General features: G+C 37.6%; 1 protein-coding gene across 1 annotated transcript; it reads right to left on the reverse strand.

Moving 5' to 3' along the window:
* Nucleotides 1–75908: 75908 nt before the first annotated feature.
* LOC306655708 (uncharacterized protein C12orf71 homolog) lies at nucleotides 75909–115576 on the reverse strand (the record flags this gene model as incomplete). The annotated part of the gene is made up of 3 exons (XM_079130353.1): nucleotides 115444–115576; nucleotides 76548–77257; nucleotides 75909–76169 (listed from the first exon to the last, which is right to left on the reverse strand). The coding sequence occupies exons 2-3, from the start codon at nucleotides 77208–77210 to the stop codon at nucleotides 75909–75911; spliced, it is 924 nt and encodes a 307-aa protein (XP_078986479.1). The 5' UTR covers nucleotides 77211–77257; nucleotides 115444–115576.
* Between the last annotated feature and the right edge of the window lie 28603 nt (nucleotides 115577–144179).

A 144179-nucleotide genomic window follows, 5' to 3' on the forward strand; every position in this document is an offset into this window, starting at 1 on the left:
AATAACATTCTTTTTTATTTGTTTTTTTTTAAATATACAAGTCAGTGGAGTGCATTTTGACATATTATACATACATGGAGTATAACTTCCCATTCTTGTGGTTGTACATGATGTGGAGTTACTCTGGTTTACACAAGGTACTTTCAAGACAGTAATTGATGATAGAGGATAAAGAGACATCATTAATTTTTTAAATAAATACTTTGAAATGGATATTTTATATAAAATCAAGGAGCCAATTTAGTTATTGGACCAATGTATGTAATGTTCAAAACCTTGATGAGGAGTCAGTATCATGTGGTGGCAACGTAATATACTTTTAACCATATTCCTCAAAAGACACTCACATATGTTTATACATGCACATATATTGTTTATATAATATATATAATATATATATAATATTTCATAGTGTATGCTTTTCAACCAGCAGGGCCAACTTTTATCTCCTATTTGCATTTCAGAACCTGAAGGACAGGGAATAAAAACAAGGCGTGGTAATATATAACTCAGAGATTCAATTGAAAAAAATTTAAAATGCAGGAAAAATCAAAGAAAGCCTATTAATAAAAATTGGAATACCAAACCAATCTTCATTTGAAGACAAGTGAGCTGTGTGTATGTTCTTGTGTGTGTGTGTGTGTGTGTGTGTGTGTGTGTGTGGTATAAGATCAAGAATAATCCATGTGAACTATGCACTCCATTTTATGGGAATTACCTATATTACATATGCTGGATGGATTAATGGTTTATAAAAAGCAGTCTGTTAGTTTTACTTCCTAAAGTTCATTTTTCCTTGTGCTGTCATATAATAGTTCATCTTCAGTAAGTATCTGTACCTTGGGACAAGGGCCTCCAGAGATTTGGCACATAATTTATAACAATAATGGAAATGGCATGCTCAATATTGATAGCCATGGGACCCACACATGCGGGGAAGGAGAAGTTATATCGCCCATGAAAAGGCTAATGAGATAGACAGATTTCAGGGGGAAAATGATCTTTTCGTCCTGCCCTTAGACCTCCTTCTACCAGAAAGACTCGTGCTAGAAGCCTAATGATTCCAACATGTACCTACTGAGTATAAGATTATATGACATGAGAGGTCAGTTACTCAGAATTCAGAGCTGTCACCAATAAATGCCAACTTAATTGGATGCCTTAATTATGTCACCTTCACTCCCAGGACATAACCCCAGGAGCAGTTTGAAGACTGGTTTTCAGTTCAAAATCTTAGTCAATAGACCCCAACTTTCAATACAGTTTTTTTTTTTTTTTTTTTTTTCAAAAGATAGTTGTGGTCTTCTGCAATTGGGGAAATATGCACATATTTGGCAGTTGGAAATACAGTTGTGGGGCCCAGGAGAGAAGTGAGGGGAGGAGACAGAGATCTGAGAGTTAAAATATATTTATGCCAGGTTGGCCCGTTTTACAAGGCAACTCTGAACGCCTTCCTCCCCTTTACTCAGCAGCTGGGAGTCAGCCATCTTGGAGCAGGTGGAATGCCAGGAGGCTATTGGCTGCCTGCAAGCCAACAGCTATTCCCCTTTGTATCCAGATGTCGCATCAATACAGGCTGTTTAGAAATCAGGAGAGCATCTATTACTGTTTCAAATTTTTCTGAAACCTTAGCATCTTAAACACAGAGAACATTCTCCAAGTTAGCAATAGGCTAGTTAGTTTGGACACAGGAACTAATCAGAGAAAAAAGTCATTTGGGATACATAAGAAATTCAATATCAACTTTATAAAGTTGTTAATAATTAGCCACAGCTTTTGTCTCTGTCCCTGCAGCTAGTGACATGAAAGTGATTAGGTTTCTAAAAAACAGTTTAACCTTACTAAATGTATTAAGTAACAAGGTTTTTAATCAACAGTTTATTGATTCCAGCAGGACAATTGTGAGAGCAAAAAGCTCTCCACACTGGGGGAATGGATTTGATAGCCAGCTCACCAGTTTCAGTTCAAAATCTTAGTCAATAGATTTTTTAAAAATCAAAGCAATAGATATTTTAGAGGATTTTTATTTATTGTCCCTTTGGTAGTAACCCTGAAACAAGGGGAAAGGTTACCCTAATAGTGAAATATTATTCTTACATAAGGCTAAAAGCTTTGTACCTTTTTCTTTTATACCCCTCCTTTCACATCCCATTTTAGGTTAAAAAATGTTAATAATGTGTCACTTGTATAGACTGTGCTCAATAGACATTTATGATTTTTAATTTAAAATAATATGCCCAAGGTAGCCCATTAAAATCACTGAAAATTTAGAAATATAAAAATTCACAACTAAACTAAAAATGATTGATAGGCAACATAATGCCTTGAATCTATTGATATATAATTCCTGAACTTTGCAGAACTCTCGCACCAACTAAGAGAACCAGATTGAAAAATACTTATGTTAACCTTTGTCGCCTGAAACAGAAACCTCTTACAAATGAATAGGAGGATCTTGACCATCCCTCTATCATGTGGGTGTTGCATTTTGAGGCAGCCGTGCCACTGATCGCCATGTTTGACCTGTCCTCATGGCCATATCCATTCCAAGATGGCAACTTGCTAGAACTGGTGGAAGCCCGAAGAAAGTGGTCGAGCTGAGTTATCCAATTTAAGGTGAGAACTGAAGTTGATTCAACCACCAGCCACTGGAGTCCCAAGGAGAAAGAGCAGAGAATACAAAGGATAAGAAATGATCAAAGTAGTTTTCCAAGGCTAAACAGTTTCAAGTTCAGAGAGACATGAGTTCTCAGATGAAAAAGGGTCCCAGATGGCCAAGGAGGCTGAAATCTAGACACCTCCATGTAATTTGAAAGGAAAGAGAGCCAAAGGAATTTTTATTTTAATTGTGGTTCTTCCTGGGGGTGAGGGGATAAGGATCTTTCATATTTAATTATCTATTATTCTATAGTACTTGGATTTTATTCTAACAATAATCTTATAATACAAAAAATTTAAATACTCCAATCAAGAAATGGAAATGTAGAGGCCAAGAATGAGGCAGATGTGGTACAAAAGCATGCAAGACATAGAAAGAAAAGAGGATACACACATAGGGGTATTTACTTGTTGTAAATATGCAAAAACAAATGAAAAAATTAAATTTTCTTAAAAGACAAAATACGCAATAAACAATCCCAGGTAATACATATTTTTATAAAAATAGAATAGATAAAGCAGGAGGAAAAGCTATAAATTATTTCATTTTTCATCTTCTATAAAGAAATTTTAAAATATCTCTATCATTACTTGCCTCTACCAATTAAGAAAATATAAAAAAATTATTTTTAAATTTTTATTCCACTAAATAATTTTTTTATTTTTACAGATTGCATTTTGATTCATTGTACATAAATGGGGTACAACTTTTCATTTCTATGGTTGTATATGTTGTAGATTCATACCATTCGTGTAATCATACATGTACACAGAGTAATGATGTCTGTCTCATTCCACCATTTTTCATACCCCTCCTCCCTCTCATTTCCCTCTATGTAATCTAAAGTTCCTCCAGTCTTCTCTCACTCCCCCACCCCTCCATCCCCATTATATATCATCATCTCCTTTTCCAAGACACCAAGGAAGATTAAGACAACAAAAATATCCATATACTAAAGAAAATAACAAGAAATAGCATAAAACAATGTTAGGTGAGACAAACTTGATTTAGAAATAAAATATTTCAAATTTAACACATTTTTTTCAAGCCTTATAGTTCTTGACTTCTCAGGAATTTTGATGCTACCAAAGACTCCTTTGTTTTTTTAATTAGTTAATTAATTTTTTACAGACTGCATTTTGATTCATTGTACACAAATGGGGTACATCATTTCGTTTCTGTGGTTGTGCATGATGTAGATTCATACCATTCGTGTATTCCCACCATTTTTCATACTTTTCTTAAGACACCTTTTCCCTTTGAGTTTTATGATACCACTTGCTATGGTTTAAGTATGTCTCTCAAATTTGGTGTGTTGGATGGCTTAATTCCTAAAATCATATATGAGTGGTATTTGGAGGTAAGGCCTTTGGGAGATAATTAGGATTAGATGAAAACATGAGGATGGGGTCTCCAAGGTGGCGTTGGCGACTTTATAAGAAGAGGAAGAGTCCTGAACTAGTATGCTTGCTCTGTCTCACCATGTTATGATGCAACAATAAGACTCTTACCAGATGTTAGTGCCATGCTCTTGGACTTCCCAGCCTCCAACCATGAGCTCAATCAACCTCTATTCTTCATAAATTACTAAGTGTCAGGTATTTTGTTATAGCAACAGAAAGCTAAGACACCACATTCTTCTGGTAATTCCCCCTTATCTCCCAACACTTCTCTTTGCAGACTCAATCTTTAATACCTTGACATTAAATATCAGGACTTCTTAAGGTTTGGTTTTGAACCAACTATCAACTCTATAAAGGCTGTAAAGTTCAAGGCATACATATGTACAGGTTGAGTCACTGCCTGTATTAACAGTGGCTCCCAATTTATCATTCTAGGGCAGCTCTTTCCTCTGAGCTCCAGACCCACATGTTCCTCTGCCTATGTGTCTTCTCTAAGAATGCTCAAATTCACCTCAAATTAAACATACCTGAAAACAAATTGACTACCAAGGCAGTTTTTCTGAGTCTCCTTTATCTCTACAAATGTCACCATGAGTCACACAGTTGCTGAAGATAGACACCCAAGGCACCTTTATTGTCTCCCAATTTACCTAACAAGGCTCTCCCCAACAAGCCCACTGATAACCTGAGCTCTCCATCATCCCTCATGGGGCTTCCAGTCATACCTACCTTCAGATACTGATGTAAATGGGTCTCTTTGCTGCTGCTGGAGCTGTCTTTTTGGAAACAAATCAAATAATTCACAATCATTTCTAATCCTTTTAAGACAAAGCTATAACACCTTAATGTGGCCTTTGAAGCCCACAGTGGTCTGTCTCCTACCTACTTTCTTATCACCTTCCTTTTGCCCATTCCCTCCCATCTACACTAGCCTTCTTCATGCAGTACAAAAGCCCTCTAGCATGTGCTGCTTTCTCTGTCTGGAAAATACTTTCCTCATCTCTTCATTCAGTTAATTATCATTAAGATTTCAAATCATTAGTTTCAAATGTAATGTCACTTCTCAGAGAAAACTTCTCTGATCCCCCCCAGGTTAGGACAGGTTCCAAGTATATATCTTTATACAGTGCCCTGTACTTTCCCATTAAAATGTTTACCTCCATTTTAATTCTATATGTCTTCCCATGTTATTTGAATAGTACCTGTCATTCCCCTCCAGAACCTAAGCTACATGAAGCCAATAATTATGCCTAGGAAAGTGCCTGCTAGGGATTGAATGTGTCCCCTCAAAATTCATGGGTTGGAAACTTGACAAAACCAAATCCATACACTGATGGTATTTGGAGGTGAAATTTTGAAATGGTTATTAAGATTAGTTGAGGTCATGTGGGTAAGGCCCTCCTGTGACAGCATTAGTGACTTTCTAAGAAGAGGAAAAGAGAACTGAACCGGCAGACTGGCCCTGTATCACCATGTGATATCCTCCACCATCTTACCATACACCAAGAAAGCCCTCACCTGGTGCCCAGCAGATATCAATGCCATATTTTGGAATCTCCAGTCTCCAGAAACATGAGCCAAATAAGCTTCTATTTTTAAAAATTATGCAGTCTTGGGTATTTTGTTAGAGCTATAAAAATTCTAAGACCATGCCCAATATAAACTATGAATAAATTTTTACTAAATGAATGTATTTATACATATCATATATTCCAGTAACCATTTATTCATTCATTCACTCATGTAGGTAATACCATTTGTTCCTTTGGAGACTAGAGAAGGACTTTGGATTCATTGTATTTCCAAACAAATCACCAACAGATTATGTTTCCAAAGACCAGATCTTTTTTTATCCAACAACTGTGTCTTTGTAAAGGCATAAGGGATTTTATTTTAGATGACTCTCTCCTCTCTGAAACTAGAGCAAATCAACAGCTGGAGCATCCATTGAGTACTAGGGTCCATTTGTTTAGAGATGGTAAACATCTGCTGCATAGAACTTATTTCCACTTTACATTTGGACCAGTGCCCACACGTTTTGCTTTCCAAACAAATGCCACAAATCAACAGCTATGGTTGCTCAGAAAGCTACATTTACCCATTTATATTGAAGACCCATTTATATTGAAACTTCCCTGTGTTTATTTCTGAAACTCACTTTGCAAATTTCACCTTTGTGAAAATGAAAGATACATCGAGAATTTGGTGCTGTTACCAAATGTTTTAAATCCTGCATTTGGATATTACTGTTATGAGAAATAAAGTTTTACTGTAGGCCTTGTGTACCTACAAGGGCCATGATGGGGGTTATCGAAGCTGTGTCTGACCAAAAGTCAGGGACATCATTAAAAGGTTTAGAAGAAATTGAAAGAGTGGCATATTGTAATATTACTTTAGTTTGCTTTCCAGTCTAAACAAAGATCCATCACTGTTTTCAGGAGCAACGAGGGTAATAAGAATGATCTCTGTTGTAGGAAAAGAAATCACACAGCTTTATGGGACCCCTTGAGGAAAGAAGGAATTCTTTGTTCATTGGGACTGAAATAAACTTAGACCAGGTCATGAAATCTAATAAATGGGCCAGTCAGAACATCTGATAAAACATGGAACTTCCAAACTGAAAGTGTAATAATTAAATGAGAGCTACAAAAAAATCTTTTTGCAAACCATAAGTAATTTGCAATATATATGAGGAAAAAATGTTTAAATATATATGCACGTATATCACATATGTAATATCTACTTATATATACAATCACACTATAATAAAGAACTACCCCAAAATGGAAAATAGAGATAAAACTATAAAACTGCTAGAAGGAAACATGGAAGAAAATATTTGTGACCTTTGACTATGCAAAGACTTCTGAAGTGAACATCAAAAGCATAATTCATAAAAGAATAAACTAGTACATTGGACTTCATCAATATTTGAAACTTCTGCTTCTTGAAAGACATTGCTAATACAATAAAAGGACAAGCTACAGACTCAGATAAATTGTTCACAAATCATATTTCTGGGAAAGGACTTGTTTCCAGATTATATAAAGATCCCCCAAAACCCAGCAATACAAAAATAAACAGTCCAATAAGAATAGGAAAAAGAAATCCTACCAAAGGAAAAACACAGATGGAAAATAGACTCCTAAAAAGATGTTTAACATCATCAAGGAATCACTTAGGAAAATCAAATGAAAAACACAGCCTGAGCAATCTGTTGGAAGGGCTAAAATTAAAAATATTGACCATACCAAGTGTTGGAAGGATGGGGAGCAGCTTAACTCTCAAACACTGTGGGGAATGTAAAGGGCTAAGGCCACTGTGGAATACCCAACTGGCATTTGCTTATAAGTTGGACACACACCAGTCCAAGAGAAACAAAAAGCATTTTTCCACACACAGACCTACACACAAATGTAATAGCAGCCTTATTTGCACTAATTGAAAGCTGCAAATAGCCAAGTGTCCATCCAAAGGGGAATGGATACACAGATTATGGTAGATCCATAAAGTAGAATGTTACTCAGTAAAAAACAAACAAAAAAAGTGAATGAACTGATGACACAAAAAAATTAACATGAATGAATCCAAAAGACTTGAAAAAATATGTAAAAATGTTCGAATCTTTTATCACTAGCCAAAACCATGTGAACTGAAAGAGTGAGTTAAAATTTTTCCTATCAAATTAAGGAATCATTTCCCAATGACAATTTCAGTGCTAGAGAATGAGGTGGGTATGCAAACAGCACAAATTTTCCAGAGGATATTCTCTAGCAATATATAACAAATACATGTCAAAGCCTTTAAAGTAAGTCTATTGGTCCATTTCCAAAAACTGATCCTAAGGAAATAAATGAAAATGTGCACCAACACTTTAATGCAAGGCTCGGATGATCTTCATTAGCCTGTTTGCTCCCAGATTTAAGCCAACTCTCTTCTGTTCTAGAATAAAGGACACTACATAGCCCCCACTCCTTTTTCTACACATCTGGGGAGGAAAGAGTGGAATAAAAAGTGAATTTTATCCTACTTTAAAATTTTAGATATCTTTTAGTTTCTTTGCTCATTTTTTAAAAATATATTTTTGTTTTTTTAAAAACATCTAGAAAATAAAGTGTTTAACAGCACTATATTAAAATATACAAAACTTTAAGTTGGGAAATAGATTGAAAAGAACATTTTGCTTTAAAATATTTTCATAAGCACTTTATATCTTCATTTTGCATTTGAGCCACATCATAATTTATACTACGTGGAACTTTTCACACACAGTGCTGTTAGAGAAATTCATTGAGACAATCAGTTGAAACAAAATGTATCTGAAACAAGATTATCATCCAGGTTATAGGATAAAAATCGTAAACTGCACAATTTTATAAATACATATGTGTGTTACATTATATAAAGTCAATATTTTAAATATTTTTATTAAAAAAGCATGGTTGAAAGTATAAATTAATAAGTGTCTTTGTATTTTTGTATTTTTTTAAATTTATTTTTATTGTAAACAAATGGGATACATGTTGTTTCTGTTTGTACATGGAATAACAGCGTACATTTGCATATTCATACATTTACATAGAGTAATGTCGTTTGATTCATTCCATTATTTGTTTCCTTCCCCCCTACCCCTCCCACCTCTCTTTTCGCTCTATACAGTCCCTCCTTCCTCCATTCTTGCCCCCCTCCCACCCCCCATTAAGTGTCATCATCCACTTATCAGTGAAATCATTCCTCTTTTGGATTTTTGAGATTGGCTTATCTCACTTAACATGATATTCTCCAATTTCATCCATTTGCCTGCAAATGCCATAATTTTATTATTCTTTATAGCTGAGTAATATTCCATTGTATATATACCACAGTTTCTTTATCCATTCATCAATTGAAGGGCATCTAGATTGGTTCCATAGTCTGGCTATTGTGAATTGAGCAGCTATGAACATTGATGTGGCTGTATCTCTGTAGTATGCTGATTTTAAGTCCTTTGGGGATAGGCCAAGGAGTGGGATAGCTGGGTCAAATGGTGGTTCCATTCCAAGTTTTCTAAGGAATCTCCACACTGCTTTCCAGAGTGGCTGCACTAATTTGCAGTCCCACCTGCAATGTATGAGTGTACCTTTTTCCCCACATCCTCGCCAACACCTATTGGGCTTGTATTCTTGATAATTGCCATTCTAATTAGGGTGAGATGGAATCTTAGTGTAGGTTTGATTTGCATTTCTCTTATTACTAAAGATGGTGGATACTTTTTCATGTGTTTGTTGATTGCTTGTAGATCTTCTTCTGTGAAGTGTCTGTTCATTTCCTTAGCCCATTTGTTGATTGGGTTATTTGTATTCTTGGTGTAGAGTTTTTTGAGTTCTTTATATAGTCTGGAAATTAGCGCTCTATCTGAAGTATGAGTGGCAAAGATATTCTCCCACTCTGTAGGCTCTCTCTTCACATTGCTGATAGTTTCCTTTGCTGAGAGAAAGCTGTTTAGTTTGAATCTATCCCAGTTATTGATTCTTGCTTTTATTTCCTGTGCTATGGGAGTCCTGTTAAGGAAGTCTGATCCTAAGCCAACAAGGTGAAGATTTGGACCTACTTTTTCTTCTATAAGATGCAGGGTCTCTGGTCTGATTTCAAGGTCCTTGATCCATTGTGAGTTGAGTGTTGTGCAGGGTGAGAGACAGGGGTTTAGTTTCATTTTGTTACATATGGATTTCCAGTTTTCCCAGCACCATTTGTTGAAGAGGCTATCTTTTCTCCATTGCATATTTTTGGCACCTTTGTCTAGTATTAGAAAATTGTATTTATTTGGGTTTGTGTCCGTGTCCTCTATTCTGTACCATTGATCTACCTGTCTATTTTGGTGCCAATACCATGCTGTTTTTGTTACTATTGCTTTGTAATAGAGTTGAAGTTCTGGTATTGCGATACCCCCTGTTTCATTCTTCCTGCTAAGGATTGCTTTAGCTATTCTGGGTTTCTTATTCTTCCAGATGAATTTTATGATTGCTTGCTCTATTTCTCTGAGGTACGTCATTGGTATTTTAATTGGAATTGCATTGAATCTGTATAGCACTTTTGGAAGTATGGCCATTTTGACAATATTAATTCTGCCTATCCAAGAACATGGGAGATCTTTCCATCTTCTAAGGTCTTCCTTAATTTCTTTCTACAATGTTTTGTAGTTTTCATTGTAGAGATCTTTTACCTCTTTGGTTAGATTGATGCCCAAGTATTTTATTATTTTTGAGGCTGTTGTAAATGGAGTTGTTTTCCTCATTTCCCTTTCAGCTGTTTCGTCGCTTGCATATAAAAATGCTGTAGATTTATGCATGTTGATTTTATAGCCTGCTATTTTGCTGAATTCATTGATGAGGTCTAGAAGTTTTCTGGAGGAGGTTTTTGGATTTAGAGGTAAATATAGAATCATGTCATCTGCAAATAGTGACAGCTTAAGTTCCTCTTTTCCTATTCATATCCCTTTGTATCTTTGTATTTTTAAATAATACTGCTGACTTATTTTTATAAACTTTATATTTGGTATTAAAGAATTACTTATTCTCTGCATGAATAGAATTTTTTATATATCAGTTACAGACTATAAGTTTATGTTTTAAAAACAGACAATTCTAATTAAAGATTAATAATATTTATATAAATAATATTTATTTTCTTGAAAAACAATCACATGACACAAATTTCAGCACTGTGAAACACGTGATATATTAAAACTCTTGTGATATATTATTTAAAACATTAACATCATGGCAAAAGAATTTGGGGTTACAAATTTTAAAGGGAAAATGAGATTTCTGACTCACAGAGACCCAGAACTCAGGTGTCCTGGGGATTTGGCTCAGGAAAATCATGAGCATTACACTGACAATACTGAACTTTTTCCTTCATTGCCTGGCATCAACAGATATTCAGTGTTCCATCCATTAAACTTTTGTTGGCAGAGCTGTCAAGTACAGTTGTAAGTCTTACTTTGCTCTCAGGAAAATGGGGCATGCATAGGTAAAGGGTATTTCCCATGAATTTACAACAAAAGAACACTTACATATTACTTATTTCTCCTTCTTTATTATCCCCCCCCCCCCCAAACAGAGAGAACTAAAACCTTCTTAAGCTTTTAAGTGTTAGAGAGTTGCAACCAAACTTGTCTACACAGGGACCAAGGAGTCCACTGAGTTGTTGTAAAACAGTTCTTTATCTACGGACCATGGTGCTCATCTATGATCGGAACAGGCATGTTTCAGAAGAAGCTGGCCAGTCTGTGCTTTGCTCACAGTGGTTTCACTATTTCTCTGGGCATGTGTGCCACTTCAAGTCATAAAAGATATTCAAACCAACTTCCTTAGAATATCCTTCAGACATCCTTCATTCTTTCTCCCCAGTCTATCAAAGGATTCATGAACTTTCTGTCTTTTAACTCAACTCCATGTAGTAGCTATACAAATTTTAAAAATTTACTTAAACCTATCTTCAAGGTTACCTAAACTGGTAAGAATATTTATTTCAAAGAAATATGATGAGATTTAAATCGGATTATATACCTCATGAATGAAGGAGTGTGGGCATCAATAAATGGTTCTTGAATCTGAAGTGTAAATAAGAATATTTGTTGAAGAGTTGGCAAACAAGTTACTAAAACTATCACTTCTCCAATAGTGTTGCCCTAAGAAAGACAGTTTGTGGAAATGTTAATTTGGTTCCTTAAGAAAATAAACTAAGCAACTGCTTCTTTACTCTTCCATTTTTGCAGGATTTTGGGGGGATCTGGTACTTAATGGTGTTTTACAATGTAGTCACCCCCGATGGAAACCCTGTTCTGAATTTCCAATTCTATCTGTATTTGGCTTCTGAGTTTAGTGTTACTTGAAAGCTGTGTCTCTTCCTCAAACACAGGAAAACCTGATGTAATTTTATAGTCACTAAGTGAACAATTATTTACTTAAGTTGTTATTTGGAAAGTGTTGTCAGGTTCAAGATGGATGTTCAAGCAGCCCTTCATGGAACTGAGTAGGTGATGGCTCTCTGGCCTTATGTGTTGGTCAGAAATAAAGGGATGACCATAACCATAATGTCCCCTTACTACAAACTCCCCTAAACAGCACATGCACGCACACACACACACACACACACACACACACACACACGCACACTCTTTGGAATTCTGAAGCAGGAGATCCAGAATAGGTTGGAGAAAATAAAATAACATTTAAAAATATGTGACATAGACTTTTTTATTTTAATGTCCAGCCAAAGCAACTGTATCTCTTCTCCATCCTCTGAATATCCAATGTGACACAAATCTTATCCTCGATTCCCTTATGTGTAAGACTGAATGTACACTGTTTTTGATCAGGGATCCTGCAGAAAAAGAAGGAAGAAGAGAGGAAGGTAGTGGTAGTGATGCTTCTCAGTTCACTATCTATGCCTTTCAGCCACAGCCTTAAAGGACCAAGTTCACTGAAGTCTTGGGCAAATAGAAGCACTCTGATTCAGCATGGGGTGAGAGAGGCTCTGTTAGACATGTTCTCAAGGTGCAGTATACTTGACATCACAGGAAATATGGTGAGGTCACAACTGGGTTTCATCTCATTACAAGTCAAGCAGAAGACAGCATTTCATTCTGAGAGTGTGCACTTTCCTTTATACTGCATTAATGAATTTGGATCTCTAGGAATAGCTCTCTGAGCCATGTCCCCTATAACTTCTTGCTCTGATTCCTATTTAACAGGCATCAAAAATTACTGTCTACCCTCCACAGTCTTAGACATAATGTCCACCTCTCTACCATTTGGGGGAGTCACTGTTTTTAATGATAGAGATGTCACTGAAATTTCTCCTAGAACAGCCAACCCTGCCAGCGGGACTTGGCTGTAGATTCCTTCCTTCCAAATTTGTAAGGGAGTCCAGGAATGAGGCTATGATGAGTGAATTTGTGAAGGAAGGACTATACTCCTTTTTGTGATGCTCCAGCCTTTATTCTTTTTATCATCCTTGGAAGTTCCACAAATGGTCAGGAACCAGTGTAAAAATTATTTGGGGGTGTATCTCTCCCCTCCATCCATGTTATCTGCTGGAGACTGTTACTTATCCTATGCTGATAGGAGATCCTCCTACTGCAGAAATCATGTGTTTTTAGATACTATGCATTTCAGGAAGAAAGTATTTGAGAGACATATTGAATTCCTTGCCTCCAGGGTAATTGGAGAAGGTGCTTCCAGATACCTGAGAACACTGTGAAGACTCTTGAGATGGACTTTATCCTAATATATAAAGTCTCTGGGATTCAGCCTGATGGTACATTTTAGAAAATTACTTAGGACCCCACAATGTAGCAAATGCCCCAGTGATAGTTCATTTGACTTTGAGCCCTTTTTAATAAATATATTTTTGAGGCGGTGTTAAGCATCAGAGAGCCCCAGCTCTTAGCTCCTGTTTAACATTGCCTTGGACCCATCTTCAGGTGTCTCTACAGGAGCTTACTGCTGGGCTCTTCCTGTACCCTGCCACAAATACAGGCAAGATCATTGTGTCACCAGTAGAGTTGGGTTCAGGTCTACTATAACTCTCCACTGGTCATCTCAGCGGACAAATGAGGGTCATTTTTTTTTTTTTTCACATAAGGGAGTTTATTAAACAAAGAGAGTGTCTCCCTGCAGGGTAAGAGAGACAATGAGAGGAAAAGAAAGGGAAAGAGAAAGGACACTCGCTAGAGAGTGGAAAGTGAGGAGGAGAAAGAAAGCAAGTCAGGGGGAGAGAAAAGATGGCGGTGAAGCTATCTTTAAGAATCCCGCCAGGCTAACAGGGGATCAATAATGGAGAAGGATACTTGCAAGCTGACTGATGAACCAATAGCTAGCTAGGATGTTCACAGACTGGCAGTAGTTGGGAGGTGGGGAAAATGGCTGCACCAGAAAGGTGGAGAAGGAGGAGCTTTCAGACTGACAAGCTAGGTTGTGATGCAACAGAAAGGGCAGGGAGCAGCTTTGTATTACATTCCCCCGCTTCTGTTTTTACAAGAAAATCTTTTGTTCTCCAGTTCTTTCCCACCGTATTTCTCCTTCCTGTCTAAGTGACTAGGGCTGGTTTTGCAGGGAGATGTAAAAGTCCATTTTCCCAGGGGCAGTGTTCATCTTCCAGACTTCCAGAAGCAGATGGCTTTCATGGACTTCATTTCCTCAATTTAACTGATCCCCAATTTCTACACTAACTGCCGGTACCCAATTCTGGCTTAACTCCTTTACTGCTTTAGGGAAAGGGAGTGATGACCAATCTGGCTTCTTCGAGCTGGAAGGGGGCAGCATGGGGCAAGCAGTTTGGAGTTCCCTTTTTAGAAATCAGGTTAATTGAGGGGTCCATGGTAGAAGTCTGGCTGGGAAGAGTAAGTTGTAAAGGCATCTGGGGATGGGTGCAATCTGAAGTCCGGTGATGGATGCAGAGCAGAGCATCCAAGCAGAATGGAAGGTGAGGCTGTGTCTGGGGGGGCACTGGGGCTCAGATGGGGTTCCACTCTCTTAAGAGACAGTGGAAGAACCCATCCTGAGTCGTGGCACCAATTTAAGGGATCCCACAAAAACCACGCCGGACACAGGAAATCACATAAGGGAGTTTATTAAGCAAAGAGAGTGTCTCCCTGCAGGGTAAGAGAGAAAATGAGAGGAAAAGAAAGGGAAAGAAAAAGGGTGCTCACTAGAGAAAGTGGAAAGCAAGGAGGAGAAAGAAAGCAAGTCAGGGGGAGAGAAAAACAAGCAAATGAGAGTCATTTTGAAAGTCAAAGAGGTCTTCCTATATGTCTGAAGAGGGACACAATCTTCTTCAGATTTACAACTGCTGCTTCTCATGATTATGAATGACAGAGAATTTGATGGAAGTAGCCTGGTTAGCTCTGATGGCTTTACAGACCTACAGCCTCTTCCAGGTTCAGCTATATGGGACTTGATCTTCATGTAACTGGTTAAGAAGGTGGAATAATATTAGGTAGGGGAGATATGGGACAGTGGGTATGATGCCTATAGTTAACATTAAGTGATGGTTGTACTCATTCATTATGTCTCTTTTTTGTCTCCCCCTAAGAAGTGTTCATAAACCATCATGACAGGAGGAAGCATTCTTGGCATATGGACCAAAGCGTGGCTCCCATGATTCCTACTCTCTGATGTTCATACCATATATCTACTCTCTTCTTGAATTTAAACAAGGTCTATGACTTGCTTGCATCATTGGAATATGACAAAAATGAGAGACCTTTGCTGATCTAATTAAGTGTGCCTCATTTAGTTTTCTGTTGTTATAACAGAATACCTAAGACTGGGTAATTTTAAGAAGGAGAGAGCAGAAGGAAGAAAGGGACAGAGGAAAGAAGAAAAATTAAGGAAGTTATATCCTTGAAGAGAGAGATAAATAAATATAATTTGCATATACAACAAGAGACTTGGCTGGGCATGATAGCACATGCTTATAATCCCAGCAACTCTGTAGGCTGAAGCAGGAGGATCACAAGTTCAAGGTCCAAATTAGCAACCTAGAAATACTTTGACTCAAAGTAAAAGGAGCTGGGGATCTGGCTCAGTAGTAGAACACCCCTGGGCTCAATCCCCAGTACTGAAAAAAAATAAAAAGATAGGAATGCATTCTGAAGAATGTGTCATTAGGCAATTTCCTCATCATGCAAATATTATCATAGAGTGTACTAACAAACTAAGATGGTCACAGTGTCATGGGCCATATAATCTAATGGAACCACTGTCATACATGTATTCCATTATTGCCAAAAGGTAGTGATGTGTGGTGTGCAACTGTGTATCATTAAAAAGCATATATTAAATCATATTTCAAAATGTTTGATACTGTCATGTAAAATCACATATAACTTAGTAGAGAGGTGATCTGATCTCATCAATTTTAGATTAGTCTCTAAAGGTGATTTTAAGAGCAAGAAATATATACTTTTTAAGATCTATCCATTCGTTAAAATTAATTTGAATAAAATTGGAAATTACTGAAGGTGTGATAGTATTTGTATACATTTGCAAAATGTTTTTAAATTGCTGTTACAGATTAGATATGAGGTATGTCCCAAAAGCTCATGTGTGAGACAATGAAAGAGAATTCAGAGGTGAAATGATTGGGTTATGAGAGTCTTAACCTAATCAATGCATTAATACATTGAAAGGGATTCATTGGCCAGCAACCATAGGCAGGTAGGATGTGACTAGAGGATGTAGGTCACTGGGGATATGCCCTTGGGGTTTATATTTTGTCATGATGAGGGGAATTCTCTCTCTCTCTCTCTCTCTCTCGCTCACTCTCTCTCTCTCTCTCTCTCTCTCTGCTTCCTGGGTGTCACGTCCCCAGGTGCTTTCCTCTGCTACACACTTCCGCTATGATGTCCTGCCTTACCTCAGGCCCCAAGGAATGTAGTTGACCATCTATGTACTTATACCTCTGAAACCCCCAAATAAACTATTTCTCCTCTAATTGTTCTTGTCAGGTCTTTTGGTCACAGCAGTGAAAAAGTTAAGACAGTTGCATGTCATTTAATTATAAACATATACCCAGTAAAATGTACCAAACAAATTCACAGTACTTGTTATTACAACATAATAAAAGAAAGAGCAATTAATTGCAACTAGGAAGATCAAGAAAGGCTTTGTGCAATAGTAAGAAAAAGAAAGGATGAGATAACTAAATTTTATTGAGCATGTACAAGAAACTAAGCTAGATATTTTTGGACATTAACATTTAACAACAATAACATTTTTCCTGAGATCTTATAATTTTTTAAAAACTGCTAATGAAAGGAGAAAGGGGACAAGCATAGGGTAAGGGTAGGCTAATAAAAGTACAGGAATGAAAACAAATAGGCATGAAAGTGAGTAGAATATTCAGGGGAAAAAAATCTGATTTATCTGCAGCACAGGGTCTATGAAAAGAAGGAGGGGGGAAAATGCAGGTCTTAACTGTCATACCTTGGAGAGTGATAGTATTCTGTAGGCAGTAGGGAGATTTTGCTGACACAGCAAAAACTCTTTTTTTTTTAACTCTGTAGATCTGACTTATGAAAATCTGATACTAATACAGATGTCCAATTTCTAGAATAGAAGTAGCACCTCAGTCACAAGAGAGAACTTGAAATCCTCAATGTTTGGAAAATAATTAGTAAGAATATGAGGGGCCATTGCTGCTATGATAAAAGGAACTGTGACTCCTGGTTAGAGGGTAGATGGCTCCCAGCAGGTGCCATTTGCACTGGTTATTGAATCTCAGATTGTTTCCATGATGCTGCTCCCAGAAGGGAATTTCTTTAACAAAGTTAACTCCATAGATTCTGATTTTTCTGTAGTCTCTACTCACCTCTTATAGGTTGTTTTTCTTATTTTCCACTGAAGTTCCAACTTGTAAACAGTCCCCAAAACCTGGAGCTAAGTGTTCTATAAAGTTGAATTAAGTCAGACACACACTCTGTTCATCTGCTTTGAAAAAGTCTGAAAAACCCCTGCTGGCCTCTTCCTCTGTGTACTCACCCTTTAGCACCAAGCCCCTCATCTCAGTCTGGAAAGGACCACAGTTTGCAGCTTCTATACCAGCCTCGTCCATTAAAGGCCTTTTTCTGTTCAGATAACATGTTCTCCCTTTGCTGGCTTCTGATCAGACGTTCTCTTTGCACCTTGTGTGGTAACTACTTCCCTGCTGTGTCTTTGTCCTCTTTCAAGGTATTTTGACTCTCTCTCAGCCTCCACAAGACTTGGTACTAAAGCCTCATTGGCAGTTGTTCTCTGTAATCTTATATTTTTAGTTATAGTATTCTATATTTCCTCTATTTAAATTTCTTCTGCCATTAAAAAAGAAATGAGCTTAGTTAATTAGCTTTTTCCTAAATTGCCCCCTTTAGACCTCTTTCCTAGAGAATGATTCTTCTTCAGAACACATAATTTACTATTTGACTAATTCTAGCTAAAGAGGAAATGAGTTGGATTCAGTGTAAATCCATGCTGATTCCTAGTGATTAGCACTTCCTTCTGAGTCCACAAATACCACCTGCAGTGGGCAGTCATGTGTGGCCAAATAATATTTCTTAAAACCTTGCTTACCCTTCAATTATTCTCCACATTGTGAGTTCCATTTTCCCAACATAATAGAAAGAATTTGGAAACTCGGACTCAGACAATGAAGAAGAAAAATCATGCAATATGGATTTTTCCAACGGAATGTAGTGATATTCATAACTAGTCAGAAAATTGTAACTCTTATAATACAGGGGAGATGTTGCCAAAAATCACATGCAGTCTGATTTGGGGTCTGAATTCCAATGAAGTTGGAATTCACAGCATCAACCTTGGTCTTATATGAAGTTCATAGCATTCATTGAGAGAACTTATGGAGTTTTATAATAATTGCAATCGCTTAGTGGTGAAAGCTAATGGAGAATTGTAGAAACTCCTAACATCCAGGATGGCTAAAGTGAAAGTCTCTTGGTTAGAAAAGTTAGGATCACCATGTCAGGTAAGCAATACTGAAGTACTGAATGCTTACCAAGGCAAAAAGAAGCATGAAATGGACACTAGAAGTAAAAATCACAAACTGTAGTTTTATGATCACTGTCCATACTATCTGGGGAATTTTACAATGTATTACATTAATTGTAAATAATTAATATAAAAATGGTGATTGAACTAAGGAAAGAACCACTATCACCCAGAGGGCCAGTTGGTTTACTTTTGTTTCTACGAAGAAGGGTTGAGTTAGTTTAGAAAGAATACGTTGTTCTTGTTACTTGTAAACATACGCCAGGAAGTGGATGGTCTCGGGCATTTGTCATTTGTGGTCATCCAACGTCTTTGAACATGCACCCTAGGTTTTTCTCATTTTCCACATTAAGACATACCCTGTCTTAACAACAGATCCCTTCATTATGTACCACTATGATGCACCAATAAGCAATGCAGTTAAAAAAAATAAGTAAATATTTTTAAAAAGACAGATTCCTTCCTAAGATAAAGCCCCAAAACTTTAGCATGTCTTCACTGTGTACATGTATGTGGGTATGTCTGCCATGCTGTTTTATCATATCTGTAGGTTTGTATGTACACAGAAATCATGATCCTGAAGAGCACCATCACCACAAGTAGAGCTCCACTTTGCAATCACATCCACTCTCTCCTGAGATCCTCATCACCACCACTTGTCCCTAAAACCTGGCAATCGCTAATCTATTTTCTATTTCTAACTTTGTCCTTTCAAAAGTGCTACATGCAAGGAGTTATACAGCGTGTAATCTTTTGGCTACATCACTTAGGCTTTTCATTTTTACTAAGCATGATTCCCTTGATATTCATCCAAGATTTTGTGTAGAACAATAGTCTGCTCCTTTTTATTGCTGAGTAATATTTCATGGTACATATACACCACAGTTTGACTCTTCATTTACCAGTTGAAGCACATCTGAGTTGTTTCCAGTTTGAAGATATTGCAAGTAAAGTTGCTATGAATATCTATATGTACATTTGTACATAAAAATAACTTTTCAATTGGAGAATACATGCCTAGGAGTATAATTGGATGCTAACTCCATGTTTAGTTTTATAAGAAACTGACAAACTGTTTTCCAGAATGACTATGACATTTTACATTCACATTGCAGTATAAAAGTGATCTAGGGTCTTCATGTTGTCACCAGCATTCGTGTTGCTACCAACTTTTATGTTACGTTATGTTAGTTAATTTTTATGTTTTAGTTTTGTTAGTAATACCTTGTTATGGTTTTTTCTTTGGGGTGTACTGGGGATTGAACACAGAGGCACCCGACCACTGAGCCATATCCCCAGCCCTATTTTGTATTTTATTTAGAGACAGGGTCTCACTGAGTTGCTTAGCACCTCGCTTTTGCTGAGGCTGGCTTTGAACTCGTGATCCTCCTGCCTCAGCCTCCCAAGCCACTGGATTACAGGTGTGCACCACCATGCCTGGTCCTTGTTATGGTTTTAACATGTATTTTCTCTGATGGCTAATGATGTTGACACTGGTAAATACACACCTTTCCCATATGTATTTGCTATCTGTACAACCTACTCATTACTGTGGCCATTGGTATAAGTCATATTATTTCTCAAATACATGCAATTTGTCCTTAATTGACCTTTCAGAAATGAAATCATTCTTCAGTCTTTGTGAAGGCTGGTGTATTTCTTGTTTATCCATATTTCTGTGACTTAATACAAATTACCTATAATCCATATTTCCACTTCCAGTTATAACAGAATATCTGGTTGTAGATCAGTCATATTTTCAATAACAATTATAAAACCTATGAAAATATGAAGAAATCTGTTTGAAGTCATCAGACAGTTATAAGGCCAAGAGGTCTTGAAGGACTATGATCTTGGAGAGAAAAGAAGTGAAAAGATGTGAGCATAATATACAGTACTTTTCTACTGAAAACATTTGCTGATTCAAAGGTGGTGGCTGAGAAGTGGAGAGATAAGAACAAAGTCAAGTTGGTGCCAAGCCAAGTTTTACCAGTTGTAAGTAAGGATGGAGTTTAGAGTCCACCAGGAAAGAGTGGGCTTGGTGAACCTCTGGATTTCATAGCGATTCTAACTTTCACAAAGATTGAAGAGCAACTTCCTATCAGTTCAAATCCTGTCTGAGTTAAATTTATCTGCCCCTGAAGTAATTACCTGCTAGAAACCATAGCTGGTGCTATCTGAAGTAAAGAAATTCATCCAGACAAAAGCCTTGGAATCTCTCTATAAGAAATCATAAACCAGTCACCACCCATTAAACATGACACCAAGAGACCAGGCATAAAATGGCCAGAAATTAAGAAAGAGAAAAAGAAAAGATAATAAAAAACCAACAAAATATCACATACTGGTGTTACTAAGACACAGAGTTTTAAATAATTGTGATTGGTATGTTTACAAATTCAAAGATGAAAAATTGAAGCAAGAAACTGATAAAAAGTAACAATTAGAAATTGTATAGCTAGAAAAAAGGATAACCAATAGATTGTGTTATGGTTTGGATGTGAGGTGTCCCCTAAAATTCACATGCAAAATAAAGCAAGAAGGTTCAGAGAAGAAATGACTGGGTTATGAGAGCCTTAACCCAAACAGTGAATTAATCACCTGATGGGACTGAATAGAAACTGAAGGCAGGAGGGTGTGGCTAAAAGAGGTGGGGCTTTGGGGGGTATATATTTGTATCTGGCAAATGGTGAGCTGTCTTTCTCTGTTTCCTTATCATGTGAGCTTCATCCCTCCACTACACTCTTCCACCATGATGTTCTGCCTCACCTCAAACCCTGAGGAATGGAGCCCCCAAATAAACTTTTCTTCCTCTACAATTGTTCTGTTTGGGTCTTTTAGTCAGTGGTGAAATAACTGACTAAGACGGATTGTTTAACAACCAGTTAGCCCAGAGATAGAACCTTTTTCTGTAATGGTCTAGATATTAGATGTTTTGAACTTGTAGGCCATATGGTCTCTATGGAAATTAGAGGTTAACTATCCCTTACCTGAAAGGCTAGGGACCTAAAGTTTTTCACATTTTGGATTTTTTAATATTTGCATATACATAATGAGATATCATGGAGATGAAAACCAAATTTACACAAAATACATTTATCTCACATATATATACCTTATACACATAAACAGAAGTCTATTTTGTGCACAGTTTTTAGTGCACCTGCATTTTGACAGTGACCTGTTGCATGAGGGCAGGTGTGGAATTTTCCTTGGTGGTGTCATGCCAATACTCAATAAGTTTAGAATTTCGGAACATTTCAGATTTGGGATATTCAGATTAGGAATACTAAATCTGTGTTCACCTCTGTCTTGATTTAAAAAGTTTCCATTGTTAATAATCAAATGAGTGAGCATAGCTGTTTTGACAAAATTTTTATGTACAAAAGTGGATTATATAATCACAGAAAGAAGGAAGAATGGAAAATTTAGGTAAGATTCTAAGAGATATTTAGCACGTGATTTTTAAAGAGTTACAGGAGAAGAGCAAAGAGAGAATGAAGGCAAATCAATATTTAGAGATATGACTAGAATTTTCTAATGTGAATTTTAAAACTGCAAACCAAAGACTCCAGTAATACTACAAACACCAAGAAGAAGATACAAAATAAGGTTATTTTATCTCTAAGAAATTCTCTTCAATATAGCCAAAGTAGCTTTCTTAGGGGCAAATTCAACTCTCCCACTTCCTGACAGAGAAAGTTTTCTTGGTTCCATAATAATACTTGGGATCATAGCCAAATTTCTTAACATGCCCTATAAGTCCTTCAGGACCAGACCTCAACACATCTCTCCAGTATTGTCTGTGGACTCTCTCCTGCTCTTTGTTCCAGCCACCATGAACTTTTAACCATTTTCTGATCCACCTATGCAGTTTTGTCGATTTGCCAAGTAGCCCCTCTGTCTAGAATTTGATGCCACTGATTTTCTTCCTTTAGGACAGCTAACCCCAAGTCTCAACTGAAGTCACTTTCTCTTTGATGCATCTCCTGATTCTTCCCCATCACAGACAGCATTACCTCCAACCTTCTCTGCGATCCCACACATGTGTCATGTCCCCTGCAGAATACATGGCTCTTATCTATATAAACATCAGCACCTACAACAATGTCTATTTCACTACATAAAATTTGACCCTCAGTAAATGTGTTTTGTGTATATAAATGGAGTCCAGGTTGAAAATTTAGATCTCTGGACATATCAAAATTAATGCCACCTAAGCATCCCAATGTCAAACACTCTGATTGTGGACTGTACAGAGGAAAGCGTGACATACTATCTCACCCAGGGGGAGAATTAATTGGACAACATTATTTATATTTGATTGTATCGTAAGATTAAGGCTAAGGGTGAAAATACCCACCTTATCCTGAATATCATTTCCTGTATTTTCTTAATTTTGATCCTGCAAAATTTCCACAATTTGAGCATATTTTATCCTCATTTTACCAATTAGGAAACAGAGGCCCAGGTATCGGCTAAAATCATAACTAATAAGAGACAGAACTGGGTTTCCAACCAATATCAACCTGATTCCAAAGCTTGTGTTTTTTTTTTTACCACACCATCTTCTGCCCTGGAATTGACACTTCTTGAAAATTGAGCTCTAGCCCAGGCCACTGAAACTTCTTGAGTATCAGAAGCATATAAAACAATTCTCCATGGTTGCCTGTCTTGAATTGTGATACCATTATCCTCTTACAGACCAATTGGTGTGAAATCAGATCCTGCCTGGGAGTGGGAAAAAGAATAGAAAGAGAAGACTCTGGCTCCAAACTCGGCAAGACACAAAAACTTACTGGAGTTCTGCAGGGTCCTGTTCAAAGTCTGGGTATATTCTGTCATTTGGCAAGAATTAAATAGAGCCTTGTGTCCTCTAAGATTATTCTGTTACCTTCAGGATTGGGTTACCCGTCATTATATTTAACCTATGGGAAAAGCCAACACAAAGCTGTACTAAAGATGTAATAGGAAGCATATAATAAAGAACCCTCATGTCAAAGAGATACAAGTTTCCCACAGAGAGCTGGTGCTGAATGAGTTCTTTTTGCTTCTGCTTACCATCCCTGAAGGACACTCAGCCTCAGGGGCCTGAAGAGATGCAAAAAAACGGCAGATCAAACCTCTATCCACCTCTGGACAGATACAGGTGCTCTGGTCTTATTCATTTGTGAGAGAAAGGACTTCAGAGTTGACCTTATCTTGCTTCATCTGTATGAATTCCAGAAGGCCCTGGGGAACCTGAGATTCCTAGACTTATTCCCTTCTCACATTTCCTACTGGAAATCCCTCCAGCTGGCGGGATGCTGAAATAGGTACCATTTAGCTGGTTAATGAATTCCATATGCAATTGTTAGAAGTATAATTGACACTTCGGGCTCGGGACCTGCATTTTGCTTTGCACAGTTTTCTGCTGCCCAGGGAGGCTGCCTGCTGGGAATGCTTCTGATTTCCAAGCTTCTTTGCCCCGTCTGGAATGAAAAGTAGATGTTTGATGTGCTAATGTCAGGTTATAATAATATCTATATGTTATGCTGATTAAATAAAATAACATTCATAAACGAAAGTGCCAGACACAGGGTGGCACTGTCGAAATCCTAATGGTTATTTCCAATCTACCCTCTCCCCACTTTTTCAGGGCTTGTATCTCAGGCCTCTGCTCCTCCCTGAGGTCCACCCCAGGCCACACTCACCCACTCTGCAATAGCCATTGCACCAGGCAGACACTGGGTCCCTTCACACCACCATGATTTCCTATATGCCTACAAAATAGAAATCCTCGGTGGCCCTAGGAGAGAGGGGTTGGTTTTAGTCTCCTAAGTAATAGTGTCTTAAGAGTTAGAGAAGAGTCTACATGAACTTGGCCCCTGTCTGTGATGCTGAACCCTTTTGATACTCAGAACAGAGTTAGTGCTTAATAGATTGTTGTCAGATGAATGAATACATAAGAAGCTTCTGGATGATTATGTTTAAAAACTCATCAAGGAGATTTGTTAAAGGTATAGTCTCTTTACAGGTTCAGTTCAGGATGTTTGTGATTAGAAAAAGTCAGTGTGAATTTTGGAGGATGCAGGTCAGAAACCAAGAAAGGCTATCATGAAATGTGGGGGAAACATAATGGAGATGCTGGAAGAAATGCTGAGTCGGTATATCACATTTTTGAGCTTCATTTCTGGTCACAGCAAATTGTGATTCCTAATTTCTCTTCTTTTTACTCCATTCTTTTGTCCCTACTGCCATATCTTCTATCCCAAAGGATGTTCCTATAGAGTAAGTTAGTACTTCATTTTTCCAAAGTGCCAGTTTGTGGACTGGTTATATAAATTCCAGGAGAAGTTTAAGAAAAAACAGATATTTGTGGGTACTGCCCCCAAATTTTTTGATCCAGTAGCTCTGGAGTGGGGTCCAGGAAACTGGATTTGCAGAGATGCTCCTGAGTGACGTTTGCCACAGAGCCATATTCCCAGTTTCTGGTACCCTGGAAATGACAATGCTAGAGAAACCTTGCTTCCTGAGCTCTCACTCTGCCTGGAAGCTTAGAGATCAGCAGGAAGGCCTTGTTAACATTTCATGTCTCTTAAATTAGTTTTCAAAAGCCATTAAACCATAAAATTTGATTTCCTGAAAAGTATTGCTTGACCCGCCGTCGAATGTGGACATACTGGAGCCTAGAGTTCTGCTCCATTCTTTCATCTTTCACCATCAGGTCACCTGGAGACGTACTATTTAATCACTCAAGTCAAAAGCATCTGACTTCCTCACTTTCTCTCCTCATAGCCCTCCAGTAGCTCAGTCTTCTTAAATTATGTACCAACTCAGGCTTCTCCTTTACGATTTTTCATAAGAACTCTCACAGGATCCACCTAAGATCTGAGTTCCTCATGCCTCTCTTTCAGGAGAGAAGTTGGCATCTTCAAAAGAACAGAGAGGAGAAAGGAGGCAAATGAAGAGGCTCCTTGAATTCCCTTGCATCATTCTCATAAAAATCATCTATTTAAAATAGATCTATGGTCATAGAGCGGACACATTTCAGTAAACCCCATAAGTGGATACACTCCCAAAACAAAAGAGGGTGTTGACAGAATGGATCATTGGTTCCAAACCCACTCAGTTGTCTCCTGGATGTGGCTCTCATAGATTCAGGGAAGCAGATTCTGAATACTTTCAATCTCCGCATGGTCATGGTAAGAGTGTTTACTTTGTGAACACCACCAAAATGAGACCCATCAGTTAGTTTTCCAGCACATTAATATACCAACATCCCTATCTCATCTGCTTAACTTCCTAATAACTATCTTTCTAGTAACTGTAAGCATTGAAAGGCTGGAACTTTGAAATCTCACCAAACCTACTCTTTCACAAACTCACCAACTCCACACCAATTTTATTTTCACTTGACCCATTTATTATAAATTAAAACACAAATACAGAATATCATGCAAAATTAATACAAGGAAGTAATTGTGACTTAAGTCAAGAAATAGAATTTTATCTGCTATCCCAGAAATCTTTTCACATGTCCTATCCCAATGAGTCTGGCCTTTCAGAGAATAGTATCACCATCCTGACTTTTGTATTTCTTTATTGCTTTATAATGTACAGGTGTATATCTGTATTTGCGTGTTATGACTGTTAAACTTCTTTTAATCTACAAGTTCTCCTTAAATTCCTTTGTTCTCCTTAGGATTTTTCTATTGAAAAGTCTAAGCCTTTGATGTGTAGGTTTTGCCACAGTCTATTTTTTTATAAATTGAGTATTCATGCCTGGTTTAACATGTACCCCTGTCTTCTGTATTTCTTGCCCATTAGCAGCTTAATCTAGGGTCTTGATCAGACTTATTCTTGTATAGTTTAAATCTAGAATGCTCCCCAAAGGTCCTTGTGTTGAAGACTTGTTCCCCAATGCCTCGGTGTTCAGAGGTGAAGCTTTGGGGAAATGACTGGATCATGAAGACTCCAGCCCCATCAATGGATTCATCTACTGATGGATTATTAATTTGATGCCTTTATTGGGAGTTGGTGGAAACTGTAGAAAGTAAGACCTCCTTGGAGGAAGTAGGTGACAGAGAATATGCCTTGGAAGACCCTTCCCTCTCTTTCTCTCTACTTCCTGACTGCCATGAGGGTAACAGCTTTGCTCTGCCCCACACTCTTCTACCATGATGTTCTACCTCACTTCAGGCCCAAACAATGGAGTCAGGCAACCAGGGACTGAAACCTCTGAAACCATGAGCCAAAATAATCCTTTCCTCCTTTAAGTTGTTTTTCTCAGGTATTTTATCACAAAAAGCTAACATACTTGGGTTTGATATGCTGGCAAGATATAGGTAGCATTTTATTTTCTAATCAGAAAATACATACTAACTAGTTGTTTCTTGTGATGTTCAGTCATAAATGGCCACTGCCTAGATCCGATAATTTACTGGAAATTAGAAAATGATAACACTAATTCCCTAATTAATTTTTTCTCTAATCAGCATGACTACTTTAAAAAAAAAAAAGTGCCTGCCCTCACCTACTAATTAGCAACCTAGTGATATGGATCAAATAGAAAAAAGAATAAATACATAATTCTTTCCCTTTTCTTGTCAATGAGTTGATTCCCTACCTAATTTTTTTTAATTTAAAAAAATCTAGTCATCTTCTTAATAAATTTACAAAACAAATGGGTGTGGAGGTTCATGCCTTCAATTCCAGTGACTCAGGACACTGAATCAGTACAAGTTTAAGTCCAGCCTGGGTAACTTAGTAAGACCCTATCTCAAAAATTTAAAAATGAAATAAAAAGGGTTATGATGTAATTCAGAGGATGTGCACATTGGGTTCATTCCCTAGTATAGCAAATAATTAGTAACAACAACAACAACAATAACAATATTAATAAACAGATGCACAGATGCTAAAATCTCAGTCCCAAAGCCAGAATTATACTTAATGAAAAAATACTAGAAGAATTCTTACCTCAGGCAGAGACAATAGAAAATGTCCATCAATGGTAATAGTCTCATTCTGGAAGTACTGGCCAACATTATTAAAAAAGAATAAGAAATCAGAGGTGTAAATTTTAGAAAAAAGGAGGTAAACTTGTCACTTATAATATGTGATTTGATTGTACTCTTGAAGCATTCTAGAGAATCATCTCAAAACTTACATTAAAATGATCAGGTGCAGTGACATACACCTGTGATCCCAGCTCAGAAGGCTGAGACAGGAGGTCTCAAGTTCAAAGCCAGCGCCAGCATCAGCAACTCAGCAAGACCCTATCTCTAGATAAAATATTTCAAAAAGGGCTGGGGATGTGGCTCAGTGGTCAAGTGGCCCTGAGTTCAATTCCCAGTACCCACCAAAAAAAAATTAAAATATGAGAATTTCTAGGGATTCACAAGTTAAAAACATCCACATAAGAAAACAATGATCAATTAAAATGGATAACAATAAATTATTTCATTTGTAATAAATGAATTCCTAGAATAACTTAAGAGAATGTAATCTATAAATAAAGTTTAATACAATCATGTGGCACACATTTAAGTCTTTAACAAAAGACAAGTCATCCATGCCAGACTCAACATAATAATTATTAATTCATCCTAGCCAACCTAAGAATTTACTATAAGCCCAAACAATAAAAGGATCAATAGATTCTTAAGATAGAACTAGAAAATACGATTCTGAAATAAATATTTGCAAAAACCCAGAGGCAAACATCACAAGGTAAATTCTGAAAAAAAACAAACAAAAAAAAAAAAAGGGTAATATTGAGGTCAGGGAATAGGGAAAAATAGCCCCACTCGATCTTAAAAAATATTGTAAGTTTCAGTATTTAAGCCAGTATTTTGCATACACAGTACTTTACAGATGGTTCACCATATAGGACATACAAAGGAATCTTCAGCATATGGAAAGATGTTCCACCTTATGTACTGAAGTGAGATCCATAAAATATTTTCGTTCAATAATTTAAGTATCCTGGTGTTTTGAGTAGGGCACCTAAAAGCAGAGACAGCCAGGGAGGTTCTCTGAACTGAAGTGGTGAAGAAGTACCCTCAGGGGAGGGAGTGAGGGGGAGAGAGTGGGGCGAAAGAGAAAGCCCTAGAAGGATGTAAGCTCCGCTCAGATGGGCTACTGCCTGATTCCACAGAAAATCCCGGAGCACAAGTCCCACCTCAGACTTCATCCCAGCTGAAGGCAAAGGGGCAGACCTTCACATCCCCTGTCAGTCATTTGACTTTGGACTTCTCACCATCCAGGTGAGAAGGAATACAATCTCCAGAACAAGGTTACTGTCCTCTGCTGATGAGCCAGTCCTGGAGAAGGGACTAATGTGGACCTTTAGTGACCACCACTCCCAGAGTGAAGACGGGAATCCCTGGGCCTGAGAAGATGCTGGTAGGGCACAACTGCATCTGCAACACTAAGTACATAAGACATAAAAATGAAGACTGAGAGCAAATCCCAAAGAATTCTACCACCAAAACCCATGCAGACATGTATTCACCAAGGTTTGCCATTTGGAAGGCAGTCATAACCTGGGTTAGTGTCACATGGACAGATTTTGAGTTTCAGTTCAGATGGTCTGGCATGGGAAAACTGTCTAATGTAAAGCTAAATTTAATCTTCTGTAAAATGCAATCAATTTTTTTTAAAGCCCTACCTAGTAGGGTAGCAGTAAGAATTAAAAGAGACCACATGTCAACATAAGTAATGTATTGTCTGGAACGTGGCACAAGCTCAGCCAGTTTTAGCTCCTTTTATTCTTTTGCTCCTGCATAGTCTAAGTTTGACCTCCTTACAAAATAAGTAAAAATTAAAATAAAATAAAATTTAAAATACCCAAATAATGAAACAAATATAGCTCCTGCTTCATTCAACTTTGCTCCAGCTCCTCTACCAGCACTTCATCTTCAAAATGTCTTGACTTCCTACCTGTACCCTATTCTACACCTTTGAACTCAGAAATATCATCTACCTCGACGCTAAGGCATTTTATATATAAAATAGTGCTCGCTTCGGGAGCACACATACTAAAATTGGAACAAAACAGGGAAGGATAGCATGGCCCCTGCACAAGGATGACATGCACATTTGGGAAGCATTCCATATTTTAAACAAATGGTGCTGGGAAAACTGGAAATCCATATGCAGTAAAGTGAAATTAAATCCCTATCTCTCACCCTGTACAAAACTCAACTCAAAATGGATCAAGACCTCTGAATTTGACCAGAGTCCCTCGGAATTAGACAAGGTAGACCCAAATCTTCATCATGTTGGCTTAGGACCAGACTTCCTTAACAAGACTCCTAAAGTGTAAGAAACCAAAGCAAGAATCAATAAATGGGATGGATTCAAACTACAAAGCTTTTTCTCAGCACAGGAAACGATCAATAATGTGAAGAGAAAACCTACAGAGTGGGAGAAAATCTTTACCACACACACTTCAGATAGAGTTCTAATCTCCAGAATTTATAAAGAACTTTAAAAACTTTTCATGAAAAATACAAATAACCCAATCAACAAATGGGCTAAGGAACTGAGCAGACACTTCACAGAAGAAGATAAACAATCGATCAACAAATATATGAAAAAATGTTAAACATCTCTAGTAACTAGGGAAATGCAAATCAAAACTACCCTAAGATTTCATCTCACTCCAATTAGAATGGCTGTTATCAAGAATACAAGCAACAGGTATTGGTAAGGATGTGAGGAAAAAGTTACACTCATTCATTGCTGGTTGGATTGCAAATTAGTGCAGCCACTCTGGAAAGCAGTATGGAGATTCCTCAGAAAATCTGGAATGGACCCACCCTTTGACCCAGTTATCCTACTCCTTGTTTTATACCCAAAGGACTTAAAATCAGCATCTACAGTAACACCGACACATCAATGTTGATAGCAGCTCAATTCACAATAGCTAGATTGTGGAACCAACCCAGATGCCCTTCAATCGATGAATAGATAAAGAAACTATGGTATATCTACACAATGGAATATTATTCAGTCATAAAAAATCATATTATGGCATTTGCAGATAAATGGATGAAGTTGGAGAATATCATACTTAGTGAAATAAGCAAATCCCAAAAAACCAAAGACGGACATTTTCTCTGATAAGTATATGCTGATACACAACAGGGCAAGGGTAGTTGGGGAAGAATGAAGGAACGTTGGATTGTGTGGAGGGAAATGAGGGGAGGGGAGGGTGCAGTGGGGGAAGGAAAGACGGTGGAATGAGACAAACATCATTACCCTATGTACATGTATGATTCCATGAATGATGTGACTCTACATCATGTAAAACCAGAGAAATGAAAAGCTGTAAACCATTTGTGTACAATGAGTCAAAATGCATTCTGCTGTTATGTATAACTAAATAGAACAAAAAATAAAATAATATATAAAATAAGTGAAGCCCATTCATTAAGCTTACCTACTAGCACTTCAGTACATTTATACCATGTTCAACATTTAAAAGAAAATATAGAAGCATTAAAATCCCTTATAAAAATTTTAAAATGAAGCAAGAAAATCATATGCCTATAATAATCTGTCCCTGAATACTAAAGCATTATGGATACAATGCAAACATTCTACAAAACACAGATTAGCAAAATAAAAAGCAATCCAAATTCTGTCATGTATAAGCACTCTTATTGTTTATGCCAACTTTCTGGACTTTAAGTGCATAAAGTCTTATCACTAGGTCATTTTAATACAAGACTGTGTTCATAGTGTTTATGTTTTTAAACTTTCTTTTACCACATCTTTCTATGTCATTACAAGGTTTATGATCTCATTTAAATGCAGATAATACCAAACTAAGAGATATAGCTATAAATGAAGATACAGTTACGGACATGTTTATGAATCAATATACACAAAATGTAGAGATACAAACTATACATAAAATATAAATATTATCAAAATTTAGATGTATAGTAATATTTATACCTCTTCCATTAAAATTTTATATATTTTATTTTATATTCAAATCATAAATATTTTATAACTTCTATCTTTGTCATTTTGATTAAAGGTCTATGAAGATTTTAAAATATAGAATTCTTCTAGTTCCTTACATATTGATTTATATCTATTTATATGTATGTCAATCAGTTTAATAATGCTCTTAGAACTTGCTTAATAAAAAGTAACATAGGTGTTTCCAATGGATAAGAAACACTGCTAGATTCTCCTAGTCAGTTCTGTGAGACAGGTCTGGGCACACATAATTATTTACAATACAAGAAAACTAAGATGTCATAACAATTATCCCAAGTGCTAAAAAAGCACCAAAAAGAAAGAGATTATATTCTCTGGAGTTGGAAGAGAAGAACCACGAGAGGTATCACAAAATAAATATCATTTTCTACCAGCAAGAGGAGAATGGGAGGAAAAAGATTTGAGCTAAGGGAATCACATGCAAAGATAGAGAGCAGTAAGTAGCTGATGAATCTGTAGCTGATTTAACTCCAAACACTATAACCTAAGAGGATTTCCTGAGCTGTGCCCAGTACTGAGACTTACGGTGGACAATAGCAAAGTTTCCTCACACTTTCCTCAGACTGCACTGAAACAATCCCTGTTGAAGCCAGTTGAACTTGACTTCCCTAAAAAAGAAATATATACATATATATATATACACATATAAAGAGACATATTTTATGTATATACTATTTACTTAAATATATTTTCTTTGGAATATATAAAGTACCTGTGTATGCATATATTATTTTTCTTTTAGAAATAAAGGGTCCTGGCATAATATGAAGTAATGTCACCTCCTGATAGATCTTAGGGCAGGAAACTGACTTGGCTATGGGTGTGCTTACCCTGCCCCTGATGATAATAACTGCACTGAAATGTGCTTGCTGGAATTCTCAAGCCATCCCTAAGTCCAGAGTATAACTAAATTCCCTATTAGAGAGCCAATTTGTTGTGAGGGAAATTAAGTTATTATTGCCTCTTGAATGTCAGCTGGCAGGCTCCATCTCTGGCTAATGCCTGTAATTATACAAACAGCCTTCTGAGCACAACCCGTATGGCAGCTGCATATGGCATTTACAGTTGTTGTAATAACACAACAGCCAGCTGAGAAGCACAACACAAGCACACCTCTAACCTGCAAGTGACCTGCTAATTAGCAGCTGTGTGGGGTTAACAGAAAGAGCACCTCATATAGGGTGGTGTGTGATTAATGTAAACACTGACCCTGGTAAATGGGAAAATGTATGCCAGAAGGAGCTTACTCACTCATTCCCTGCCTGTGTTGGTCAAACAAATGGGAAAAGCACATACTCGACAGACAGGGTGCATAAAATTAATGTAACATTGAGAAAGGGGAATCTGGTGTCTCTTCCCCAACCAGCATTCCCAACACCCCTGCATCATAACTACAGAGTTAATCTCTGGGTTTGGATATTGAGGTTAAATATGTTTGCCCCTAAGATCCCCCTTTCCGCCCTGGCTCTGAAGTTTCTTCTCTTCCACGGGATTATTTCACTTATGTTTCCCTAAAGCTTTTTTATACTTTCCACTCAGAACTTTTGTTTGTTTTGCTTTCTGTGTTCAGAAGACTGTTTCTGTGATCACACTATGATCAAGCCCCATGGTAAAAAGTAAAATGCCTCCTGATATTTCTTTTCCTCCCATCCAACTGCTCCAGAACTGTGTGTATCCGCTTCCATCTTGACCCTTCCAAGTCCAGTTCCAAGATCTGCTATAGTCAAACATTTGAATATTGTTCTTAAAAGTTGCCATTTACAAAGGAAACAGACCCCTCAGGCAAAACAAACCAAACGTCTGTATCATGAGGGTAGCTCCCATATTTTCTTTTTTATATTTGCCTCATTTTAACAATAATTTTCTGTCTCAATCTTTCCTCCTAATGAAATTGAACTCCTTTCTCCTTTCCCTTTTACGGCTTTTATCGCTTTTAATGTTACAAACTGAACAGATATCAAGGTAGATGATCATTTACTATAAGATCCGACGTTTATTGGATGCACAAGTAATTTAAACCTACTTCATAGTACTAATTATTATTATAATATTACTTATTAGGCTGTGGCAGACCCTGCACCCTACTAAACCCGTTCTGAATATAATCTCAACCTATCTTCACCACTCCAATTAAGCACTCTCCAGTGTCACCCCTGCTGTGGTCCGCAAGCATCCTGTGTTAAAGAACTCATCTCCAATGGTGATATTGGCGGAAACTTTAAGAGGTGGAGCATAGTGGGGAGTCTGGCAGTCTTTGGGGGCATGTCCTTGATGGGGATGTCAGGACCCCAGTCTTTTCTTTCTCTATTTTTTGTGTCCCTGTCATGAGGCAAATGGTTTCACCATGTTCCCTCACCATGATACACTTGCCTTGAACAAGCCTAAAGGCAACTATGACCAACTGATCACGGATTGAAATCTCTAAAATTGTGAGCCCAAAATAAACCTTTTTTCTTTGGTTGATTATCTCAGGAATTTTATTAAAATAATGGAAAGCTAACCCAATATCATTGTAAAAGTGAGAGAACTGGGGTTTAGAGAAATTCAGTTCAATTCGCTCAGAATTGCACAATCGCTGTGAGAGCTGGGATCTAAGGCTGGATGTCATTGAAAATCCCAAATGCTCTCCGAAGAGCTCACTAAGAGCCGTCTGCTCAGAGGCTTGCTGCCCTTACACATAGAGACAAACTGATCTGTAAGGACATCACAGGACAATCAACCCCAGTGTGTTCCTGAGTGTTAGAAGTAGATAAGAGGGTGCTGCTAACAAGTGAAGTCCAGGAGGGAATTGAGCCTCCGGGCAGGAGGAAGCTCCAGGAAGGAGGGACCCAGGAGGACTTCCAGTTGGAGAGGGCATCAGGTACAGAAGCCTGGAATGAAATTTATGGAGAAAGAAAAGAAGAGTTTCAAGGTTTAGCCATGGATGGGATTCCTCTTGCCCCACACTCAGCCTGAGCCTACTGTTTCCTCTCAGAGGAAAAAACACAAAGGCCTCTTTTACTAAGTGAATTAAACAAACTTCCCCGGAGCACTTTGTGTTGCTGGGTTTCTTTGCACAGAGCGAAACCCTTCTGATTCTACGTTGAATGACCTTCATGGTACAGGTCACCAGTTCCTTTCCAGGCCTCTGAAGGGAAGCCAGATTCCAATTTCCAGAAGTGCAGAAACAAGGCAGACCTGCATGCAAAGGTGCACCAGGAGCCTCGCATCAACTCTCTCCATGCAGTTGTCAGCAGGATTCTCCAGCCTTACATGTCCACAGGCAACCAAGGCTATATGATAAAAGCCCGTCATGGGGCAGCGGCCAGGGGAAGGCCACAGAAAGGTGACAGGAAGAGGAATAATACCCAAAGAATAAGATCAATAACCACAAATAAGATCATCATGTCTTGCCCTCAATAAATTTTGAGAGATAACGTAACTTAAAAAATAGGATGCTGACAAATGAAAAATCAGACTATATCAAAGAGTCCTTAGAAATTAAAATTAAGATTGTTGCAATAAAATATCAATGGAATGACTGGAACACAAATTTAGGTATCACTCACTTTGTGGGGGAGGAGCAGTTACTGGGGATTGAACCCAGAGGTATTCTACTACTGAGCTACAACCTCAGTTATTTTTTATTTATTAGTTTTTTTTTTTTTGTTTTGTTTTGTTTTGTTGTTTTTTTGAGACAGGATCTTGCTATCCTCTCACCTCAGCCTTGCAAGTTGCTAACATTACTGCACTGAACCCAACTGGCACACTACAGTTTTGAAGAGTATGCTGATTTTTCTATACCATCCTGCAGTTAAAAATAAAAAGATTAGAACATAGGTAAATGTCAGTTCTGGGTTGTTCAGCATCTCATTAAAAGAAGTAGCTAGGAGATCAGAGGATGGAGAAAAAAAATTGTCAAATATATAATGAATGAAACTTAGATGAAAAATATAAATTCCACAGAATAAAGGGGCTATAATGTGATGATTGATGATTAAGATAAATGACAGAAGACCACATCTAAAAGATTGCCGTGAAACATAAGAACAGCATGGATTTAACAAAATAAATAAAGTCTGAAAGTTTCCAGGAGAGAGAGAAAGAATCACATGTCCCACAAAGGAGCAACAATGTCATTTCTCCTGAAGACCACTGGCTATTAGAAGACAGTGCCTTCAAAGTTCTGAGAGTTGGTTTTTAAAGATATCAACTATTTATTTTAGAACACTTGTTGAATTACTAAACAATTGAGGAGGCAGTATGTAGAACTGCCGTAAATCCAGCCTTCAACTTCCTTTCTGAATAGAATCTAACAATAGCATAGTTCATTTGTTCTTCAGATTACCTTAGTTTCTCCCTATCCTTTTTCTTTTCCAGGATCACATTGCATTCCCTTGTCATGTCTCCTTAGACTCCTTTTGACTGTGACAGTTTCTAAAATTCTCCTTGTTTTCAACAAGGATATTTTTGAGGAATAGTGGTCAGGTATTTCAGAATGTCCCTCTTTTATGATGTGTTTAATTTTTTTCTCATCATTGGATTAAGGTCATCATGGGTTTGAGGGAGGAAGATCACAAAAGTAAACACCATTTTCATCACATCACGTACCAAGTGATTTATGACCTTGAAGTTGAACTTGATCACTTGGCTAAGTAACATTTTTCAGTTTTTCCACTGTAAAATTACTTTCTATATAAACTATTTGGACTATTTTTGCATGGGAGAGTTGTATTTTTCTTCCACTCATGAATCATTTCTCATTTCAGTATAGACTCATAGATAGTTATTTTATACTTTTATTGTACTTTGGATGGTAATCTGTCCAAAATTACCTTATTTTCTTCTCAAATTTATCTAGCTTTGGCCTTAGAAATTCTGTCAGTTCATTTCTTTGTGCCTTGGACATACTTTACCAATGTATATTGGGTGAATTTCTGCTTCTTATTTTTGTTTTTTGAGCCCTTTCTTACTTACTATCACTGCAAAATACAAGCCTAGGCTCACCTTGTATATATTTGCCCCAATCCTAGAATCAGCCATTTATCCAAGAAGCCCTTCCCCTTTTATTGGGAATCATATTAAAAAGCAAGATCTGAATGTCAGGTGTGCTCATTTCTACTGGGGTGTTACTGCTGAAGGCTCTCTGAAGTATCAGAGTCAGGAAATATATGCATGTATACTAATGCATGAATATACATACATCTACAAATATTTGCATATGTAAGCATATGGGTCTCCAACTACATATAGTTGGAGACATCCATGTGAACATGAATTCACGTGGATGTCTCCAACTATAACTCAGTATCCCACAGATTAATTTATCTCCTCCCCTTACTTATCTGTAAACTCCTATTTTAGCACACTTTTTCAACAATGTGACCAAAAGACTTGACAAGATTGGTATGCGTAGTTTCAGAGATCTAAGTCCAAAGATGGCTGACTCCATTGCTCTGGGCCTGAGTGAGGCAGAACATCATGGCATAAGGGTGTGGAAGAGGAAAGCAGCTTAGGACATGGTCATCAAGAAGTAGAGAGAGCCCATTCATCAGGAACAAAGTATAAACCCCAAAGACATGCCCTCAGTGACCCACTTCCTCTAGTCACTCCTCACTCCACTGCCCAGTTAATCCATGTCTGTGGATTAATTTAATGACTAAGTTAAGGCTCTCTTAATCCAATCATTTCATCTCTAAACTTTCTTGCATTGTTTTACACATGAGCTTTTGGGGGACACTTCATATCTAAACCATAACAGTGAGAAACCTGGTTCCCACTGTAAACCATTGTTACTTAATTGTTCAATTCCAACATACATATATGAAATATCAGAATTTTTCACTGACACCCCCATGGAAAACCACTATAACAACTGGAGTACACTACTTTTGTGCAGTTCCTCTTTTACTTTTAGAATTACAGAATCTACCACTCATTTGCAAAATCTCTTAGATGACCACCTTTTCCTTTCATAAACTTCAACAAATTGGATTGATTACTTTTTAATTTGTGTATTTGGCAATTCACTCTACATTGTAGTATCTAAGGTTTTGACAAGTGCTCATATCTTGTATCCAACATAAAAGTGTCATAAAAAATAGTTTCACCACACTAAACAGTCCTGTTCAATCCATCCCACCTTCCACCAAACATCTGACAACCACTGAACTTTTTTATCTCTATGGTTTTGCATTTTCCAGTAAGTCATGTAATTACAATCATGCAACCTGTAGCCTTTTCATAATGACTTATATTTTTTTTATTTTTACAGACTGCATTTCGATTCATTGTACACAAATGGGGGTACATCATTCTGTTTCTATGGTTGTGCATGATGTAGATTCTTATCATTTGTGTAATCATACATATACATAGGGTAATGACGTCTGTCTCATTCCACCATTTTTCATACCCCCTTCCATCTCATTTCCTTCTACCTAATCTAAAGTTCCACCATTCTTCTCTCATACTCCACCACCCCTCCACCATTACATATCATTATACACTTATGAGGGAAAACATTCGGCCTTTGGTTTTTGGGGATTGGCTTATTTCATTTAGCATGCTATTCTCTGATTCTATTCATTTATATGCAAATGCCATAATATTTTTCTTCTTTATGGCTGAATAATATTCCATTGCGTGTATATACCACAGTTTTTTTATACATTCATCTGTTGAAGGGCATCTGGGTTGGTCCACAATCTAACTATTGTGAATTGAGCAACTATAAACATTGATATGGCTGTTACTGTATTACGCTAATTTTAAGTCTTTGGGGTATAAACAGAGGAGTGGGATAACTGGGTCAAAAGTTTGGTTCATTCCAAGTTTTCTGAGGATTCTCCACACTGCTTTCCAGAGTGGCTGCACCAATTTGCAACTCTACCAGCAATGTAAAAGTGTGCCAAAGCACAAGAAATCAAAGCAAAAATCAATAAATGGTATGGACTCAAACTAAATCCTTTTTCTCAGCAAAGGATATAATCAATAATGTGACGAGAGAGCCTACAGAGTGGGAGAAAATCTTTTCCATATGCACTTCAGATAGAGCACTTATCTCCAATATTTATAAAGAACTTACAAAACTTTATACTAAAAATACAAAGAACCCAATCAATAAATGGGCAAAGGAACTGGACAGACACTTTACAGAAGAAGACACACAGGTGATTAATAAATATATGAAAAAGTGTTCAACATCTCTAGTAATTAGAGAAATGCAAATTAAAACAACTCTAAGATTTCATCTAACTCCAATTAAAATGGCTTTTAATGTACTCCACAAATTTTAATAAATTATATATTTAACTTCATGTATTTCAAACTATTTTTTTTATACAAGTTCTCCCAATTTTGCCCAGGCTGATTTCATACTCCAGCCTAAAGTAATTCCCATACTTCAGCCTCCCCAGTAACTGGGTCTGCAGGCATGTATCAACAAGACCAACTATTTCAAACTATTGTAAAATTTCTCTTGAGAATTCTTCTTTGACTCATTTAGAAATGTATGACCTAATCTTGAAATATTTTGAGTTATTTCTAGGATCTTTGTTATCGATTTCTAGTTTAATACCACTGTGATCTGAGCAAGTACTCAGTTTCATTTCTATTGAATTTATTAAGCTGTGTTTTGTGGCTCAGAAGTTGGTCTCTCTTGGTGGCTATTCCACGTGTAGTCTGCTGTTCTTGGATGGAGTTTTAAATGAGGCAATTCTTGGATGAGTTTAGAATTTAGAAGATATTTTACTTTCATATATCCCTTCTCTGATGAGATTCCTTTACATGCATCCATGTTTCTGATCATTGTTGTTTTTCTTCTGTCTGAATTGCTTCTCAACATTTTCTGTAGAGCGGTGATGAAAAATTTGTTTACCGAAGAAAGTTTTTATTTCTCCTTAACTTTTTTCTTTTTGGTACTGGAAATTGAACCAAGGACTACTTTGTCACTGAGCTACATTCCCAGCCTTTTCTTTCTTTCTTTTTTTTTTTTTTTTTTTTTTTGTTTTGTTTTGTTTTGTTTTGTTTTTTTCTTTTGAGACCCGATCTTGCTAAGTTGCCCAGACTGGCCTCAAATTTGCAATCCTCTTGCCTCAACCTCCTGATTAGCTGGGATCACAGGCATGCTCCACTGTGCCTGGCTCTCTTTAACTCTTAAAGAAAAATAACTTTAGGGAATAGACTTGAGGTTGACTTTCTTTTTTCCTTTCAACAGTTTAAATATTTCACTCTATTCTTGTTGGAATGACTTATCCTCTTTAGATAAGTCTTCATTCCATATTTCACTTTTTTTCTTCAAAATTTCTTTATTTTTCTGCACTTTAAATATAATGTGTCTAGGTGTTGTCTTTTTGGTACTTATTTTGCTCTCTGAATTTCCAAGATCTATATTTTTGCCTCATTAATTTTGGAAAATCTTCAGCCATTACGTTTCAAATTTCTTTTTTCTGCTCTGTTCTTTTTTTCTCCCAGGATTCTAATTATGTGTATTTTAGATCTTTGAAATTGCTCAACTTTAAGATTTTTTGTTTGTTTGTTTTTTGTATTTTCCTTTGCATTTCAATTTAGAAAACTGATATTAACATATCTCCAATTTCACTGATTCCTCCCACAACTATGTGCAGTCTGCTGCTTATCCTATCAAAGACATTCTTCATTTCTGTTAATGTGTTCTGATTTCCAGCATTTCCTTTTGAGACTTCAAGTTTTCATCTTTATTTATTTTGATGATCAGTTCTTACACATTGTCAACTTTTTCTATTTCAGGTTCTTAACAGTACTTACTCAGACTGATAAATTTTTCACTTAGTTGTTCATTCTCACAGTATTTCTTAAATTACATTTTTTTTCTTTTCTTCTTTTTTGTTTTCCAGAGCTGAGAATCAAACCCAGGACCTTGACATGCTAAGCCAGGGGTCTACCACTGAGCTACATCCCTAGTCCTTCATCTGAGCTTTTAATGTAGCTATTTTAAATTCTCAGTTTGGTAATTCCAAAATATATGTGATATGGGAATCTGGCTTTCTCATACTTACTTTCTATCTTCAGTCTATATAATTTTTTGCCTTTTCGTATATCTCATAATGTTTTGATGAAAGCTGAGCATGAGTATCAGGAAATATGAACTAACATAAAAATCGTATAATCTGAGGTTTTATACTAGGAGTTAATCTGAATATTGTTTTCTATAGATTGTAGATCTTTCCTGTTGTCTTTGGGCTTCCCTAAGAACTTCTCCTTAGAATCTGTACCTTGCAGCTCTTGTCGGTTGGAGTCCTATTGATGTGGTGGTAGGCACAGGGGAGCGGAAGCATTCTATAATCTTAAAATTAAGCCTCAGTCTTTCAGTGGGCCTGTGTTCCAAGGCTGTGACTTTCACAGATGTAGTTTACCATCCATCCTCCCCAACAGGAAGGCTAGAGAGGGCTATAGTTGGGCAAATGCCCTTTTCCTTAGGTGTCATAACTGGTAAGGTCATTCTCTTAAAGGAGAGTACTTTGTCATAGAGAATTCTCTAAGTGTTTTCAAAAGATTACTTCCCTTCCCCCTGCCAAAGTTACTAGAGATTATTCCTTGTTCTTCACTACAAGAACCTCATGAGTTTCAAGGGAGGAGCTCATGATTGCTCAGCTCACTGTAGATCTTCACTTTCATGACAATCCACACTCAACCTCAAAAAAATCTTCAAAATTAACACTAATATATCACGACTACTATCAGGCTATGTACTGTCTTCTGCTCCGTGTGAGAAGACATTGGTTATGACTCCAGATTGGTGAGTCTCTCCAGATTGGAGAGAGCCTCACCCTGAGACCTCTATTTTAAAATGGGCTATGAAAAGTCATTGAATTTTATGTGTTCAATTTTTTTCTTGCTGTAAGGACAAGTGTGAAGAGTTCCAAGTTTGTCAAAGGCTGGAACTAAAACTAGAAGTCCTAGTGATTTATTGTAAACCTATATATAGTAGTCAGGTAAACAATCAAGCTGGAAAGCAAAATGAGGATGCTTTTAGGTGTGAATCAGCTCAAAATGTTCAACCATTGAAAAGTTCTTTAATGAAATGACAGAGGAAAATGCAGATAAACAAAATATTAAAATCCATAAGTCAGGAAGTAGTAAATTTTCTCTGGTAGTTGAAGCAGGGGAATCTCAGGATGGCAGTGGGACAATTATTGGTCTATGGCCGAGTAGAAGATTCAAGGTCCCCAAGGAATGATTGTGAAGAATTTAGATTCCATACAAACAATCTAGATAATTTAAGAATATTGTAAAGATATACCATCCTCTTATCAATAATAGAAAGGAAAGACAATCAGAAATGCTGTGCAGGACTGGGAACTGCGCAAGGAAAGAATGGTGGGGAAGTGCTGGGAAATGACCATGATCATCATCTTGTGTGCATGTACGTAACAAAGAAAATACGTAACAAAGAAAACCACCAACTATAATGCACCAATAAAAATTATAGTTGACTTCCAGGTCCAGCAATAATCTCAATAACCCTTTGGAAACAAAATGTCTAAGGCTGATCATTTTACATGTGTGGCTGAGTTGGCAATAAAAAAAAGGGAACTCCTTAGAGTCCAGTTATAGAGCTCATGCATGAATCCAGCATAGCAAACTCTGAAGCTGCTAACCACCCTGAGGGTATCTACATAACTTTGTTACCCAAAACTGTACTTGTAGTGACTGTCCAGGGAAAGGAGACTAAGTCTAAGAATGTGTCTCCTTTATGTCCTTTATGTCTGATGCAATGAGGAGTTAAAGACAAAACCTCCCATATAACTGAAAATATTCACTGAAATAAAGAATTAAGGAAAAATGCTAACATTCACCCTATTAAAAAAGACAGCAAAGAAAATTTCCTATTACTCTCCAACTTTGGGTGAAAAGAAAAAGACCTCCCTTCATAATTTGCAAAACTGTGGCTTTCTTTTACATGAAATTGAGGTCTGAATTCTTTCTGTGAGCATATTCTAAAAACAAGCAGAATAAATAAAAAATAAACAGAGGAATTCATCTAAAGTAATTCTAAGAATTTACAATGTCTCCAGGCAGGCTCCAACATAATCTCCTTCAGAGAAGCTGCCCTTACTCTAGACTTCATGAAATTTCTTCTTTCTTGCTGATAAATTTCCAAAAACTACTAACTTGAAATAAAAGCAAAACAAAGTAAACAAATTGAAAAACAAAGAAAAATCATGAGAAAAATACAGGCATCATAAATGAGAATAAATTAATATGAGAAAAAACAGAAGTTGACCTGAAAATTTTTAAGGATTTTTTTTATTATGTACAAAAATTTAGAAGAATGTTTTAAATAAGTTTAAGAACAAGGTAGAATTTTAAAAATATAATTGAGGAGAAAAAGACACAGAACAATGACTAGAGAAATGTGATAAAAATAACGGGCTAGAACTCATGGAAGTGTAAATGGAAAAAAAAAAAAATGTCCTTACTGGTTACCTGATTTTGGACTGAGAAAGTTGTCTCACTAACAATGTGTGTGAACTTTGAGTCAGAAAATTTGGCCATAAGACCTGAACAATTAAGTCAAATGAGAGGGTCTGGGCGTAGCAGTGGGAACAACAAGTTGGAACCCTTGCCAACACATTCAGGAAGGTAAGGCTTATTTCAAGTCAAGCCTCAGTGAGCCATCAGTCTGTTTCTAGTAGTTACAGAGCTCCTTTGATAGGCAGTGGCAAACCCCTGTGCCCAGTTCCAGCACACACTGATTGATGGTCCCATCAGCTTCCCAAACCCATCATGCCCATCGTCACCACCCAGGTTGCACTCCAGACCCACACTGTCAACTCAATTATCACACAGTTCTCCCAAGTTTAATTATACAGTAGTCCCTCCTTATCCATAGGCAACATGTTCCAAGAACACCCAGAGGATGCCTGAAATCACTGATAGTACCAAACCCTCTAAATACCATATTTTTTCCTATACATATATGACTATGATAAAGTTTAGAATTTAGGCTCAGTAAGAGAATAACAACAATGGCTATAAATAAAATTAAGTAATGGTAATATTTTTATCCCAGCCCTCATTGACTTCCATAGGTCTTGTTATCTTGTAGAGCACTTTTTTTTCTAGGATGTCCATGACAACATTTCTCTTTATTTCCATTCAATCTTTACAGTTACAACTGTAATTCCATTTAAAAAAAACTAAAAAGTGGGAACATATTTGGAACCAGGCATGTTATTAACTTTTCATGTCTGTGACCCAAATACCTAACATCAACAGCTTAAAGATGGAAAAGTTTATTTTCTTTATTTTTGGTTCATGGATTTGGAGGTTTCAGTCCATGGTCAGTTGATTCCACTGCTTTGAGCCTGTGGTGAAGCAGAACATCATGGTGGAAGAAAGCTGCTCAGATCATGGCAGTCAGAAAACAAAGAGATAGAGTAAGGAAGGGGCCAGGGACAACACAATTCCAAGGCAGGCCTCCAGTGACCTAATTCCTCCAACCATGCTCTACCTGTCTACAGTTTCCACCAACTCCCAGTATTCCATTCAGCTATAAACAGTTCAATCTCAGAGCCCTCATGATCCAGTCATTTCCCCAGAGACCGCACCTCAGAACATTGCTACACTGGGGACCAAGACTTCAACACTTGAGTTTTGTGGGACTTTTCAGACAATAACACCAGGCAATGGACTTTGAGGCGAACGTAAATGAAAGTGCTTGGAAGAGACAGTTGATTTTTGAAGATACTGTAGTTGAAGGCTTAAAGAAAATGGAATAAAATCTTATGGGAAACTTGGAAAAAGGGACTTTTTTGTTTTTTATAAAGTGACAGGAGGTGAGCAACACTAAAATCTGAAATTATATAGAGAGTAGACAAGATGCCTAATCCACTGGTAATATAGTGTAGGAAATTTCTAAGCAACTTGTTGAAGTTGCCACTTATTTATTTCTTTCTTGCTACTTACAATAAAATGTGTGAAAGAAAAACTGAGAAAAGGACCATTAATCAAAAAGGAGCTAAGGCTGATGGTTTTGAAAATTCTCAGTCCTATCCAATGGCTAATGATGACTTTAAAATTTAAGAAATGACTCCTGAGCAAAAACCAAATATAGAGTACCATCAGAAAATATGGCACAATGAAGAAGCTGCATATATGCCCAAGAAATATTTTGTTAAGACTTGAGAATATGAAAAGTGATGTATCAGATTATCATGTGGTCAGACAAACCCTTCTGAAGAATTCAAGGGTGTGTGTCACAAATCCTCTCAATCAGACCATAGGAGTTTGTTCACCTCAAAGAGACTATGGGTGTGACTTTTTGTCAATGGAATGTGCCTCAAGAAGATTAATATACTTTAAGCGGAAAGAGAGAGAATCTATAGGGGACAGAGATGGTGAGGGCTTTAGTGTCCCTGAATCTACTGGTGGGGATCAGGCTCAAAGATTTGATCAGCTACAAACATACAATACTTTCATATAAAAGAAATAACTCAAAGCCAAGAGGTCAAAGGTAGAACTGAGAGTCAGAGAAAGGACTCCCAGGGCATGAGACTTAATTGAAGTATGTCCAACATTTGTCTGACTGAGTTTTAGAATGCTATGCACCAACAATTCCTCTGTGCCCCTAAGGTGTCACTTTTTTATTGAGAATACCCAAAGCAATAACCCCATCCCTGTGCCACTGTTGTTGAGTGTTGGACCTGGGGAAGGCAGATCACTTTTCTCTCTAGGTTCATAGACAGACCAAGATTAACTATACCCAATGAGCAGTACTTGAGATAAGACCTCTTGGAGCATCGCCTACACCTGGACCCACTGTAGGTGATGATATATCAGACTTTAAGTTGATATCACAAAGAGATTGCACATTTCTGGATGCTAAGGGAGGGAGGAAGGTATATTGCATGTGGGAGAAATGTAAGTCTTTAGACACCAGACGCCTGGGATCGATGGCCCCAGCAATCACTGCCTCTTGATAGTCACAGCTTTGTGTAAATTCCGTGCCTTAAGTGTGGGCTGCATTCATCAGTTCACCTCTAACAAGTAGAACAGGGCAAAAGGAGGCAGGCAGCTGCTGTGTCATGGACTGGTTCCATGAAGAGACCTGGTGAGGACAAAGGCCTGACAACAACAAAGTGAGTGAGTTTTGAAGTAGACCCTACCCCTTCCCAAGAAGCCATCTGAGGAGAGCAGAGCCCTGCCCCACCCCACACTGTGACTACAACCACACTGACCACCTTGAGCTAGAGACACCCAGCGAAGACATGCTCAGATTTCTGATCTACAAAAACAGATTTAAAAAAATTATGGTTGTAAACCTCTAAATTGTGACATAGCAATAGATACCTAATACAGATATCTAGAGGAAAATGAAGAATGTCCCTTTTGGGACACACAAAGTTAAAATGTAGTAGAAAATGGAGATGAAGGGAAAGAGCCTAAATCTGCTGCACCCTTCCTCACCATCCACCTGTACTTGCACACATACATCCTTACACAACAGGTGCACATAACTACAGGGCTATAGCATTTCCCCTGGCCATGTCATCCAGGGGATATATAAAGTATGGTTGGACATATGAGCACAATGAGTCAAGCAGCATCTTGCTATGGAACAAAGGAGGAGAGAAAATAGCCTATTCTGTCACCAGTGGAAGGGAGGGAGAGAAGGAAAGAAAGAGAGAAAAAAAGAGAAAACTAGAGGAAGGAAGGAAATTGAGCCCAGTTTGATTATGGAAGTTACATAATCCAAGATCTAAAATTAAATGGATAAATGGAACCTTAAGAAACATTTTCCAAAATACTCCCTATGCAAATGCATCAAATTGGTTACGACGATTTTCTAGGGCACTGTCAACAAAACAGTAGAAAGCAAAGTTCTGAAACTAGCCTAGATGTGTGGTTCCTTCCGTCACAGTTCTGCACAAACAAAAATTCTAATGTATGAAGTTGCTATTGGAGGGACAGGAAAGTTCAGCAGTTGGGAAGTGCCAGGTAGGGGAGCGGGGGCAGGGGCCGGGGGTGGTCTAACTCATTTCACTAGATAAGTAAAGACTCCAAGGCCCAGTTGAAGTGATATGCCTAAGTAATCACAACTAACATGGGTCAGAGCTAATGAGAGGCTCCCTAGACTGACTTTCCACAGGATCAAGGTCACTAACATGAAAAAAGGAACACTTAGCAGAAAAAGAAATACCAAGAGAACAGATGCAAAAATAAAGCAAGCAGACTCCTTGCCTAGACTGAAAAGTAAAAAGAATAATTGCCAGAATCATGATGGTAAAAATAAAAGATATTAAGACTCAATTTCCCTATCCTATTGATTTTAAGCAGAAATGTAAGCAGAAATGCAGGAGTTCTGATTATGTGGTTACCAGTGTGAAGTAGCCCATCAAGAAAATACTCGTTTTGCACTGATTAGAAGAGAACTAATTTTCACTGCAGTCTTTTAAAAAAGCAAATGGAAGAAAACTCAGCATTAGTTGCCATTAGTTAGAAATATCGACATTCTAAAAGTCATTTGCAAATGATTGATACAGTAAAGCCTCGAATCAGAATGTGTTCGAGGTGCCTATGTGTTCAGTGACTTCGCTCATTATTACAATGAAGTATCCAGCACATTCTAAGCAAATGACTCATAGAGAAATAGGTTCAGAATTACTTTGGATTTCGTTGCTATTTGTAAATTGACTAGATGTTTGCAAATATCGTCTGTGAATGTGGGGATGGAGGAATTGTGTTCATTTGTATACAAAATGGAGATTATTAAAAAAAAAAAGACTGAGAATGAGGTAGAAAAATTCTGACCAGGCACTCAGATGCAGGCAGACCTTAAACTTGAGCTCAGTGCAATCGACCTCTATTTTATAGACCCAAACACCATGAGATTTGGCTGAATTTCACCAGCAGCATTGCTAAGGGGCCAGATTTGGACCCATGGAGAAAAATTCATGTTTTGGATTTCTTATTTCCTATTTTTAAATATTTTTGAGTCAAGAAATCAACCTTCTAAATATGATTAGAAAATAAAAAGTGAGCAACTCAGAAAATTTTTCTGAAGAATGTCTTTATATCAAAGATCTGCCTGTTATTTAAATAAGTGAACAAGTTTTCTGGTGGTCCTAATGTGTTAATATCAGCTTAATGCCACCCGGGCAAGACACTTGAAGATTATGCTTCTCCAGGCCCTCGGCAGAAGCCTTTTTAGTTTGACTGTTGATAGAGAATTTCTGCAAAAGCAGAGCAAGAGACCAGAGGCAGCCAACTGGCACATTCTGGAGGCACGTGCTTTCCCCAAAGGGGAAAATGCACACAGATACCAGCAAATTTTATTAAGCAGGCTACCACTTTGAGCCCCAAGATGTTCCCTTACTATTTGATGTCTTACTATTTTCAAAATCAAAGTCCTAACACCATCTTGAAAAGAGAATCTCCTGGGTAGGATTAGAACAATAAAGAAAAATTTAAAAGAAATGTAAAACCTTAAAAGCCCTATAAACATGCTGATAGTGAGGTCAGGAAAAGAGTGAAGGAATGAGGAGAATTTGCCTCATGCTCCATGCAAAAAGCAAACTCACATGAAAAAAGCCCAGGGTATGTTTCAGTCTTCAGTGAAAAAATGCCCAACATGGGTTTAAATAAGATTCTTAACAGGATTCCCCTGACAGTGTTTGCAGTAGGCAAAAAAATACCCTTAATTAATTAGAAAGGCCAGATGGTGTGAGTATGTATACAAAATGCAGATGTGCAGAAATAAATACCATCCTGGACTGGCTGGGTGCCAGGTAAGCATTTGACCTGAAACCCTTCCTAATTTTAGTGGGCTGAAGTCTGGACAGGTGATTAACTATCTAAATCCAAGTGTTACTGCTCTGTGCCCCCAGGGAATGCTGGGAGAGAAAGGAAGGCTCTTATATCCTAATTAAAAGTCCAAGTTTTTGCCCCATGGAATGCAAAGCGCTTTTGGATACAGGAAACTGTTCTTTATCCAGCTCCACTCGTAAAGCTGTCAATAAGTTGAGAAAGTAGCCTTGATGGTGTGAAAAAAACCACCTCTTTGAAAGCACTGGCTGCTAATAAAAATCTTTTCTGTTCAATGAAGTCCAACAAATCATCTAGAATCATATAAATAGCAAATTTAACAGCAAATTAGCAAGGCTTATAAAATATATGACCACTTATGCAGCAAGGAAAGCCAAAAATCAAGGCTGGAGAATTACTAAATTATGGTTAAAAGATTCGTTTTTCTTTTTATGCTTTTCACTGGAAGCCTTTTAAAATATATTTTGAATGACTAAACTGCCTTTAAAAGGGAATATAATTAAAGTAGCTGTATTCGTGAGGGTCAGGGCCACGCACATTGATAACCAGTAGAAAAAGAGCAATGATTTTCACACCATGGGGAATGTGCTCAGAGCATCCAAGCTTCACCTTGTCTAGGGTGATGTGTTCTGCATGTCTGGTAATGAATGCATCCAAAGGTAGCCACTGCAGTTGAGAGAGAGGGAGAGAGGGAGAGAGACAGACAGACAGAGAGACAGAGAGTCAGAGACAGAGACAGAGAGAGAGCACATATGCACATCTTAGCTCTATAGGATCCTAGAAAAATAAAATAGATACTACTCATTATAAAATTGACAACCATTCAATGAGCATCTGATAAAGCTAGGAGCCAGCCTCTGCTTTGAAGAAGTCACTAATACCATTACTAGATTTAGCCAGTCAAGTCTCAATTATTTTCTTTCCCCTCTTATGGATATTCTCATTAGCTGCACCCTAGAACACAGGTAGGGTTATTACTAAAATAGCACATTCCTGACATATCATAGAAGGTTATGTGGCCTCTTTATTAAAACCAAATTTTCAGAACTAGTAACACTGCAATAAAAGGTCCTTTTCACAAAGTCTTGGCATATGCAATCTCTACTGGACTCTGGAACATTTTTCGGAAAACTTAAAAGGGAAAAAAAGTTAACACTTTTGAAGTTTCCATCTTAAATATGTATTAGAAGATGATGTGTTTAAGATGATTTCTTGACTGTTATTTTTAAGCTATAATTATTGCCGTGTTTCCCAATTTTTGTTTTGCAGAATGTTTTTTCCAAGAACCTCTGGAGGGATGACGACTAAAACAAATATCTTTCTTCTTCTTCCTCCTCCTTGCCTCTTAAAAAATTGAAGAAAATGACCATCAGAGTCTGCACGTTCTTTCCCAGCACTGAAAGAGGTGCCTTCCGCATGCTGCAGATGTCCAGTATTTATCACCTGGAAGTGAGAATGGCCAGTGATGGAGCTGGCGGAGGCCACCATTCCAGGCTTACGGCAGGGAGGTTCAGCGGATAAATGACATGTGGCACAAGTGTGACCAAATTGTAAATATGTAACTTTGAATTTTCTAGTGGCCATGTCTTCAAGAAGGTAAAAAGAAAGTTGTGAAACTAACTTTACTCATGTTTTATTTAACCCAATACAGATTGACAGAACTTTTTCTGAAAACCCAAAATTCAAAGTGCTCCAAAATCTGAAAATTATTGATCTTCATGATGCCAACAAGTGGAAAATTCCATACCTGACCTCAAATGACAGGTTACAGTCAGAATGCAGGCATGCTTAAGAATTGTATAAAATTATCTTCAGTTAATGAAACATAAATGAATTTCATGAATGTGAAACACATGAATTTCATGTTTAGACTTGGGTTTCATCCTCAAGGTATCTTATTGTGTATATGCAAATACTCAAAAATGTGAAAAAAATCTGATATCTAATGTTACAAGCATTTCAGATAAGGGATACTCAGCATCTATCTATTCAACATGTGATAAATTCACAAAAATCATTAATAATTTTTTGCTTTTTTGGAAGGTGGAGCAGTCTCTACATCTTCAAATCCCAGTGCATATTTTATACTTATAGCACATCTCTACTTCAGGTAACTACAATCCAAACATTTGTTAGCCGTATTAGATAATGCCTACCATTTTGGACAGTATAGGCTTACAGGAAAAGAAAAAGTACCCTAAGTCGAGAAACTAGAGATCGCTGAACTTCTCCTTGAAACATCCTTTCCCCCAAACATATCAATACATGTTTCTGAACTTCAGGAGTTCTTCTCAATGTTACAGAAGTCCCCCCAAACCCATAGCTTACATATCAGGAAGATGCAGCTATACCATCTACTGGGTAAATTTTCAAACAGAACAGAAAATTACATTCAGAAAAATTACTTGCTCCTACATCCCTCTTCAGATCACCCTCACAAATGCACATAAGTAATGCCCTCATTTTAATGTATACAGAGAACAAATTAAATACAGACAAAATTTTCCTTGAAGTATTTCTTGAGAAGCATAACAATTATTATTTCAAAAAACAAAGATAACAACTCAACATGACTATTAAATCCAGCATGTATATTGAGAATATAATAGCAGTCTCAAAATTGTGATAGGTATTAAGGTGGATATAAAAAAGGTGGGGCTCTGCAGGCAATGCATTCCAAAAGCAAAAGACATATACATACACAAACCAGCTAAAGAAAAAGAAAATAAGAATGTGATTAAGCACCAAAATAAAGATGCACAGAGTGAAGGTCAGCTATCAAGTTAGTGGGAAGAATGCCCAACACAGGATGGCTCTCACTTCTGACACCGATCACAAACTCAGAGGGTTTCCAAACTACCTTCAGGTTTGATAAATAATTAAAATGATTCAACTAATTCGGTAAAATCTGTTTACACTCATATTTGTGATTTATTACAGGGAAAGGATACAGATTGAAATCATCCATGGGTAGAGACATGCTGGGCACAGTTCAAGAAATTTCCAAACATGGCGCTTCTCATCAGCCTTTCTCCATGGAGTCATGGGCGGTCACCGGGTTTGACAATACACCAGTACACAGAGTAGTGCCATCCAGGGAAGGCCACCCAGGCTCTTGGTGTTCAGATTTTATTGGGACTCAGTCCCATACTTCCTGCATGACTGATCTTCATTGGTTAGCCTTTTCCATGGGCCAACTTAATATCTTTATTCTCCAGTCCCTCCAGAAGTCAGAAATAACACTACATAACACTACATAGACCTAAGGCCCCAACATGAGCCACATTGTAGACCAGAATGTGGGCAAACATAGACATCTTTTTATCAGTCAGGATATTCCAAGGGCCTAGAGATCACTTTCCAGTAGAAAAATACAGAACTTTCTTTTGTCTTTTTTCATCCAGCACTTGTACATTAAAGTGAACTGAATTTTGATGAAAATGAAGAAGATTTAGAGAATCATGGGAAAGGGAGCAGGAAAATGACCTAAATAAAGAGCATTTGGAGAAGATTAAATTGATTATAAACTGTATATCTCTCTCTCTCTCTCTCTCTCTCTCTCTCTCTCTCTCTCTCTCTCTCTCTCTCTCTCTCTCTTTCTTCCCTTCACTCTCTTTCTAGGTGACCTTACCCAGTCTGTTTTAAAATAAGCTGGTCGTGCTCTATTTATGTAGAAATAAGCACTCTATTTGGAGCTCAGACTCACGTAGCACAGTTTCTCTAACATTTCCACTTGAAAGTCAAATGGATATTCCAACATATCCAAAGAGAAATTTTGATTTTCTCCAATCCTATCCATCTCTCTCATCTTCTCATGGCTATCTTGAGTGACCCAGTGCTGAAGTGAAAACATCAAGCCATCCTTGACACCTCTTCCTCTCTCAGTCATCACCTAATCCAGTGGCAGTCATACTCCAAATCCAAATTACATCTTAAAACCAACAACGGGCGAGACCCCACTTCCACAATCCTAATTCAGGTCGTTATCACTCTCATGTAAATTCCTCTGAAAGTCAACTTAACACTTGCCATAATTCCCTCCATAGTCCATTTTGCACAAGGGCATTCAAAATGTAAGTCATATCATATTACACTTGTACATAAGCTCCCATTAGATGAGCTAATGGAATGAGCCCCCTTTAGAAAAATTCCTTAAAGGGAGTTCCCAACTCATTTTTAAAAAATACACAAACTTATCTCCATCCCCTTTGAACTCTGCATGCTCCATCTTGACTTGACCTCCCATGACACTCTCCTTTGCTCTAACCACACTGGCCTTTCTTCTGTCATGGGACATAATGAACTCTTGCCAATTGGTACAGTTTGGATCTGGAATGTCCCTCCAACTCAGGTGATGGTGCTATTGGGAGGTATTAAAAATGTTAAGAGGTGGGGCCTACTTGGAGGAAGTAGTGTGTGTGTGGTGGGCGAGTCCCTGGAGAGTACATCTTGTCCCCAGCCACTTTCTCTCTCCCTCTCTCCCTCTCTTTCTCTGCTTCCTGACCACAGTGAGGTCGATCACCAGCTTTACTCAATCACACCCTACCCACCATGATGTTCTGTTTCACTACAGGCCTGGAAACAACAAAGTCAAATGACCATGGACTGAAACCTCTGAAACCATGGACCAAAATGAATCTTTCATTTTAAGTTGTTTATCTCAGGTATTTTGTCACAGTGACAGAAGGTTAACTAACACACACCTACTTTTGGACCACCACAAACTAATCTCTCTCTTGGGAATCCTCTTATCTCAACTCTTTGTTTTCCTTTAGTTTTCTTTTCTTTTTTTTTTTTTTTTTATTTTTACAGACTGCATTTTGATTCATTGTACACAAATGGGGTGCGTCTTTTCATTTCTATGATTGTGCATGATGTAGATTCACACCATTCATGTAATCAGACATGTACACAGGGTAATGCTGTCTGTCTCAATCCACCATTTTTCATCTTCATGTCATTTAGGTCTCAGCTCAAAAATAGGCTCCACTGAGAACCCCATTCAATCTAATTAGTAACTACTTCTAATTACAATCACAACACTTTGTTTAATTTTATTCATATCGCTATCTTGTTTACTTATTTATTGTAATTTTTACTGGGATATAAACTGTAAGAAAGAAAATACTTGTCTATTTGGCTCACTCCTCTATTTCCAGTCCTGTAAATGAGCCGGACACATAAATGTGCACTTCATCAGATATGTGTTGAAAGAGTTCTTCTCATGTTTCTTCCTCTCCAACATTAAATTATTGTTACTTTAATCTTCAGCCCTATTACAACTAGCTCCTCCTAAGAAGTTATTTTTCTGATGGCCCATTTCTTCTTTTAGCAATCATTTACTTTCTGCCAAGGTTGCTTCATGCCACCCTACCCTTCCCTACGGAGAGTATATAAGCTTTTAGGTTGCATTGGGTTCAGGGTTTTCAAGTCCTCTGATATCCCTGTGCATCTATATAAATTTTATCTTCTTCTTGTTAATCTGACCATTGTCCATTTATTTCAGCAGACTCCTATATCAAAACTTCAGAGGTAAAGTTTGAACTTCACTAATTCAGAAAGAGTATGAAATTGCTCCTTGCCCAAGGTCAGTTTCCCAACATGCCCCAGGGCTGAGTACATTCCTGTGTGACTACAGGAGGTCAGAATACCCACCGTCTTACACAAATATGCACATCCTGATCTCTAAATTGGGAATGATACCTCATAAAGCAAAAAAAGACACGATATGTGTGATTAAGTTGAGGATTTTGAGATGAAAAGATTTTCTTGTATTATCCAGGTGAGTTGTAAATGTAGTCACAGGTGTCCTTGAGGAAGAAAGAAAATAGGAAGGTTATGTACACGCCCACAGAAGAGGAGAAAGCACTGTAACCTCAGAGGCAGAGATTGGAGTGATGTAACCACAGCCAAGGAGTATCAACAGCCATCAGAAGCTGGAAGAGGCCAAGAATGGATTTTTCTCTGGAACCACTGTAAAAGATATAATCCTTTCAACTACTCGATTTCAGCTCCGTGATACTGATTTAGGACTTCTAGCCTTCAGGACGCAAGACAATTGGCTTCCACTGTTTCATGCTGCTAAATTTGTGAAAATTTATCATAGTAACCAGAGGAAACTCCTTACATGACTGACAACAGTAAAATCCACTCACTGCAGGGGATATCCCCTTTCCTGCTCATGCACCCAACCAAACAAATACTGAATTATCCAGGATACATGCATTTTATAATGGCAGAGCTATTCAAACTTAGCCATGGAAAAATTTATATTAGACAGTACTTTCTATTTGAAAAAAATCAAAAACACAAAGCCACTATCATCATAATAAAATAGCATGTTGGTATTTCTGTAGCATTTTTTCTGGAGATTAGAAGTTAAGAATTTTGTAATTGTAGGTGAAAGAGAAATTTGAAATTTAAATACTTTAAGCTTATCTTTAAATATTTGAAATTACATAAGAAATCAATTTTTTATAAGACTGGTATTTAAGATTTTATCTTTAACATAAAAATTTTAAAAGAGTAATCACTGGCGCAAACATTATGAAACATCACTATAATGATTATTATGAAAGCAACACATGTTTCAGACCTAGGGAAAAGCTCTAAAAAGAAAAGTCACCAAAAATGTACACTGGAAAAAAGAGTCTCTTCATCTTCATCTCTTCATCTTCAACAAATGGTGCTGGGAAAACTGGAAATCCATATGTAATAGAATAAATGTTAACCCCTATCTCTCACCCTGCACAAAAATCAACTTGAAGTGGATCAAAGACCTAAGAATTAGACCAGAAAACCTGCACATACTAGAAGAAAAAGTAGGTCCAACACTTGAACATATCGTCCTTGTTCCTGAACAAGACTCCCAAAGCACAAGAAATAAAATCAAAAACCAATAAACTGGATAGCATCAAGCTAAAAAACTTCTTCATAGCAAAAGAAACAATCAGGAGCATGAAGAGAGAACCTACAGAATGGGAGAATCTTTTCCACCTTTACCTCAGACAAGGTGTTAATTTCTAGAATATACAAAGAACTCAAAACGCTTAACACCAAAAAAGAAAAAATAAAAAAATAAACCAATCAATAAATGGGCAAAGGTACTGAACAAATCCTTCTCAAAAGAAGAAATACAAATGATCAACAAACATATGAAAGAACATTCAACATCTCTTAACAATTAGAGAAATGCAAATTAAAACTACACTGAGATTCCATCTCACTCTAGTCAGAATGGCAACTATCAAGAATACAAGTAACAACAAATGTTAGTGAGGATGAGGAAAAAAGGGAACACTCATATAACTGTTGGTGGGACTGAAAATTGATGCAACTCCTCTGGAAAGCAGTGTGGATATGTGTCAAAAAACTAGGAATGGAACCACCATTTGACCCAGTTATCCCACTCCTCTACATATATCCACAGGATACTACAATGACAAAGCTACATTAATGTTTATAGCAAAACTATTCCCAATAGCTAAGCTATGGAATCAAACCTAGATGCCCATCAACAGATGAATGGTTAAAGAAATTGTGGCACATATGCACAATGGAATATTACTTAGCCATAAAGAAGAATGACATTATGACATTTGCCAGTGAATAGATGGATCTGGAGAATATCATGTTAAGGGAAATAAGCCAATTCCAGAAAACCACAGGTTGAATTTTTCACTGATGTGTGGCAGCTAAACCACAATAAAGGTGGGAAGGTGAAAAAATTAAGTTCAGTAGATTAGACAACCAAAGGAAGGGAGGGAAAATAAAAATAGGAAATACAGTAGAATTAATCCAATATAATTTTCCTATGAACACATATGAAGATACCTAAGTGAACCCCATCATTGTGCCTACCCACAAGAATGGGGTCCTAATTAGAATCAGAGATATTCTATGCCTGTATAATTTTATCAAAATAGATTCTACTGTCATGTAGAACTAAGAAGAACCAATAAAATAAAATGTAATTTTTTTCATTTACTCCACCTATCAGACCATTTACTAATCTATTTGCCTTTGAAAGGATGATTAGAAATCCATTATGATTTTTCATTGTGTTGATGGTTTCTGTTAAGTGTGAATCTAACTAGAATATATTCTAATGCATGACTTAACTGTGTAATCTAACATTAATCTAACATTTTTTTTAGTTGCCAGATGTGATTTAATGAGTAGTGACATGAAATTTAGAGCAACTTTCTGCTCATAACTTACTTTTCCAAGTCATTCTAGCTATCCTCAGGCATTCCAGTTTATGAAATTAAATATTTTAATGAAAAACTTTTTCATTGGAGAGGTTCATTTTGCAATAACAAAGTTAATTTACTTATCTTGGTATCTGAGAATGATTTTTCTAGCCATTTATAGAAGGTCCCTTTCCTTCCTGTCCTCAAGTATTTTCCCTCAGCAATGATCCCCATTCTTCATCACAATTAATTGAGTCCCTCCTGGGTTATTTTCTTCATCAAATGAGCATGATCTAATTTCTATCTTCTTTGAAAAAACTATATTATCCCAAAGCTCATATCCTCTTTTCTGTCCTTGCCTCCACCATTAAAATCTTTAGGGAGAGAAGCTGGTAGTCAGTGATTGAACCTACTCACCTCCCATTCAGCCTACTTAGATGTGACTCTTTCGTGATGCTCCAACAAAATGACCCCTGTGAGGATATCGAACACCTACATTCTTCATGAAAAATATAGAATCTTCCTGGTCTCTTTGTTTCTGGCCTCTCACAGTAGATTCCTCTCTCTACCTCATTCTTGATGTGTTCATCTGCATAAGCCATTGGGTCCAGGGCCTTCTCAATTTCATCTTCTCCAAGATTGTGACATTTCTCCACCAATGCTTTGCTCCGATGCCATGCATTTTTCACTCTACAGAATTAGTCCATCCGCATACACACATGCAGTTCTTTTTCCCTTCTTTCTCGACCTCATTCCTTTGCCACCTATAACCACCTTTCTTTTTTTTAATTCATTTTTATTGTAAACAAATGGGATACATCTTGTTTCTCTGTTTGTACATGAAGTAGAGGCATACCGATTTTGTAATCATACATTTACCTAGGGTAATAGTTTTTGATTCATTCTGTTATTTTTTTCTTCCCCCCCACCCCTCCCACCTCTCTTATCCCTCTATACAGTCTATATAGTTTATCTCACTTAGCATGATATTCTCCAATTTCATCCATTTCCCCTCAAATGCCATACTTTTATTATTTTTTATGGCTGAGTAATATTCCATTGTATATATATACACACCACAGTTTCTTTATCCATTCATCCATTGAAGGGCATCTAGGTTGGTTCCACAATCTGGCTGTTGTGAATTGGGCAGCTATGAAAATTGTTGTGATTGTATCTCTGTAGTATGCTGATTTTAAGTCCTTTGGGTATAGGCCGAGGAGTGGGATAGCTGGGTCAAATGGTGGTTCCATCCCAAGTTTTCTAAGGAATCTTCATACTGCTTTCCAGAGTGGCTGCACTAATTTGCAGCCCCACCAGTAATGTATAAGTGTACCTTTTTCCCCACATCCTCGCCAACACCTATTGTTGCTAGTATTCTTGATAATCGCCATTCTAATTGGGATGAGATGGAATCTTAGGTTAGTTTTGATTTGCATTTCTCTTATTACTAGAGATGCTGAACATTTTTTCATATATCTGTTGATTGCTTGTAGATCTTCTTCTGTGAAGTGTCTGTTCATTTCCTTAGCCCATTTGTTGATTGAGTTATTTGTATTCTTGGTGTAGAGTTTTTTGAGTTCTTTATATATTCTGGAAATTAGTGCTCTGTCTGAAGTATGAGTGGCAAAGATATTCTTCCACTCTGTAGGCTCTCTCTTCACATTGCTGATAGTTTCCTTTGCTGAGAGAAAGCTGTTTAGTCTGAATCTATCCCAGTTATTGATTCTTGTTTTTATTTCTTGTGCTATGTATAATCACCTTTCTATTCTACCCTTTCATCTTTGAGAAACAGATATATGTGTATCCAGCATTTTTTGAACTTGCTAATTAGCTCCAGGTGACTTCAGCTTCATTTGGGATTTTTCAGGCATCTTATCTGGCTATCAACTGATAATAACTTTTGCCCTTATTTCCAATAGTTGTGCCTTCTCTTAATATTGTTTTCTTATTTAACTGGATCGATACAGAAATTCCAGGAAAATATAAAGGAAAATTGGTAATACCAGGCATCTTTATCCTACTTCTCTAACACTTACCATCACATATGACAGAGTTCAGGGCAGAGTTTCTTTATGAAATTTGTGAAAGACTCATTAGTTTATAAAGAGTCTTATCAGTAGTGCACATGGGATTTCATCTACTGTATCTGATATTCATAAAGAGGATCATAATTCTTTTAATTTGCATTGTGATCTACTATCTTAATAGTTTTTTTCTATTATCTATCTTTACAGTCTCATGATCAATCCTATTTGGTTATACATAATTCTGTTTCTAAAATACTGCTATACTTAATATATTAACAAACAATATAATATTTTAAAAAAACAAATTTATTTAATTTGTAAGTATTTTTTGTTCACAATACTTGGTCTTTCCAACAGGTCATTCCTGGGTTCTATTTTTATCCTTCTAAACTTTAGCATAAGTAATGTGAAAGCGTTTTACTTTTTTTCCTAAAGTAAATTTATTACGTAAAGTAATCTTTTATCACATAAGAAATTTTCATAAAATTCAAGATAAATTTACCACAAAGCTCTCTGTGTTTAAAACCTTTTTTTTAAAATAGGATAAAGGTTGTTGGAGATTTTTGATAAAAGTTTTTCTTCATTTTCAAGAGATTATTATTAATTTGATTTTTTCACTTGGCAATTTATACTCCCCTAGAAATTTGGACATTTTGTCAAGACTGATATTTCTTGTACTAAAGTTTTATATTGTATTATTTGTTTGATCTTAATAAGTCTTTTTTGGGGGGTGGGGGTGGATTACCAGGGATTGAACTCAGGGACACTCAACCACCAAGCCACATCCCCAGCTCTATTTGTATTTTATTTAGAGACAGGTTCTCACTGAGTTGCTTAGTGAATCAGTTTTGCTGAGGCTGGCTTTGATCTCAGAATCTTCCTTCCTCAGCCTCCTGAGATGCTGGGATTACAGGCATGCACCACAGCACCAGGCTTAAATAAGTCTTACATATTTATTTTAGATTCCTTCTGTTTCCTACCACTCATTTTTTTCTAATTTTCCATGAATACTATCTTAATTATTTTATTATCACCTTCAAAGTTCTAGCTATTTGACTAATTGACCAGTTGCAGTTTTTCCTTTACTGTTTTATTAATTTCTGTTTTTATTTTATTATTCCCTTGCTCCTCCTATCTCAGTTTATTCTGTTATTTTGCTGCTATTATTCTGGTTTATTTTGTTGAATGCTTGTTAGCTTAACTCTTCTTGTGCAGTGAGAAAGTATGACAATGGTGACATTTGAAGTGTCTTCATGGGCTTGACCATTTTGCCTGTTAAACCATGACATTTACTCTTTTCCCATGTGGCATTCCATCTGCTTGAGAGGTTTCCAAAAGAATCAGATGAAAAGACTGAAGCAACGAATGCATGTTCAGGTTCTGGCACTGAAGGGTAAGGTTTTGCAGCAGGGCACGCCTGACATTGAGAAAAGATTGTCAAATTCCCTTTTCTCCTCTATTATCACAGGAAATGATGGCCTTCAGTGGCTCCACATTGCATAGCTAATAAAGGAGGTCCTAACTTGAAGAAGAAAATAGGGTAGATTCTTCTTCTCCAGCAGCTAAGAGAGCTATGGAGAAAAGAAGCGAAGAGCAATTAGATATGTCATCCACTTCCCTTCCCCAAGTCCCAGAGAAAGAGAGGCAAGTGTATAAACCTTATTAAATGAGTAGGCTGCAAATGCAGTTTTGTTTTCTTATTCCATAGGTTACTTCAGAAGATATTTTTAATCTATGTATTTTGATTTCGAGAGGTTTGTTGTATCCTTTTGTAATTAATTTCTAATTTTATTGCCAAGAGGTAAGAAATTGTGGCTTATAATATTTCTCTTTGCATTTTTTGGAGAGTTCCTTTTAGGTCTAAAGAATATGGCAAGACATTTTAAAGTTCTACTTGTAGTTTATGACTTTTACCCAATGTTTACAGACTTTGTTCCATTTTAAATTAAGCAATCATACTTCTTCCTACTAGAAAAATGTCAGATTACACATTTACTTTCCTGATTTTTTTGGTTCTCCTTTTTGTTTTGATTTTTATTAGCTTATTATTAAAGTTACAAAGATAAATTAACTTTTCTGAATTTTTTATTAACAAAAATTATCAAAATGCATTCTACTGTCATGTATAACTAATTCGAACAAATAAAAAAATCTTTTAAAAAAAAGTCAAGGACTTTTGATTACATTTTGGAATGTATTCAAAATGATACTATGGTTTTATCAAGTCCATGCTTCTCCTCACGGTCTTAGAAGCTATAGAGGACCATTCACATAAGGGATAACTTAGAAAGGCAAGAAACATTGCAACTTGATCATGAATTAGCAAGATAAGAGTTTCGGGGAAGGAAAATGGAAGTAAATTTATAGAGATGTAAAACTGAAAAACTTAAAAAGTAATGTATAAACCAAATGCCTGGACTAGTATGCAGTTCAGTAAATGTTGATGGAATGAATGATCAAAACTCCCTTGACTTTAAGTTGAGCTAGCAGTAAGACATAATTAAGCACACAGATCCCACAGATAACGTCAGACCTCTTATTTGGAATTAACATTCATGACACAATTCTCTTGTGAAAAACATAAATTTAAAAACCCAGACAAACGGACCCAGTAGAAAAAGAAATAATATTTCTTTAAGACATTGGCAATTTTCTTTCTATCATTGGTCATATCACCTCTCTTACTTTTCCATTTGTCTTCAGTCTCATTTCTATAATAAATCAAGCTCGATTTCTGGACAGTGTTGTCAATATTGTTTTTCCATCTTTTCATTAACAAGCTTGAAGGCAGCAGTGAAAGCTAAGTAACCTTCACCTTTCCAATGAAAAAACCGGGTTGCAATAACCATTCAATTTCAGGTTCATCTTCTGCTATTCAGCAGTCAACCTGGAGAGGTGATCATGGGTCTGCATTAGGGCAGCCCGGAGGGTGGTCCTTGGGAGTGAGGTTGAGGTCATTGCAGGGGCAGGGTGAGGGGTCAGGCATTTCCTGCCGCACCTGGAGGATATAAATGGGGATATTTTAGTCTCTAGCGCAAGCCACTCCTTAGCCTGAGAGAGCACAAATATTTACAGAAGGAAAACCAAATAGGAGCACTGCCGCATTGCCGAGCTGTACTGCTGAACTTAATGAAGGGTTTCTTTCCCCCTATGGATTTCAAAGCAGCCTGAACTAAGGCTACTAAAGCAAACAGCATATTTGAGATTTAATGGAAAAGAAAACATGCGTGTAGCATAAAAGCTCCATTATTATTCCTTAGCACTTAATTTTCGGCAAAGGGCATTGCAGTGACTTTTTGATGCGCCACTGTCCCCCTGCCTGTGAAACAGGTCAGCTCTTCGGGCAGTGACATGGTTGGATGGCATCCCTCACGGAGCCTGAGACTCCTGAGGACCAGCAGGCAGTGATGTGTCGCTAGGTGGGGTGGATTTACGATGAAATGACAACCATCAGCGGTACCAGGGGAACAAACTCCAGAATCCAAGGGTAAGGTAGGAAAGAAGAAATGAAAAAGGAAGCCAAAGGAAGGACAAAGAAATACAATTTTAATTTAAGGCTCCACATACCTTTTCAGGCCCCTCACTCTACACACCAGTTCTCCCTCCCAGGCTGGCCACCCCCAATTTTCTGGGCAATCTGTAAATCTTAGAATTAACATAATTCACCAACTTAAGAAAATTACCCTGGACACTGTTAATTAGCTTGTGCAATAAATAGATTTAGTAGATAGAGATATGATATTTGAAGAAACCGATAATTTAGGGGCCTCTTTTCAGCGTTACCTATAAGTGATCAGGTATGGAAACCACGACGGCCTGAGGATCCTGAGCATGAAGAGACCTCCACAATCCATTTTGTGATCACCAGACTGATGTCATCCTCACACATATTCCCCTGCCCACCCCTCGCCAAGTGTCTTTAAAAGAAGCGCCTGAGGCCCCCAAAGCATCTCACGCTCAAGAAGCCTGCATTCTCCCTTGAATGTGTATTCCTTGCTTACCTCAGGAAATGCCTGTGCCCCCACGCACATGCTGAAATTATTTTCTGTCACATGCACCAAGAACCCTTCTCTGGGAACTCCTCAGAACCCTCTGCTATAACGAAGGGATCCCTGGAAAGAGACATGCTCTAATGGGAAGGGATGAAGCTGAAGCCAAAGAGAACCAAGAATGAGCCCAAGCACTTGCAGTTGCTCTTGAAATGAGGGACATGTACCTAATCTTTTTTTTTTGGGTCTCCTTTGTTCATTAAAAAAAAAAAAATGGTTGATGTACATACACAGAGCACGATATAAAACATTTTATTCTTGCCTAAAGCTCCTTATATCCTCTTCAACCAATCTTCCACAAGAACTATTCTAATTTTGATCACCAAGGATTACTTGTGGCTCTTCTAACATCACAGAGCACACACGCTTGTGTGTCTGGGCTTCTCCCACTCTATACAAGAGCCGAGCCTCATCCACACCGTTGGATGTGTTCACATTCTCTCTTTCTTATTCATGAATAGTATTCATTGTACCAATATATCAATATATCATAATTTATCCATTCTCCTATTGATGTAGCTCTTTGGGTTGTTGACAGTCTGGGGACTATTAAATAAAATTTAAGGCAGGCCACTGATTTGGACTGAGTTCTTGCACTAGGCCCCAACAAACCCAATGAAAATGGAGTCGCTCATGCTAAATTTCCATGCCACTCAACCAAAACTAAATTGCTTATCTGACCTTCCAAGAAATCAGGAAAGAGATGATAGCCAAATCCCCAAGAAAACACACCCAAATAGTTTTAGCTGACATGGTGAGACAGTCCCCTCCCCTTTAATCTCTGGAAGAAAATAACCTAAAGTAACCTAATGTTTGTCAATCCACTTTTGTGTTATGCTCTTTTCTCATTCCTGCTTCAGTCATGTTATACAAACTAACTGTTCTGCCATGTCCAACATAATACCTCTCTATTTTAAATGAGATATTGCCCAATTCATGCATTGCAAATAAAAGTCAATTTTATCATTGAACTAATTTGAACTGTTCTATAGAAATTTTGTGTTTTTACATAACTAAAGTTACTTTGAACATTTTTTTGTATATGCAAATGTTTATGGAACATAACATAGGTGCATGTACACCTAGAGGTAGAACTGCTATAATCAGGTAAGGTAGGAATGTGCTTGACTTAAAAACAAACAACAACAACAACAAGCAAACCTGCAAATAGGAGAGTGTAAGTGTTTAAGTTGTTTAATGTTATCATTAATAATTGGTATTGTTAAATATTTTACTTTCAGTGATTCAGGGGAGGGTGGCAATATCTCATTTGGGTTTTGATTTGCATTTCCTTAGTGAATAATTATCATCTGCTTATTGACAACTTGTATTATCTTCTTTTGTGTAGCATTCCATCTAGTCTTTTGCTCATTTTTAACTTGGTAGTTTGCTTTTGTTGTTGATTTGTATAATTTATTTATATAATCTGGAAGACAAAGTCTTTTGACAAATATATGTTTCACCTTAGTATTTATTGATTCTGTTTTATTGTCTAAAAATGAGTCATAACAGTATTGGTGGAGATTAAATTAGTTCATGGATGTCACTTCCTTTTTCATACCCTCAAATTCAGACAGCTTCCAGGTCAGTAGCTCTTGCATTTAAGTTTCAATAATTTGCAGTTAGAGGGGAAAAAGAAATTATAGCATAAAATAGATGGCAGATAATTTTTACTTCAAATAAATTTGTTCAGAAGAATCAGAACACCTAGTAAGTGCTCAACGGATGTTATTGGTATTAGCATTTTTTGCTATAGTTCTGAACGTTGTCAATAGAATAAGGCTCCAAAATTGCTCTCCATACTTTCCTACATGTGAGAGAAAGCAATGTAATTTCAGCAAGTCACCATGGGTTCTGACTTTGCCAAGAACAGACACATCAGCAGTAAAAGTGCTTTCCTATAATGGTTGGAGACTCTAAGATGGACATTGAGTCACCGCCAGCTGCTTGTCATTCTTGGGCAGGCAAGAGTGTATGAGCTACAACCACACGTTCTTTGTACCTCTTAAAGTTGGGCTAGGGAAGTAGCCTGGCCTCCATCAGCAGCACTCAGGTGAAACAGTTAGGTAGAGAATGTACCTGGTGTTTCCTGTACTCTCTCAAAGCTTCTTAGACTATGTTGTATTAACTTACAGTATGTTATATTAACAGTTTATAACTAGAAGTGAAGGTCACAGACTGCAAAATTTCCATGACTTGAGAAAGCTGGCTTTCCATAAAAGTTCTATCACACCCCTGCCTACCCAGCATGCTCACCACATGAGCACAACCATACAATCTGAATAGCTCCAGTCAGACCATCTTGGGAAACAAGATTGCCCTGTGTTCCCAGGACAGTGGCAAGGGATGATGGAACAACCACATCTCACAGATGCCGCTGGTATTAGCATCTATGTGGGAATTCAGGATCATTTCTGAACGAAGTATAGTTGCATGAATTTTTGATAATTGAGGGTCAAAGAGTAGAAGGTCTACTAATATAGTCATGTATGTGCAAATAGATTAAAATAAATCATAATAAATATCATGAAAAATAATATGTCCAATTAAAACTAAATGATGAGTGGGAAAAAGTTCTTAGTTCCTTATTGTATGGAATTCAGAGAAATTGTCTTTAAAAAATAAAGCATAAGGAGATCATAGCAATTATTCTTCTCAAAGTAACCACTAGAACAAATATGAACACCTTTCTAATGCCTAATAAAGTACATCCAACAAAAATATTTTGTACAATGGTAGATTTTTAAAGCTACATAACCAGAAGACATAACACAAAGTACAAGACATAATTAAGACCAAATCTGTGTTTTATCCTTAAATAAAAAGACTAAATTCATCAATTAATAGAAAAAAAAAGACATTTGAATTGGGCGACAGATATGCTGTACGCAAACTACTACTAAAACATTATTTGGAAGTAACAATTGTCACAGACTGACAAATGTGAATGAAAGGAAAGAAGGAATTGTGATCTAAAAAAAAAAAAAAAAATTAGTTCCAAAAGCACCAGTTAGGGCAAAATAAAGAGAATTTTGTAATTAATAATGAAATGAAACCATGACTAACTCTTCCTAATGCAGAATCCATGTTCATAAAGCAAAACTACAGAGGTATTTTAATTGAAAAACATAGCGAAAAAAAGGTTTCGAATGGCCTGTCTCAATCCATGTGGGAAAAAAAAAATGGGCAAATGGTCATTAAAAAGATAAAAGAGGGGCTGAGGAGACAGCTCAGTTGGTAGAGTCCTTGCTTTGCAAGCACAAGGCCCTGGGTTCAATCCCCAGCACCACCAAAAAAAAAAAAAAAAAAAAAAAAAAAAGATAAAAGAACAAAAAATGCAGAGTTTTTAAAAGAACTGGAATGCAGTTCATTGGTAGAGTGTGTACACACAGCAAGCACATGGCCCTGGGTTTGATCCCCAGTACAAAAAAAAAAAGGTATACATACCAAAATCTATATACCAAACTGTACGTATTACAGAAACAAAAAATTGACCTTCTTTTCATGTGAAAGCAATTATTTTCTAAATTAGGACCTTTACTGAGCCATCAGAAAATACCAATACATTTCAAAAAGTAGAAAAGTATAAATAAATATCAAATCAAAAAGCAAAGAGTTCAAGCACTTATATAAAACCCTTCCTATTCAATTCATTGTTCAAAGACAATCCAACCTGCTGCAGTACTTCCGAAAATCTACAGCAATGCAAATGCTATGCATTAGATTCTATGGAACATAGCTAAAATGATGCTCAGAGGAAATTTATGATGCTCAATACATTTTTAAATGAAATTATGAGGAAAAATACCTGAAGAAATTTGAAAAATAATCCCCCAAAATAAAGAAAAGTAAAAAGGAATAAATTAAGACTTTGAAAAGAAAGTAATGAGTTAGAAAACAAGAGAAAATTTCATAAATAATTTCTAGATCAATAACTGAAAAGTAAAATTAAAATAAGTTAGTTCTCATCTAAAAATATAAAAAATAAGCTCAAATAATGAAATAAGAAATAAGGGGGAATAACCACAAATACAGAGAATGGAAAGTAACAAACTACTTTGCTCTACTTTGCAAAAATTAAGTTGAAAACTCAAATATTTGAAAAGAAACTATGACTTACCAAAATTGACATCAGAAGATGTAAGAAGTCTAAACATATCAATTATTATAAAAGAAACAAAGACAGTTGTCATGAGCCACATCCCCTAAAACACACAATTACATTCACAGAGGAAAGTTTCAGAATCTTTAGCTGCAATTTTACTCAAATGGTTCTAGGAGAAAAAAACAAATTGTTTTCAGGGAAGGAAAAAGAGAAGCTAAACTGTATGTGATCATTGTTCATGCATAATGAAACTATGTACTCAAAGGCAAAAGACGACCAGCAATTCAGCTATAAAGAAGAATGAAATTATGTCATTTGCAGGAAAATGGATGGAACTTGAGAGCAGTATGTTAAGTGACATAAGCGAAACTCAGAAAGTCAACGGTCGTGTGTTTTCTCTCATATGTGGAAGCAAGAGAGGAAAGAGGAAAATCAGGAGGGCAGAGAGGATCTCATGAAAATAGAAGGGAGATGAGTAGAGGAAAAGGGATGGGGGTTGGGGAAGAGGAGGGGAAGGGAAAATACTGGGGAATTGATATTGACCCAACTATATTGTTATACCATGTGCATGTATAAAACGTAACAAGGAATTCCATCGTTATGTATAAATTATAATGCACCAATAAAAATGTAGAAAAACAGTAACTTCTGTCACTAATTTTTAACACTCACTCTAAACCAATAAAAAACACATTAAAATAATAGAAAATGGGCAACATACATGCACTCAGTTCACAGAAAACATACACACTTCTGAAATTTGTGTTCTTAACCTCCCTTCATATACAAATGTATGTTAAAACTAGAATCGAAGAACATTATTCATAACTGGGTTGGCAACAATTTCATACATCAGGCTGACTAGTGGCGTAATAGTGACTGTCAAGTACAGGAATATTTTTAAATTTTGAATTAATTTATGTATGTGTACTTTAGTTGGTAAAATAGTCAATATACATTTTATATTTTGCAATATATAGGGATGAACAATGAAAAGTCTGCCTCCTACCCAAGAATACCTAGGTCCCTTCCTTAAAGTCCCTTCCTCAGGTTCCTAGGTAGTCTTCCAGAAATATTACAATCATATTCATCATTTAGTTCAGTTATTCACTCTAAAAACATTTGTTGAACACTGACTATGAGCCAGGCACTGACGCTTCAGTAATAAACAAGGAGATTTCCTCAAAGCAATTTAGCCCTCACAGACTTTTCATTCCAGTAGAAGAAAAATTTTTATTAAAAATAGAAAAAGAAATGTAAGAAACATAAACAATGACAAGTGCTATGATGGGGGAGAAAACAGGAAAAAATGGATAGGAAATCGATTTTTTTGGATCAACATATTGATATCAATGAAAAAAATATTATATTTGATATTTGGATATTTGAAATATTGAACACTAGGAGTGATCTGAAGAATTAGAAACAGAGATCAAGGTGAACCTGCCTGAGAAGAGGGCTTTTAAGTCAAGACTTGAAGGTACTGGGGAAGCTGACTCTGCGGGTGTCCTGGGGAGAGCCATTCAGAAGGGTGGTAACAGGTTTATGAATGAAAACAGCTAAACTCTAGAAGACAGAACATGTCCAGAGTGCTGGAGGAACACCAAGAACTGGTGTGGCTGGAGCAGAGCAGCCAGAGGAGGCTTTGGGAGTGGGTCTATGGAGCCTGGCTTACAGTCAGAAGAGAGAGGATGACACCAGAGGGACAGACTCTGACTTAGCATCTCATAACACCCTCACCACCCTGTTGACAAGTGATCGAGGGTCAAAGAGGAGCAGAGACCCATTCTGAGACTGTTCCAGTGAAAGCTGTGAGGGCTGAGAATGTTTTGCACCTGGGCTTTGTAAGAACAAGGTGAATTCTAGGGGTGTTTTGAAGGTAAAGCAGATATATGTACATGTCCACCCTTTCTCAACTCACCGATGCCAGCATATAAAACAATACTGTTCTAAAACTGTCTTGTGGGCTCATGATATATGTTGGCAATTTCTCTACTTGAGTGAATGGAAAGGTTTCTCATGATCCTGAGGGCCGTATTTTATTTCCTTCTAAGAGTGTTACAATAATTTATTTAACCCATCTCATGTTGTGGATAGTTAATCTGCTTTCTGACCTTTTGCTATTACTAATTGTGATGAAATAAACTTGTACAAGTGTCACATGAGGCATATGAACAATGTGTTTACAGGATAAATGTGTAAAACAGAATTTGCTGTCTGTGAGTAACTGTATTCATAATTTTAAAAGGCGTTTCCTGACTGCTACCTATAGAAAGTGTTTGAGATACCACGCCCAACAGAACTCATGGGTTTCTACATCCTCACGCTCTTGAGGAAGGACCAAAGTCACAGGTATCCCTTCTTCACCTCAGCAACAACTTGCCAAAAATTGTCTGGCTTTTTGCTTCATATCTTTATGGAAAGCCAGTCTTTCTGTATTACTGTGCTCTATCACAATTTGAATCCCTATAGTCAATGTAAGCTAAATTGTTTCATACTGAATATTTATGGATTACTGTAGGGGATCTACTTGGATATGCTCAGGAATAGAAAGATGGTTTTCTATTTTAAAAAGTGGTTTAATATAGCAGAGATTCAAAATTTGATAAAATTCAAGGTTTTTTCCCTGATTTAAAGTAAATCTTCACTTAGGGTGAACAGTTTTTCCATTTCAAAGGGTATTTTCTTAAAGCCAAAAGTAAATACAGTTTTAATGGAGAAATGTTAGCTATGTTCCCTTTGACATCAGAAGCGAGACAAGGATGTTCTCTATCATTAACCTCTATTATTATTATTCAACTTTGCTCAGAAGTTCTTTGTTGATGCCAAAGACCAGTGAAGAGAGAGAAAGGAGGAAGACAATCTGAAATTTTATAAACAATATAATGATTGGCCTAGAAAAGGCAAGAATGAAGGCAAAGTTTTTGGAATTTCTTTCTGTCAAAAGCAGGAGGAGGAGGATTTGACACTGTTGTGAATTCCATTGCAAATCAAATTCAAAAATTAAAATTTTTTCAAATTATAATTCCAATTTAATACTTCAAGCAAGCTTCAGTTCTGGAAGATAGAAAGGAAGTCAATATCAGGCATGGAAGATTCTATAGGCTTACATACTACAAAACTACAAGTTGTATACTTGACTGCCTGTTTTTTGGTTTTTAGTTTTTGGGTTTTTTTTTAGACTGCATTTTTATTTACACAAATGGGGTACATCATTTCATTTCTATGGTTGTGTACAATGTAGATTCATACAATTCGTTTAATCATACATGTACATAGGGTAATGATGTCTGTCTCATTCCACCATTTTTCATACCCCCCCTCTCATTTCCTTCTACATAATCTAAAGTTCCTCCATTCTTCTTTTACCCTGCCCCCCCCATTATATATCATCACCCACTTACCAGAGAAAACATTTGGCCTTTGGATTTGGGGGATTAGATTATTTCACTTAGCATGATATTCTCCAGATCCATCTATTCACTGGCAAATGTCATAATGTCATTCTTCTTTATGGCTAAGTAATATTCCATTGTGTATGTATATCACAGTTTCTTTATCCATTCATCTGTTGAAGGGCATCTAGGTTGGTTCCACAATCTAGCTATTGTGAATTGAGCTCCTATAAACATTGATGTGGCTGTGTTACTGTAGTATGCTAATTTTAAGTCCTTTGGGTATAAACCGAGGAGTGGGGTAACTGAGTCAAAAGGTGGGTCCATTTCAAGTTTTCTGAGGAATCTTCATACTGCTTTCCAGAGTGGCTGCACCAATTTGCAACTCCACCAGAAGTGTAAAAGTGTGCCCTTTTCCCCATATCCACACCAACATCTATTATTGTTTGTGTTCTTGATAGTAGCTATTCTAATTGGAATAAGATGAAATCTTAGAGTTGTTTTAATTTGCATTTCTCTAATTACTATAGATGTTGAACACTTTTTCATATATTTATTAATCACCTGTATATCTTCTTCTGTAAAATGTCTGTCCAGTTCTTTGGCCCATTTATTGATTGGTTCTTGAATTTTTGGTGTAAACTTCTGTAAGTTATTTATAAGTTTTGGAGATGAATGCTCTATCTGAAGTGTGTGTGGAAAAGATTTTCTCCCACTCTGCAGGCTCTCTTTTCACATCATTGATTGTATCCTTTGCTGAGAAAAAGCTTTTTAGTTTGAGTCCATCCCATTTATTGATTCTTGCTTTGATGTCTTGTGTTTGGGAGTCTTGTTAAGGAAGTCTGATCCTAAGCCAACATGATGAAGATTCGGGTCTACTTTGTCTTCTATTTGGTGCAGTCTCTGGTCTAATTCCTAAGTCCTTGATCCATTTTGAGTTGAGTTTTGTGCAGGGTGAGAGATGTTTAATTTCATTTTACTGCATATGGATTTCCAGTTTTCCCAGCACCAATTGTGCATACAAAAACATATTTAAAAGGTAGTGCACCATCAAGTGGGGTTTTTCCCAAGGATGCAAGTCTGGTTCAACATCTGGAAATCAATAAATGTAATTCATTACATTGATAGACTTAAAGTTAAGAATCATATGATTATTTTGATAGATGCTGAGAAAGCATTTGATGAACTACAGCACCCCTTCATACTTAAAACACTAGAAAAAATAGGGATAGTAGGAACATGCCTCAACATTGTAAAGGTTATCTATGCTAAGCCCACAGCCAACATCATTCTAAATGGAGAAAAACTGAAAGCATTCCCTCTAAAAACTGGAACAAGGCAGGGATGCCCTCTTTCACCTCTTCTATTCAACATTGTCCTTGAAACACTAGCCAGAGCAATTAGACAGACCAAAGAAATTAAAGAGAAACAAATAGGAAAGAGGAACTCAAACTGTCACTAATTGGAGATGACATGATTGTATATTTAGAGGATTCAAAAAACTTCACAGAAAACTTCTAGAACTATTAAATGAATTCAGCAAAGTAGCAGGATATAAAATCAATACACATAAATCTAATGCATTTCTATTCATAAGTGATGAATCCTCAGAAAAAGAAATTAGGAAAACCACTCTATTCACAATAGTCTCAAAAAATAAAATAAAATACTTGTGTATCAATCTAACAAAAGAGGTGAAAGACCTCTACAATGAAAACTACAGAACAGTAAAGAAAGAAATTGAAGAAAACCTTAGAAGATGGAAAGATCTCCCATGTTCTTGGATAGGCAGAATTAATATTGTCAAAATGGCCATACTACCTAAGGCACTATATAGATTCAATGCAATTTCAATTAAAATCCCAATGCAATTCCTCGTAGAAATAGAGAAAGCAACTTCATCTGGAAGAGTAAGAGACCTGGAACAGCCAAATCAATCCTGAGCAGAAAAAGTGAAGCAGGAGGTATCACAATACTAGACATTAAACTCTGCTGTAGAGCAATAGTAACAAAAATGGCATGGTATTGGCACCAAAACAGGCAGGCCAATGGTACAGAATAGAAGACATAGAGACATAGTTACTTCATACTAGACAAAGGAGTCAAAAATTAAATTTTAATATGAAAAAATTTAGCTGATGCTCATTATAGGGACTCAACTTGTGATAGAGCACAATATCATATAAAAATAATGTTTTGCAAAATTAAGAAATCTAGAAACCAAAATGTCCATTTTAATAATAATTTTTGTCCACATCTCATTTCAAAATTGAATCCAAATATGTTGCTATATTATATTAAAATAGAAGCTCTGGTTGTCAAACTTTGCCAATGTTTAAAACACCTGCAATAAATTTATCAAAAAATTGAGTATCACATTTAAAAGTACATTCTTCAGAAAAATACCAGCGACAAGACATTTGAGAGAAATGTGGCAAAGAAATTCATAGTCTAAGTACAAATCAAGATACTTATTCTATTTATGTTCATTTTAATTTTCCAATAATCTACTTTTTCTGAGCCCAGCAGGCTCCTCCAGTTCTTTTTTCCCTTCTCCTCTCCCAAACATTGGTAACCTACAGTCTATGATCTTGCTTTTAAATTTTTTAGATGTATAAGAAAATGGGCAAAGCATCTGAAAGGGTATTTCTCCAAAAGAGATAGATGCACAAATGGCCAAACAAGCACATGAAAAGATGTTCAGCAGCACCAGTCATCAGAAAAATTAAATCAAGAGAATCACAACCTCTGTGACAGGAGTCCCCTGTGCTTCTCCTTTGCTAGCAAAGTAAAAAACTTTTCCTTTTCCTGTTTCTCAAAATTGTGTCCTTGTCATTAGATTGTCATCAGGGACAAAGACTGAGTTTTCAGCAACAAATTTGGTACTCCAGGTGGGACCTGAGCGCAGGCCTGGCTCTCCAAGGAACCACACTGCCACACTGAGGATGTAAGGCTGCTGTAGAGTTAGGAGATGGGAGAGTCTGCCTTGGGTTGAATGGGGGGAGCTACTCCTGTGAGTAAAGGAGAGACGGAGTGACCGTCCCAGCAGATGAGATGAAATTTATTGTGTAAATTAAATGCACAGATAACATTGATAAATACTGTTTCAGATTATGAATTTAAGATTCAGAACTAAAAAGTAAAAATAAAAGAAATTATAGTTATGGAAATACATTTTTGTATTGAAACTTAAAAAGTAAAAGAAGTGTTTCTGGATGAGAACGTATTTTGATTGGTAAAGTAATATTCTTGTGCTAAAGTCCAAGGTGAAAGAGGACAAAACTCTAAGATGTAAGGTTGAGAATGTCTAAGTAAGTCATAGAACGTTTGTGGAAGATAAGTCTCAAAAACTTTGTGTTTGTGATTAAATTGGCTATATTTAGCACAAAGTTATTTGGATTTTAATGGGCTAATATGAAGCAAAGTCTGAAACAATGATCTGCTCTTATCTATGGAGATAATTTTCTTGTTGTTTTTTAGGTTTTATTACTTGGGGAAACTAAATTTTAAAAGAATTAGGGTTTATGCTTGTTTTAAAGTCTTAAATGATTACATTGTAATTTGTTAAAAAATCAACTGTTATTTAGGATATAACAATATAGTTGACACCATAAATAAATGCAGCTAGGTATATGTATGTATGGATATGAGAACTTTATCTGTCTAAGCCATATCTATATGTTATACAAAAGTTTATAATATGAAAGTTTATGTAAGTTACTGACAAGGTAATCAATAAGTGCTATCTTTTACACATTGTATCTGACATAGAAGGGCCACAATCTCATTTGAAGACCTGTCTTATATCTGTTTGCTTTGACTAAGTTGATTTCTGATCATTAACACTGTTTCCTAAATGAATAAGAGATTTAAGGCTATCATATGATTTGTATTAACTCATGAATACCTGTGATTATTGTTACCATACACTCTGGATTCTAAATTGTATTTTAAAAGTTAAACTTAAATATAAAGTTTAAGAAAGAACTTTGCCATGTTGGTGTTCTCCAAACTAAAATTACGTGTAGCAAAAGTCTCAGATTTTTAGAAAAATTACAAATTTGGTTGGTATTTATTCGTGTCATTTGATATTGTAGAGCTGGGTGAAGTAACCTGTTGCAAATAAGTTATATATCTCAGCCGACAGGAGTAGAGTAGATAGAGTCCTAGTAGCTGGTAGAGTAGATTGGAATAAGGTCAGTTTTGACCAACTTGGCTTTAAACATCTGGAAGGAGAGTACAGCCTAAAAGCACAATCCTACATGGACATTTAAAAGGAAAAACAATGCTTTTTTAATGTAACTTAAGATGTACGCTTGTGTCAGTCCCACCAAAAGTAAGTAAAGCTGGAGAGAGTGTGAGAGTGCCTAATAATCACAATCAGAAGAGTTGCAAATTTGTCCTGCCTGAGTTAATTGGAGACTGAGTTCATACACCTACAAATCTTCCTAACCTCCTATATTGATGAACTTGATCTGTTTTTCACTGATGAAAGATTGTGAGTTACCATCATCATGGTTTTCAGAGTCTGACTGAAATCCTGATTGCTTCTGTGCTCTATAACACCATGAGTCAATTCCTTATAAAAGTTTCTCTCTTTATGTATAAAATCTTCTATTGGTTGGTTTGTCTATTTTTGGTACTGGGGATTGAACCCAGGGGCACTTAACCACCAAGCCATGTCACCAGCCATTTTAAAAATACGTATTTTATTTAGAGAGAGGGTCTTGCTGGGTTGCTTAGGACATTGTTAATTTGCTGAGTCTGACTTTGAACTTGTAATCCTCCTGGGTCAGCTACCTGAGAAGCTGGGTTTAGAGGCATGCACCACCACACCTGACCTAAAATTTCCTACTTATTCTGCTTCCCTAGAGATTCCAGATAACATGCTTTACCTTCTTTCCTTCCTCCCTTATTACTTACTTCCTTCTTTATTTCTTTCCTTCCTTTCTCCCTTCTTTTGCAGTGCCAGGGCTGAAACCTGGGACTTTAGACACAATAAACAAGCATTCTAACACTGAGCTACACCCGCAAGCATGTTTTTTACTTTATTTTGAGGCATGGTCTTGCCAAGGTGCCCAGGCTGACCTTGAACTTGTGATCCCCCTGCTTCCGTAACCAGAGCAGTTGGGTAAAAGATGCACTGCTGAACCTGGCTGCCATTTATGAAATTATGATATAGTTTCAAAGGATAAAATGAGATATCCTTATCTTATCATTCCATGCAAGGAAGGCTGAACAAAGCTTCTGGGGATTCTTGCCAAAGTGCAGCATCTTACTTCGATTATAGTAACCTGACAGAAAACTCCAACTGTGGGACATTTGACAAAATTCCTAATCATTCTCAGGTCATGTGAGGTAAGGGAAGAATGAGGTGCTGTCACAGATGGCAGGAGATTCATGGGAAAGTTCAATTACGTGCCACTTCAGATAGGAGTTAATGATAAAAGGGATTAAAATGTATAAAATAATACACAAAATAGGGAGAAATACAGTAAGAAGTGATATAAGAAGGGAGAAAAAATACCTTCTGTTTAAGAAGTGTAATGCTCCCTAAAATGTCCTGAGAATCAATTTCAGTCTTCTAGTCAATACACATACTTTCAACCTGGACTCTGATGTTATGATGGAAGAGGAGGAAGACGTGGATAACAAGAACACTAATTCTGTTTATTGGAAGAACTTAAAACCATGGTAAATGTACAATAGGGGCTATGCTAACCACTAAAATTCTGGGTGTACAGGGTTTCCTAACTAGAAGGATTCTTGAGGTAGAATTCTATTTCCTCCAACCAAATGTCTTCTCTGTAGTGCCAGCCAAATGGAGCCCTCTTTGGCCCTGTCAGGGCGATTTCTCCCTGGCAGGAAGGAGGCCACTTGCTTCCTGAGCCAGTGGAAGATGCGCCAGAAATTCAGACAACACGTGTTTTCTTCGACCAAGGGCCCGTTCCCCTCCTTTGAGAGCTCTGAAGAGCCGGAGGGAATTTCTGCAGTGCCAGTCTCCGCACTTTCCATCTGCCAAGACAAAGAGGATGAGTTAGAGACAATCAGGCATGTATGGATATCTAATTTAAATTCTACCAAAATTAGACAACTATCAATGCAAAGTTTCAGTACTCTAATCATCACACACGCACACACGCACACGCACTGTAGTATCATCGGTCCTTCTCTTTGCTCCTCCCTCTCCTGTCTCCCTCAGTGCTCTTTGACATTTTCCCCACTCGTCTTCCCAGGCTACTTTCCATGCTGTGGTCCTTCTCCCATTGCTCATCTGCTCAGACCCTGGTGTCCACCCCTGCTTCACAGCAGGTACAATGACTCCATGCTCTCCACCATGGCACCCCCACTGAGCCTACCCGCAGCCCTGCAGTGAGGCTGCTCTGTGCTCACCTCAATAATCTCATCTTCCTCAAGCCTGCGAGGATTTTCTAGGAACTGCTGGATGCCTCCATTTTCTAGTGGTTTACACTTGGGCAAGTCCTGACAAGCTTCATGTTCTTGATGACTGACCAGATCCAGAAGGGGAGAGAGATTTCTGAACGTCTGGAGATCCTCCTCCTGAGAAGAATCAGTGAGCACAGGGTCATCGTCTTTGTCATCTCTCTGATTGTCAAGAAATGCATACGTATTTGTCAATGGATCATCCAGTTCCCGGATGGTCTGGCTTATCCTCTCCTGTGTGCACCCATCCATGATCTGGTCGTTTTCACTCAGAGCCTGGTGACCTACTGAGTCTTCACCATCACAGTCCAGATGGGCATCCAAGTCCTTGGTGATGGCTTCTTGGCCAAGGTTCTCTGGGTTCTCCTGAATTTCATTTCTTCTCCCCATGGGTCTCCTTACACTTTCCGTTCCCCATGCCCCTTGGATGGGAGGGAGGGAGTGGCAGGAAGAGCCCTCAGAAGTCAAGTCTTCACAGGGGATGATCTCCTCCTCACAGTCCGTGCTGTCCTCATAGGGGAAATAGCCGACCGAGAGGCTCTCGTTGGATTTGGATTCCAAAATGCAGTCCTCCAAATCAGGGCTACAGCTGCCGGATGATGAGTCTTCCATGGAGTCCAAGGGCTTAAATGGCCAGTCTCCCTCAACAGTGGAAACGTCTAAAGAAAACATCAGTAGGAAAAATTGGGAAGAGAGTCCTGAACTTTAGCAAATAATGCCCATTCCTCTTTCCAATCACAAATATCCCCCTCAGGCAGAAGTGCATCCCATATCTGTGCTCTCCAGTCAAGGGGAGAAGAGGCAGTTCTTGATCTTTAAAATCTTACTCTACTCTATGCTGAACCTCTGCACTAAGCATCACCACCTGGTACTTCTCATGCTTTGTCTAATGACTACAGTTGGAAGAACCGCCCATCAGAAAAGTTAGTCACAGAAAATTTCAAAAATACAGGAAAGTAGGAAGATGAAAATAATTACTCCCATCCCACCCTCCAGGGAAAATTATAATTATCAGGGAAAGAGTTTAGTGCATTGCTTTATAATCTCTCTTTCTTTGTATCTACATATATATGTATAAATTGTACATGTATGCACATATCATGTATGTGTGAATGTCAGATCAAAGAAAGTGAGATTATTAAATTTTATGGCACAGCCCACAGGAAACACATATGTGAATGTCCTTTAATTCTTAACTCTTCTCATTAACTCATCGTTTAGCACCTATTAATGGCCATTAACATGGGTGATCAAGGACTCGTAGATGATTAAGACCCTTAATGATGGTCTTATTAATAATAGTAAACTTCCTTATCCACAAAATTCTGCCTCTCTATATAGTCCTAGGGTTTGTATTAAGATCAAAGTTCACAAAAATTTAAAGTTACGATAACTGATACTAAATTACTTTCTACAATGAACACAGCTATTTAAATGCCCATCCTCCCGTCATCTGATGGCATCTACAGGCCAGCATTTCCCATGAGGCCCCAGTATGTCACTGGGGCAGAGAGTACACTTTCAATGGCTTTTCTGACATCTCACTCTCCCTTTCTCGCTCTCTCTTCCTCTGTCTTTCACCCTCTCTCTCCCTCAAACACACACACGTGCGCATACACACCCACACCCACACACACACCCACACACATACATTACAGACTCTGTCATGCCTGGCTCTTGTGACAGCCTGTGGGAAAGAGATGCTGCCAACTCCTGAGGAACTGACGGGACAGCTGAAGTCCTTCACATCCTGAATCCAGAAACTACCAAGTGCAACTGTCAGAAGTCCGTGTTCTGAGGCTGTTGGCTACAGTGGCAACAGAGGGACACATGGGAGCCCAAAGCGTGGGAGGAGGCAAAGGGGACAGAAAACCACAGACCCATCCCCTCACTTTAGTCACTTTTGTGTCATTATAAGCAAAGTATATGACAGTAACAACCTAGAGAGGAATGTTTATTTGGGACTCACAATTTCAGAGGTCATAGGTAACTGGCTTCCTGGCTCTGGGTCCAAGGTGCAGCAGCACATGATGGGGGAAGGGCCCAGTGGAGGAAAGCTGCTCAGCTGATGGAGGACCAAGAATTACAGAAAGGGAAACATGGGGAGGAAGAATAATGCTTCCAGGGCCAGCCTCCTGTGACCCACCTCCTCCAGCTACACGCCACATGCCTACAGTAACCATCCAGGCAGTCCATTCAAACAGGATAAACTGATTAGATTACCACGCTCACAATCCCAAGTTTTTCATTTCCAACCATTCCTCCATGAATACAGGAGCCTTTGGGGACACCTCATATAGAAACTGTAACAGGTGGCCGGAAGGCAAAAAGAGAAAAAGAGAAGAGCCAACACACACACACACACACACACACACACACACACACACACACACACAATATTTGCTAATACATGAAGTATATGTGCAGACATCTCCAGAAGAAACAAGACAATTTTAACATTGGTTGTCTCCAAATAAGGAAAAAGATGGTAAGATATAGAATTATTACTCTGTAATACTTAGTACCTTTTGAATTTTCTGTTTCTCATTGTTTTTTTGTTGGGTAGTGCTGTTGATGGAACCCAGGGCCTCACATCTAGAGAAACATACTACATTAAACTACACCCCCAGATCCCTTTTGAATTATGAACCATGTGACTATATATCACTTATTTCAAAAAACAAATAATATTCAAATTTAAAATGTTACAATAATCCAAAAAGCAAGTCCGTTTGCCAGTAACCATGAAGACTGTTCACAGGTATGCCCTATTTCTTCTTTCCTGAGCACACAGGCATGTGGTTCTCCAACCTGTCGGAGCAGGTTTGGCCATATCTTATTTGACAAACAAAAGACAAGTTGAACTAACATGAGTCACAATCAGGTTGAAGCTAAAAAGTCAGAGCATGTTTTGCCACTGTCCCTTTTTGCTGCCTCATGGATCATGGAAACGTCTAACCAAATGGAACCCTGGTTTGCCTAAGTGCGTGACTTCTAAGTAATAAACACTCTCCTTTCCACCACCACTACACTGCAATACACTGGATAGGTAGCATGAGGGAGAAATAACCTTCATTGTTTTAAATTACTGAGTTAATGGAATTGTTTGTCACCACAGCATGTGCAAGCCTATCCTCATTGAGAAAAGATTTAACTAGATGACTCTGGACACTTTTTCCAAAATCAAAATACATGATTTTTAAGAATATTTATGTTTATCTTCTTGTATTAAAAACAATTCATGTATTTGTTTTCACATAAATAGTATCGATTTGAGCAACAATATGAATATTTACTTGTGACTATTTATACAGGCCTAAATTTGGCAACTTCTATCAAAAACTGAAAAATGTATACCTTTTGACCAAGAAATTCTATTCCTAGGAACTAATCCTAGAGAAGTCATCTGTAATAATGGCTAAATTTTATTGTACCATAGGCATTATTCTAAGGGCTTTGCACAAATTAGCTTTGAATGCTTATAGCACCCTGTGATGTATCACCTACTATTGTTATTATCTATTCTTATCACATTCTTACACAAGGAGACTGAGACTTAGAGAAGTTAAGCAACTTGTTTCAAATTATATAACAGAATATTTAATCCTTCAGTTTGACTCCAGGGGCTGTGCTTTCAATCATGAAATACTGCTACATCTTAAATACCTTTAAGCACATAAATCAGAGCACTGCATTAGAATAACAAATCTGGTGTTATGGTTTGGATATGAGGTAGCCCTGAACAGCTCATGTGTGAGACAATGTAAGAATGTTCAGAGGTGAAACAATCAGATTATGAAAGCTATAACCTAATCAAGGGATTAAGTCACTGATGTGGATTAGCTGGGTAGTAACTATAGGCAGGTGGGATATGGCTAGAAGAGATGGGTCACTGGGGGTGTGCATTTGGTGTTTATACTTTGTCCCTGGTGAATGGAGCTCTCTCGCTGATTCCTGCTTGCCATGTCCTGAGCTGCTTCCCTCTGCCCTAATGTTCTGCCTCAACTTGGGGCTTGAGCTATGGAGTTGACTGTGAACTAAACCTCTGAATCTTCTGAAACATGGATTTAATCATCTAGGTTGTTCTTGTCAGGTCTTTCGGTCACAAGAATGCAAAGCTGACAAAAACAACTGGAAAACAATTTAAGTGTGAGAGACTGATTTGAACCAATTGTGTTAGCAATATGTGATAGAGTACTTATATACACGAGGTCTTTTTTTTATTTTTATTTTTTATTTTTGGTGTGGTCTGGAGATTAAACCCAGGACCCCACACCTGCTAGGCAAGCACTCTATCACTAAGTTATATCCACAGCCCTTTTGATTTTTGAGAAAGAGTCTCATTAAATTACCCAGGCTGACCTCAAAACTTGTGATCCTCCTGCCTCAGCCTCCCAAGTCACTGGGATTACAGGCATGTACCACCACACCTGACTTTAAACTCAGTTTTTAAGAATCATTTCAATGAACATTTATTAAACAAATTACATATCAGATAATGGTCTTGCTATATTAAGAACGTCAAAGGCCACAGAATTTAAAGTCTAGTGGGCCACCACGCCCAGCTTTTGCAGTTATTTTTTTTTAAATCACAAAGAGGCACATAAAAAGATATTTATGATATATGAGGGCAAGTTTTTTTTTTAAAGTCTAGTCCATTTTTTTCAAAAAGTATATGCATAGGGGCTGGGGTTGTGAATCAGTGGTAGAGCATTTACTTAGCACATGTGAGGCACTGGGTTCGATGTTCAGCACCACATAAAAATAAATAAATAAAATAAAGGTATTGTGTCCATGTACAACTAAAAGTATATGTGTGTGTATATGTGTGTGTTTGTATGCATATATATATATTTTATAGTGAGCATGTATATACTTATATACATGTTATAGTAAGTATAAAAGTATAAGTATAGCCCTGGCTGAGGCAGGAGGATTGCAAGTTCAAAGCCAGCCTCGGCAAAAGTGAGGTGTAAGCAACTCAACGAGACCCTGTCTCTAAATAAAATACAAAATAGGGCTGGGGATGTGGCTCAGTGGTCGAGTGCCCCTGAGTTTGATCCTCAGTACCCCCAAAAAAGTATATATAAAAAAATATATAAAAATATACTTATATATATATATATATGTATATGTATAGAAAAAAGTCCAGAAAGTGTATGTCTGGTTAGTAGGATCTCACATGATTTTTTTCTCTTTTAAATGCCTACAGGTGTTTTCTGATTTTCTGTAACAACAGGCATAAATTCTATATTGAAAAGTTCCGCATCATACTCAGAGTAGACCCTGTGGTAAGAGTTTGCATGTAGTTACTTAAGTTCACTCAGCAATCTCAGGAAATAGGAGTAGGGATGTGGAAAAGTAAAACTGAGCTACAAGAAAAGGGAAATGAAGATGGGTACGAAGTTGATGGCCACTGTGGGGAACAGATGTGTCCTCTCCAGGAATCCCTCTAGAGAGCCATATGGAACGGCCTCACTCTTGTCCACCTAAGGGACATGACATGGGAGGCTGCATCGACGGCTCCCTGGCCTGTTGGTGGGGGTGTCAACTCCCTCCTATTTCCAGGTTTGCAGGTTTGGCAGAAGGGATGAGAAGGTTGATATAGGCGTCCCACTGGCTACAGCAAAGAAGCCTCAGGGAAGAAAACAACAGCTTCACGAGAAACTGGAGTGAGCTGCTGGCAAGTAGCTGAAGTGAAAATAAAAGGGGAGGAGAGAGTTGGGAAGACGGGTGTGACTGTGCCGTATGTATCATAAGATGTTCGGAGGTAGAAATAGCTAGTTCTTCAAGTTGTGACTCCTTGATTAGGATATTGTGAGACCCAGGTTTTCATTTTTATTTTAGAATAAGAGTGATTTTAGTAGAAAAGGCCAAACAGAAACCCCTGGATCACTTCCCCATCCAACCAAGAGAGTAAATAAAAACCATATCCCATCTCAGAGGCACAAGATACAAATCCAAGTCACTCTTGAAGATAAAAAGGATATGGTGTAGTGGTTCCCATTCGGTTATCATTTTGGCATCTCTAAAAACCAGCTGGTGGGTGATTGTGGACTACTTGAGCTTAGCAAGAGTAACCCCAATTGCAGCTGTCAACCTAGATATGGTATCTTCCCTAGAGAAGATTCAGAGAGCTTTGGGTAGTTACTATGCAGTTAATGATCTGGTGAACATATTCATTTCCATATCAGTCAAAAATGAAGGATCAAAGCAGTTTGCATTTGCATAGAATGACAGCAGTATGTTCATGGGAAACAGTCTTGGGACTATGTTAATTCTCCCATTTTCTTTCTTTTTTTTTTTTAATTTGTTCTTCTTAGATATACAGGCAGGAGAATGTATTTTGACATATCATACATAGAGTATAACCTATCCTAATTAGGATCCCATTCTTGTGGTTGTACAAGATGTGGAGATGCATTGGTAGTGTATTCATATGTGAAAATAGGAAAGTTATGTCCAATTCATTCTACTGTCTTTCCTAATCCTATCCCCACTCCCTTCTCTTCATTCTCCTTGGTCTGATCCAATGAACTTCTATTCTCCCCACACCCTGCCCTGCTTATTGTGTGTTAGCATCCACATATGAGAGAATATTCAGTCTTTGGTTTTGAGGAGCTGGTTTATTTCACCTAGCAATATAGTCTCAAGTTCCATCCATTTACAGGCAAATGCCATGATTTCATTCTTCTTTCTGACTGAGCAATATTCCACTGTGTACATATATCATGTTTTATTTATCCATTCATCTGTTGAAGGGCATCTAGTTTGGGCCCATAACTTGGTTAGTGTGAATTGAGCTGCTGTAAACATCTAAACATTGATGAGGCCACATCACTGTAGTACACTGATTTTAAGTCCTTTGGGTATATACCAAAACATGGAATAACTGGGTCAAATGGTGGTTCCATTCCAAGTGTTCTAAGAGGTCTCCTTACTGCTTTCCAGAGTGGAATTCTTCCATTTTTGGATGCAGGATCATCTACTATCTGGACATTTCAAAAAATGTCACATTGGTCCACTATTTTGAAGATACCTGTTAATTAACGAGAGGTGGCATGTACTACAGACACCTTACTAAAACATAATCCTGAGAGTGAAATATCAACCCTGTGAAGATCCAGAGGCCTAACAGATTAGTGCAGGACATGCACAGATATTGCTTACAAAGGCAAGGGTGGTTACTTCATCTTTTACTTCCTACCTGAAAGAGAGAAACCTGCCACTTATTAAGCTTCTTCAGGTTTGGCTTGCAGAATATTTCGCATTGTTGTACACTGCTTCAATCTCTTTATAAGGAGAATTGGAGCATTGCTGGCTTTGGATTGGAATCAAGAGCAAGGAAAATTTCTGTAACAGGTCCAGTTTTCAGTAAAAGCAGCCTTACCATGCAACACAGTAGATCCCATGAGAGTGGGGACATCTGTGGAACAAAAAGATGCCACATGAGTCCTCTGGCTAGGCCCAATTGGAAGACCACAGGAAGATCCCTAGGGTTCTCAAAGCAGTGCTATTGATGTCTCCTAGAGAGAACTACACATCATTCAAGGTACAGCTCCTGGAGGCTACTGGGCCCTGATATAGTTAATTCCTCACTATGAGACATCACATGACCAGAATAGCTTATCATGAGCTGGTTGATCTCAAAGCCCCAAGTTATAAGAGATTGTTCTTAAGCAGATGCAGCTGCATGAAAGGTGGTCCAGACCCTGTGATACCCCTGCTGCCCTGATTGACATCTCTCCCTTGGTTCCCACTATGGCCTGATGGTGGTTCCCTAAGACCTGCTGATAAAAGAATTACCTAAGCACAATTCACAGAGGGTTAGTTTGATGAAGTTAGTATAGGTTGGTAATGGAATTCTGTTCACATCATTCCCATTCAGGGGTGACCTTAAAAGACAGTGGTGTGGAGAAAGACAGTAGTGGAGGCAAATTCTCTCTATGGGAAGATCTCTGTCTTACTCTGTTTCATGCTGCTATAACAAAATACTTGAGACTGGGTACTTTATAAAGAAGAGAAGATTTATTTGGTTCATGGTGAGTCTGATGGCTGGAAAGTCCTAATATAATGCCAGTATCTAGTGAGAGCTTTCTGGTGTGTCAAAACATAGTATCAGATGGTAGAAGGCCATGAAAGAGTAGTAAACAGATGTGTGTGGAAGGGAGACACCAGGCTCACTGGATTCTCCTTTAAAATAGACAATATCTTAGGCCACAAAGACACTCTTAGCAAATACAAAAAAAAAAAAAAAAATAGAGATACTACCCTGCACTCTTTCAGATTCTAACTTCAAATGACATTAGAAATCAATGAAAAAATTAAAAATAGAAGCTACTCTAACACCTGGAGAATAATCAATATGTTATTGAGGGACCAATGGATAGCAAAAGAAATCAGGGGTGAAATTGAAAAAATTACTTAGAAGTAAAAGAGAATAGTGATAAAACGTATCAAATCTCTGAGACACTGTGAAGGCAGTTCTAAGAGGAAAGTTCATTGCAGTGAGCTCGTTCATTAAAGAACAGAAAATTGCCAAATAAATAACCTAACATTATATCTCAAAGGCCTAGAAAAAGAACAAATCAACACCAGAAGCAGTAGAAGTCAGAAAATAATTAAAATCAGAGCTGAAATCAATGAAATCAAAACAAAACAAAACAAAAAAGCCAAAAACTTAATGAAACAAAAAGTTGGTTCTTCAAAAAAATAAATAAAATTGGTAAACTCTTATCAACACTAGGGAAGAGAAAGAGAAAACTCAAATTAATAAAATTTGTGATGAAAAAGGAAATATCACTATTGACACAATTGAAATACAGAAGATAATCAGAAACTATTTTGAAAATTTATATTATACTCCAATAAAATAGAAAATCTTGAAGTCATCAACAAATTTCTAGAGACATATGACCTCCCCAAACTTAATGGGAGGACATACACAATTTAAACAGATCAATTTTAAGTAATGAAATGGAAAACATCATCAAAAGCCTACCAATCAAGAAAAGCCTGGGACAAGATTGATTCTCAACCAGGTTCTACAAGACTTTCAAGGAAGAATTGACACCAATCCTCCTCAAATTATTCCATGAAATAGAAAAAGGGGGAGCACTTCCAAACTCATTCCATGAAGCTAGTATCACTCTGATACCAAAACCAGACAAAGACCAATCAAGGAGAGAAAGCTTCAGACCAATATCCCAGAAGAATATAGATGCAACAATTCTCAGTACAATCCTGGAAAATTGCATACAAAATGTATTTTTAAAATAGTGCACCGTGATCAAGTGCAGTTCATTCCAGGGATGCAAGGTTGATTCAACATACCAAAATCAATAAACATAATTCTTCACATCAATAGACTTAAAGAGAAGAATCATATGATCACCTTGCAGAGAAAGCATTTGATAAAATACAGCACCCCTTCAAAACACTAGAAAAACTAGGGATAGTAGGAACATACCTCAACATTGGAAAACCCATCTATGTGAAATCCAAGGACAACATCATTCTTTTTTTTAATTATTTTTTTTTATTTTTACAGATTGCATTTTGACTCATTGTACACAAATAGGGTACATCTTTTTGTTTCTATGGTTGTGCACAATGTAGATTCATACCCTTTGTGTAATCATACATGTGCATAGGGTAATGATGTCTGTCTTATTCCATCATTTTTCATACCCCACCTCTCATTTCCCTCTACATAATCTAAAGTTCCTCCATTCTTCTCTTACCCCCACCCCCCACTCCCATTATATATCATCATCTACTTATCAGGGAAAACATTTGGTCTTTAGTTTTTTGGGTTTGACTTATTTCACTTAGCATGACAATGGAATATTATTCAACCATAAAAAAGAATAAAATGGCATTTGCAGAGAAATAGATGGAATTGGAGAATATCATGCTAAGTGAAATAAGCCAATCCCAAAATCATTCTTAGAGGAGAAAAATTGAAAGCATTCCCTCTAAGAACTGGAACAAGACAAGGATGCCCTCTTTCACCACTTCTATTCAGCAGAGTCCTGGAATCTCTAGCCAGAAATAAGACAGAAGAAAGAATTAAAGGGATATGAATAGGAAAAACGTCTAACTATCAATATTTGCCAATGATTCTATATTTAGAATATCTAAAAAATTCCACCAAAGAACTTCTAGAACTAATAAATGAATTCAGCAAAGTAGCAGGACATAAAATTAACATCCATAAATCAAATGCATTCTTAAACATCATTGATGAATCAACTATAAGAGAAATTAGGAATGTTTAATATCTCTAACAATTAGAGAAATGCAAATTAAAACTACACTGAGATTTCATCTCACTCCAGTCAGAATGGCAATTATCAAGAATACAAGCAACAATAAGTGTTGGCGAGGATGTGGGGAAAAAGGTACACTCATACATTGCTGGTGTGACTGCAAATTGGTGCAACCATTATGGAAAGCAGTATAAAGATTCCTCAGAAAATTTGGAATTGGAACCACCATTTGACCCAGTTATCTCACTTCTTGGTATATACCCAAAGAACTTAAAATCAGCATACTACAGTGACACAACCACATCATTGTTTATAGTAGCTCAATTCACAATAGCTAAACTATGAAACCAACCTAGGTGTCCTTCAGCAAATAAATGGGTAAAGAAATTGTGCTATGTATACACAACGTAATAGTACTTAGCCTTAAAGAAGAAAGAAATTATGGTATGTGCCAGTAAATGGATGGAAAGATGGAGGCTTATCTTGCTAAGTGAAATAAGCCAATTCCAAAAAACCAAAAGCCAAATGTTTTCTCTGATATGTGGATGCTAATTCACAATAAGGCAGGAGCAGGGAGGCTAGGGCAGAATAGAGGTACTTTGGATTAGACAGAGGGGAGTGAAGGTAGGGGAGGAGTCATGGGGGGTAGGAATGATAGTAGAATGAACCAGATATTATTACTCTATGTGCATATGTGATTATATGACCAGTGTAACTCTACATTATGCTCAACCATAAGAATGAGAAGTTGCACTCCATGTATGTACGATGTGTCAAGATGCATTCTATGGTCATGTATAACTAATTAGAACAAAATTTTTAAAATTTTAAACAATAAGATTTAACTTTCATTTATTATTTTGCAAAAGTCCTCACAAAATGAAGTTATGAGAGAATTTTATTAACCTGGTAAAATGTATCAAACTAAACCAGCATCAGTTATCATACTTAAAAATGAAATATTAGAAAAATTCCTTTATAATCAGAAGTAAGAAAAGAATAGCAGCTAGAAAGACCATAATACAAAATTAGGTAGGTTTATTAATAAAGGAATGATTCAATAAAGTAAGTTTAAAAACCACACTAGATGTATTAGTTATAAATTACTGCACTATAAACTTTAAGTTTTATTTTAGTTTGATTTAAAATTTAATAAAATAATTAACATTCCTCATATCATGAGTTTATGAGTCATAAATTTTGGGATGGTGGAGCAGGGTTGTTGAGTGGTTCTGACTAATGGTCTCATGAGATTATATCCAAGGCATTGACTGGGACTGCTGAAAGCTCAACGGGGAGGGAAAGCTTAACAGGGAGGGAAACCCTCCTCAGGTACATGGCAGTTAGAAGGAGACCTTGGCCCCTCTCCACGTGGGTATCTCCAGTGGGCCGCTGAAGGTCCTTATGACATGGCAGCTGCCTTCTCCCAGATAAGAGAATTCAAGATAGGAGAGCAAAGGGGAAGTCCCAATGTGTTTTGTCACGTAGTCATGGATGTTACACGTTACTACTCTACTCTGTTCTATCAGAAGAACATCAGTAAGCCTAACTCACTCTAAGCAGAAGAGGAATTAATTTCCCCCTCTCAAAAGGAGAAGAATAGAAGAATATATGGACCACCAGAATTTCAAGACCACCAGATTAAGTAACAGTATGTATTTATTAACAAATATAGTAAGGGCTGGATATGGTGGTGCACACCTATGATCCCAGAGACTCAATAGGCTGAGGCAGGAAGATCACAAGTTCAAGGCCAGCCTGGGTGATTTAGCAAGACCCTTATCAACTTAGTGAGAACCTATCTCAAAACAGAAAATAAAAAACCCCGGGCATGTAGCTCAGTGGTAGAGTATCCCTGTGTTCAATCCCCAGTACCACCCTCCCAAAAAAGTATAATTAGGATTAATATACATGAATATGGAAATATATATAACACATTATTTTTTAATCAAAATTACACAATAGTACTTACTATATCACATCATTTATATTAAATGCATACATACAAACACCCAAAAAATAGAACTACAAAATTTTCTATATGTATATTTTATAAATACATAAACAGAAACCTAGAAGATTATCCAAAGACTCATGAATAATTATTTTTGTTTGATAGGAATGGGAGGAAAGTAGTCAATGATGTTCTTAAATTTATTGGTACTGTTGGTTTGCTTTTGAAATAAGAAAAAGTATTCATTCCCTACTTATATGTAATTTAAAACACATGTATGCATAAATTTGTATGTGAATACAAAAAAATGGAAGGCAGAAGATTTGGAGGAAAAGACTGGTACATATGTACAATATGTACAATTTACATAAAAATTGTGCAAATGCAATTGCACTCTGAGTGGTAGATGCCATCACAAAACTTCCTCCCAGGTGTATCTGTCCATCTTTGTCACCTTCTTTAAGTTGCTGGTTTCTTAAATGCTAGTTGGATAACAAGAGCGGATTCCATAAGCAGAGTCTTCTAGCAAAGCTTCCGCTACCTGCTTTTGTATGGCCAATCTTCCCTGAATCACAAGGAAGCTACCATAAAACCACCCATTATGAGCAACTAACATCTTGGAGATGAGAAGGGCTCAGAGTCCACCAACTGCAGGTGTCAAACCTCATGGTGATCTCACCATTATTCTAAGACAGAGGAAAGAAACATTTCCATTGTACCTCACCTTCTAAGCCTAGAGCCTGGAAAGTAATTAAAAACTTTCTTGTTTAGGAAAAAAGGGCTGAATTCTTCTAGCAAAGCAACTCTGTCAATCAGGAATGCTTTCAACTGTAAGCACCAGAACACCTGATAAGCACTGGCTTTAACAAGTTGTGTGCCAGTGACCAGAACTCAGTCACAGGGCCTCCCCTCTTGCACAGATAACTGGGGAAGTAAGTCCCTGGCTTTTCTAGTTGCTGTATGAGGTGGACTGGGGAGATGTTTTAGGTTAGGAACCAACACTGTTTCAGGAACCATTTCATTCTATTCCTCTTTCCCTAGAAGTTCCGTCTTCAACAAGAAAATATCTCATCATGTTTCAGGAAACATACTTCCAGATGTCAGTAATCACGTGCTTTGTCTTAATACCCACTGTGACATTTAGCCTCTGCTTTAAGATATGTTGTATAGGTGCTTCCTATACAAATCTGTCTTGTGAGTTTGTCCTTTGCCATTTTCACCTGTATTCTAATGTCCTCATTAGAAATACAACCATAGGGATTTGAATGATGACCCTCTCAAAAATATGTCCTTCTCCTCACCCCTAGAACTAGTGAATGTGACCTTATTTGGAAAACAAAGGTTCTCTGCAAAAGTGATAACATTAAGGATCTGAAAAGATTGACGTTAGGTGGCCACAAACCAAGGAATATCTGGAGCCACCAGTAGCCTGAGGATATGAAAAAGAATTCTCTCCTGTGGTTTTCAGAGGGAGTCCACCTTGCTATCAGCTTGATTTTAGACTTCTGGCTTCCAGAACTATAAGGGAATTTTCTGTCATTTAAAGTCACTAAATTTGTGAGGATTTTTTTCATAGCAGTGTGGGAAACAAACAAAATTATCACATTTTTAATTATCTATGAAATCAACAAATACTTAGAATTTTGTATATAGAGTTCAGAGATCAATCCGAAAAGGCTAGAGTTGCTCTCATTTAAAGAGTCAAAATCAGTCTTTCTTTTACATTTGACATTAAAACTAATCCCGTCTTTTGTTCTCAATCCACAATACATTTCAATTTATCAAAAAGAAGTTTGATCCCTCATTAATCATGGATTAACCGTGGATTCAATCCAGCTAATTTCCCACTTATTGATCCAGGGCAACAACTTCATCAGGCTGAGTTCCAAATTCAGATGAATTTCCCATTTCACTGTACCTTTCTTAACAGATTTTAATGATAGCAAAGTGCATTTTCCCACCTCCTGAAACTTTAATCCCATGCCAACTATGGTGACCCAAGAAGATTTGAGCAAATTAAGTGTTCCCTTTGGGTCTGGGTCCATTCATACCCTAAGGGTATCTCAACTAGTTTTAATTACAAGTTGGAAATATAATATTCCTTTGTTTTTAACACAAATTTAAGGTTATCCCATGATAATATTTATACCCCCATTCTGATGTGCCTTACTGAGTGAGAATCAGATGACACCTCAAAATTACTGATTCATACAGAAGTATGTTACTTGTGTGATCATTCATCACACATATCACGGACAGGAAACGGAGTATGGATCACTGCAACACAGAAAACTACTGGCTGAATGGGAACATGCACAGATCTGGGAATCTTCCAGACCTGGGTTTAAATGCTAGCTTCTCCACTACTTATGTAACCTTTGAAAAGTTCCTTAATTTTGTCAAGACCTCATTTCTTCACCTTTAAAATGAATTCGATCGTATCTACCACGCAGGGTTGAATAGGACTAAATGGGATGTCTTATGTAAGTAACCAAGTATGGTAAGTAACTGACCTACAAGATACCCTCAGCAACTTCTAGTTTCCTTCTCTGAACCTCAACCCTTCTCTATTTTCCTCTTTCCTTAACCTTCCCCAACCTGCAGGCTTGTAAAAATGCACAGATTCACAAGATCAGGACATAAGTAATAGCTTCGTCCATTTCAAAGTCCCCTTGTCAGTCTCATACTTTTGGAAACAAGTCACCATCTGAATACCAGAATCCATTCCTGCAATTCTCCTAGACTGTCAATATGACCCAGGATCTGGGGCCTCTGGAGCCATCCTATTCCACATGGTGCTGTTTTCCCTCCCAAACCTCACACCTTCCCCAAACTCTAAAACTGGTGGGGTTTTTCTTAACTACTTCCAGTTCTCTTGCCTGAGATTAGGTATAGAATACATTGACTAATTCACTTCACTACCAGTCTCTTTCTAACCATCTCCAAGTTTTCAACCACCACCTAGATTGTCCCAATTACCACTCTCTCTGTTTCCCGAATGAAGACCAGAACATTCCACAGGTTCCACATGTTTGTATCCAACCAACCACAGATTAAAAATAGTCTTAAAAAATTGTGTCTGTATTGAAGATATAGAATTTTTTTCCTTCTCATTATTCTATAAATGATACAACTTGGCAACTATTTATGTAGCATTTACATTGTATCAGGTGTTAGAAGTAACCTAGAGGCGATTTGAAGTATACAAGAGGATAGGCATAAATGATATGGAAATAATATGTCATTTTATATAAGGGACTTGAAACATTTGTGGCTTTTGGTGTTCACAGAGGTCTTGTAACCACTGCCCTCTTGGTATCAAGGGAAAACTGTATTGAGAACTCTCAATTCAAGTATTCAACAAACTGAACCACATTAGAAACTATTTCAGGATCCAGGAATACTACAATAAGCAAAGCAATTATAAAAAGTCTATATGATCTTGCATAACTTACATGGTCCTGGGAAAGACAGAAGATAATAAACAGTCAAAAGAAGAAAGACAAGTGAAAAGCTAGGTGAAGAAAATAAGTAGGGTAATGCATTACTTGGGGGAAGGTGAAATTGGTGCTGAGGCATGTATGAGGGGGAAGAGAAGGTTTTGTAAAATTCTGTAGTCTGAAAATTTCTCAAAGAGGTTGGGGCTGAGGGTATAATTCAGTGGTGGAGTGCTTGCCTAGCATGAGTGAGGCCGTGAGTTCCATTCTTGGTACTGCAAAAGGGAGGGAAACAGACAGAAATCAGAGCTCCTGGGACTGGCAGGTCTGCGTCCATCTTCCAGAGCTGGGTAATTTTACCAGAACTCAGCTCACCTCACTGAGCAGTCCTCAATGTCCTCTCCCACTTCTGGGTCTCTGAGGTTCTAACATACTTTCAGAATTTTTATATTTAGAGCAGATGCACTAACAGTCAGATACTCAGGATTTATTCTTCAGTCAGTCAGTCAGTCGAACACTGATTTAATGTCCACAGCACTGTATGCAATAATAGAGTAGGATACAAAGGTGAATGAGACATTGACCCTGACTTCAAGGGGCTTATGGTTAAAGTTGACCTTAATCTCAGGATGCACTTGAAGGTAGGCAGAGACAATGTTGGAAAGATTAGCATTAACTGAAGGATGGGGGTCTTCCAAGCCAACCTAAGGAAATTGAAATGAGAGCCACTGAGGGGCTTAACACAAAATACAATGATGGTCAGGTAGGAGAATAGTGAAAAGGGCCCGATGGGAATTAGTAAAGATTTCAACTAAATGAAAAGTGATGGGAAGGCCAAAGGGGATGTATACAAAAACTTTTAAGTGGAATGTATTGACTGTTCTTAAATACCTGGCACTCTAATGAGAAAGATATCCTTATACTATTTACCCTAATTTAACTGAACATAAGAAAATTTGGAGTTGCTGGAGCAAAGAGCTGGGATAATGCAGAGTTGTAAGGATGGAATGATAGATGAGACCATACAGTGTCTGGTAGGGATAAGAAATATGTGGTCCTGGGCTCGCAGACTCAGATACCAAAGCCATGGCAGGCATCCCCAATCAATCACAACACGCCTTCTCATTGGATTCAGATGTAGCTTTAGATCCCTTTTCAACACGAGGTTCCAGAAAGGAAGGACAAAAATCCATCAGAGTTGGTGCACTAATTGAAACCTACTTGCCAATTTTGGTGCTAGGCTTGGAATGCTGTAAGACAAAGTTAGTCATTATTCAACAGGCAACTGGAAGCCACAGATGGCTTTTGAGAGGAAAGACTGATGTATGGAGGACATTAAGTTTGGTAGAAATGTGAAAATTACGCTGGAGGTGGAGGCAGTCAGAGGCAGGCAAATGGATCAGAAAGTTACTTCCTGATTTTGAAGACTAGTAACCAGGGTCAGGAAAAAATAAGTAAAGGGTAATTCACAGTGCATGCTTACATTTACCAAAACTTTTCTATGTCATGATACCAAGGTATGGATTTCTTACTGTGTATCTTACTATGCTTTTGCATATGAGTTATGATTATTTTTGCATCTGTGTGGATGAATAAAAACTTACCAGCTTAATTCCAAACAGGCTTCTATATAAAAATTTTCAAGAAATTCATTCTTACTTCACATTTTATTGGATGTCTTTTGGCCATTTTAGCTTTTTACTGTGAGCCATCTTTGTTGTTGTTGTTGTTTATCTTTTGTCCCTTTTAAATTCTGTTCTGACTTTTCTTCCCTAGAAAATTGATCATAAAATTTGTTTAGAAGAACTATAACAGAAAAGTGAACAACACAGACAAGATTGTAGTTACAACTGTGCTATGATTTAAATTTTCACCTCAAAAATTCAGTGTTGCAGCATCATGGTCTTAGAGGTACGGTTATCCATTGGTAAGTAGGACTGCAAATTAGTACAAACACTTAGGAAATCGGTATGGTGATTCCTCAAAAGATTAGAAATAGAACCATCATGTGACCCAGCTATTCCACTCTGTGGTATTTTTTCCAAAAGAATTAAAATTAACATCCTGAGTGATACATGCATAGCAATGTTTATAGCACTTCAGTTCACAATAGCCAAGTGATGGAACCAGCCTAGGTGTCCACCAACACATGGATGGACAGAGAAAATGTGGTATGTGTACACAATGGAGTTTTACGGGGCCATAAAGAAGAATGAAATTGTGTCATTTGCTAGAAAATGGATGGAACAGTAAAAACAATGCTGAATGAAATAAGCCAGATTCAGAAAATCAAGGGTAAAATATTTTCTGTCATATGTGAGAGGTAGAAAGGGGAGAAAAGGAATAAATAAAGAAATCTCAAGAAAACAGAAGGCATATCACAAAGTAGAAGATAGGGATAGAAAGGGAAAAAGGAAGAGATGATGTAGAAAAGTACCAGGGAACAAAATTGACTAAGTCATGCTATGTTCATGTGTGAATATACCCAATAATACCACTTTATATATGTATATATATATATATATATATTTATATTTATTATATATTATATCATATATATTGTATTATTAATATTATTAATATATAATATTATATTATTAATATTATTATATATATGTTTTATATATCACTAATTTTAAAGTAAGAGTACAATGGAGGCCAGTTGATAAGAGGGTAAGAGGAAGAAAAGGAAAGGGGAGGTACCAGGGAATAGATTGATCAAATCATGTTATGTGCTGGATGGAAAATAACAAAGACAAAGAGATGGGACCTTTAGGAGGTGACTACCAGGAGTGGTCCTCCCTTTTTATTGATATTAAGGTCTTTCTAATAACTGCCTTCAGCTAGGTTGTGTGTTGTCCTCCCCAAAGTGAGGATACAGCAAGTGGACCCTTGCCAGACACAAAGATGGCATCTTGATCTTGGACTCCCAGTTTCCAGACTATGGGAAATTAATTTCTGTTCTTTATAAATTACAGAGTCTGTGGTATTCTGTTACAGCAGCTAAAGCAGACTAAGACAAAGTGGCTCCTGTTTTTGCTCCCAATGTTCATGTCCTAACTCAACCTGCCGGCAATTCAGGGTGAGTATTTCAATGCAGTGGATCCCCCTTTGGGTTCCAAGTCAAGGTGGTCTTATTTTAGAAGATATTCATGGCAGAGGGGTCATCCTGGGTATTGCAGCAGGAATCTGGAGGTTAGGAGAGGCAAAATAGATACTCTTCAATGTCCCATTTTATTCTAATTGTCTTTGATTCTCTAAATGTCACTGAAAGGCTGCATTGGGAGTATCCATTGCTGTTACCAAGAGAACAATAATCACTCTCAGTAATGAAATAAAGATGCAGAAGGATGAGTGGACACTGAAGATTCTAATTATTATTTTGTATGTAATAACTCCAGTTTAGCTCCAAGCTTCTGACCGTGGACTGAGAATTTTTTTAAGATTCCAAAATATCTGGGGTCATTTCAGGGCACTGAAATAATAATTTATATTCCTCATCAACAGTCTGTCCTTAGAGAGTGCCTACACATCTCCTTAACCCACTGAAATCAGGATGTGTTTGCCACAGGGACTTCCAACCCAATGAATGATGACGCCTTAAACAATTTTCCAACTCTTGGGGAACTTGCAAAGGAGTCTGTGTTTCATCCCACATTGCTCTATCACAGAAACCAAATCAACACCACATGGCCGATGAGACCCAGATTACAGAACAGACTGCCTGCCTTTGAGGACATCTGGAAGCCCTTTAACACATGGACTCTGAGTGACTTGAATGGATCATTTATAGTTGGGCCCAGGCCTGTGAGCTGGAGATGCTATTGCTGCACTTTGTCTGGTGTGCAGTAGACTTACTTAGCTAACAAGAGGCCTTTCCTGCCCAGATAATGCTTTCATTTTGTTATTAACATTTCTATGTCTTAGAGGGTCTGCTTGTTTCTGAAATGTGTAATATCTAAGAACTAAATGTCTCTGAATCCCCCAAAACTCAGAACCAAATGGTGCCAAGTGTCTATGGTTGCAATAACTTAAAGAATTGGGCATTGGTCCCACCGTATCTGGGATCATTGACATTTATTGGGGGTTTACTACATTAAGGAGGGAGTAAATCAGAGCGTACCTAAAAGGAGCCCGGATACAGGAAATATAATTTAGTGTTAAAGTTTCTTGTGAAAACTGGAAACAAATATATCAACTTAATAAGCATTACCCCTCTTTTCTGCAAAGGTCCACTTCACTTTGTTCTCCAAAATTTCAAAGAGCACCTGATATTTTAATGGTGCATTTGTCAATGTGCCTTTTAAGATATACATATATGGACATTTTGCATTCATGTGTGCACACACAGAAATCAAAATTTGTAATAAAAAATCAAAACTAATATGCAACATTTTTCCGGAAATCAAGAAAACTCGTCTGACAGAACTTAAGAAGCTAATATGATCATCGGTTTCTCTCTTTCAGCATACTAGTTCTATTCTAAAAATATAGCAGAAAATTGTCGAATTAAAGCAAATGAAAAAAGTGTACTTTGTACAGCAGTATAATGAATAATGGCATTTAAAGATAACCGGGTCCTAACCTGTAGAGCATATTAATGTTTCATTATATGGGGAAAAGGTCTCTGCAAATGTGATTGAGGATCTTGAGATGCAGGGCTTAGCCTGATTTATCTGGGTGATCCCGAAATTCACTCACAGTTACTCTGATAAGAGGCGGGAGGAAGATTTGTATAGAAGAAGCAAGACATTGTGACCACTGAGGCAGGGACCGGAGTGATACAGCCCCACACCGAGGAATGTCAGCAGCCACCAGTAAGTTACACATACATGTACATGAGGATCTTTATAATGGGAATTGCCTCAGGTGATTGTGCGAGCCAAGAAGTCCCCGAAGATTCAGTGGTTTGATTCAGTGTGAGTCTGAAGACCAGAGAACAAGGAAAACTGGTGGTGTAACTCCCTATCCAAAGCCAAAGACCCAGGAACCTGAAGCAAAGGAGGTGCTGATAGAAGCCCTGAAGTTCAAAGGCCCAAGAACTGGGAATTCTGATATCTGAGAGTAGAAGGTGTATATCACAGGGTAAAAAGAGAGTGAATTTGTCCTTCCTCAGTCTCTGTTCTGTTCAAGACCCCAGTGAATGAGGTTATGCCTGTCCAAATATATGAGGGTGAATCTTCTTTACTCCATCCACTGATTCAAGAGCTAATCTCTTCCAAATTTTCCCTCAAATATACACCCCAAAAATAACATTTACCTGTTAGCTGGGTATCACTTAGCTCAGTCAGTCAGGTTGACAGAAAAGTTGATTAATTCTTTACAGGAAAGAATTAACAATATTTTTTATAGTTTAGTATGTGCACACTCTATGAAGTAGTGTTTTGTGAAAGTGGACTTGTATTAATTGTAAATAACTACTTCAAACTCTCAATAAAAGTACTAAAACAGTTTTTAAAAAGGAAAGAAGTATGATTGACATGTTAAGAGAGAAAAATGGAATCATATAAAATGCTCAAAACCACAAAAGGCAGAAAAAGAGGGGAAAGCAGAAAAGAAAAATGTTAGTTATTAATCAAATGATGTCAGTAATCACTTTAAACACCAATTGTCTAAATATGCCAATTAAAAGACTGATACCTAAGGGCAGATTAAAAACTAAGAACCAATTATAGTCTATAACTAAACTACTTCAATTATGAAGAACAGAGAAAAAATTACCATGCCAACACTAATTGAATGAAAACTGGACTTGTTATATCAATTTCAGAGAGGACAGACTTCAAAGCAAGGAAGATTATCAGGCATAGAGAGGAATTACATGATGATAAAGGTGTCGATATTCCAAGAAAGCATTACAACCCTGAATGTGTATGGACCTAACATCAAAGTTTCAAAATACCTGGGAAATAATTATATAACTGTCAGGAAAAATAAGTGAATTCCCCATTATATTTGTAGACTTTGACACCCTTTATCATAAAATGAATAGGTTGAACAGTCAGAAAATGAGTAAGGCAACAGTTGAACTCCAGAGCACCATCAGTCAGCTGTATATGATTGACATCTGTAAACCACTTTATCTAAGAAGAGGAGAATATGCATTCTTTGCAGGCTCACATGAAATAGTCCTCAAGATAGGCCATAAAACAGGCCATGAAAATTTAAAATAATAGATATCATACAATGTATGCTCTCAGAACACAACAGAATTAAACTAGAAATCAATAACAGAAATCTAGTTAGAAAACCCCAAAATACTTGGTGATTACACAACATATTTCTAAATAAAACATTGATCAAAGATAAAATTTCAATAAAAATTTTTAAAAATTTTAAATTTTAAGTGATCTTGTGAATGGTGATGACATTTTAGGACAATATCAAAGGCGCAATCCATGAAAGAAATAATTAACAAGCTAGACTTCATTTAAATTAAAAACTTCTACTATGCAAAAGACTTTGGGAATAGGATGAGAAGACATGACACATACTGTGAGAAAATATTTGCAAAATACATATCAGATAAACTTTTTAAACAACCAGGTTAAAATTGAGCAAAAGATGCCAACAGACACCTCACCAAAGAAAGTACACAGAACACTAATAAGTAAATGAAGAGATTTTCTGAATCCTATGTCATTAGAGAATTGCATATGCAGAAAATGAGCTATCACCATACACTAGGTAGAATGACCAAAGTCTAAAGCCAGTACCAAATGTTGGCAAGTTGTGGAGCAACAGGAACAATCAGTCATGGCTGGTGGCAGTGCAAAAACAGTACAGCTGCTTTAGAAGAGTTTCAATTTCTTATGAAACTAAACATACTCTTGTTTCATGATCCAGAAATCATGCTCATTGATATTTATGAAAATTAGTTGAAAATTTTTGTCCACAGAAGAACCTGCACATGGAGGCTTATTACAGCTTTATTCAAATTTGTCAAAAATTGGAAGCAGTCAAGATATCCTTCAATAGGAGAATGAATAAATATTACATCTAGGCAATGGAATATTATTCAGCACTAAAAAGAAATGAACTATTAGGTCACCAAAAATACATGAAAGACAGACACTTCAAAGCATTGTAGTCAGCAAAATAAGTCAATCTGAAAAGTTTACATAAATGTTTGATTCCAACTATATCACATTCTGGAAAAAGTAAAACCAAGAGAACATTATAAAATTAGTAGTTGGTAGGAGTTAGCAGGAAGGAGGGATGAAAATGTGGTACACAGAATTTGGGATAGTGAAGTTATTTTCTATGATATTATAATGGTAGATAGATGTCATTATGTATTTGTCAAGACCCATGGAATGTATGACAGCAGGAGTATGACCCATTGTAAACTATGGGCTTTAGCTGAAAATGTTTTTGTTTGTGTGGGTTCACTGAATATATCAAATGTGCCACACTAGTGTGGGAGGTTGGAAGTACATTGGTTATGAAGGCAGGGAGCACAAGGGACCTCTATATTATATTTGCTACTCAAGTTTTGTGTACCTAAAACATAAAGTCAATTTTTAAAAACACAATAATGGAAAAGAAATTTCTTCTAGGATAGTCATTGGGATTATATTGAGTCAATGGATCATTTTTAGTGCATGGATGTGATACATCCTATTACTTAGGTCTTTAATTTTCCTTGATAATGTCAGGTGGATTTCAATGTACATCTTGAATATCTTTCATTGTGTTGATTTCTTTATCTTCTAATACTGTTGTAATGTATTTTTTTCATATGCTAATTACTAGTTACTAGTGATTTAGTCTACAAAGTTCTTTAGACCAAGTAATTTGCAAATAATAATATTTATTTCTCACAGTTCCGGAGGTTTAAAAGTTAAAAGAGCAAAGTGCCTGCAGTGACTATCTGGGGAGGTGCCCCTTGCTGTGTCTTTAAATTATAAAAGGGCAAAAGGGGGTCAAGTAGATGCTCTCTAGCCCTTTCATAAGGGCACTAATCTCCAGGAAGACTCACCTTCAAATCATAATCCCCTCCTAAAGACCCATCTCTGAATACTGTCACTGGCAGTTAAGTTCCAACATATGAACTTGGAGGAACATCACATTCAAGCTATAGAGGCTAGATGCTTCTATACCTTCCCACACTAGTGTGGCACATTTGATATATTCAGTGAACCCACACAAACAAAACATCACATTCAAGCTATAGAGGCTAGATGCTCTCTAGCCCTTTCATAAGGGCACTAATCTCCAGGAAGACTCACCTTCAAATCATAATCCCCTCCTAAAGACCCATCTCTGAATACTGTCACTGGCAGTTAAGTTCCAACATATGAACTTGGAGGAACATCACATTCAAGCTATAGAGGCTAGTATAGAGAAATATAATTGCTTATTTTATTTGGACCCTCTGTGAAATTTTACTAAGCTCCCTTTCGACTACTGGTAATTTTTTTATTTTTTGGATTTTTCTCTATACCTTCACATGTGATCCACAAATAAAGACAGCTTTACTTCTTCCTTATCACTCTTGTGTCATTTGTTCATTTTTCTTTATTTCTTACACTGAATAAGACTCAACCCAATGTTGAGTAGACAGGATGAGAGAAGATATTCATTCCTTTCTCCTGATCTCAAGTAGAAATCATAAAGTTTCCACCATGAGTATGAGGCAGGCTCTCAGGGCGAGCCAGGTTTCCTCTCTTAATAATTTAAGAATCCGTTTCTTAACTTAAAGCTTTCATCATAAATACACGTTAAAGATTTTTCTGTATCTATTGAAATAATCAATAACTTGTTTTTCTGCATAATATCTTGAATATATTGATTGATTTTCAAACATTAAACCAAACTTGCATCCCCAGGATAAATATACTTTTGTCATGATGTACTATTAATTTTACATATTATTAGATGTGATTTGGTAAGCCTTTCATAAAAGTTTTTTCATCTGTTTTAATAAGAGTTATAGTTCTGTAGTTTTATTTTCTTTTAATCTTTTTTCTTGCGTGTGTGTGTGTGTGTGTGTGTGTGTGTGTGTGTGTGCGCCTAGTATATGCCTCTTAAAATCAGTTGGGAATTTTATTTTTATTTTCTGATTTTCTGTAAGAGTTGTGTGGAATTAGTTCTATTTTTTTTTTTTTTTTTCTTACAAGTTTGTAGATTTATCAGAAGAGCCTTCTGGGACTGAATTCTCATATGCAGCAAGTTTTTTTTTTTTTTTAATTCTATTAAATTTATTTGATTTACTTAAAGTTTCCTAAGTTTTCTATTCCTTCTTAGATCATTTTTGAAAATGTGCATAGTTCAAGAATTTTGAGTAAGGTCTCTTAGCACAGAGAACAGAAAATACCAGACAGCTGGAACAGTTGGTCAGGAAACTGCAGACAACTTAAATGCTATCATACCTTATATCCCTAATTATTCTTCATCACTTTCAGAAATGGAAATCACTCTGCTCATCTCTGCTTTCTGATACTTTCATCCTCACATTATTATGGCCCAAGACATTATATTTTGAAAACACTTCCTATGTTTTCGGCTTTCTCTCCATGACTCCTTGCATCTGTTATTTGACCTCATTAAGCATTGAATTCCTAGGGACTAGAAGTGTAGTTGTGGCAGAGAGCCTGTGCTTAGCAAGTGCAAGACCTGGGTTCAATCCCCAGCACCACACACACACACACAGACACACAAAAAATCCTGAACTTTCTCCTTCTCGGCCCACCCTTGTATCTCAATCCTGATTCCTCTTCCTTCTGCATCGCACTGCCTAACATCTCAGCCAACTCTCACCCACATCTTCAACATCTCTGCAGACATCCACCTAGCAAAATACACACCAAGGATCAACTTGACTTTTCACTTTCTCTAGTCCTTCTTCCTGGCTGTCAGGTAATGGGAAAGGAAATCACACATACTCATAAAATGGTTTGACCTAAAATCGGTGATTTCTGCATTCTCCTGAGCTTTCATACCCTGGGACAATTCATCTATGCTTCTTTCGTGGATTTTATCTCATTTTATGTGGTGACTATTTCAAACCAACACCATTGAAAATGTGTACATTATCACACGCCTCTTTTTCAACAAACAACTAGTCTGCTTCACAGTAAAAGAAATAATAAGTTGAAAACTGTTTTGCTTTCCTGTCACCCGATTTGCAAATGTACCAACGCTCCTGAAGTTCATGTCCACCTCTCTAATAAGATGAGAAGAGGCATCCTCCTGCACTAAGCTAAACCCCCCACTTATGATTTTTACCTCGTTTCCAAGAGTTCTTCAGGGATTTAATTCCATTAATTATCTCCTTTCTTATCTGAAATTTTAATACTGTCTTCTCTATTGGCTTTCCTTATCAGCTTTTAAATGTACTTCTCTTCACCTTTCCCCACACCTTCTTTTTTGTTAAACTTCCATGAACACAAGCCCCTCATCTTATTTCATTTTCACTTCATACAATCATGGTAGATTAATAGTAAACTGACGAAACGTCAGTCACATTTCCGCAATCCCAGCAACTCCTGAGTCTGAGACAGGAGGATTTTAAGTTTGAGGCCACCTCTAAGGCCAGTAACTAAGGGAGACTGCTTTCTCTCTGCTGTGACTTAAAGACCCAACCACCACAATTGTAGAGGAGGAAAAGTTTATTTGAGAGCTCATGGTTTCAGAGGTTGACAGATGGCTCCATTTCTCTGGTCTCCAAGTGAGTCAGGACCTCATGCCTGGACAGTGTGGTAGAGGAGGGAAGCAGCTCACAGCACAGTGATCAGGAAGCAGAGAGACAGAATTTTTACTCTCCAGATACAAAAGATACATCCCAAAGCCATGCTCCTCAGAGTCCCACCTCCTCCAGTGACACGCTACCACTTTAGTTACCCCCAGTTAATCCCATCAGGGATTAATTCACTGATTGGGTGAAGACTCTTATAACCCAATCTTTTCTCCTCTGAACCTTCCTGTATTGTCTCACTTGTGAGCTTTTGGGATACACCTCACAACCAAACCAACAGAGATGCTGTCTACTTTCTCAAAATTAAAACATAAAATGTGCGAGAGTTGTCACTCAGTGGTAGAGCATCCCTGGGTTTAATCTCTAGTACCACCAATAATAATAATAATAATAACAACAACAATAATAGGAAACTGTTGAAAAGTTGAATCTGTCAGAAGCAACCATCCATATCAGCATTAAGCAAAGCAGAATTCAGAGTAAAATCTATGAAATGGACAAGAGAGACTCTTATACTCACAACAGAATATAAAATTTGTAACAGAGAAATTACAATTGATTTAAATCTTTATGGATGAAATGTCACATACTGAAACACATAAAAAAATCACTTGTAGTATTTTAGAAAAAAATGACCCAAAAAATGAGAAGCTATCACAGAAATCCCTAAGTTTTTGTAAGATTAAGTGTCCCCTAAAATGTGTACAAACAATATGAATAATATAATTAGGAAGTATAAATTAAGAGATGAATAGATTCAGGGAGTTCTAGTGGTGTTGTTACTCAAATTAGTACTATTAGTCTTGTTTTAGATCAAACAAAAAGTAAATTAAATTCCCCCAAAACAAATGATCCCTGTCGTATTCTTTGGCCACGTGTTATAGTTTGAATATGAAATATTCTCCCAAAATTCCTGTGTCACTACAGGAATGTTTCCTGGTGAAATAACTGGATAGTAAGAGCTGGAACCTCATCAGTCCACAGGAGTTTGAATGGCAATTGCAGGCAGGCAGGGTGTGGCTGGAAGAGATGGGTCATGCTCTGGAAGGGTTCATCATCTCTGTGGTCTCTTCCCCCAGCCTCTATGCTTCCTGCCACCATGAGTGTAGGGGCTTCCCTCTGACACCCACTTCTGCCATGATGTTTTGCCTCAACTTAGACCCAGAGCAATGGAGTCAGTTGACCATGAACTGAATCTCTGAAACCATGAGTCAAAATAAATGTTTCCTTCTCTAAGTTGTTCTTCTTGGGTATTTTGGTCACAGAACAAAAAAAAAAAAAAAAAAAAAAAAAACCTGACTAATACACCATGTTATAGTTTATATCTGGAACTGTCCCCCAAGAAACTCATGTTTTCAAAACACAGTCCCCAGCACAGCAAGGTTCAGAGAGAGGGTTTTTAGGAAAATATGAATGATGAGAGCTGCAACCTCATCAGTGGATTAATCCAGTTGATGGGTTAATAATTTGAATGGATTTACTGGGTGGTAACTGTAGGCAGATGGGGCATGACCAGAGAAAGTAGGCCACTGGGCGTGTGCCTTTGTATACTAAATCTTGTCCCTGGCTGCTGCTGCTTCTTTTCTCCCCTTTCCCCTTCCCCTTCTCCTTCTCCTTCTTTCTCTTGTTCTTTTTCCTGACTGCCATGAACTGAGCAGTTTTCCTCTGCTACCCTTCCTAAATGATGTGCAGTTTCATCTCAGGTCCAGAGAAATGGAGACAGTTAACCATAGAATGAATCTCTGAAACCATGAGCCAAAATAAACTTTCCTTCCTCTGAGTTGTTCTTGTCTGGTAATTTGATCACAACAATGAAAAGTGAAAATAGGTCATATACAATCAAACTAGATAGTAGAAAAAAATAAATGAACAGCTCAACCACATTAAAATTTGAAACGGCTGTCATTTTGTCACTCCTAGTTTAAAGAATCAAAACTGACATCACAAACTAGGTTGAAAATAGCAATATAAATTTTAAGCATCAATCCTCAAAGACAAAGCTGAATTCTAGGAAAATTCAAAGCTTTCAATTGTTTGGTTATACACTAGAAAGAATGTAAATAAATGACCTGTGCATACAAATTAGGAAATTAATAAAAGGAAAATAAGTATGAGGAAGCATGAGTATGAGGAAGGTTCTAATAAGTTGTTCCATGGAATGAAAAATTCATGAATTTGAAATAAAAACTAAATTGATTAATAAATCCTGTTGCTGGTTTGCTGACCATAAAATAGACAGAGCTCTAGCAAGGTTAATTTCATAAAATAAAAATCATAAGGGAGAAACAGAAAGTAAGCACAAATACTTGAGAAATTGTAATACAAAATGTTATTTACAAATTGCTAATCCATGTGATATTTCAATTAAATGAATATTTTCCCTCAAAAAACAAAAACTGACACAAAGTGGAAAACAGAAATAGTCAACGAAAAAATAACTTTAAAGAACCCCCAATGGCTCAGGAAGTTTACCAGTCATTTGAACCAACCTCAAGAGACAACTAATTCATACAGCATTTTAGTTGTTGCAGAGCAAGTAAATCACAGAAAGTTAACAGAATCTTGAAAACAGAGTCTGAAAAAAACAGCTTTAAAAATGTAGGTGAATTTTGCAAACTAATAAGAAAAATATTAGCAAAGCAAACATAGCCATATGTTAAATAAATCATACACAATGAAAAAGCACAATAGTCTTTCTCCAGAATTGCAAAAATGCTTTAGTCTTAAAAAAAATCTATGAACATAATTAATTATATTTTGGATCAAAGGAGATCTTCTAAAGCACACCATTTTCTTCATAACTTCTAAAAGAACTTTTAAAATGGAAAATTTGTTCCTAACATCTTTAAAAGCATGACTTTTTGTAAAACAAAGATAAAAGAACATTCAATTAATGTAATAAAGTATAACTATCTGAAATCAACAACAGCAAAGATCATACTTAACCCTGAAAGTCCAGAGGCCTTCTTAACATCAGGAGCAGCATGAGTGCCAGTACTGCTATGATTCTAATTTGGAAAGTCCTTGCAAAAGCAATCAGAAAAAATTACGTCAGTGGGGGGAGCAGTGTTATATGGGTTTGTGCATGTAAATATGTGTTCATCTCTATGAACAGATAGCAGATTAAAGGACAGTATTATCATCATTCATAAATGATATGCATTAATTTCCAGAAATCAAAAATGTTCAAGAACTATTTCAAATAATAAATGATTTTTGTTTGGTCGCTTATAACAGGATACATTCAAAATTGATAACCATTTTACACACCATGGATGATCAATGTATTAGTCAGGATTCCTTTGGTTGCATTACTGAAAACATTCTATGGTAAATTAGGTGAAATAAAATGTATTGGCAGGATAATTGGTACATATACCGATACATAGGTGACCTTTGGTCCTTAGGTACCATCAGTTGTTGGGGAGGTTCAAGGACAAGTAGCTGGAAATTGAGCCTCCTAGAACTGGAGAATTTGGTTTACTCTGTGCATCAGCTTCAGTGTCTTTCCTTGTAACTTGATTTCCTCCACCCAACTTGAAACATGGTTCTTCAACTCCCAGGTCTCATTTCCCATGCCTTTTACCAGCAGAATGAGATTTATCCTCTGGATCCTAAATTTAAATATTACAGAAAAGATGCAGGATATCCTTGCCTGGGTGGGAGGCCCACCTTTGGACTGAGAAGATGGAAGCTCCTGATAAATCACCTGAGTGGACTGGAGAAGAGCAATTCTCCAAGGAAGGAAATGGGAACCAACAGAAAATGTAACGGAAGAAATGAGTTTCAAAAATAAAAAACACTTAAGCAAAATAATGTAAGCAATAGTCCAAAATGTCTGAAGATACTGGAAAAAAATTTGTAGAGGGAAATAAGAGATTGTTCAAGAAATTTTACTTAAAAGATTTCTTTGAAAGACTCCTTTATTATTTGCTAAATGCAATTTGAACTCTCATCCTTTTTCGTGGGCCAATTTTAAAAATCAAAAGTCAGCACAACACACCCAAAGGGCTAATGTCTTTAATATTAATCAAGGTTGAATATACTTTACCTGAAATTCTTGGGGTCCAGAGTGTTTTAAATGTTGGATTTTCTTTTTTTTTTTTTTTTTTTTTTTTTGGATTCATATACATTTAATCAGATATCTTAGGGATGGAACTCAAATCTAAACATGAAATTCATGTATGCTTCATTTATAACTTGTACACATAGCCCAAAGGTGGTTTTATACAATACTTTTTAATAATTTTGTACATGAAACAAAGTTTCATAGTATGAAATTTTTCACTTGTGGAAAAAAATTTCAAAATTTTTTAAATTTCCAATTCTAGATTTTTGAGTTAGGAATGTTCAACATCTACTCTTTCAAAGGCTGGATATTAAGATTTAGTACCATCTTGCTTCATAAAACCTTAGCTCTTAAATTTATGAATCACATATCTTTGAACAAAATTCCTAAGAGGGATGGAAAGGTATAACCAATGTCATGTGTGAAAGTTCAGAATGGCATCTGGCACAGAACAAATGCCAAATAAGTACTGCACATGATTAAATAGTAACCATTAATAAAGTGACCTTAAAACTTAGCAATAAAAATTAAATATCCCAATATGGAAAAAATAGCAATGAACCAGTAAAGTAATATTAATATTAATAATCAGTGAGGAATGATCTTTGTAAAGTAGCACTTAAATATGCAGAAGTAGAAACATCGGTGTCAGGACACACTCTAAGCCACTGAGTTACACGGAACTACAGGTATTGTTTATTAAATCTCTTGGTCAGTTTGTGTTTTTATTTGGTGAGCTTGCAAATAAATAAAGGGCTAAGAAACAGACCTCAAAGAAATAATTTCTATGAATGAGACATTTAATGTGGTCAAGGTATAGTTTAAAGAATGAGCTGGAAGGAACGCTGGACCCACATTCACCAGACCACACAGGGAGTTCAAATGTTATGAATCCCAATTAATAAGTATTGCTGCCACAATGAAACATAGAGCCACAGACACCAGGAACCCCTGCTGGGTGGCAGAGCATTTCATGTGTTAGCATCAGACTCGCTAACTGGGTGTGTTCTCTCCATGTGTTCCCAGCACTGCCCAGCACACATTCTCCTCCAAACATCATCTTCCTCTAGTTTGATAAATAGTATATTTTTGCTCTTTAATTTCATCCTCTTGTTCATTTTCCTCCTTTGTTTATTTGGGCTCTAAGTTGCGGAGGTGGGGGCAGAATTTCATTAGAGTTCTTTAAGAAATATCCTTCCAATTAAACTTACATTTTATGACACCCACCATTTGTTCCAGCTGTTTAATTGCACAAATTGAAGTGTTTATATTTGCCTCTTTATGCATTTTTTAATTTTCTTAATGTTAAATAGTTTCCCTAGAAGTGAGAGTCCTCAAGATATTTATGAAAAATATCAGAAACCATTTTTTCCAAACATGGTGGGGGGAGTTATACATGACCTCAAGGCTGTCCAAGTAGAACCAGGGCAATATAATTAACACATAAAGAAAGTGAAGACTGGATTGGAGAAAAAGATGAATTCATTTCAGTTGGGAAGAGTGAAGCAGTGGGACCTCCAAGTAGATTTATCAGAAAGACACGTGGGAATACAAACAGGAGCAGAGGAAAAAGACCAAAAGTTACATAGAGTTGAGTTTTACTTTCTGTCTAAAACCATGCAAACCTCAGAAAAAGGCATAGGAAAAAAAGACCCTGAAACAAAAATTGAGCCCTGAGGAAAGTCTACATCTGGGTAGTAAAGGGTAAAGAAGAGACAGAGGCAAGAGGAGGCTTGGTCAGAGAAGAAGCAGGCAGAGAAGACCAGATCCACAATTTTCGGTTTATTTTATTTTATTTTGATTCATTGTACACAGATGGGATATAACTTTTCATTCCTATGGTTGTATACAATGTAGTCACACCATTTGTGTAATCATACCTGTACATAGGATAATAATGTTTGTCTCATTCTACCATCTTTCCTTTCCCCATCCCCTCCCCTCCCTTCAATTCCTTCTGCACAATCCAAAGTTCCTCCATTCTTCCCTTACCCCCTCCCCACCCCCATTATGTATCAGCATCTACTTATCAGAGAAAACATCAGGCCTTTGATTTGGGGGGATTGGCTTATTTCACTTAGCATGATATTCTCCAACTCCATTCATTTACCTGCAAATGAGAGCCCAAGAAATGAAAGCAAGAATCAATAAATGGGATGGATTTAAACTAACAAACGTTTTCTCAGCAAAGGAAACAATAAATAATGTGAAAAGAGAGCCTACAGAGTGGGAGAAAATCTTTTCCACATGCACTTCAGATAGAGCACTAATCTCCAAAGTTTATGAAGAATTTTAAAAATTTACACCAAAAATACAAAGAATCCAATCAACAAATGGGATAAGGAACTGAGCAGATGCTTCACAGAAGATCTACTGTGATCAACAAATATATGAAAAAGCATTCAACATCTCTAGTAATTAGAGAAATGCAAATCAAAACCACCCTATGGTTTCATCACTCCAATTAGAATAGTCATTATCAAGAATACAAGCAATAATAGGTGTTGACTTGGGTGTAGGGGAAAAGGTACACTCACACATTACTGGGGGAGTTGCAAATTGGTGCAGCCATTCTAGAAAGCAGTATGGAGACTCCTTAGAAAACTTGGAATGGAACCACCTTTTGACCCAGTTACCCGACTCCTTGGTTTTTAACCCAAGGACTTAAAATCTACATACTACAGTAATGCAGCCACATCAATACTTATAGCAGCCTGATTCACAATAGATCAATTGTGGAACCAACTTAGGTGCCCTTCAATAGATGAATGGATAAAGATCCACAATTTTTAATGAAGGATATACAAGGTATAGTTTGCCCTCTGTATCCACTGTTTCCATGTCTGTGGATTCAGTCAACCTGAGATAGAAAATATTCACAACAAAAATTGCATATGTACTTAACACATAGAGACTATTTTTCTGGTCATTATTCCCTAAACAATTCAGTATAACAAATAGCATTTACATTTTATCAAGTATTACATGTAATCTGGAGATGATTTAAAGTACATGGAAGGATATGCATATATTATATGTAAACACTACACCATTTTATAATAAGAATTTGATCATCCTCAGATTTTGGTATCTGTGGAAGGTACTGGAACCAACTCTTCGTGGAAACCAAGGGGCAATTGCAATTTTTCTGGTCAAATATGGTAGGGAAGAAGTGTGTTCGCCTATTCAAGAAGGTTTTTGTGTTTTAGCCTTTGATACATAAGTTTGCCTTGTGAGCAAAATGGATTGTTTTTCTCATATTCCAGTGTCTAAAAGTTATGTCTCCAGTGAGAATCAGAGCCTTAAAAATATTACTTTAGTGTGTGTTTAAGTACCACTGGTCATAATAAATAAATGAGCCTCTCCATTTTGCCTCCTACCTAAAACTCATTGTAACCAAGACTTTTCCTGTGTACTGGAATATCCAATACACTTTTATATAATGTGCTATTGTTCTCAAGTCCTCATGCAGGGGGAAAAAAAAGAAAAAAAAAAGGAGGAGGAAATTTTTGGAAGAAACGAGGAATGGAGTCAAGAGAAAGAGATGGGAAAGGCTCCCTTTTTTTTTTTCTAACTATGGTCTGCATCAGAGAATTATTTCTTCCTGTTTGAGTCTTTGTGAATTTCACAAAATCACAAAATTGAAGAGCTGGAAACAAAGGCTAAAGCTGAAAATATCTCTGGAGTTTTTTCTCACAATTTTTCACTCTAGATCCCACCAAATTCTGATGCCAGCAGAAATCAGAAAAGGTGAGTTCAGCTGATGATGGGGTCCCATCTCACCTCCAGAGCCAAAAAGCCAGCTGGATTTCTTTCTCCCTGAGATTTCCCTCCCAAATAATTTGAAAAGAATGAATTTCTCAGAGCAGATAAGTTAGGAAGTTTCCATTGTGGACATGACTGGCAGAGTGCATTGATTTGAGGTAGGATATTGGCTGTCAAACTGCCACTAAGGCAAGCAGAGAACCACAGTCAGTCTTTGATATGGAAATACAAAGGGTGAGATTCCTGCTGAATGGGTTTAGGCAGCCTCTGCTGCAGACAAAGAGTAGAAGCAGAATCAACTGAGTCCTATTCTTGTCAGTGGAAACAGCTTGGAATCCAGCTTCCTGCTAACCAGGTCCCTTTCATTCTGCTGACATCTATGGGCAGTCACTTAGCTGTGTTCTTTCCATTTCTTTACCTACCCATTGTCTCAATTCTCATATTTTTTTTAGTGATTTTGTAGTTTGTAGTTATTTGAAAGGCAATGAGGTAAAACTACCATCTGTGGCAATATGGTGCTCCAAGACTGCCTGCTTTCACCCAGAGGCAGACAGGGAGGGGGATTCTTCTCTCCAAGACTCCCCTCTTGGTTTAGCCTTTTCCATGAGAATCTATTCTCCACCCTGCTTTGCTTTAGGCAAATGTAGAGCAATCACTTATATACACAAGGTTTATGAGCACACTGAAGATATATAGTTTTGGAGTAACCACCATCAGTATACTCTACTTCAGCTACTTATTGTCCAAGATTTACTAAGATTCTTCCCTGCCCCCAAAGGTGAAGTGCATTCTATTGGTAAATTTTAACATATTGGAGGGGAACTTCTTTTTTTTTTTATAATATTTTTATATTTTTAGACAGTTTCTTTTTTTTTTTATTGGTTCTTTTTAGATATCTATGAGAGTAGAGTATATTTTGACACATTATACATACATGGAATATAACTAATTTTTATTAAAATCCCCTTCTTGTGGTTATACATGATGTGAAGTTTCACTGGTGGCATATTTGTACATGAACTCAGGAAAGTTATGTCAGATTCATTCCACTTTCTTTCCTATTCCCATCCCCCCTCCCCCCTTCATTCCCCTTTGTCTAATCCACTGAACCTTATTCTTCCTCTCCCTAACTCTTGGTGTTTGTTAGCATCCACATATCAAAGAGAACATTCAACCTTTGGTTTTTGGGGATTGGCTTATTTCACTTAACATGATAGTCTTCAGATTCCTCCATTTACTGGCCAAAGTCATTCTTTTTTATGGCTGAGTAATATTCCAAGGTATACTAAGATTCTATCACAAGGGTTTTTTGTTTGTTTGTTTTAGTATTTATTTGTTTATTGTAACTGGCACACAGCTCTTAAAGTAAATCTGGAGAGCCTTTCCAAACAGTAATGAAGGCTAATTTTCCTCTAGAGTTTCTATTTTAAAATATACAGCTTCTATTCTTTTCCCATCCAATTTCCACCATCTCTGTTCCCCTCTTCATTTTTTAAAACAGAAGGACGGGGTTCAGTTTTGCTCCATTTACAACAAGTTCTCCAACAAATTCACCTCCTTTGTTCCCCTTTCCATCATTTGTTGGCTCTTGCGGTGCTTGGAACAAGGTCCCCAATCAATTCTACTTAACTCCAGTCATCAACTCAAACCATATGGTTATTCTCTGTCCCAACTTCTATTTCCACTCTGGCATTTAGAATCCCACCAGTCTCCATTTAGGCAAGTGCTCCACCACTGAGCTACATCCCTAGCCCTTTCCAGTCACATGTTAAGTGCATATCTGCACTGCTGAGTTACTTCCTTCTTTGACCTGAGATCTTACATTTATTTTTGAAAGAATAACACCTCACCCATCTTTTAAAGTGCTTTACCACATATCAAACACTACCTCCTTGGAGAAGAGGATTATTTTCTTCCTAAATCAAAGAGCCTAACTTTTTTTTCAACTGTATTGAGTGCAAACCCAAATCTTACATTCCCGGTGGTGAGATGGTAAGCAATTTCCCTACATAAATATGAACAGTACTGTGGGCCATGCATGAGACTTCAGCTAAGAACTGCAGTGCAGATAGCCACTGGGTCAGTGCTTGCAGAAAGGAAAGACTTTTCTCTTCAGGAACAAACTGTAATCACAAAAATCACTCAACAAATACTGCAAGGCTACAAGAAGGTATAGATTAGTTGAAAATCCACCTATGAAAGAGGAAACATGGAATATAGGACCCACGCATGTCCTCTTTACTTATAGGCATGATATAGGAAAAAGAACATGGACTTTGAGTTCCAATAAAGCCAAGTTTGAGACCTGACTCTGCTCCTTACTGCATGAATGAGCTTGAGCAAGTTATCTACTTCATCTGAGCCTTCCATTCATCAACTGCAAAATATGAAGGGTAACGATTGGAACCACCCAGTTTGACATTTCTGACATAAGCTACATACACCCTTTACAGATCTACTTTCAAAAGCATCATTGTATATATAAAAAAGAGGTTTTAATAAAGGGAAGGCCAATAATTATTAGACAATAAGACAAAGCCAAGCCATCTTGGAGTCTTCTGCTTCATTCCCTGATGGGTCCCTCTCATCCCCAAGATGTCCTACATTGGTAGCTCCCAAACCTGGCTGATCTCCAACTTTACATTGGGAGCTATTATAACAAACCGTATTCTTTGAAATTCTGATTAGGTCCATAGTTGGTCTAGGGATCTATGTGTTCAATAAGGACCTTCAAAGTTATGTTGATGATCAACTAATTTTAGGGATTATTGGCCTCCCTGAAGAACAATCTGGAGAGTTCTTTAGAGAGTAATTAATGTTTAGCTAGACTTTTCCCTTCCCTCCAAGCTGGCACTAGAGGGCCCTCTACCTGAGACCACCCCACATTTCTCTGTTAGGAAAAGCAGACTCATAGAACTGTGTAGGGCTTCCCCCTTTTCTTCTTAAGTTTGATTTCTAACCAGAGCTAAAAGTGAATTGCAGTCCTTCAAGCAGTTAACTGATTTCTCAGTCCAGGCCTAATGTCATACTGCATTCTTAGGGGAAATGTTCGGAGCCCCTCCCTAAAGACCACATTCAGTCTTAATTTCACAGTGTCCCAAATTCACAAGGCACTTCGCAAACACGCACCCAGGCTAGGGGTATTTATGGTGAAATTATTTGCCAGTCACTTTCCAGGTGAAACGATATTCAAAGCATAATCCAACCCATAAAAATTCTGGATATCTACTTTAGAAATAAACCTTTCATTAAGGAAATACACAAAACATCAGCCTTCAGCTAAGTAATGAGACTCCATTTTTAAGGACCTGGTTTGGATTTGGAACAGAGGAGTCAAAAGGTTGGAATTCAGGACTCAAGAGTGTGTTTGTTACCTGAAAATTGTATTCTTATGCCCAGTCTCACACCAGGATTTCCATGGAAGTCCCCAGAGATTAATTAGCTCTGCAATGGAAACACACCTCTCTATTCTTTCTCTCCACATTGCCTTCTATTTCTTCCAAATAAATAAAGCATTAAAAGATGCTAAATTCCACCGAACAAGTTTTAAAATGAGGAATTGTTTTAGCCTGAGGTTAAAGGAGGCACCTAGGAAAGTCAAAGCAGAATTTACTTAGTGCTGAATTCAGCCCATTGCCTGTGCCACAGTTCACTCCCCAATCCCTCTTCTCCTCTGAGCAGAAACTGACAGTTTAAACAAAGCCCTGAAGAACAAAGGAGACTTATAAGAAATGAGCCTCAGTGCCCCTCACCCCAGCAGCACCCCTCTCCTGCCCCTTAGGCCTGAGTCTCAGGCCAGGGCTATTTCATCCTGAGCAATAACTGAATCTGGATGATGAACACTAACTCTTTAGCATGCATTTATAAAAATCCACCATTAATATAGACTGACACTGAATTCCCTGGTAATCGGATTAGAGTATATTGCTCAAACTGTCATTCAGAGCCGAAGCCCCTTTATCTCTTCGCTGATAGGAAGCTAAGCTTCTTGACTCACTTTGCCTCTGTCTCTTTGGAGTCATCAAGAATCTGACTTCTTCAAACCAACAATTTTATTTGCTTAATCTTGGGTGAAGAGATTAGGGATTTAAAGAAGATTTTTCAATATCCCTGCCATTCCTGGTAAGACACATTCCTTGTTCTTCAATGATTTCTGCCTCTGCCAGCAACACACACACACACACACACACACACACATCCCAACATCACGAAAACACCCAATGTAACTATAAAACACTCTACAACACACAATACAATACATACACAGCACAACACCTATACACACACCAAAATAAACACAACACAACACACATGCCCAGCATATCCAACAAAATGCACACAACACAAAGCACACACCCAGCATACATACTTAACACACACAACAAAACACAACAGTTTTACAACATACACACCCCAAACACAGTTACAATACAACATGCACAGCGTGACACACACAAAAGTACCACTCTCATGCAAATCCTAAATTTAAGAGAAGAGAGAGAAATCCATGCTGGCTGGTTGTCACTTTAAAGGTGAAACCCAATAAAGAGATTCTCAAACTTTAGGAGGTCATTGAGATCCAATCAAAATTATGCACTTTTGTGTGTGTGTGTGTGTGTGTGTGTGTGTGTGAATGATCACCATTTATACCTGTGAGCTATGTCAGAGGTCAGCCTTAACCACAGTCCAGCAGCTTTCAGATGGAGACCTCAGATGAACAGAGTGAAAAGAGTACAAGCCTTCATCTGACTGGGGCTCATGGGCACTCTCAGCAAGCCTCCTGATCTGCCAGGTCTTCCAGTCCACATTCCGCAGTAGGACACATAGTGCTCAATACTAGCCAGGCTTTCCAGCCTCCCTTACCCTCCACCCATTGACAAAACAGGGCAGCTCAGCAAGAAAAACAAAACTCCTCCTACTGGAGACCAAAAGTATAATTATTTTATTCAAACTAGAAGTGACTCAGCCAGGCATGGTGGCACACACCTGTAATCCCAACTACGCAGGAGGCCAAGGCAGGAGGATCACGAGTTCTTGTCCAGTCTGGGAAACTTAGCAAAATCCTGTCTTAAAATAAAAAATTTTAAAGGGCTGGGGATATAGCTCAGTGGTCGAGCTCCCCTGGGTTCAATCCCCAGTACTGAAAAAAAAAAAAAATTTAGCAGAGGCTCAAAATAGAGGAACCAGCAATATTTGGACTCAACATGGCATAGAAAAGAACATAGCAATATGAGTCAAATGAACTCAAATGTTGGTTTTCCAACTTCATAACTATGTGGCCTTGCACAAGTCACCTGTCCTCTCTAAAGCTGTTTCTTCATCTCTAACATGGGAATAACTCCAGATTACTGTCTGCTTTACCTTCCTCATGAAGTCATCTGTGGACCAAATGCATAAAAGTTCTGCACACTAGTGAAGACTGATCATCAGCAACTCACACAGGCAATCGTTGCCATCACTGGAAGAGTCTGAACAAGCGAAGGTTAAATAGATGCTCAATGGCTATTTTTAAATATTCTGGTATATTGGTTATATGGGAAAGGCAATAGATTTGGGGAAAAGCAACAGATTTATCTTGTATACATTCAGGAAAAAACTAGTGCCAGTTTGCAAACAAATCCACAAAGAGTTGGGTTTGAACCTGGTTCCTCTCAAATCAATTCCATAGGCACTTAGCACATCATTTGTGCCAGGCATTCAGCCAGGGTCTTCCCTACTTCCCAGGAGTACATGCAAAGAGAAACCATGGCTTTGCATAAAATCCTAATATGTAGGATTTTACCAGGAATGCTTTTAAAATGTGCCATAGGATGGGGACAGTATCAATAAAGGCACATAGGTGAAAAACTAGGAGATGAGTTTGTAGAATAGTAACTACTCCTAATGCAACATCAAAGGGTATAAAGGCAATGGCAGAAGGTCTGGAGGGTGCTCCCGATCCAGCTGATCCTAGCATATGAGATCCAGCCCCACAGTGCCACAGACTGAAGAAAAAGAGAGAGATCTAGGATTGCACAGAGTGAAATTTATTGGGAAGACTTACAGAAATGTAGTCCTGGGCAGCAAGCAGCAAGACCATAATCTGGGTCAGAAGGAGGGGTGAATATATAGATGAGGACAGAAGTAACTTCATCCAAATGGAACATACCTGATTAATCTCTAACTAATACCAAAGAATCAGACATGTTCCTATAACCGCGGTCCAATTTTGAAGTTTCACATATCACTCCAATGGTTCGGTATATTTATATCATGTTGATAAACTATGCAGGAAAAATCAGTGAGAGTCATTCTGAAGCTGTCATGGTGGTTACAACTCCACACAGCTGCAGTCACGACAAGCTGAACTCATACAATGTACCTCGCCAGAGAAGCCGCTCCTGTGGGCAATGGAAACTATTTCAAGTGTATAAGCAGTAGAGCAACAAGATCAGATTTGAGTTTCAGGAAATATCTTCTGCCCATCACTTGGCCCTGATAAAAGTTGAGCATAAAAATAGAAAGAAGATTCCATGCCTACAGAGGCAGAAGCAAATACCTTTTTCTGCTCTGCATCCTCACCCATGTCTGTGAATTGTCTCCCTTCAGGTGAAGAAAATTAAAGGTATCTGAACTTAAAACCATCAAATAGAGTTGAGTAGTCACAGCTGCAAACAAGCCCATGGACGTTCTTATGAATATGTTTATCTTCACAATTATAAAGGCTTTCCACCAAATATGAATAGTACCAGTGACATTTCTTTGAAATTGATAAAAGGTGGTTTTCATTTATATTTTGGGCTCACACATCTGTTGAGATGTGTTTAAAACCCCTTTGCTTTCCTGCTGATAGTATCCACACTAACTGCATCTTCCCCCTCAAAACCAGCACTGCAACTATACATTTTGTAACTTCAAATTTATATCTCAGCCTTGTAACTTCCTACTCCTTTGATTCTGTCTCTAAAACCCAAAACAAGAAAATTAGGCAGAATATGCCAGTAGTATTTTCCACCCATCCTCCCCCAATTTTCAGGTTTCTATCACCCAAACACTGCCCTGCAACACGTTACACTACAACATGCTCTGTCAACTCACCATGAGCCTTTTGGGACCTTGGACCTTCAGAGATGTGGGAAAACAGGTCTTAAGCTGGCTTGCTTTCCCACAACTGCCTTTATCTCTCCTAAGCTCTATTGACAAAGTCTCCTTGCCACTCAGCTCTCTACCATTTGCACTTGTGTTTGAGGGAAAATTAATCTTTATATGCCAGAATTTCAAATAAGCAGAAATTCAGACCCATAATGGCAACAGAATGTGATAAAAGTACTTTTAGAGATTTATTCCATAGTGTTCATAAAAGTATAGGCAGGTGTTCAGGAAGAATAGAATGAGCAATAACCCTCGTGCCTTATCCGTGAGGATATTTTTCACAACAAGAAACAAAACCCAGACTAAAAGCGGCTCGAATATTCTTTCTTCTAACAAGATATTCAGGAGTAGGAATCTGCAGAATTGGTACCATGGACCAGCCCTGTTTTCAAGATCCGGGCTCTTTTCTTCTTTTTGCTCCATTATCAAATTGATTTGGTCCTTAGGTTTAACTGCTCGTGATCACAAGATGGAGGTCTCAGCTTCAGGCATCATATCTTCACATATTCAAAGACAACAAGAAGAACCATTTCTCTTTGTGCCTCTCTGTTAATTGACATCTCAGGAGATTTCCTTCTGGTGCCCCTGACCAACATTAGATCACATGTCCAAGCTCAAACTGCAAAGAAGTCTATAGAAACAAATGTCCTAGTAAGACCAGGCTGTATGAGCAATTCATCTGGGTTTTCTCAGGACTTTCCTAGTTTCAAAACTGAAAGTTCCACATTCTGAGAAACTCTCAGTCCTGGGAACACAGGGTGTTTGCTCATTCATATGTCATAGTGGCCATGAGCAGGGCGGCTAAGGAGTAGAACAGTTGGCAAGAATATGCCCATAACCTCAAGAAGCAGCTCAAGTACTACAAGTGACATTAGGGAGGGAAAAGAAGGGCAACTGCATGGGCCACCTTCAAGCAGGCTGTCCAGGTCAGAGCTAGCAATTGGACATGAGGCTGAAGAAGTTCCAAGTCACTGATGACTATGGGGTCCTGTCTTTAGTAACCATCACCCACCTATTACTTCACAGTTCTGTGGGTCAGAAGGCCTGAGAGCATGTCCCAGCTGATCTTATAACAAAGAAATCAAAAGTTCAAACTCCTTCCGATTGTGGGAAGAGTTTTATTCCTTGTGGTTGTAGAATTCCTTAGTACATGAACTTCATCTTCAGTCCAACAATAGCATGTCCCATTCTTTCCCTGCCTGCAATCTCTGACTTTCCCCTGTGTTACCAACTAAAGGTCTCTGCTATACTTGTGTATAGATTAGGCCTATTCAATAATCCAGAATTATCTCTCAATCTTTTATCTTTTCTATTGCGAGATGCTGAGGATCAAATAATCTCTCAATGTGAACTGATTAGTAACTTTAATTACGTCTGCAAAGTCTTTTTTGCCTTGCAATGTAACATATTCACAGGAATAACACCAGGAGGCAAATGTCACAGGAGACAAAATTCTGCCTGATACAGATGGTTAAGAAGTCATTGGTGACATTTTGCTACAGCAAAGAAAAAGGTTTCTTACAATAAAAAACAGCCTATAATTTGATAGTCTGTCTTACAATGCATCAGAAACCCTCCACCCACGAAAGCATTTGGAGCCATTTGGAATACTCTTGAAGAAATTCCTACACAGAAGAAAAATGGGACTGGATGATTTCTAAGGTTCCATCCAGCTCTAAGATCCTAAAATTTCCATTTTCCAAATTGCTGTCATCCTCCCACATGGAGAAAAATATGATATGTTTGATTAATGAAAAGACGGTCTTTCAGAAAATGATCAAACTCTTCAATACAGATGTTTTGGCTTTCTGTGCAAATGGCTTGCAGTGAAACTTGAAAGCAAGGACTTGCAGAAGTTCACCTTTCCTTTCACATTTTATGGAGTTATTAGTTCTGGGGGATGGGGGAAGCATGGAGACATTTAGAGATGCTCAATATTGCTCCTCTTAGACCAAACCCAGGTGACTGGGCAATATTATGAAACACTCCCTTGGAAGTGGCTGTTTGAATATCTCACTGAGTCGTGGTTTTAGGGACCTTTCCCCTTTAGGTGACAACCAGAATGCGGAAAGTGGAAACAGACTGTGTGGCCCGCCCTGAAACTGGGCTTTTATTGAAGGTAAAGTGAGGGGCTGAGGTGGCAGACGGCATGGAACTGTGAAGAGCAAGGTGAGGGATCATGAGATTTTGCTTTGGGGAGAAAAAACCCTTCTGACTCTAAACCTCATGAGAGTGGAAATTTAAATAGAATACCTTCTTTAGAAATTAAGCAACACTAATGTCAGAACTAGGCCCAGGGCAGAATAGAGACAGCCTGACTTAGACAACATAGGCTGAAGTGCAGTAACTGGGATCATCTGGTGCCCTGATCAGACATCCATGTGGAGTCAACCCTGGTAGGAAACCTGTTGGTGAATATTCATGAAGAAGAGTGGATTTTAGATCCTTATGTGCTTGGAAAGGTGACAGAATAGAAGAAAGATTGCCTGCATAATTTGGGAGTGCGTACATCCTCTGGGAGAGCTGAGACAGCAGGACAGGGGATGAGTCAGAATGTGCCCAGTGGGTGACAGGGTGCCCCACGCTGTATGCACCATCCCACTAAACTCACACAGTGAGGCTGTGAGGAGGCAACCTGCTCCTGTTAACAGAGGACGTGCCCCTTGGCTGACTATAGAACACGTGCCCACAAGCCTGTCACTCTAACAGAGGTTGGAGGAGGTACACACTTCAGACTGAATAATCTTTTTGGCTTTATCAAAACTTTCTGTATACATGACCATGAGCATTGCAGGATCTTTGTGCCCATCAGTACCATGGAGGTTACTCTTGCTTTCTGTACCCTGGTTCATAAAAGTGATGGCACCATTGCCAGGTGACCCTCCTTCTTGACCTGCATCTAAGCCTGAACCTGTTTCCTCACTGAGAGATCATCCTGCTGCTGATCATTTTTAACTCTCAGAAAATTCTCCCACTTATTAAGTTGACAACTACTTGCCTTTTAATGCCTACTGCTCATTGTTCAAAAATTCAGAACTACACAGAAAATTCTGGCATTATATCTATATATAAAGATCATCACAAAATTGAAAGTAGTTACCCCAAGTTCTCACATCTTCAGGAAGAACACTGTCAATTTCTTCACCCCTTTCAAAGGAAAGGCTGTCAAAATGAACATTGCTGCAGTCATTGATACCACAACTGTAGCCGCCAATATCTCTGATTCCTCAAGGGTAAAGAAAACGTTTCCAGATATATGAGAATAATTAATAAGTCAAAGAAATGCACCCAATCAAAAGATTTAGAATAATTTTCCAACTACAAAAAATAGGCATAAGATGAAATGGAGCTCAAAATGTTTAAATAAACATTCATCAAAGAAGACACAAGTAAATAATACTCTGAAGTATTAATTGTTCAGGAAGGGGCTGGGGGGTAATTCGTGGAAGAGTACATGCTTAACATGCAAGATACGCTGGATTCAACCCCCAGCACCAGAAGAAAAATCATTCAGCAAGTGCAAATTAAAATAAAAATTAGGTACCATTATACATCTATTAGAATGGCTAAAATTAAAGTGACTAACAATATCAAGTGCTGGCAAGAATACAGAACAACCGGAATTCTCATACATTGCTGGTGGGAATAAAAAATTGTAGAGTTCCTTCAGAAAAAATGTTAGCAATATTCCATAAGGTAAAGATAGACTTACCATATGACACTGCAATCCACTTCTAGGCATTTGTGCTGGAGAAATGAAAACATATGACCTCACAAAGATTTATATGTGATTAGTAATGCATAACATCATAAATTGAAATCAACCCAAGTATCGTTTAATGGTGAATGAATACCAAATTGTGGTACATCCATACACTGAAACTCTATTCCACAACCAAATGGACAAACTACTGATTCACACAACGAATAAAAGCTCTTAATGCATTTTTAAAGGGAAAGAAATCAGAAACAAAAAGCTATATACTGTGTGGTCAAATGTATAGCCTTCTCTGGAAAAGGCAAAACCAGAGAACAAAAAGCAGATCCATAGTTACCAGGTAACGGGGAGGGTCGATACAAAGAGTAAGTTTGGGTACAATTTTGGGAAGATGAAATCGTTGTGTATTATAATCATGGTGAAAGAGACATAACTATATGTATTTGTCCAAACCCTTACAACAAAGTAAGTTTTACTGCATGTGAATTTTAAAAAATCAATCAAGATATGAGGCAACAAAACATAGAATGCAAACTGTAAAAATGAACCTGATTATATTTTGCAAATTAATAATGCAACCTTTATGAAAGGGACAAAGAAGAACACTACCCTAAGTAACTTTGAAATACAGCATTTGACTGGATATTGTAAGTAAAGTTAGAGACTAAAAGAACCATACATCAATACTGCATCCAAGTTAGCATTTTTTATTCTCACGGAGATATGAATTTATAATCCTAGGATGACTTGGTATGTATTCCAGTGTGGAGCAAATAAATAAAGTCTTTTAGATAATGAGAGAGCCAGGAGAAAGAAGTTACAAATAAAGAAAATGGAAAGTTAAAATGAGTCCTGTGGCATTATACACTAGTCTTTTCTTACCCATGCCTTGGCTCTCTGAGGTTTCAGTTATCTACCGTCAACTGCAATCTGAAAATGCTGCATGAAAAATTACCGAAATAAATAATTTGTAAGTTTTAAATAATTTTTATTATGGCATATTGCTATAACTATTCTATTAGTAGCTATTGTTTTTAATATTCTATTGTGCCTCATTTATAAATTAAACTTTATCCTAGTTGTGTATATGTAGGAAAAAACAATCTATGTAGGGTTTGGTACTATATACAGTTTCAGGCATTGACTGGGGATCTTCGAATGTATTCCCCACAGATGAGGGAAGACTTCTGTGTGGGAATTAAAGGGCTCAACCTGAACTCATGGGGTATTTCAAAATAGATACATATTTATAGAAGATTGATAGATATACATATATGTGCATATATGGGTTAATATACGTTATATATACATATATGTATATAAAGTACACACATATACACGTGTGTGTGTGTGCGCACGTGCTCCCAAGTTCCTTTCCAATCACAGGACCTTCTTTTTTTTGGGGGGGGTGCTAGGGATCGAACCCAGGGCCTTATGCTTACAAGGCAAGCACTCTACCGACGGAGCTATCTCCCCAGCCCCCCAATCATAGGACCTAGAAGTGGTAACATCTCAGTAGCAATGAGCATACCCAATGTGCTGAACACAAAATATCCTGATTTTTAAATAACATTCTTTAATAGAAGGCTCATGAGTTTATATTAATCCCTCTAATTCCACTAGTGTAGTTCCCCCTTATCCATGCATAATACATCCTAAGATGTTCAGTAGGTATCTGAAACCATGGATAGTGCTTCATGCAGAAGTAACTAATTCCATGGTTGGAACAAGAAAAATGCAAGATGAGCCTTTACCAACTCGTGTGCAAGAAAGTAAGAAAGTGCTGAAGAAAAGGTAGGGACATGTCAAAAGGAATCAGAAGCCAATCTGAGGAAGCTCCCAATAGCCAAAATTGGAATAAGTCAATATCTCTGTCTCAATTGCCACAAATTACAGCAAATAGAATAAAATCAATATTCATGAGCATACAGATATGAACAAATAATTGAATAAAAAAGTAAATGGTGAAGAAGAGACAGCAATTCCCTACAAAGGAATTCTAATTAATAAATGCAAAAGAAATGAGGAAAATGGGAAAAAAACATCTTCTTATAGAGCAGATCCAGCAGTGAATGATAAAATTAGTTTGAGAAGGAACAGGATATCTGAATCGTCTAAAAATATATCCCCAGTATATGACAAAGAAGATGGAAAGTGCATATTGGATAAACCTAGCAGACCTCAACCAACTAGTCAAAGTTAACATCACCTGTAATAAGACACATCGTATCACACATGTTCTGACAGAAAGCTCTGAGAAAGGAGGCATCACCTAATGCTGTTGCTGATAAAAATCCATTACCTCAATTAATCATGAGAAAATATCAGACAAACCCAAACTGAGGGACATCCTTCAAAACAACTGATCAGTACTTTTCAAAACTGTTGAAAAAGACGAAGACTGAGGAACAATTCAGATTAAAGGTCAAGGACTCTGGACCATTAAATGCAAGGTAAGGTCCTATATTGGAAAACATTAGTGAAAAACCTGATGAAATCTGAATAAAGTGTGTAGTTTATTTAATATCACTGTACCAACATCAATCTCTTAGCTTTGATAACTGCACCATGGTTAAAGAAGATGTTACATTACATTAGAAAAAAACTAGGGAATCCTACTACTTTTGCAGCTTTACTAAAATTTAAAAATATTTTGAAAAACTGTAAATATAAGTATAAAATGACAATAAAATTTAGTTATGAGGTGCATCCAAAGTTAAACTTGAAGAAAAATTATGTATAATTTCTTTTATTATTAAAAAAGTAGAAATTAAAGAATAAATACTTAAATTCAGAAAACTTAAAAATAAATACATGTATGCATAACTCAATTAAGAGAGAAAAGAATATAAGAAAAATAGCAAATATCAATAGACTGAATAAAATAAAAACAGAAATAATGAAAAAAAATTGAAAGCAAAACACAATACACAGGTTAGGGTCTGAGAAAAGAGTTATTACCATCTTTATTCCTTTTCAGTTCCAGATAGACAATTTAAAAATCCTTAACAAGCATCATGAGTTAACTCTTTATTTTAATGTATGGAAAATATTCAGGAAGATACAAATTATGAAAATAGATGCAAAATATATAGAAAACCTTAGAAGTCTAATAATAATGAAAACTCTAATATTAAGACCTACACTTACAAAGATTCTTAGTCTCAACTAGTTTTATAGATGAGTTCTTCCAAATGTTCAAGGAGTATTTGACATGTTAACACTTAGATCAATTAACGTCAATTAAATTGTCTTGGAGTACAGAAAAAAAGACAGAAAGCTTGTCAAATCATTTCCTAAACTGAGAATGGTTCTGCTGCTGAACACCTATTAACAAATAACAATGAAAGTGTTTGCATTGTATATATAAGTACTTTCTCATAGGGTTTCAGTTTCCATACTCAGAATTTTGTTCAATTTCTTTTACATCTGGAGGTTAGGAAATGCAGAACAGTATAAAAATAAAATCTAAAGATACTTGATTCTTTTCTTTTTGTGTGTGTGCTACCTTTAATCACGCCACGTGTCCCATTCCTTATCGTTCTTGCTCTGGCTGTATCTCTGGAAGTCCCTTTGTCTTGGAGTTTTTTCCAAGCCTCAGCATTTTCTTACTTTTATGCATTCCTACAGCTCTTCCCCTTTTGTCTGACTCAGGCCTCTCCTTAGATCTCTTGTACATGTTCTTTTAAAATGTGAATTAATCAGAAAGTCTAGCCACATTGATTTTTTTTAGAGATGTTTCCCCCTTTTCTCCTTTACCAAAAATCATTTGTAATTACATTGTCAGAATTTAATTTTCGAGGGCATTTCTTCTTTTGTGGGCTATTGTTCTTTATAATGTTTTCAGGTTGAGAATAATAGCGCTTTTTTCCCCTGAAGCTTTTGAAATCTGAAGATCGAGGGACAAAGATTCATGTCTTACTATGTCTAGGCTCCCTTTCCTTAGCATGTGTAAGGTAATATACTTTCTCCCAAAGCTCCTTTCAGTTTTGCTGAACCAACGATTCCATCCAAGTTGATGAAAAATAGCAGTTTCGCTAGATTTGCCTTTTAACTTTTCAAGAGGTGAGAGTCCCCAAACCTCAATTAAAAAAAGAAAGTATTATTGTTTTAGATTTTTCAAAGCAAGTCAATGCTGGTATCCATTTCTCTTACGCTCCGGCTAATAGGGTTACAAAAAATACTCTAGAACTTTAGAGAGTCAATGAACCCTCAGGACCATATCCTACAAAACTGATTAAACTAGAATGACCCTTTTCACACTACAGTTTTAGAGTACACTAAAGACAGTTCTGATGACCTGAGAGAGATGAATATACCCAGTTTCCCCCTCCAGACTCAGAGCAGCAGAGTCATCACAGAGGATTTTCATTGAAGCTTTTTATATATGGAGGTAATTGATCAAGTCCCAACCAATGGCAAAGTCAGCACCTGAGATCCAAGCCCAGAAAGACCAGCAGGCCAAAGGTCTTTATTGCAAGAACACACAGCTGCACTTGCTGGGAAGAAGCTGCAGTACAAACAGCAGAGCAGTTGCAAAAGAAATGGGAATGGGTTTCACAAACCCAGGAGGAGCATTAAGAGGGAAAGACACAAAGCGGTGACATCTCTCACTGGGCTCAGACACTGAGCTGGAGCTGAACTCAGGCACAAAATTACAAGTATATGCAAGGATCGTTCATTTGTGCTTCTTTTCCTTTTTCTTCTTTTCTCCCTCTTTGCTTCTTCTTCTTCCCTCCCTCCCCTTCTTACTTTCTTGCTTCCTTCCTTCCTTTCTCCCATTCTTCCCTCTTTCCCTTCCTAACCATCTTTTTTCCTTACCATATTTATTCTCATTACCTGCATTTCCAACTAGGCATTAAACCCTCAGTGGGTCTTTTTAAGTTTGTTTGAAATACAGGAAATAAAGTATACCCACTGCCCAGAATTGACAAATGATAACTTTAAGTCACTTAAACTTCAAAAAATGTTTAAATAGTAGAAATAAAACATTACAGAGAGATTACTTTTGTTCCTACTTTATTTTTTTTAAGCTGTACTTTTTTTTTTATAATGTATTTTTTTATTGTAAACAAATGGGATACATGTTTCTCTGTACATGGCGTACAGGCATACCATTTGTGTAATCATAAATTTACATAGAGTAATGTTGTTTGATTCATTCTGTTATTTTTTCCCTTCCCCCCACCCCTCCCACCCCTCTTTTCCCTCTATACAGAGCTTCCTTCCTCCATACTTGCCCCCCTCCCTAACCCTACCTCTAACCCTAACACTAACCCTTCCCTCCCCCCATTATGTGTCATGTTCCGACTTTAAATGCTATCCCTTACTCTTTCTAGAGGAGGACACACACACACACACATACACACACACACACACACACACACACACACACACACACACATACACACACTAGTCATGCGCCCTATAGCATCATTTAAGATTATAACAGAGTTGTCATGTTCTGATCACCTACTAATGTGGTAGCATCTTAATGTAATAAGCACATGCATTACTCATGGGGCTGTGGGATGCTGGTTTAGACACTTGCACAAGTCATAAAAAATTAAAAAATATAAAAAAAATATAACCACACAAAATTCTGGACAGTACATGATACTTGATAATAAATGGCAATGTTGCTGGTTTCTATTTACTGAATTATACTTTCATTGTTATTTTAGGGTGTACTCCTTCTACTTCTAAAGTTCACTGTAAGACAGTATGCCACATGACACTGGCAGCAGCCACACATAAAACATCTCTGGAGATCATCAAAAGGCCAGGTCAGTATTGACTTACATCATCTAGATGACACATACAGTGTTTTAACATGAAGCACTCCAGATCTCGGTCTAGAACTTCATGATGTTCCTACAGTGGCAAAATCACCCAAGTATACGTTTTCCAGAATGTACCTCCATCATTAAGGGGCACACAGCTGTGCATATATACAGATGATACATATATTTTAGGTTTTAAAAATCCTATGCAAATGTATCCTATAGCACATTTTTCTCTGCCCCCTTTTATGTGTGTGCACACAAATATATGCATATGTAAATATACATAAGTAAACGATAGCTGCAATGACTTTTGGTTCTAACAAAATTTAAGAAAGTGTCTCATAGGGAATAGACATGTTCTTTTTCTCTCTCAGCATTATGTTTGGGGGCTTTGCAGTTATGTTGCTATATTCAGTTCTAGTTCCATCAGTTCTCTTCCTTTGTCAGATTTCAGAGCGTGAACACATTAATGTACTTATCCATTCCCTCCCTATCGAAAGACATTTATATTACTCCCAGATTTTTGCTATTACAAACAGTGCTGTGGGGAACGTGCCTTCTAGGACATGCCAGCCAGAGTTAAGCATGCAGATCAAAAGGCTAAAGCATTTGTCCACAGCAGGGGTCAGCAAAACAGATAGGAAATACTGTCAGCTTTTTACACAGCTCCTCAATTCTGCCATTGTGTCAAGAAAGCAGCTGTAGACAATGCGAACACAGAGGAGTGAGGCTGAGTCCCAACCAAACGGCACCTGCTCTCCGGGCTCACCTGCATCTTCAGCATCGCCAGGTGTGACCCATTCCCTCCCAGAGTAGCTCTGCCCTTTTAGTTGTGCCCACAGTCCTGTGTCCACATGTTCACTCTTCATATTTTCTTGCCTTTGTAACTTTTGCAGAGCTGACAACGGAAGTTGCTTTGAGTCAACAGATGAACCTGCTTTTTAAGAGTCTGGACTCATTGAAAAGATTGTGCGCTTTGGGGGTCAGAGAGAGGAGCGATGTGGATAGGTGTATTTCTCTGTGTGTGCATGTGTGTGACTGTGGCAGGGGGAGACTTCCAAGGTCATCAGAGGAAAAGGGGAAGTCCCCAAACTTCAGTAAGTTTGGTCATTTGAGCAGCAGGGACCCCCCCACTGCGTCCTCTGGGGTTGGAAGTGGCTCCTATACAGAGAGACAGCTCCAGAAAGCCACAGTTCTATCTTCTTGTACTGACCATCTATTAGGATGTGAAATCATGGAGTGCTATGTGCAAGAACTAAAGAAAAACAGAGCTTCCCTCCTAGGGTTATTGTGAGAATTAAATAAGATGTGTCAAATGTCTTTAACATAGCTATTGCTCAAAAAAAAAAAAGTTAACAGTCACATCTTTTTCCTTGTTATTGACCATTTCCCTCTTATCTGGAGCACATATTTAAACATTTTAGTACATATCATTGCTGTGAGAACACTTACCTTATTGTATTGTAATTACATATATTTGTTTTTTCCCACTATACTATGAACAACTCCAGAGAAAACTTTTATTTTATTCATCATTTTAATTTCTAGCACATGCTACTTAATAGAGACATTAAATGTTTGTAGAAAAAAAACTTGAAGGATAACATTTGAATATGTAAATAGGACTAAAGAATAATGTTTAATGGCATGAATATAGTATACCTAGGGGGTAGGGTTGGTGGAGATACAAGTGATGAAAATTCTTACCTTTAAAGCAGAAAAATAATGGTCAACAATTAGAATTTACCCCTAAGTTGCATAAACACACTCTGTCTGTATAGTGATAACCACCAAAAGAAGATACAAACTCTCTCTCTCTCTCTCTCTCTCTCTCTCTCTCTCTCTCCCGCCCCCCCCTTCCCCTCTCTCCCTCTCTCCTTCTCTCCCTCTCTCTCTCACACATACACACTCTCTCTCTCTCTCACACACACACACAGTGTTAGCCAGCTTTCTATCACTATTTCAAAATACCTGAGATAATCAACTTATAAGGAGAAAAAGGTTATTTTGGCTTATACTTCAGAGGTTTCAGTTCACATAGTCAGTTGACCCATTGCTTTGGGTCCTGGAGCAAGGCAGAACATCATGGTGGGAGCACATCACAAAGAAACCTGCTCATCTCTCGTGGTGGCCAGGAAACACCCAGAGGAAAAGCAGGGATCCCACTGTACTCTTTATGGGTACGCTCTTGGCGATCTCTCTTTCTCCCTAGGCCTCACCACCTAAAGGTCCGATCACCTTTCAATAATGCCACAGACTGCCAACCAAGCCTTTAATATATGGACCCTTGAGAGACACCCAAACCGAAGCACAAGTACACATACACATTTATTTGTTAGTAACGGAATAAATCGTTATGGTCAACCAATTGGTACAGCCATTTTTAAAAAACATACAGCAGGAGATACACACAATATTCATGAAATTGTTTACCATAATAAAAAACAGAAACCAATCCAAAGTTAATAGATTAATCATCGTATGGTGACATGGGGGAGTACTGTTCAATAGTAGAAATGAAACAGGGCTAAACACATTGACATGGATATCTGAAACATAATACTGAATAAAAAAGCATGTTAGAGATCTTATCAGCATAATACCAATTTTAAGTAAAAAACACACAAAGCAAAATAGTGTATTTCTTGGAGACAAATATATACATGTTAAAATTAGTGGCAGAGTCACAGTTATTCATTTTATTATTATGCTCCATAAAGTACATATGCATTGCATCAATTCTTTGTGTGAAATATTTGTTAAAAACAATAATATATATGCTATGTATATGTGTTTGTGTGTGCATTATAGATACACAATCTTATTTGTGTGTATATAACATACGCACAAACACACATGCAAGCACATGTTGGTAATAATAAACAGTTTTTAAATGAGGCTGACTCTGCTGAGATGGAAAGATAGAATAATGCCCCAATTTTTTTATGTGGAAAAAAATTAAGACATAACTGCACCCATCATTATAACCCCATTCATGGAAGGCAGGGGAATTGCATATATATAAATGTACACTTGTACATGCATACACAGAAAATATCTGGAAAGATATAAAATCTGTGCAGATGCTCTCTTAGGAATGGGATTGAAGGTTTGGGGAAAGAGATTGTATCTTTTTATCTTCTACCCTGTATATGTTTCATACATCTCTAAGAGAGGCTTTTTTGAATGATAGTATTAAGGAGTGCAATACTGCAAATATAGTAATGTTATAATCATAATCGGTCTTATCAAGGACTTATTATTGGTGCATAGTAAGCATGCAGTAAAAGCTAACCAGTGTTACTGTTTTCTGTCAGAAAGGAGCAGTCAGCATGGTGAAGCTATACTCAATAGGAACCATTGAGATAAGTGGAGAGTTTTTAACCTAGAAAGCACAGGACCAGAGACATGATTACTGTCCCTAAATAATGCAAGGAATATTAAAAAAAAAAAAAAAGGATAACATTCACTTTTTATATTTCTAAGGAGGACTGGACCACTGGACTGCAGTTATAACAGACAAAAATCCTTCCTTCAGGGATGAAGCAAATCGTCTCGGGAGAAAGAACCCCCACTAGCTGGATTTCAAGTTCAGCCCATGGAAGGCCACCTTTAAGACCTCCTGCTGTGAGATCAATTTATCCAAAGTCAAAGGCAGCAGAGGAGGTTTTGCGGGGAGCAGAGGTGTGCAGCAAGGGCTCTCATTCTTTCTTACGGTGGAAGTGGACTTGTGGATATGTGCATCCACTAAATTCCGAGGTAAATGCTGAAGTTCAGAGTTTTGCAGGGAGGATCCTTCACAGGTTGGGTGAAAGCTACTCTCTTCATCCAAATTTGTGGAAACAAATAAGACCATCCCTCTCCTCTGAGGCAATGGGAAAACCTGCGGAGATGCAAAAAGAGAATTCTGAGTTGGAGAGGGAAGCGGGTGGGGGTCGGGGGGAGCCAAAGAGAGGATTTAAAATGAGAGCAGGAAAGCAGGCAGACAGGCACCAGGCTGGACAAAAATCAGGCGAAAGCTGCCCCAGGAGATGAGATCTGAGCCTGATGGACGATAGGATGCATCAGGGATAAACTTTGAAATGGACTTTAACCAGGAATGAGAAGTCTGGTATTTTGTAATTTCTAGAGAATTCCCTTTTAAATTCCCTTTCCCTTCAGTAAACATGATGAAAAACCACTGCCCGCCGTGTGTGGTCTCCACGGCACACAGGAGTGGAGGTCACAGCCAGGACAGAGAGAAGGAAGCCCAGGAGCTACCCGTGTGCCAGGTGCTGTGGAGCAGAGGGACCGCCCGCCCTCTCCTGGCCGCCGGTGGGAACTGCAACTGAAGTTCAGCCCCCAACCCTGGCTTGGAGATGTTCGCGCTGCAGCAAGAAAAATGTAGACAAGCTTCTTGGCTTGGAGCAAACCGTATCATGCCACTCTCTACTTGGAAATCCCACTAGGGAATAGGTTTTCAGAGAACATTAGAAATTTTGCAGAGAAATGATTTTTGAAAGTGATTGTGAAACAGAGTTGATACCATATCATCATAATCTCTCCGATTTGCTTACAGACTATTCTCTTGCAAAAACCTTTTTCACATTTGTCATCTCATAATAACTCTGTGGAGTATTGCTTTCCTTACGAAATGCTGCAGTCCTCGGGCATTCAGAAAGGGCACTATGCACAACGAAGTTGCCACATCTGGTGACTTCACCTCTAGTCTTGCCTTTACTGTGCCAACCAACCCAAAGACAATAAAACCAGCCTAATACATCAAGGGATGTTCATGACCACCAGTCAGACTCAGGATGGTTCCTGTCTCTGCAAGTCAGAATCCCCAAGAGGAATGGAAATCAAGGTGTCAAGACTTTTACTCGGCTCTCATGGAAGCTGTGTTAGGAAGACAGAATAAGAGCAAGGTCTTCAGCATGCATAAATTATTCACATGCACCCACATGAGATCTGCACTGTCCCTTGCTTTATAACATTACCAGAGAATTCATAATTGAAGCAGGCTTTTCTTCTCAGCAAAGATGCACGTTTTGCAATTATAAGATAATAGGGAAAGTTGGTTAGGGTGATCTAATGGCAAATTTTCCTGATATTATAAGTTAAACTTTTGACACCAAAGTCACCCCACGGCTATTTAAACCCCCAAGCCAGGATGAAGTTAGTGAGACAAGAAGGTCAGTAGCCGATCAAGTAAAGCCCTCTTGTCTTATCCTAGCTGAGGTGGTGAGCCCCTTAGCACCTTGTCAAACACTAAATTTAATCCCAGTTTTATTTTCAAATCGCTTTTTAAAAATGCACTAACCATTAAGCGATAGGGGGAAAAGGTCCTTTTAAAATGATTTATTATGTGTTAACAGCTAAAGAAAACCTAAACAATGTCTCCATAAAGACCCATGATTACGTTTTTAATTAAGAGTCACAATTTTTAATGGCAGGCATAATATGCCCATTCATTGCAGGGTACCACTACTGCTGGGTAATCCAGCAGTCAAGCTCAGGGGAGGAATAACAACTTTCAGTTCACACCTCAAAGTCTTCTGTTAAAGAAAATAACAATAAAGTAATATTCTTTTAAAACTTGAGTTTGGGCGTGTTTAACCTAGAGAAAGGACATATTTTGTTCAACTACAGGGACACTTGTTGGTGCTGTTACACTCACAATGGCCGGTTCAGTACTCTAAGCAACTTAGACACCTCCTCAGTTTTTAATATGCAACTAAGTTGCTCTAAATGTGCCCTGTGTTTGTTACCTGGTAAATTCCTGTCCATGCTCTGGGGAAGCTGAGCCCTCTGAGAAACAAATTGTTTCTGTCTCTTTCTCAAAACCACCCCTTCAAAGCTGTTTTTCTTTTCTACCTCATTTATTTAAAAGTTAGCAATCTAGAACATAGTACTGGGTCAGTTTGCATGACTCTGCAAGGAAATGCTAATTGTATCAGCCACCATTTATTTGTTCCTTTCCATTGCTCCTTTCAAAGACTGTGACAGATTCTTGAGGGTATTACCTCACTTAATCCTGGCAACAATGAAGTGAAAGAATTATTATTCGGTGGGGCAGGACAGAAATGTGAAGGACAGCAGTACTGCTGAAGAAGTTCAAAAAGGAAAACACTCGCTCTGATGTGTCAGATGGAAGAGAATTCAACCTTGATCTTAAGGGACACAGAGTTCCTCAAAAAGAGGGAGGCAAAAAGACTAAGTGAATTATATAAACGGGTGTTTGCTTAACTTGGTTCTTTTTACCACCTTCCAGATTTTTACTACATCCAAAACCCACGTGGGTAAGCAGGTTCCATAACCCTCCCTGAACACTCTACTATTACTTCTCAATATATTTCTATTACCTTAGAAAAACATAGAGGTATTTTCAGGAGTAGGGGCTGTATCTCAGTATGAGCCAACTTATCTAATGCATGAGGTCCTGGGTTCAATCCCCAACACTATATTCAAACAAAAAGTTTTAAAAGAAATTATACTGATACCATAATTTGAAAAGCAGAATTATTTCACCCAAAACAAGAAGTAACCCTAAATAGTACAACATTATTATTCACAAGAGCAGCAGCAAAAGATAAAAGCATTCAAAGTGTCCATAATTGTTGAATAGATACACAGCAGGTGGTATGTAATAGAATATTACTCAGACTTGAAAAGGAATAAAGTACTTACACATTCCATGATTCAGATGAACCTTGAAAATCTTTAAGTGAAATAGGCCACTCACAAAAGGTCTCAGATTATAGGCTTCCTTTTAAATGAAAAAGCTAGAACAGACAAGTCCCTAGAGGCAGAAAGTAAATTAGTGGTTCCCAGGTGATGGGATTCAGAATATGTTGCCCCAGGATATGGCACCTTGGCATGTAGTACAGTGTAAGCGGAAGGGATTTGAAAAAGGACATACACAGGAAGAACTTCCTGATCTTTCCAGGAAGCAGGTCATAAGAACTTCATGAGAACGTGCCTCTCTTCACTCTAGAAGAAAGGAACATCTTTATCTCCGAAGACACGGGATGCAAATGAGAATCTGAACAGACCTTGCTAAGTTTCCCCCCATTAGATCACACCATTTTTGTCCTATCATACTTCTCCACAACTATCAGGTCTTCCTCACGCCCGGCATAAAAATACCCAGGTTTACTTGTTTCCTTGGGTCTTCGTTTCCTTACAGTGTTCCTGTATCATGGAAAACTAGTGTTAACTACATTTGTATGTTTTTCTCTTGTTAACCTGTCTCGTGTTCTGGGCCCTCAGTCATGAACCCAAGATGGTGAAGAAAATGTATTTTTCCTCCCCTACACAAGGAAGCAGGGAGGAGAAATGGAAACAGATCACTGGTGCTCTGGGCCCAAGGTGAGGAAGAACATCATGGCAGAAGGGTTTGGCAGAGGAAAGCTGCTCTTTTCATGGCAGTCAGGAAGCAGAGAAAGGGAGGGGGAAGGGCCCACAAGGATGATGCACCTTTCCAGGACAACCCCCCTCCCAGTGACCCAACTCCTCCAGTGTGCCCTTGTGCCTACAGTTACCACCCAGTCCATTCAAGCCAGGAAGGACTGATTAGGTTTCAACTCTCACAATCTAATCCTTTCACCTATGCACTAACACAAAAGCTTTTGGGAGACACCTCATATTCAAACCATAACCTACATATTAAAATGGTATATTTTTCAAAAATAAAATAAAATTATACATTTTATGTTACATGTATTTTAACACCAAAAAAAGTAATGCAAGGAAATAAAAATGGTGGAAGAGAGAACAGGAGCTATGTGTGGGTTAGCTGGAAAGCCCTCAGGAACATGCACACTCCAGAGGCACAGGACAGGGAATCGTGCCCACCTGGTCTGTCAGGTAGCCAGTCTGCTTGCTGAAAGGATTCATCTCTGCTTGAGAAGTTAACTCATCTGGTGGAGGGAGATGTGGACTTCAAAAAAATCTGACTTAGGTTCAGATCTTCACTCTGCCACTCCTAGGGTATTCAGATTATTAATAGGTCATTCATGCTCTCTTGCCTCCGTTTTCTCATCTGAAAATAAGATAAACATCACCCATGGAGGAACTGAGATGATGAGTAGGTGAGATAATGTACCAAAAAAAAAGTACCTATAATTCCTAAAGACACAAGATGAATAAGATTTTCAAATCAATCCTAACCACAAGAGACTGAATATATGAATGGACAATGGCCAGAATGTTTATAAAAATAGAACTCTTACACACAATCTGTTGTAACCTACCCAGGAAACCAACCCCTTATCTCCAATAGCCACAAGAATACAATCTGTCCTAATTAAGGTGTATAGGAAGTCAGATTGCTGTCTTTTCTTACAATTCAAGAAACCAAGCAATGACCCTATAAAACTGGCCTAAAATGACCAGGACAGGATTCATATCAGACAGTTTTCTTCATTTTTGTTCCCAATCAGAAAAAGTTGAAGGAAAGGGAAAAAATCATCTTTCTCTTCTATCCATCCTGGTTTCTCCAGCTGGGTTCCTGTGAATTAGACTGGCAAACAACAGATCAACAAGAGGGAAAACTGCCTGAAATTTATTAGCATGTACATCACATGAACCAGTATCATACACAAGGGAGCACCCCATCCTGAGTATCTCAAAGAAGTGTTAGAATTTGAACTTATAAGAAGGTAAAACATCCTCTGACAAATGTGTTTCTTTAATGTATGTTGAGATGGTTATTCAGAGAAACTGAAAACCTCTTCAGATATGGAAATGGCATGTACCCAGACAGATATGGCCACAGGTGCCTTGTTACCTGGAAGACTTCATCTGCTTAACTTGACAGCATTCACAGACTCTGCAAGAGTGGGAAGGGTTTTTTAGAATAGGTTGGATGAAGAATACAAAATCATGGGGAAATACGATAGGAAAAAGAAAAGGTATGCACTAAATATAATAATCTGGGGGAATCTTAGCAAGGCCTGGTTGTTCAGTTTCCTCTCTGAGTCCCTTAGGAGGTTAAGATGCTGGATTCCTCCACCAGAGGTCCTATGACCCACTTCAAGGGAAGGACAGAAAGTCCTTCCTCCAAAGGTTCTTTCTCAAATCCTTTCAGCTTAAAATATTCAACGTGCCAAGGTGATATTGATAACATCGTTGACCGGTGACGAGTTCTGTTTCCTCTAATGTTGAAGTTTGAACAATAGAGAAGCATGCCAAGGCAAGCATATTAAGCGGGTTTTATTAAAAAGTAGTAATATTACAGACTTCTCCCAGGATAGGAGAAGAGGGCCATGGCTGATGTTCTAGAATCCCAAGAAGTGAGTACACCCTATATCTTTTTATAGGTTAAGGTCTCTTGTTCTCCAGTTCTTTCCCCCCTTATCTCTCTTTCCTGCCTATGTGACTAGACAGATGAGATGTAAAAAGTGAGAAGCTGATAGGGGAGGGGGAGAGCCAAAATGCTTCAGCCAGGCAAGGGTCCAGGGGACATTAATTAGCCGCTTCTTGCCTACAGTCCTTGATAAGGACAGGTAAATTTGGTAGATGGCTTTCATGGACTCCATTTCCTCGATTTGACCAGATCCCCTATTTCTACATTAACCGCCTGTCCCCAATTCTGGCTTCGATATATTCAGGGCTATTATGTCCTGGACCCCATCATAAGTTATGTGAAGAGCATCAGGGAAACTACAATAAATGATAGTTATTTGATAAGGATTGTTATGCCGATTTAAGTTTGTGACTTTTCCATTAGTAGGAGCTGTTAAGTGTTCTCCTCATCCCGATAAGGGAGAGGTGGACACCTTTTCCAAATATAAATTCTTTTTTAAAATAAAGACTTGCATCTTGTTTGAAGAGCATTCCCAAATTTTTCAATTTGCCATGACTTGAACTCAAAATAATCCATATGTCAAAGAGGCATATTTTGGAGTGGCATATTGTGGTACTATTTAAAGCCAAACATGCATCCCTAAACAATCACATAGGATGGACACTTGCAGCTTCTCTGTGCCAACAACCTCCAGTTTGGATGCATCTGAACCTCTCCTTTTCTTTTCCGAGATAATGCTTTCCATTTCTTCTGCCTTTGAGTCTCTGCCTAAATGCAGGTGTCAAAGCCCTGCTGTGGCAAGCTCTTAACAAGTAGCCTTTGCTTGTTCTCCTCAGGTTCATCTTCTCCACTCTGTAGGACATTATCATTGAAACTGACCAGAGAATTTCACACCAAAACATGGTGCCCTAGTATGCTGATTCCTTTAGGTTAAAGGACCTTGGAGTTCAGCAGATGCTGGAAGAGGCTTAACTCTGATATTTCTTTATCTGCTTAAAGACTGGACCTGAAAACAAGGAAAACAATCGTCTTCAGTGCCTTCCCTGTGATTTCACTAACTAATCTCATTATCTCAGGGAGAAAAACTGAGAAATGTCACCACCCCTGGACGGATTTTGTTATAAGCTCTTGTCTGTCTCTTGGACCAATTCAACTTCCAAAGAGAATCATTTATAGACCTGTCCATGCATGGGTTGGATCCAATTCCTTTTCCTTAAAAATCATTTACTACTCTTATAAACTGCCCACATTTCCCCGACCCCCTCTGCTCTATGAAGAAAGGAATATAAGCATCTGAGCTTCTTTGGGCTATTGGCTACCTACCTTCCTGCAATGCTTCAGACACATAAAAATATTCATACACCTTTCCCCACCATTGATCCACCTATTGTTAGTTCATTTCCTCAGACCGATGGTCCTCAGAGGGGTGTTCTCCCTACACCCCTAACAGCATCTCACCACGCTCCTTCAGGGTGGAAGCTGTGAGTCCATCTTCACATGTAACATATTCTCTCTGCACCTCTCCTCTCTTCTAAACCTCAAAGGCAGTCTTCCAGCTCAAGACCTGAAGTGCCTTCTTGAGATTCCTCTGGAGTTGAGATGACAAGTTAGAAAATCCTTAGGTCTCAAACAATTAAAAGAACAGGAGGGGAAGATCATCAGTTTCAACAAATTTCCAGAAAAATGCCAGAGTACTGACAGATGAAACAAGCAGAGCAACAGGCAGCTGACAGCAGCAGCCTAAAGCACAAGGAGGGAGTGAGAGAGAAAACAGAGTGTGGTCTGCGCAATGTAACTAGCAGAGGAGAAGGGGCTGTAAGAAGTGATGCCAAGAACAGGGTTCACCGAGAATCTGTTTGATGGATCTGTTGGCACCACCATCCCCCACCCCACATGCAGAGCTCAGGCAATTATTATTTATCCCCCTGCCTCAGAAAGAAAATTGGACATCTCTTTTCTAAAGAAACTAAAATTACTTGTTAAATATATTCAATGCAGTTATTAGAGTACACAATCATTTAGACTAATTGGTTTTCAAAATTTCATTAAGCATCCCAAATTTGCCTATAAGAATTGCAGATTCCCTTGAAGAGGGTTAGAAATATAAAAGGGATCCATCTATGTTTTAGAAAATTAGTTTAATGTGTGTTGGTCTGTAATCCCTGGACTGGAAGTTTCTATTTTCTACTTCAAGGTCAGGCATGTCCAGGCACACTAAACACAATTTGGGGGCTGCCGGCCAGAAATCTATTTCCATGAAGTCTGAGGGACCAGGTAAGGAAGGGGAAAGAGTCAGGGAGTCAGTGTGACCGATTCAAGGACAGAACTCCCCTGTCAGAAAAGAAAAATTGTGTATTCAGCAAGCTGCTATTTGCAGCACAGCCCACTGGATTCATGGCTGGTTTTCAAAGAAACTAAAATTCCAAGCTCAACTTTGAAAGCTCCCTATGCTCTGGTGGAAGAACCACTGTTTTGTCATCCATTTAATAAAGGAAAGGTATCACAGAGAGAGAAGAACATTCTCCCTACTTCAGCTGCTAGGGTGCCCCCAGAACCCTTGTGCAGCAGTAGCTGCAGTATCCAGAGGAACCCAGGGTGGAGCACCAGACTCTGGAAGCAGTAATTGGGTGGTGCCAATAAGAATAAGTACAATGGATGCCTCCACATTCTGCAAACACCACTCAGGGCCAGGACTAACCTTCTTCATGAGCATGCCTGGCTATCCCAGGAATTACACAAGAGGCATGTGGGGCACAACCCAGCACGCAGGGGTTGTGAATGAAAGTAATGAAAAGGATAAATCAATCAACTGATCAATATTAAATTTCAAGAACAAAGGAAAAAAGAAACCTTGCCTAAGGTAAACCTGATAGCCCACCTATTTCAAGCAAAATTATCTATAATCAAATTCTTATGCAACAAGAGAATTTTCAAAGCTTTGTAGAGTTTTGTTGTTTCTTTAAGAAAGTAATTTCTCAATTGTGGTGGCTCATGACTTAGGAAGCTGGGGTGGGAAGATAGCTGGTTGAAGGTCAACCTCAGCAATTGAGCAAGGTGACTTAGTGAGACCTGTCTCAAAATAAAAACCATTAGGATGTAGCTCAGTGGCAGAGTGCCCCTGGGTTCAATCCCTTGTACCAAAAGAAAGAGAGAGAGAGAGGGAAAGGAAGGAAGGAGGGAGGGTAGGGAAAGAAGGAAAAAAAATAAAGATATTAATTCCTCTGTTGAGAAAATGTATAGAGTTCAAGTTAGCAAACGAGGTGACTATGTTCCAAATAAAAGGAAATTTTATGTATTTTTACAAAATAAACATTTGTTATGCATTTGATAGTGATAAGTGATCATTTTTCACTTGTTGTCTTGTGGCTCATCTTCATTATGTCTTTATAATTGTTCGGCAAAACTATAACCACATTCCCCAACCCACTTCTAGGTCCATCTGTGCACTTCCTTGTAAAATTCAATTTTAGCAAAGAGCTCAGCCAAGTCAGTTCTGCAAGAAACTCCCATCCTTGATATCTGAGGACCCTCTATCTGATTAGGTTCCTCATCCTCCACCATCCTAGTGGTGATGACTGGGCACCCTGACTGGTCTCCAGCAAGAATTCTGTTAGGTTACTAGAACCAGAATGACTCTTACCCTTGATATTTCCTTAGTCATTTTCTGTCCTCTGACCTCCATCCTGCTCTGGCTATAAATTCCCACTCACCCATGCTGTGTTCAGAGTTGATCCCAATCTCTCTCCCCTACTGCAAAACTATTGCAATGGTGCCTGTACCTCCCTAGATGGTCCTGAACAGTCTTCTTATTGTGTTTTATCAAGTTGTCATTGAATCAGTTTTTTTTTATATGTCTTGATGTTTGGAGCAAAGCTCCAGAGTCACGTAAGTAGGGTGAGAATCCCTTTTCTGCAAAATGAACTTAGAGGTTTCTGACTCTTTTTGCCTTTAATTCCTCACTCATAAAATAGAAGTGAAAATACTACCTTCATCAAGGGGTTGCTGAGTGGAGTGAATGAGATCATACCAACAGAGCACTTAAAACATCAGAGTGAAGTCTGGAGCTCAGGAACACTCAGCAAATACAATCAAATCATTGGCATGATTTAAAGTCAGAACTGATAAGTACTTTGGGGGCAATCCAGCCCCTTTATCTACCAGCTGAGGAATTTAAATGTCAAAGAACTTTTCAAAGCTAGAACCTGGACTTCTGAGTTTCCTTTCATGCTTAACTGAGAATCTTTGTGACACAATGTCTACCCCTAGCTGAAAGCAAGAGTTGTTTATGCTAGGGGTACTGTCTTGAAAGAATTCCTTAAAAACCAGTTTGAAATGTTATTTTCTTAGGAAACAGGACACAAACAAATCTCTTCACCAGGTCTGTGGTGCTATGGGGAGCAGTCCCAGGAGCCAGAATGTTGGGGATTTGTTGATTTCTGAATAGGCTACAAATCCACAAAGGACTGGACCTATATACAAGCAGAGTCCAATCTGAGTCCTCCCAAATGATCTACCTGCCTGCCCTTCACAGAGCCTGAGGATCATCTCTTCTCACAACTACTGCCATGTCCTGCAGAGCCTGATTAAAGCATGAGAGTATTTACCAAACCATGCTCTGACCTGAAGCTAATCGAACATAAGCAATTTACTATAACATAATTGGTAACACCGAGGTTTAAAATGTAGTGTTTTTTTTTTTAAAATGAGAGCAAATCCCAGGTTTTGACAGTAGAAATATCATTTTCACTCACCTGAATTCTGACATGCTTTTTCCAGCAGGAGGTCAGGAGAGCTTACAGTACATACACCATAAAATAAAGGCATTGTGTTCATCTAACTAAAAACCATATATTAAAAAAAATTAAAAATAGGGATATGGCAAACCCATTCCAGGGGCTTCCACAGAAACTCCCTGACTTGTCCACAAACCTGCTATCCTAGGAAGTTCCTAGAGGAAGTTGTGGTAATGAGAAATCCGTCCCCTCTCAAAAAAAAGTCTTTCTTCGTAATGAACCTCCACCACCCAAAACCTCAAACCCTATATCCCTGAACTGACTCTCCCTCTTTAATTATAAAATTAAAAAAAAAAAAAAAAAAAAAAACACTGAAAGCAAGAAAAAAAGGTGTGAAATCTACAAATAAAGTCCTCCAAAAAGTGTGGATTAAAGAGTTATCACTTTAGGGCTGGGGGGATAGCTCAGTCGGTAGAGTGCTTGCCTTGCAAGCCGAAAGCCCTGGGTTCGATCCCTAGCACCGCAAAAAAAAAAAAAAAAAAAAAAAAAAAAAGAGTTATCACTTTAACTACTGATGAACTCGATCAGTGTATTAAAAAATTCCTTTCCTCTTTGCCCTTTTCACTAACTGTCTGCCTCTTTTTATCCCTAAGTGTCTTTTTAAGAGACAAAAAGTGTGTTTAACCATCTAATAACACTCAACTCTAATTTTGCAAAGTTCTTGGCATGTAGACACTTAATAAAGTCTTGTTTAGTTTTAACTTCTCCTCTACCTTCTGCTGGGGGCCTGTGAATTAAACTAATAAAAGGAAAGATTAACAGCAGAAAAGGAAAACAAATTTTATTAAGATTTATATACATAAAAGAAATGAAACTCAAAGCATTGGTTGGGTTCAAAGGAAAGAGGATTTAAGCTTCAAGGGATGATAAGTTGTGGAGAAGTGACTAGGAAATACATGAGGGTACTATTTTAATAAGGTCTATGTATGCAAACAAAGGAAGGTTTAATGACCTATTTTAGAGGAAGATCAGAATGATTATATGGTATGCTTCAGGAGATATAAGGAGGAAGAGGAAGGGAGTACAATATTTGGGGGTGGCATGTTCTGAACCCCATCAGTTGGGATGGTAATTTCTTACTGTACTGGAAAACATAGGAAAGAATACAGTTGGTATCTGAATGTCCATCTCAAGGTACAAAAGGACACCTGGGGTAAGAGATCCCTTTGTAGATCCAACACACTGAGACTACTTAAATCCAGACTTAAAATCCATCTATCCTATTGTTCATAAGCTTACTGACTAAAATAATAACTAGGTCAAGATTCTTCCTTTCCTCCTTGGTAAATTTTTAGGAATACAATAAATTTTCATCACCAAAGAAGGAGTATCTTCTGAAAACTAAAGTGCCAGGACTCTGATCCTAAGCCTCATCCAAAATGCTTTCTACTGTTTTCTTCCCTAGCACCATTTGAGATCTCTCCTCAAATTAGGATGCCATTATGGCTGAACCGTATCCCCCTAAACTTCTATGTGGAGGTTTTAATCCCCAGTACCTCAAATATTACATTTTATGGAAATCAGACCTTTACAAAGACGCTAAATTAAAAGAAGGTGATTAGAATGAGCCCTAATCAAATATGACTTCTGTCCCATAAAAAGGGTTCTTTTGGAGACAAATACATACAAGGAAAGAACACCAGGTAGAGATGAAGTCAGAGGTGCAGTTGATACTTCTAACGAGCAAGGGGTGCCAAAGAGGGCCAGGAAATCCCCAGAAGCTAGGAGAAAGACATAGGACAGATGCTCCCTTACGGCCCTCAGAATAAACTTCTGATTGCCTTGACCTTGGACTTCCAGCCTCCAAAACTGTGAGACAATCCATTTTTGTTCTGTCAGCCACCCAGTGTGTGGTACTCTGTTACTGAGTCCATAAGAAAATAACGTAGACACTGAAGCATGGACACTGGGTCTCAGAGCTGCCAGAGCTCACCCCCAGGCCTTATAAGTATCCAAGGAGATTTTAAGAACAAATAAGTAAATCAATGAATGAGAGAGTTCAGGCTCATGGCCACCCAAGTCATAGAGTGCTTATACATACTTTGTCGTAAAGCTATGATGTTGCTTCCTTTCCTTTGAGAAACAGTTCCTTTCCTATTGGTTGTGCTCCTAATAGCATGGTACTCACTGCCCTTTCATGGGGAGGCAAGCATGTGACCTAGGCTGGTCAATCAGAGAGCCTTCATTTCTAGAAATGGACTCAGAGTCAGGCATGTGACTAAATCCAAGCAAATGAGGTATTTTCTAAAACCTCTCTGATGGACCTAGAAGAAAGTAATTCTTAGTTTTGGAATCCTGATATTGGGAATACGGGATAGTTGGAGCTGATGGTGACCCATTAACTCAGTGTGCCTATTCAGGCTGTCCATCTGCAGAGAGAAAGAGCAGGACATACGTTAGAGCCTCTGGTCTTTACTGTACTTAGATTAATTGCTACTTCCTGCTGGTGGAAGCCAATACATTTCTTTTGCTGTCTAAGATATTTTATATTCTTCTTCATTTTCAGGCAAAGAAACCTGGGGAATTTAATGTTACTACTTTTTAAGAACAGCTATCAATAAACCAAGCATATCAATAACCACACATTTCTTAGTAAATCCCTTCAGAGGAACACAGGACACCTGAGTTACTAACATTTACTTTCCTTGACTATTCCTATTCCAGATACA

Source organism: Sciurus vulgaris (genome assembly GCF_902686455.1).
Source record: "Sciurus vulgaris genome assembly, chromosome: 3".
Lineage (NCBI taxonomy): Eukaryota > Metazoa > Chordata > Mammalia > Rodentia > Sciuridae > Sciurus > Sciurus vulgaris.